Here is a 133,159-nt window from a genome sequence, read left to right on the forward strand (position 1 = left end):
TGTTGCATTTGGATGTAGGATTGAGCTCACCTAACATTTAGAAGACTTAAGGTTTGACTTCGGGTCTGACTGTTTTGCTTGTAGTGTTGCTGTAGAAGAACATTCAGGATCCTCCTTTGACATCTGTCCCTTGCTCTTTGGTTGCAATTAGCAACCCTCTGAATGCACACTAATGACCAGCATATCCTCACAGGATGTTGAAAATAGACATAACTAAACAATGTTTTGTCATTTGGGAGACAAAAGGAATATGCAAAGTCCTTTTTTTTTTCCCCTAGAGGCATAGATACTCTAAGTATAACAATGTCTGTATGACGTCTGAGGTGTTCTTTTTGCAGGGGGATAAAATAAGGGCTGACTACAGCCACCCATCCTTCTGCAGAAGCTTTTTTATGACTCAGATTTGTGAAGAGGAGACATTTTTCCCACACACTTCCCCCCAAACACCTGTCCTTCCTCTTCCTCTAGTAATGGGGTTTTGGAGTAAGATGGAGTGGTTCAAACTAGAGCCTGAAGTTGACAGAAGTACTGTATCTGTCCCCCTTCGCCTACTCCTCTGCCACTCTTGTCAAAGTCCCCTCCTCAACCCCTTCTGCTTCTACACTTTCTTTCCTGTCATCCAAGCCTCCCCCTCAGCCCTGGACTCACAGCTTTAAGCATCACTCACCAGCATCACATCACTTATTCTTCGTGAGTGCCTTTCTGACCTCCTGTGCCTGCACTACCCATCAGACTGCAGGGTCTCCAGGGCATAATGTGCTGCAGTGTTTCACATAGGACTCAGGCTGTGGCTGGTTCTCAGGCAGAGTTCAAAATAAAATAATATTAACAATAATAATGCAATTTCTTCAGTGCACACATGAGTACCAAATGACTTGCGTATTACTGTCACAGGTTAAAAAGGTACCTTTTTGCACAGCTCCACCAAACTAGTGTCTCGTATTGATGTACCTTGAATTGGTCTGTAAAGGGAAAGCAGAATTGCAAAGATCTCTGTCCTAAGTGTCACAGGAAAGACTCTTAGCTACGAATTACAAAGTGCTCTTCTTAGGATTGTATCCACACAGTCCTGCATACCCACAGTAATTGCTTTTCTTGACTTAAAAAAACCACAAAATAACAAGAAAGAAATGCATGTTTGTGAAATAATGGTACATATAAGGGAAAAAAGGAATCAAAAAGTAGACAACAGGAGAGCAGAAACTCCCTGGAGTGAAGTGCAGAAGAGGAGAGTGCTTCATGCACGTTCTTTTATTCTGTGTCTCCTTTCCACATCCCCACAGCACCCCTGACTCTGTAAGTCCTGAGCAGGGCTGACCTTGCTGAACACATGAGATCTGATGAGAGCACAGCACACAGCAGTATGGCTGCAGGCTAATGCTTTTATTTTTGTAACCATGTATTCCTAAGAGCATGGTAACGGGAGTTGGGGATCAAATCCATGCTTCTTGCATAACTGAACAGAGCATTCCCAATAGGCTGCCTGGCAAGAGATCAAACATCCCAAACCAGGCCTTCAAAAAAGAAAAGAAAAATGAAAAGGAGAAATATTAAGAATAGCCATGAGAGAAGCAACAAGTATTCTAGTATGTCCACTTAACTGTGTTCCTAACAGGCACAAACTACTTGTTTAATTTTAAAGTCATCACATAAAAGACTCGCAGAACCTGCAGCACTCTCAGACATCTAGCTTTTGGCCAAGTGATCCCAACTGCCATTGCATATTCAAACCAAAACCAAGCTATCCAAACCTTCTCCACTTTTTTCCAGACGTGAACACTACTGCTGAGCCATTCTTTTGTTGCCGTAATGAAGTTAGGAGTTGTCATGAACTGCCTAATACCCCTCTGCCACATGAAGAGGACATTAATCCAAGGGTGAAAGAGCCAGCTGCAACGACCAGTCATCATGAACATCATTCTTCTTTTGATTTGGATCACCTCCATAAAGTTTCTCTAGAACAATGTAACTGCGAAATGTTAGAACTTGTGAAAAAAAATAATATGAAGCTTAGTATTTTTGCCATTCTGAAAGGCTCAAATAAATGTCAGCATTCTGATGAAAATTCACTGCATTCCCTACCCAGCTTAGGACATGCCTTTTTTTTTTTCTTTTTTAATCTTGAGGACTTTTAACTCCTAAAGGAAGAAGGGCGGGGGGGAGAAAAAGAGATAGAATTTTCAGGAACATTTCTTCATTTTTTAAGAACAGTTCCTTTAAAAATTCATAATTTTCAAATCACGTATATTTAAACCAGGAACTTTTAGTAGTACTGTATCAGTTTCCTACATTAACCTCAGTGTTTTTAAATGTACATTTTAATGCTTCAAGACATAAGTCATTGCTGGATGCAAATTAGGGGATTTCTGAATATATCTGAAAAGTTAATATAAAGTGAAGCATGAAAAGAGATACAAGACCTTACATTAAAGATTAGCATTAAATATAAGTGGAGAGAGAGAAAGATGTTCTATGAAAATCCTACTGAAAATATTAGTGTATATTAAGAACCTCCTGACAAATGCTTGTCTAAATAGTGGCAGCAGGACACTCAATACCTTTTAGGACAGTCTGTTTCCAAACAGAATAATGAGAGGTGAAAGCAAAAATGAAAAAAAAACCCAACAAACCAGCTTTCATTAAATAATTCATTTTAATTATTGTCACCATCAATTAGGACTCAGTCTGGCACCATTTAATTGTACTTTTGACATTGCCTCCTAGAAGCATATTTCAGAAAATGAAGTAATACATGGTAAAGGAAAATTTGCACTGAAAAAATTCCTTTAATACAGGCTTGGTCTTACAGCATTAGCACTAAGCTGGAAAAAATTTTTCATCTTTCCAAATATAAAAACTAGATAAAAGAAATCAATATTCCCTGGGAATGCCACTCAGCCCTGTGAGAATTCCACCCAAACTTTTTGCTATCAATGGCAAGCTCCTATTTTGCGACATAAGTAGGTATTGAAATGGCTGGATTGTGTGACTGATTATTTGATTGAGTTGTTGAACCAAAAAAATTGGACTCTGCCTTTCTTTCCAAAGTCAACCCCAAACCAAACTGTTTTCAGTCTATTTGGTTAAAAAAAAAGCCCCAAAACAAACCTCCATAGTTTTAGGGTAAATTATTTGCTATTTTTTTGTTTGGGACCAGCTTTTGTTCTGCCATTTTTTTCCAGGCATATGAAAAAAAAAGCAAAGGACTAGACTCCGAATACTAGGCATCAGCCTCAGGGATGTTTTTGTAATTTCTACTCAGCTGGAAATTTCTTGGAAACTTGAAATTCTCACGTGAAATATTTTCTTTCTGAATGAGCAGTGAAATACATGTTAAACATTTCCAGTGGCATTATTACTCTTGCATTTGGATCTTTCATGTCCTTTCTATTCTGGTAAGTATTCACATGAAGTTATTTTATTTCAAAGCTTTCTGTATCAGGCTATTATAATTCTTCTGTGCTGCAGGCCAAATTTCCTGATGGTCCTTAAAATTATGCCGTATTAACTGTCTTGTAATAACTCTATATCAAGGTGCCATGTTACTGTCACAAGATTTTTCTCTAGAAGCATGAATTTATTTTGCGTCTGTATTATAACATCAGTTCTCTACTTAATTCTGTTTCTACAGATATAATCGTCCTTTTCATTTACTAAGCAGTAGGATATATATTTCCCACTTCAGCCTTTAATTTGTTCCTCCATTTTAGAGGGATGTGGACAAGCAAAAATAATATTGTGTGCAACACAACATCCATTTCAATAGTATCTTTGTCATTGTTTCATAATAAACCCATGCACTTATTTAATAAATATTTCTAATTGTACTTCTGTGTGCTAGCTAAACTGCAGAGCTCATGCTTTTTAAAAAAAAAAGAGCAAAGTTAAGCATCAACAAATAACTGCTCCAGGTTTGAATTTTTATTCCATTCTTGGGAGGAGACGAAGAGCCTAAAAAAACCCCTCACACCCTCAAAACTCACAAGTATGGGGAGTTACATACAAACTGGAGACCAGGAATGGGGAGTGAACCTTGTGCTCCAATATTGAAGTCTCTTTTCTGAGTAATGGGCTATGTTTGGGCACCTCTGTGGCATGTGAGCATCCTGACCAGGGGCTGCTGAGCAGAAGGACAGTAACTGGGTGATGGCGTAGGACTCTCCTCTGTCCTTGCCACCTTGTAACTTCATCTAGGACCTTAAATAAATACATCAAGGAGAAGGATTTTACCATTCCTGTAACATTGTCCTCATTGTTTTAAATGCCCCAAATGTTCTGTGAGTGCATCTCAAATTCATAAATACTTTTGTATTGACAGTATGTTTATTTTGGCAAATAATTTATGACAATTCACTACATCCATTTCAAGATGGCCTCTGGTAGTAGGTGAGCACATCCACTAATGTGAGCTGGGAACCAAGAATTTTCAGCAGGAAGGAAGTTAGGACCACAGCCAAGCTCCTAACCTCTCCTATCAGGCTGAACTTCAATCTACAACAAAAGATGTGTTCTCAAATCTATGAATATGCCCTTGAATTTCCAATTGAATGTAGAGAATCAGGGTTGAGCCCAGAAATCCCGTACATTTGTTCAAGGGGAGGCTTTCTATTTTTGTCCAAGTAATTTGCTGCAAGGCAGAGGTGCTGAGCTGGGTTACTGAAGACAAGCTGCATCCTGCTCCGAATGGTGAGACAGCCCAGGTGTCCTCTGCATGCAAAGCCTTGGAGTGCTCCTGCCTTTAAGGTGGCTGGTAGTGGATATGTCTGTATATGATGCAGGGGACTTAATAGACTTGACCTTTACAGCATGCAGGGAAGTAGGCTAAGCACAGAGATGGCCAGGACAGGTAAGTCAAACAGCATTGTGAGCAAGAAGAAGGCTTGCAACGAAAAGGTGAAAGGACTTGGGAACCTTCACAAAGCAACTGCTGCAGGTGGGAAAGAATATCTGAAACATAAAGGAAGAGGAGGAATTTTGAGGGGTACCTCAAAAGGAGTAAGAAGAGCATATCAGAAGGCAAATGAAAACATAAACCAGCTACAAGAATATTCCTTAAAATTCAGACTGGCCTGGCAGCAATGGCACTAATTGTAGTGGAGAGTAGGGGCAGCGCCTACATCTTATTGTGCTGACTAGTATCTACAGTTGAGAGCTCCTTATCTTATTTTGGGCTTTATTGCCTATAGTCATGCAAACTCTGGCACAATACTCCACCTTCTCTCAATCACTGCAGAGTTCTTCATATTCTCCACTATACTGGAACCACTAGGAAAGCAACATAGGTGTCAGGCAGGGTGAAACCTTGGCTGCAGCTGAAGTCAATTGGGTTTGCTCTTTGACTTGAAATAATGGAGTGAACCCTTGCCTTTAGCTCTACATAGTTCTACTCTTGCCTGCAAGAGAGGGTTTTAATTTTCCAGGAGCCCACTGAACGGTCTGCTGCATAGCTCTTTAGGCAGGAGAAGCTCCAGTCAGAGCTACCTACCAGTTCAGATGAAGCAGCAATGACATCACTGCAAGTGCCAGCAAGGATGAAGAGGGTTAATTAGCACAGTGCATAGTGAAAATGCCAGCAGTTGCCAGAACATCATGTCCTCTTGAACTCCCATCACAGTTATCCCTGGGTTTATCTGAATCAGTATTAGCATTGATGAGACAGTTTTCGCTCCTACTCCTCTTTGGAGACCCAGCCAGAAGAGGCAGACTGTCACATTATGACATTCTGCCTTTCCCTCTTTGAAAATATCCTTGTGGAGGCAGCAGGAGCTTGGCCTCGAGTATGCACCATTACCTTCATGGAAGGGAAGGAAATACAACAAATTAATGCCAAAACCAATATTGTTTGAGTCACATTTGGCATTTTATAGGCTGCTTTTTTTTTTTCAGATTTGTATAATACTGTTTATGTTCTGAAATTTATGCTGTGAAACATACAGAATGTATGTTATGGAAGAATTCCCACTGCAGCTACAGCCTCAGCCTCTCTGTTCCCAGAAGATTAGTACTCTACATTTATCAACTGCATGATGTGCTGGTGCCAGGTCTGCATTAAGAGACAACTGTTCTTATTTAGTGAACTTTGGTTCACTTTTTTAAACTGACTGGCTTCATTCTGCAACCGCCAGAGTCAAAGAATAAATACTATGTCATGTTTTTTCACGGCATCAGAACTCATGCCAAATCAACAAATTGTTATCTGCATCTGAAGGACCGGCAAAATGATGTAAATGGTAACTGCAGGCTGATGCTCGAGCTAGACAGATTTTTGTGCTTGGCTTGAACCCACTGATTTCAAAATGAGGCCTCATGCACCTGCTTGCCTGGAGCAGCTTATAGGATTGGGGTCAGAACTGCAGCTATCAGGGGAAGCCTCTCTCTCAACCCTGCCTCCATTTTTTCCTTATCATCCTTGTGCTCATATCATCTTTAGCAGCACTAATGCAGCCTGATCTCTCTAAACTATGTCATACTAGTAGAAGGGGAAGAAAACACTTGTCTGCTCTCTCCTTCTTTGTAATCTATTTTTCCTTTTAATTTATTAGGTATGATGACCTCTGTAGGAGTGCCAGATTTATTTTGGCAAATTTGGCTGCTAATGCATATCTACTAGGTCTGAAAGACATGATCTGAACTTAGGAAATTTGGGATGTCTCCCTACTAGTGGTTTATTTCTTCTTGTAATAAAAATTTGTAAATTGTTTATCTGATATGGATGACGTGTTTATTATTACAAATATGCTTATTGGCCATGATTCACATTGGTCTCTATTATTTTGGACTGTTTTCATTTATCTGTAGGCAGCTCATGCTGTTTTATATATTCTGTCACAGTTGGTTGTATTTTACCTTTTTGTGCTGATCTCTGTAAAAAACACAGCACATAAGAAATTAAAAAACAATGAGAATGTTTCCAAAATCATCACGCTGCCACATCCATCCAGCAGTAATTTAAATGTGTATGAAACAGAGTAAAAACCTGAACAGATGGGAAGGTTTTAAACAAATCATAACTTAAGACATCAGCAAATAATTCTGGCTGCTTTAGGATCCAAACTGAAACTAAGACAGAGTCAATGGAAGGACTAGCATCTTTTGACCGAGCCCCAGGTACCTACAGGCTCCTGTGTGGTGACTTCTTTGGAGAGAGGATTCTCTTCGCTCATGTGGCCTTGATTCCTCATTCGGGTATGTGATGCTCCTTGATACAAGATGCTAAAATGAATGCTAAAAATTCAGACAGGTCCAAGGTGAGAGCAGCCAAACTGGTAGAAGGGAAAACTTCTGAGTTTTTTGTATTTTTAATGCAAGAGTTTTGCCTCTGGCTCAGAAAGTCTGGTTGGAAGCATAATTTGGGGAAACATCACTTTGTGCTGCTCCCACTATAATTCAGTTCCTTAGGCATCTGATTTTTGTTACTTATAAGCTCTTTATGTGTTACATAGTGGACTTCAACATAACTTTCAAGTTTTGAGTCTTCCTTTTAACCATACTTGGCATGTCTTTGTAACAAATATTCAGCCCTTCTCTTCATTTTACTGAGAAGCATTTCAGAAACCTCCTGCCCTCACAACTTTTTTGCCGCCTTCTGCACATCCACTTTTTTTCCATAATTTCCAGTCTTGTCTGTAGACCAGACATCAGCCTTCTTCCTGCCTCAGTTCTGCCCACACCAACAACTAACAGCTTATGCATCCTCAGTCCCTTGTCGATTCTCAGTAGTCTCCCTATGTAACATGCTCCCCAATTCACATCAGTTTTCTCTCCCTGACATCCAGCCACTGCTACTGATTCTGGCTCCTAACCCCTCCCTCCAGGGACAAGACCCATTATCCTTTGCCACTTCTCTCTCCACCTGCCCAGGGTGTGCACTGCAGGGAGTGCTGCAGAGGGAAGGAGTAACTCAGCTGTCATCTCTTCATGAGAAGTAAAGAAGGAGCAGTGCTGCTGTGAGGTTTTGGGAATTTTGTCTTTTTCCCTCTTTTAAAAGTTAGTGTAGTGTTGCTTGAGAAGATACTACAGCTCACTGTCTGAAAAGGTCTGCTAGACTACTTCTACTTGGGAGCTGGGCAGATAAGGTGGCCAGGAAATCAGTGGTGAATTTCTCTCTGGCCAAGTAAAATGTAGTAAGGTTTCAGCTTCTTGCCTTGTCACTAGATGGGCTTCAACCATTGCCCAAATCCCATCAGTTGTGAAGAAATTCACAAGGCAGGATGGCTTAAATTTGGAGCTTAACCTTACGTTAGGGTAATGCATGCAACACAAACCTAGATCTGTGATCTGCTGCTGTTTGACCAGTATCCTGCATTTTACATCTGTGCCTCCCAAAACAGAGTGGTCCTTTGTGTCCTTTGCAAGAGATAATGTAGACCGAGGTCCCGTTGTATGGAGTTAGTTGCAGGAATGTGGATAGTGGTAGCTGTCTGAGGCAATTCTGCCGTGTCTGGAGCAAGTTCTGTTGGCTTTGAGGCACAGGATCCTTCTTGCCTCTTCATTTACTCCTTTGAAATTCTTTCAGACACCAGTATAGAAGAGATAAATTTTTGTCACAAGTTAGCAGCACAAGGGATCCTGTCTGTAGGCAGAGTTGAAGGCAAAGGTTAACCTGAGCAGAAGTGTGACCCCATAAATAACAAGCAAAAAGTGATAGGAACACGTCTTCAGCAAATATTTGGCCTGCCTCTAGTTGAATCACACTGTGTATCATCAAGTCTGAAGGATTACCTCAAAAGCCAAAACAAAAAAATGACTCAAGTCTTTCAAAAAACCCGCATCATATAAAAGCATACAGTCCATTCAGCTTGCTAAAAATAATATCGTCAGGTGATCTGATCAGTCACCTTCAGGGAGAGAAAAGCTTTAGGACTAAAGAGCTCTTTACCCTAGCGGAGAACAGCATAAACACTCATGGCTGAAAAGTAAAAATGATAAATTCAAATGAGAAAAATGTTCCAACTTGTCAAGGATGAGAGAGATTAACTATGGTTACAAAATATCAAAGAATGAGACAAATACTCCACCTTTTACTGTCTTCAGTGTGGTACCAGAGGCATATCTGGAGATACATTGTTCTTAAAGTCATGTTCCAGGTTCAGTAGCTGCATGAGATTAAATGGTGTGCGGCATGCCAGGCCAGATGCGTTATTGATTTGTCCTGGCCTTAATTTCCCTGAGAAGTCAGCATCTGCTTATCCCTGTTATACAACAGGAGCACAGACCAAACAAGCCACACTTTCAAGGTGAAACACAGGACGCCACAGAGGGTCTGTAATCAGAAAGTGCTCCCTCTGCTTCAGATGAGCATTGAGTAAAGGCAGGAGGAGTCCTCTGGCCTCTTCTGCCTCAGGCCAGCACTCAGAAGCCAGGTTTGCAGTCCTACCTATGTTCTTTAAACAGAAATAGGCAGGAAGGGGAGCTCTCTCTCAAGTACGGACTGTTGAATTGTTAATTCATGCTGATACCATAAAATCAGGAGCAAAGGAAAAATATCTTGTTCTATGAATCAAACATAAAGAGCTGAGATGTGGTAAAAACAAACACTTCAGTAGAGGTTTCTTTACCTCTTCAGTAGACCACAGCTAAGCTGACATATAAATATTTTAAACAGATGCTCATCTGAAATATGGTATATTGTAGCCTTAGCTGGAATGTATACTCTCTGAGCATGTTTTTTGTTTCCTTGACAGTATTTGATCTCTGCCACTGCAGAAAAAGCTGCTAGTTGGAATGTGAGTTTAGACTTAACATTATTTCATTTATTCTTCTTCCTTTTTTTTTTAACTCTCTTTTTATGCTGTGTATCTTATGTAAGGTCAGATCACATAAACTTGTCCCATCTGAAAATCTCCATGTAATTCAGTAGGACTCGTCAGATAAGATTTGGAGAATCAAGCTCATATTCCATTTTTTTCATTTTACTGCAGTATTTACAAAAGACTGAACAACTGTCAGTTCAAACAAAAACCTGACTGACTGAAGAAAATGTTTCAGTGTAGCTTTTGCTCTCTAGAATTAATCAAATGGTCAAAGCTTAATTTAATGAAAAAGACAGGAGATAATATATTATTTAGTAACATTAAAGGGAAAGTGCATTCTAAAGAGGGACCTTGATTCCATTTAATTTGCAGTAAATAATGCAGGGCTGCAATAGCACAGTTCAAATACTGTCAAGATTTTAAAATGTGTCAAAACTACACATCTCAGATAAGGCTACAATAGAGAATTCATACCTTTTTCCTGATGAGCAGCTGTTTTAAAATATTTATTTGCCAGCTTAGCTGTACTCCACTGAAGAGGAAAAAAACCCCAACAACACAACATTGAAAGAAACTGAAGTGTTTGTTTGTCTTTGCCACATCTCAGCTCTTTATGTTTGATTCATAGAACAAGATATTTTCCGTTTGCTCCTGATTTTGTGATATCAGTATGAATTAACAATGCAACAGTCCCTACTTGAGAGAGAGCTCACCTTCTTGCAGACTTCTGTTTAAAGAACATAAAAACAGGATTGCAAACCATGCCACCTGGCTTCTGAGTGCTGGCCTGAGGCAGAAGATGCCAAAGACTCCTCCTGCTGTTACTTAAAACTCTTCTGAAGCATAGGAAACACTTTCTTTTGACTACAATGCTTTCTAATTACAGACCCTCAGTGGTATCCTATGTGACTGTGGGCAACACACTTTACTTGGTCTTAGCGTCATTTTATCCATCTGTTTAACAGGTGTAAGCAGATAGTGGATTGGCTTAGACTCAAGATGGTGAAAAATCTCTCATTGATCTGAATAGTTTTGGATGAGGCCTCAAGAGAAAGAAGCCTGAGTAAAAGAAGCATTCAGGAGATGCAGATTTTTTTCCCCATCCATGAATTATGCATGAGTACATTGTGATTGTCTTGATTCTATCCTCTATTTTGAAATTATTCATCTAATTCCCGCAGAAATCTTTTGGTCTGTAGGCTGTTTGCAAGCAGTTCTGAGAATCTCTACTCAAGCAGCTGCTAACTTTCAGGTGGGGCCGAAAACACCCTGTCTTCACCCAGAAATCAGAAGAGAAGGTAGCAATACGAGGCTGTGATTCTTACATCTCTTCCCTCTTGTCTTTTATTCTAATTCTGTCTTTTTGATAGGATTTGCTTTATGCTTCCTTATACTTACTTCTTTATAACTGGGTGGGAATGGCTCCAGTGAGAACCACTGGCTGTGAGGATTTCACTCCAGATTCTGCTACGTTTTGAAAGAGAAGGGAAGAAGGGGAGAAAACATTAGGTTAATTAAGGTGGGATGGCCAACATGATATCTGCCTTTCCTTGAGTACTAAGAACTTGGTCCTGAACACCAATAATCTTTGTTGTATTCAGATGTGCTTGTACACAATTCTCCTCTTAAAAGAAAGACAACAGAAACACATCTAATACAAGTATAAAAAAACCCCTTATCATAAGCTCTCAAGCTTATGATGATAAGACCATAAAATCATAGCTGGAAACTTAAGCTGTATGCTCTGCATTTCAAACTGGTAGCACTTTGAACACTAAATTACCGGGAGAAAGTTGGCACCTTGTAAGGCTTGGGCATGGAAAGCGGAGGGGGATGGGGTCAAATGCAAGAAATGGAGAGAAGATTGCCTGGATTTGCTGTGAGGAGCTCCTGTCCAGGAGAAGGAGATGAAGCATAATTGAGAGGAGGGAAATGTCTTGAACAGAATTTCAAGCATGAGAAGCCTCTACCTGTCGAAAGGCTGGAGTGATTTGTTTGCATCTAGTTTCAGTGATCTGTTGCAAATTAAAGTGGGATTAGGACTTCTCAGAAAATGTTATAAAAACACTCTGCAGTGAAAATTTTTCTGCAGATGAAACACCTGAAGATGTTACTATCTTCCCTATCATGCATGCTTTTTAGTCCACCCTTATTTATGGATTCATTCTCCTCTGACTGAATTAAATAGCTAAATACATATAAAATTAAATCATGTAGTCTTAGACCTTTCCATTAAATCCTGGGGCTTGACTCATTTGCATTTTGTTTTCTTTTTTTTTTTTAATAATGCATGCTTATTTTAATTACTACTGCTGCACTTTATTTGTAATAGTCTGTGCAATGCCCAAGCACCTTGCTAAGTGGATAAGGGAAGCACTTTATCCCATAATAACATAATTAATCCATTATTATTCATTATTATTTTTTTCTGGAATGAATTGAAAAGAATGAGGACTTTGAAAAATACAATGCCAACAAATTATCTATGGCAAAAGTAATTCTAATGGCATTCATATTTTCCTTATCTTCACCATTGTTTTCCTCTCCTAAAGAGAGAAGTAGCAGCACTTCGTGACCTGAAGATCGGTCTAAATGCCAAAGATGTTTGAAATCAGAAGTCTGTCCCCCTGACTTCCTGCATGGCCTTGGACAAGACATTTAACCACTCTGAGTCCTTACTTTCCTGTTTCTCATGGCTGCAATCCCGCCATTTAGCTTCAATGGAACAGTAAAGCTTACTTCAGTAATGTACGTAGCTTTGTAAATGATGTATGCTAGGTATCGTGGCAGCATAATCAAAGGGAGACAATGATGGCTGGATAAAAGAGGAAGCATTTCCTAGTTATGCAGGATTCTTGCTTACCAAAGGAAAAAAGACACACATTTTCTTCTGATATCCTTGCAGATTCCTCCTGAATGAATACCCTGTCTTCATTGAATTTCCTTATTATGGAAGATTATGCAACTCTATTACATCTTGAAGTTTTGTAAGGTTATCCCTGCATAGTCTTTCATGTTAGGCACAAAAGCATTCTGCTGCATTTTCCTTTGGCACATACTCTCTGTAGAAACGTGGAAGGTCAGGGCTGGTCTTACCAGTTTTGTCCACCAGCCATCAAACCTGCATAGGAAATGGGTTTCTTTCTTATTCTCCTAGCCTGCTTGTTTTTAGCTTGCCAATCTGCAGCTGTAGGCCTCTGTTTAATTTATGACAAAGATTTATTAGCAGAAACTAGGCTAAAGAATCTGGTCAAGCAAATTAAAGGTGCAGGAAAATGTGAATGAATATACTGAGTCCACTGCCCGCAGTAGAAGTCACATCTTCTGGTAGATTCAAGCACCATGACACAGGATTTCCAAGCTGTTTTGCCTTATTCCCAACTGTCCAAACCAGGATGACTTTCCTTTTTTCATTTAGTATTCCCTTAAGAATACATGCCACAACCTGGCTGACTATACCTGGATAGGCCAGTACAATATCTGTCGTATTACTTCATTGCTTTTACCCAGCTGAGCTGCAAAGGAACAAGGCTTGCCTTAAAACAGCCTTCTGCAAGATAAACAGTCTCTGTCTGAAGTCTCTCCTGACAAGGACAAGGTAGCTCTGCATGTGTGTACATACGTATGAGTGTACCCATAACCATCCCGGTTGTTTCCCGAAAATGTACTAACACTAAAAGCACATTTTTTCCATTGGTGTCCCTGGACTGTGTTCCTGTGAAGCAAGACTGAAATGATACTGCTCAGTAGTGTCTCTGAAGGGGACAGCATACCCGCCCTATTTCACAAATGATCACTTCCACCCTTCCCCAAATATAACTTGAGTGTTTTCACCTCTCCTGTCTTTCTGTGTGTGCCTTTTTTCACATTCCTCCAAAACAATCTCTCCTCTTGCTAAATAACACCAGTTTCTGCTCAGTCAATCCCCCGTCACAAGACATTAATGAGACACTGGGCAATGAGATGGAGGAAGAGCTCCCCTAAAAATTCCCAATAAAGTCATAAGCGTGGGGATTTGAATGCTCTTACTTCTCAGAGTTCACTCTGGGGTCTTCCCCCAGCACAAAGGTGTCATACAGCAATGTTTCATGTTCCCCAAAGCCACCTCCAAGTGCCTGCAAGAGAACTGTGAATAGCAGTTCTTTTTTAGGAGGAGTATATGAACAGCTTCTAATCCTGGTGATCCTGTTTGCATCAGTTTACATTCCCAGGGCTATCTGTGAACAGAAAATGCTGGAAATACACCTTTCAGCTCATCTGAAACAGAGATTCTCCTTTACATTACTCGGTTCCTCCCTTCAGGAAATCCTTGCTACGGTGCAGGTTTTCCTGATCTGAAAAGACAGAAGTTGAGTGATGCTACACTCAAAATCACCTGCTTAAAAACTGTTGGGTTTTGTTCTATAGTCTTGCACCTTTTGTATGCTCAGTTAAACCTACTTACGTGCTTGCCTAAACCCAGGTCTCACTGCTTATTACACCTCCTAGATCTTCAGCAACCACGGTGGCTGGAAAGGATGCCGCTTTTTTACCCTTTACAGAAACCATCAGAATTGTTCATGGATCTACAAAGGAGTTCCTAACGTAAGTTTATTACCTTTAGCCATGTTACTTATTCATGAATATAATAGTAAGCACACAGATAGTTTCTCAGACTCAAGGCTGTAAGTTTGTGAATTCTTAGGGCTGTGAATGAGGAAGGGCAAGGTAATTTCTTAAGAAATGAACAAGACATGCATGGATTCCAACAGCAAAGGCCCTGCTTATCACTTCCCTGGCATTATATTCACAGCCCTCATACCGCCAAGCAGAACTCCACACTTAGTCCCAGTTTTCTTCCTAAGAACCTAAAGGGCACTCAAGACTCAAAGGAGGGATAAGTTTGCTGGGAAGCAGCAGATTCCTCCACCATCCATCTTTCTCAGCAACTCCTTCCCTGGGGTTCAGATTTAGCCCTGCTTTCTGCATGCTAGAGGTACGCAACGAATAGGATTTTTATCAATAGGGCAGTAGCAATTACGGAATCACACAGAATCACAGAATAGTTTTGGTTGTAAAGAGCCTTTAAGATCATAGAGCCCAACGACTGATCCAGCCCTCCTAAGTCCTGAACTAGACCACATCCCCAAGTATGACATCTACTCATCTTTTAAACACCTCCAGGGATGGTGACACAACCACCTCCCTGGGCAGCCTGTTCCAGTGTTTGACAACCCTTTCAGTAAAGAAATTCCTCCTAATATCCAACCTAAATCTCCTCTGGCCTGTCTTGAGGCCATTTCCCTTGTGCTGTCACTATCTGCCAGGGAGAAGAGACCAACCCCCACCTCACTACAATTTCCTGTTAAGTAGTTGTAGAGAGTGAAAAGGTCTCCCCTCAGTTTCAGGGTTTTTTTCAGACTAAACAACCCTAGTGCTGTCAGCCACTCCTCATAAGGCTTGTGCTCTAGACCCTTCACCAGCTTGGTTGCCTTTCTCTGGACACACTCCAGCACCCCGATGTTCTTGTAGTGAGGGGCCCAAAACTGGATACAGTGTTTGAGGTGCAGCTTCACCAGCACTGAGTTCAGGGGAAGGATCCCTTCCCTAGTCCTGCTAGTCAAACTTCCCAACGCAGGCAGGACGCCATTGGCCTTCTCAGGCACAATCCAGCCCAACTGTACTCCTGTCACTTTGGGAAAACAGGAGAAACCACTAAGCCACCATGGGGAAAAAAAAATAACAGAATAGCAACACCTAGAAGTGCCATTTGGGGAGAAGTGCAGAACGGGTGCTGTGAAGGACACAAGTGGGGGCAGCATGAGGGGTCTGTACTGCTGCTGGGATGGGTGGTTTTTCTGGAGGGAATGCTGGCATGACAGTGCCCTGCTGCCACACACACAGACACAGACAGACACACAGGCACAGACAGACATACACATACACATGCACATGCACATACACAGACAGACACAGACACAAAGACACGCGCGCACACACACACATAGACAGACACACAGACACACAGACACACATACACACATACACACATACACACAGAGACAAAGACACACAGACACACACAGAGACACGCAGACAGACGCAGACACGCACACAGAGACATATACACACAGACACAAAGACAGACACACAGACAGACACACAGGCAGACACAGACACACACAGAGAAACACACACACAGAGACACATAGACAGACACACAGACACAAACACAGACACACACAGACACACAGACAGACACAGAGACACACAGACAGACACAGACACACAAACATAGACACACAGACACATAGACAGACACACAGACACAAACACAGACACAGACACACAGATAGACACACAGACACATAGACAGACACACAAACACAAACACAGACACAGACACACACAGATAGACAGACACAGACACACACAGAGAAACATACACACACAGACACATAGACAGACACACAAAAATAGACACACAGAGACAGACACAGACACAGAGACACGCAGATAGACACACAGAGACAGACACAGACACACACACAGAAACATACACACAGACACACAGAGACAAAGACACACAGACACACAGACACGCAGACACACACACAGAGACATACACACAGACACAGACACACAGATAGACACACAGAGACAGACACAGACACAGAGACACGCAGACAGACACAGACACACACACAGAAACATACACACAGACACATAGACAGACACACAGATAGACACACAGACATAGACACAGACACACAGAGACAAAGACACACAGACACACACAGAGACACGCAGACAGGCACAGACACACACAGAGACATATACACACAGATACATAGACAGACACACAGACAGACACACAGACACACACACACACACACACTCTCACGCCCCCCTCGCCCTCCCCTCCCTCCCGCGCGTGCGCGCTGGCCGCGGTGGGCGGGGTCTCCGCCGCCGGGCCCCGCCCCTCTCCCCCGTTCCCGCCTCTCCGGCGCGCGAGGGCCGGCGCGCGACCCCGCTCCCCCCGCCCCCCCCCCCCCCCCGCTCCCGCCCCGCTCCCGTCCCCTTGCCGCGCGCGGGCGGGCGGCCCTCGGTGTCGCGGGTGCGCGCGCGCGGGCGCGGGGCGGCTCGGAGTCCGCCTCCCCGCAGCCCGCGCCGCTCTCGCCGGAGCGCCGGGGCGCCCCGGGGCCGGCGAACCGGCGGGGCATGGAGAGCCTGCTGGAGAACCCGGTGCGAGCCGTCCTCTACCTGAAGGAGCTCACCGCCATCGTGCAGAACCAGCAGAGCCTCATCCACACCCAGCGCCAGCGCATCGACGAGCTGGAGCGGCGGCTGGACGAGCTCAGCACCGAGAACCGCAACCTCCGCGGGCAGCAGCGGCCGCCCTCCGCCGAGCCCCCCGCCGCCGCCTCCCCCGCGCCGCCCGAGCAGCCCCCGCCGCCGCCGGGGCAGCCCGACTCGCTTCAGCACCACCAACAGCTCCCGGCGCAGCAGCCGCCGCCGCCGCCGGCGGGGCAGCCCGACCCGGTTCAGCACCACCAACAGCTCCCGCCGCAGCCGCCGCCGGGCAAGCAGGCGGGCGCGGGCCCCAGCGGCGGCGGGCGCGGCGGCGGCCACCAGCACCCCCCCGGGCAGCCCCACCAGCACCCCGCCGACAGGGACGGCAGGGACAAGGGCTGCTGCGCCGCCCTGCTCCAGCACAAGACCCCCCAGGCCATCGGCAAAGGCGTCCTGAGCAGGAGACCGGAGTAAGTGAGAAGGGGGTGGCGGCGGGGGGTGGGGGAGAACAAGCGTAACGGGTTCTTCCCGGGCCGAGATCCAAGCGGGAACTGGGTTATACCCCCTGCAGCCTTGCACGGAGAGAGGCGGTGTGTGGGTGGGTGGGGAATCCCTCCCTCGGTGCGTTCGCCGGGAGAGCAGGCAAAGTGCAAAAAGAAGCCAGGATGCTGCTTCCAAGAGGCATTTGCCTCCTGGCTCACCGCTTTGATTTTTACGTGCAAGCGTCCGTGGCCCGTTTGAACCCACGGTGCTCGCACGCAGCATCGTGCCCTCGTCGTCTGTCATAAATAAGTCTTTGATCAAAGAGGAGTGAGGCTTAGCCCAGGCAGGGAGAAGCTTTGCAAAGGACAGCAGCGTTTGTGGCAGCTTCTGTTTGCCTTAAGTCGCTGGTATCCGTCAAAAAACCCTGTCATCCCTGGAATGAGCTGGGGTTTTCCTGCCCTCGCTGATGTAAGGGGTGTAGGGTATGCATTATGTCGTACGTGACGTGTATGTGTTCATATAGATACAGATGCTGCACATAAGTTTGACATTTAGGATGCTTATCACACTTGTGTGTGGGTTGCCTGTCTTTTTTTTTCCTTTTTTTGCTGAGTGGCACCTGACACTGATCCAGCTCTTCAAAAGGACAAAGTATTTTGTGCTGGTCTTTCCTCTTCAGTGAAGAAAGCATCGCTACTAGTACCGAATACTGATAATGGTCTATGTGCGTGCATGTATAGTAAACAAGGATGAGCATTCCACCACTACAGACAGTGGTGGAAGAGGCTGCTATTGAAAAGTCACATTTTCTTAGATTATGTATCCAGTATACGCTGTCAATTCACTAAGTGGTAATTACAACAGCACTCAGTATTGTAATTTTGTTTGTTTAGGCACTTTGAAAGCAGGGGAATGATTTCTGGATGAAAGCCAGAGTAAGTGAAGTTAGGAAGAGAAGGAGCATAGTTTCTGACGTGACTTCTTTTATCTAAGAAACAAGCTAATATAAATAGTAAAGCTAGATCAGAATTTCTTTCCTAGAACAATCTCTATTGTTTTGATTATGGTAACGTAAAACCAAGTCAAGTATACAACGCACTGTATAGCCCAAAACGTCTTCCTTGTCTCTTTTGACACTTTAAATAAAAGAGACCCTTCTCTCTCATGCTCGTTTTGGGTATACAAACATAGCTACAACATGGAGCTCAGTTTTCAGCTGGTATAAGTACGAGTTACACGACTTCATAATAGCTAAGCATCTGCCACATGATACTATGAGAATCAGTGGAGAATTAACCGTTGAAAGAAATTAGAAATTAGAGGAATATGTGCGGTCAACAGATGATTGAATCCCAAAAGGCAGATCCATGCTTCTTAGATACCGCACTGTAAGGCTCAATTTCGCAATCACAACTTAAAGGAAGTGAGTGGGCTACTCAGGGTGTTAATACAGGTAGTAAACATTTTCAGGATCTGGCCCATCTATTCCATCATGGAATAGATGGAGTTTTGAAAAGAACTAATGCCAGATCCTGAACTCCTGCAGATTGGTGTAAATCCTGATTAGCGTAGTTTAGTTCACTGAAGTCAAACCAGTAAAAAACCTAAAGAAAAATGTAAAATCAACCTCAATGTTTTTTCAATACTGTACCCCTGCAGTGAAGGCTCTGTTAGAAACATCGTATTGGCAAGGGCTTTCCTTTCTCCTGAACAGAGTTTCTAACATACGTCATTACTCAGATTGAAGAATCAATTTCCATGCATAAGTCTAAATACTTCCTTCGTATCTGAGCATTTTATTGCTGTGGGGTTTGATTGGGGGAAGAATGGTGGATTTTTTTTCCTTATACCAAAATGTGCAAAGAGAAGTGCATTAAGAACACAGCTGATCAATGGTACAGCGTATGATGTATTATATTTCATAGAGAAGGATAGGTGGAGGGATGTAGCCTTTTTGTGGAAAGTCAGGGCTGCTGCTGGGGGTAACAGAGCAATCCCTGCAGCGCTCTTCACTCGGGAAGATTAAAATAGACTGCTTCTGTTTCCTTCTATAGCTTAGGCAAATCAAAATCTTTCTATAGAAAAGGAAGTATGAGATGCAAACCAGTCTACATTTCTCACTCCTGCAGGTTCTTTTTTTCCCCCTATTGATTGTGCATACCAGGTTTCTCATCTCTGACTGTCAGAAAGAAATCAAAGAGACTGCAAAATCTAACTTAAAGGCAACTTGGATGGAGGGGAGGCAGAATTTTCACCACTTATTGAAAGCATGCCAGTATCCCTTATGATCCAGCTGGCCAGCCTGAGAGTTGTATTTTTACCTCTGTGTGACAGCAGGAGACATATACTTTAAGACCTATGCAAAATAGGTATCTGCAGTTTCTTCCTTCCTCTCCACATCTGAACATGATTTTCGCTCTATTATAAACCCTGAAGTTGATGTTATCTGTTTGGTTTTTTTCTCTTAGCCAAAAGCACAGAAACTGACTGTCCGCTACAGAAAATGGCCACTCTAAACAGATCTAGAATGATATTTTAGCATGTCAGGATGCGGCATCTGAAAGCAAGGGTTAGAGCAGCGTCCAGGCAGTGCCCCATTATCACTGTCCAGTAATGGAATTTCCTCTGCCTCTCACAAAACAGGAGGTTCTGACATCAGCCTCTTTAAGTGTTCTTGTGTTGGCCCTTCTCACCTCAGACACAGCCCAGGGATTTTGCTTGTTTCAAGTCAGGATTGACTTTTGTTTGCAGCCCAGCTCACCTCAAGCCCAGGAAGTGAAGCCCAAGTAAAGACCTGAGCTTTTGGACATGTGTGACTATTCATGTCAACTGGGATAGTCTTCTGTAAGGGGTTTGGAAGAAAAAACAATTGAAGCATCTCTGTTATTTCTTTGTTATTTTAAAGAAAAGTTCAGTTTTATTTTTGTTGTTCACTTGGATTTGTTACCAAGCCCATCTGTAGAACAGGAAGAATTCCCAAGTTATGCAGTAGCCCACTAATTGTTACTGCCTGTTGTTGTGTAAGAAAGGTAGCACTGAGCTTACCTATGAAAGGAGAGGCAAGGAGAAAGATTTTTTGCAGAGATTCTCATCAAGAATTAGGCTGATTATTATTCCGCAGCATCTGTCTCTTTCTACCTTAGGAGTCTATTGCATAAGCACCTCACAGCTTTAAAAACAAAAAAATAAGGTCATTCGTCATGGAATGTTTTGCTTCAAAAATACAGGTTGCCAAATTAGCATAGCTTAGATCACCCTTACTAAGAAGCCTCTTGTCTTAAGGGACCATCCCAAAGTATCATCAAATCCTGTGAGTATAGATTTTCCTTCCTTTATCAGAATGCTACTTTCTTTGCCAGTCCCCACTACCCTTCACTGAGTATGAGGGAAATGCCACAGGGTTGAATTTAACAGATTAAGTCTTAATGGTCCAAAACTTGTTTTTTATTAGGGAAACTCTCAGTAGGACTTCTGCCTGTGGAAGGGCTTCAGATTCTGAGCCCATGCTTTAGCTAGGAGACTCACTTTGACAAGTGCAATTAGAATAATAGCTAATAATCTGTTATAGTTCCTTCCATCAAAATACATGGGTACCATTTACAAACATTCTGCACTGAAGTGGCATTGAAGTCGTCTTTTAACCATGTCACCAGCAGTGAATATAAAGTGCAGAAACGGGATTCATCTAGCATGATATAAAGAACCTAAGTACTGACTTTAAATGATTACCCTGTGTTTGCTCTACAAGAAATCTCCTCACACTAAACAAACTCTTAGAACTCTTGGAAGACATTTTCTAAAAATCACATTTTTCCCAGAGGTCTTAAAGCTCATTTAGATTTGCATTGGGCTGAAAGCTATTTTATTTTATTTTGTATTGGTTTAGTATAGTACTTTTTATCTTAGTAAAGAGACAAGTTTTAAAGGACAGTGTTAGAGTCAGTTGCTGTTTTGGTCTGAGGCTGTTTGCTATATTTTTGTTTAATTTCAAAAGCCCAATTATGTAACTTTAAAATGAAGATATTGCATATGCAGAGGTGCTATTTTCCATATTTTTTCTTTTTAACTATGCATTAATGCTCTATTTTATGTATTATCTCCAGGGTAAAGGCATTAGACAAAATCCCACTGATTTCAATGGGTACTAACAATAACTGTAAATATTATGGCTTACTATTAACATATTTTGCTATATTTGCGCATTGCACCAGCACAAAAAAAAAAAAATAGAAGAACCAGAACAACTCTGAATGGCTTGTGTACCCCAGATAACCATTCTTTTATTCCTTTCACTTTGGTTGCACAAGGAATGCTACATTTGTCCTCTGTTTTTGTTTTTTCAGATTTCCCCTAGCCCTTTTTAGGCATTAGCTCTCTTGAGCTTTCACACACCAGAAATAGTTGCATTGGAGCAACTGGGTTCTGCAAATCCCTGTTAGCGATGTACCATTTCAGCATCAAAAGTTATTTGGAACAGAGTGCTGTAAACTGGTTGCAAATGAGACAGCTCTGCATTGGCATATCTACAGAGATGCTGAAGCCCTGCTTAGATAATTTTGAAGTAAAGAGCATAATGAGAGGAAAAAAGAGAGTAGACTCTTTGTGACTACGTCCCACCTAAAGAAATATCCATACTGGTTCCATTCACACTGTAATCAGCTTAAGACATACTTTATGTCATGAACGCATCTCTACATCAGAGCCTGTAAATTCCCAGGTGGAAGAAAATGGAATTGATTATTCTCAAGAATATTTAGTTCTCAGCTTAGGAAGAGGTCAGGATGAAGTTCTAGGTACAAAATTACTGAGTAAGGATGGCTTGAGGAACTCCACTGACAGGGACAGCACCTCAATAGGATGCTGTATAAAGTCTCAGTCAGAGCAACACTGTGTCAAGGCTGAAACTCTCTTGTGGGAAATATCACTGGTGGGATGGAAGCATCAAGAAGTAATAACAAGGAAGGAATCTGTGTGAAATACCACCCAGTAGTGCTTTGGACAGATACTACCTGTCATATCTATGTCCCAAGACCACTCAGAGTGGTACCTAAAGGAACAAAGAGTCATATTCATCTTTTAACAAGAGAAGACATGGGCTGAAAGCAGCAGCGAAAAAAGGTGAATTTTTTGAAGCCTAAATAAGGAAGGATACAAATGAATTATTTTGTTTTCTGATATGATGGTGATATATTTATGTCACTCAGCTATACGTTTTGTTGCAGCCAGGCTGGTCTGCCCTGGTGGCAAGGGTACCTTTCTTCCACACGCTATGTATTAGCCCATTTGGTGTCACTTCCCAGGTAGATCCAAGGTAAGACTCTATGAGAGGACTTTAGGAACAATTGGCTCACTTGGCAACATTGTTCACGTTCAAAAGAATTCAGACATGGCTGTTTGGAAGAAGTATAAACAGAAGAACTTACCAAATGAATAGGTGTTCACAATGCCCTTGAGAATACATGCCAGGGCCTCTGCACCAGGTAACTTTTTGGATGGCTCCCATTCTTTGGAGAATGTACAATGTGGAAGGGCAACTGCTATTCTGAAATTGCAACAAGCAACTGATACTTCCATATCCTTCATAAAATAATGCGCACACAAGAATTTAGGCATAGTTCACGCAGTTTATGGATGTAGCAGGTGGCTACTTTTATGAGGCGTAGACTACACATATTCCCACCTACATCACACTTGAAATTATTTGCACTTTTAGTCAGAGTAAGCCAGAGAAACCTAGCCTTGGGATCCTCTTCTACTCCTTAGATGATGCCAGACCAAAGCCTGTCAGAAGCCTGGTCAGAAGTCTGGTCTTCTATTAATGATGTCTTCTACCTACTCATTCAAAAAAATTGTTCATGTGGTAGAATGAAGTACACTTCCGCAAACAAAAATACTTCTATACAAACAGTTGTATTAGACTGTAGAAATTTCCTAGTTTTTTTTTTTTATCCTCCTGCATTTGAATCCAAGTAGAAACAGTAAAAAAGACCTACTGTTTCTCCATCTTAATTTTTCTGTATGTAGAGTTTATTCATCTTCTGCTCTCCAGTTATTTTCCCTATAAATGCCTTGTTAGGTCATTTGTTTTCTCCGTTCTTTCCTAGCTCAGCAGTGGTTTATTTCTCTTTTTCCATTCTTGGTTATGAAAACTTTTGTTGTTTCTCCCTTAGGAAAGCATTATTCTCTTTAACAGATGGAAAATATTTCATTTATTATAAAATTACCCCTAGCCTATGATCATTATTTCATCCACATTCCATGGAACCGTGTAAAAGCAATTAAGGAAAAAAGAGAAAATGAAGACAGAGCCTGAAATGTAACCATTCTCGCTTTCTTTTTCATACTTAAAAAAAAAATATGTATATACATTTTTCCCTCAAAGAGACGTATCTTGAAACAAACTAGTAATATTCTTGTGCTCATTCATGTGCTGTTTTGGAGTTTATAATTTCATTTAGCTAAGCCCTAGGTGAGAAAATAAGCCTCGACTATTGCATTTGTTCTGCGCAATGGCTCTGTATAAGATCTTAGAGCATTGTACTAACAGTCTTAAGATCAAAGTTTAATTCCTCTTAAATGTATTTTTAACAGACTTGTGATACTGGATTGTCCTTTTCATTTCTGTACATATTTTAAGATATGTAGCAAAGCAGTTACAGATCTATTGTTACAGGTAAGAGCGGGCAGATAGATCAGGAAAGGTCGTTTTTATAAATTTCAGCATAGGAAACAGCATAAAGCTCCTGTCATTACTTGCAATATGCACTGCAAAACAATATGTGTATTTGCACATAGAAGAGCGAATATATTTGCATGAGTGTTCATCTACAGTAGGTGTCTAAGAGCAATGTTGAAACAACACGCAGTTTCTGTCCTTTTTATGTACAGAAAAGCAAGTTGTCTGCTGGAGGAAAACAGTGTATCTTTACTGACGTCAATACAACCATGACAATTTACATCACCTGAGGATCTGTACCACATTTTGTGGATCTGTCCTTACATACAAATACACATACATCCACTGGTGTAAATGACTGTTGACCACAGCAGTTGGGAGCAACTCATCACAGAAATAACAGTTATAAAAATGTTAAGCAACATTCTGGTTCTTCATATAATAGGTTTGTCATGTTTTCTTATGGTGTTTTAAAAGAAGGTGGTAGGAATTTTGTTGCTGCAGGGTTATAAAGATGCATTTGCTCTGTTTGATAATGGTTTTTCTTTTATCTACTCTGTGCATCCACCCTCAGTCTGCTTCTCACACAGGTATTATTTTCATTGCTTTTGCTAAGATTATGCTCATTGATCAGCTGAGGAGGATAGAAGGGGATCAATATTTTATGTGATTAGTCACGTCTAAGAGAGAACATTTTGGTAAAACTGAAGTGATTTTGAATAAGAAATTTAAAACGTTAAACATCCCTCCTGCCCTCTTCTGGCTGAAAACAAGGGGGTCTATGAGCTGCAGAGCTAATGAAGCTTGACTTCCAGAAGATTTGTGTCACCGTTATGTTTCATAATGCTTAACAAGATGTGGGCTCTGATCTAAGCTTCTCCCGATGCTGAGGCTTTTATAACATCTCTCTCCAACATGAAGGCTTCTGTGTGGAGCAACAGCTTCTGTTCACTCAGCAGCCCCTTCCCTCAGTGGAGAACCTACAAAGTTCCCTCTGTTAAACCGTGCCAGCTGTTTTCATGGAACTTATAAGAGGTTAATGTCTCTGAGCTCAACCACTGTTACTCACACTTGGTTGAAGCTCACAGGGGGATCTGCTGTTACAAAGGAGGAACCAACATAATAGACACACAGAGACATACATATACATAGATGGAAAAAGGAAAAGATTATATGGTCACAAACCCATGTTTTGCTTAGGAACATAGCTAATGAAGACCAAATCCTAAATATTTTTTTTTTATTTAGCCCACCAGTACATCAAAATGGCTGAACAATTCACTCCACATTTGTGACCATTTCTTGGAGCTGGTGTTCTGTGTGTAACAGCCTCTTAAAAGTCTTGAAACATTGAGCTTATAAAGAATTGGGAAATTGCTGTAAGAGTTTAGGAGGCATGTAGGTGGAGGTTTACCACTGGCAAATGGAGTCTATTGCTCCTGCTGGCTTTGCATATGAAGTTGGTGGATCATCTTAATTCACATGCCAACATTTGTGTCAGCACGGGCTGCCACTGCCTCTGTTGTTGTTAGAGAGGTTAATTTATATATGCTGAAACACACTAAAGCATCTACATCATTCTCAAGATTAGAAGAAAATTCACACTGAAATTATTATAGATCTTAAGGAGGCTTAGGATTCTCTTCAGGTTTTGCAGTACTTTAGATGTTTGTTCAAATTGTGACCTTTCTATTAAAATTCGGGACCTTGCTGTCGATCTGTTTGTCTCTGTGATGTCAATTTCTAGACAACCCTCCAAAGGCGTTCATGACTATCCTGCTTCGGTGGGAGAGTTGCTCTGGTAACACCTCTTTCACCCTCCATGCCTAGCATCTTGGTGTTATTGTGCCTGGCTCATCACTGCCTTCATGGAACATCCTTGGATCTGCTTCCCAGAGCATGTGGGTTTGGCCCTGAGATTCTTAATGGATTTTATATGTGGTAGTATTTTCCAAAAGAGAGGGTGCCTCTGCAGATTTGCAGAGGTTATTTACCACTCTTCATACTTCAGTTATGGAACCAAGCTCCACCTGTCTTTCCTTGCTTTTGCCCCTCTGTAAGGAATACTGTTTCTGCCTCTGTTGAGCTGTTCCAGGAAAAGTTTCAGCTCTGCAGTCATTTCAGAATTCTCACGAATGTCCTTGTCTTTCATTTGACGGTTTTTAATTTGCAAATCCATTCCCAGTAGGACTCCAGTAAATTGTTCGTGTCTGCCTAGGCACTCGCATGGCCCCCTTCACTGAGTAACAGAGTATCTGGATTTATCTTAAGGGCCTGTGCTGATATCTATGCATGCTGATATCTATGCTACTTCACCTGAAGTAGCAAAGAACCTGAGGAATCTCCTTGCTTTTCTCTAAGCATTCCCTGGTTCTCAAACCAAGGACCTCTCTTCAAGCAGTTTTCTTCTGTAATGTTTTGTGCCAATAAATCTGTATCCAGTGGACCTCCAAATGTAGAGAGACAGCACAACTCTGATCAGTTATTTTATCAGTGGCTGAACTCACTTAACTAAGTTGTTTCAGATTTGAAGAAACTTGCGATAACACTTGTCAATACCTTCTGATTTTACGAATCTTCTTGAATTGACTTCCATCCCACCACTGGAACTATTTAGTTAGTTTGAGTTAGCTATTAGCCTACTGGATTCTGTGCACACTTGCTGTGGCAATCATTTGGGATGGCACAGCCAACTGCTATAATGCTTCCCCCAAGAATTCTTTATTACTCATTTGGGAAAATACTGATCTCCATGTTAGCTTCAGCAGCATCCACTGCTGGTCCCTTGTTTCTGCCAAGAAAGGAGTGAGTTTCTCATCTTTGTCAAGCTGAATACATAAATACTGACTTCACTAGACATGCTCTGACTGGAACCATTGCACCATCCCGATCGCCTCATTTACAGTGGCTCTTACAGAGCCAAACACATAGGGAATACCATGTTGTATCTTCGGTGGAAGAGAAACATTGACAAAGAGTCTCAGTGTCAGACATTTAAAGGTATTTAGCCTTCCAAAGGTGGAAGAATGAATCTACTCATTTTTAAGGAAGGAATCAGGCTTCTGCCAAATTCCATTTGCTCTCAGCAATTTTACAGGTAGGCAGAAGAAAGGAAATACTGGTGACAGGGGAAGAGGAGAATGAGAGGACGAGAGGCATCTACAGTGTGTCTCTCCCCTTTGCTAAGGGCAACCTTCAGGCTGGTTTTAAGTCTATATTAACCTACTCTTCAAATCCCAAGCCTCAAAACATGGCTGAATTGTCGCTGCAGGACTGTGTCTTAGCAGTGTGCACATCTGCATGCTCTCCAGAGCCTCTGCAGCAGTCGAGATAGGGTAGAGCATACTTCTGGATTCTGTGGAGATTGTCTGTGCAGGGAGATAGGACCTGGTGAAAGAGTGGACAGCAGTGGGAAGGAGTTACAAGGTCAAGGACAAAGGCTTTAAAGGAAACTATAGCATGCAGGAGGGCCCCACAGAGGCTGCAAAGTTTCTGAATACCTTGTTCATTTACGTATGTGACTGTAATGATGCTTCAGTGTAGCTGGGGGCAGGGAAGGAGTGATAGGGGTTTATGTTCTATTTTTACGAAGACTCTTACTCCGGAGAAATTAATAATAAATAGCACATACTGAACATTATCCTTGGCAGATACTGACTGGTTGAAGCTACCTCCCCAGCAGGCAGCTCATGGGCTTAAGGAAGGAGCCCACTACGGTATGCCCATAGTGTGTGTGACTAGTTCTCATCACTGTGGAATGGGAGGTTTATTTGATCTCATAAAGCAATGCAGGTTAACCTGGTCGGGCAGTGTCTGGGTGATCTTCAGGAACTACCCAGAGAGGACAGTGGATTAGGTCTGCAGACAGCATCATTTTCAGAATGTCTCTGTCTGGCATTAGCACCCTTTTTTTCAGATTAAGTGTTGGGGACCTGAACCACCTGTGTCCCTTCACAGGATACACACACAGAGAGAGCAAAGATGTTATCTCTGTTCACATGCTGGTGTACATTTGTCATCATATTCCTCTCATTGTTTTGCTTAATTGATGATAGGCCCCATTCTTCATTGTCTTCTTCTTGTGAAGTTATTTTCTTTTGTGTGACATGGGTTTCAGGTGCTAGCAGATCCTCACTGAGTGCTCTACATCCCACTACCTCAAGCACAAAGATAATATGACTTCTTAAGCATGAGGAATCAGGGCCATTCTGCTGCTGCCTTTTTTTTACAAGGCTTCATTTCAGGCTGCTATGGCCAACTCTCATATCTCACACCAGAAAGAGCTGCATTTCAGAGACAAACTCATATACGCAGTAATGCCATGCTTTATAAAGTGCTTTGGGAAGCAAGGCAGTTTTTCATGGGTGGAATATTGTTAGTGTATGTCCCTACCAATATCTGAAAGTGCAGCAAGTAGCAAATATGCGAGCATTTCCTCTAGTAAACCTCTAACCATGGCTAGATCTTGCTGCAAGATGAATGATTGAAATACCATGCGAAAAGAGCTAATGATAATAGATATCTCTTCTGCATTACTCTTTATCAGCAAACCCTTTAGTGCTTACAGAGACTGTTAGTCCTCATTTCACAGAAGGCTACGAAAACATGGAAAATGTTTTGCTTGAGTTCACCCAGCTAGTCAAAGCTGAGAGTAAAACCTGTGTCCCAGGGCTCTGATCTGTCAAGTAGGCTGCAGTGCCTTGAAAGAAGGAGTCAAACAGGACAAGAAGTGTTAAATGTTATGAGGTCACTTCTGTGGCATAAATAACATTGCTCTAAATCCTGAAAACTGATTCACTCCCTGGACAGCTTGATATCAAGAAGAGTTTTGGCCAATTAAATGTCTGTATCTTGGCCAAAAATCCTTAACAGCCACTCAGGATTGGTGTCAGTTACACTAGAAAGAAAGATCAGTGGAGGCTGGAGATAAAATTGAGTACTGAATTTGAAGAGGAATTAAGACAAGTGGTTTTCGGTTGGCAGGACTATGATCATGTATTGCATGGAAGTCAGTAAGTTTTACCAAAGCAGCTAGACCAGCAAGAAAATGGGTCAGAGCCAAAAAAGTGCAAGAAACGACACGCATGTTGGAGAGTGTTTAGGTTTTTGCAGCAATGAACTACTTATAAGTGAGTGATGAAGGGAGAGGGTAGTGAGAGAAGGTAGGCTAACAGTCTATAGTCTCTGCTGTTTCAGTCTGATTTGATGGGAGAAAGCTCAGCGAGCACATGGAAGACTCCAAAAATATTCCTTGTGTGGGAGCAGAAGGAAAAGCCTCCCACAGAGGCAGGCACTGCATGTGAGCTAGTGAAGCCGAAAGTAATTATCACATCTGTGTGTGTGAATAAGTTGACGGACTTCTCCAAAAACCACTGCCTAGTAAGACGCAGTTTCTTCTTCCCACAGCTATATTTTCCCTCCCCTCATTCTCCTATTAAACAGTCATACCGGGGACTGCTGCATCCATAACTTGACACAATGACAGTGGTACATGCAATCACCAAGTCACGCAGACAGTCTCAAAGTCTTGCTCTGTCAGATTTTTTCTGCCTCACCCAAGGAGAACCCTTGCACGAGTGATATGTGTAGCTTAATGGATTCTGGGCTGAGCTTTTAAATTCCAGTAGTAAAAAGGGCATTTGCACTTTCCCATCCCTCTTTTTTTGCGGTATAGGGCTTGATGGTAACAATGCTTCGTTAGCTCAGTTTGATTATCTCTTACCTGGTCGCATCATTTTGATAGGGATCCTCCATCCTACCCGTTTTTTTTCATGCAGTATTGGGACAGGCCCCAGTGTTTTACAAACCCAAAGGGTACTTTTTGTCACTCTCTTGTGCATGTGTGAGAGGGGGTGATGCCCTGGGAATTCTTGTACAACTTGACTGCATTTCTCACAGTCAAGGGGTGGATTCGGTGTAGCCCTAAGCTGCGTTTGGTAATAACAAAGATGGCAAGGGAGATGAGGAGAAAGGGTGAGAATGCCTTCAGTATGTGGACGTGCCTTGGATGTTTCCAGAATTCCTTTCTCTTACCAGCAAGGAGTTATTGATGTTGATTACTTTTTCCTCTCAGCTTGTAGTGTAGGAGTATATAGATTTCCCCAATTTGAAAGAACTCAGCACCTCAGAGGATCAGAACCTCACTCTGTCTCCTGTATCTTCCAGCTCTATTTTTTATTTCTCCATTTTTTTATTTGCTGCTGTTTTGAATTCTCTGAAGTGAACACTAACCATAGGCACAATTAGTAACTGTTCCCTTGGGATCTAGTATGGCACTAGTTGGACATATGTCACAAAAATAGCTAAAATATGACCAATTTCGTAACATTTCTCTATTACTACTCCTTTTATTAAAGTCATAAAGAAAAGTTAGGGACTGAGTGGCTCCTGATAGCACAGTGGCATTTGCAAAGATAGCAAGAATGAAACTGGCTTTCAGGAAAAGACCTTGGACTCCCTCTCCAAACATCACTGGCTCCTTCCAGATTCATCCTTACTTAGCTCACCGTTTCCCTCTTTCTCACTGTCAGTTACACCCTCTCTTTCCCTCAAAACCTCCATTCTACAGCTCTACTGCAAGAGTGTTGTAGGTGACAGCTACACCACAATGGCAGTGTAGGAATACAGCACTGCTCAGAACAACGCTGTGATGAAGGTGTCTGTTGCTGGATTCCCAGATAGCTGTTGGGAGGACAAGAAACATGCCATGTCTGCAGGTACTGAACAGTGAAAGGTAGGGTAAAGTGGCATGTGAATTATAGAGCTGTATCCCCATAAGAATTTATCTTCCTTTTCCTCTACATATACATCTCTGTGCGGAGAAGTGAAGTCTGAAAGAACAAGGAATTCAACAGTATATAAAAATATATATGTACTCACAACTGGCAAGGTGAACAGTCAAAGCGAGATGCACTTAATGTCCCATATATCCAACTTCTACATCTGTTGACTTACTGGGGTCTCAGGAACCCACTGAATTAACAAAATCATCAATAAGGAAAGATGGAAGGGAAGATTTGCCCAGTGTCTTTTAAAGTGAACTTTTATTTAATTGATTTGTTTAGTTGTGTGGTGATGACCACAGAAAAAAATCAGCTCTTTTGACCTATGTTTTTGTGCTTCAAAAAGTAAGAAGTGACCACATTCTGAATCTAGGACTGAGAAGGCTCTAGAAATTGCTTAGAAGAAGCCTTGAGTAAGAAAAAGAAAAGTCATGCTACAAGAAGGAAAGAACTAAGTAGAGTATGCTAAGAAGAAACTGAGCTTGAGACCTTCTGACAGTGTGCTAAAAAACACAGGTGGGAGTGCTAAGGAGGCAAGCAAAATGCTGGCTGGCTACCTGTTACCCAGTTCCTGCTATACATTGAAACAAAGAGCCACCATTAAACCTAACTGTAGCCTTCGTCAGTACCAACCATCACACCATAGTCCATGGAGCTAAAAGATCTGTCAACTTTTCTTGCAGCTTCATTTCTGAGGTGTTGTAGCAAACAGTGTGGCAGGTGCTGTAAGATCATCAGCAGTCACAGCTTTGTTTTACCACGACCTTTAGAGATATACTTATTCATACAAACACCATAACAAGGGATGCTCCTATTTAAACAGAAACAGTACATTTTGTCTACTACCACTACCTTCTGCTAGGTGGGGAGAGCTCTGATGGCAACAAGTCTGTAGAATGGCTGTCATACAAGTAGGCCACCATAGGTCTACTTTAAGATAAGCTAGAGTGAGTTTAGTGACATTTGTCTACCATTTATGTGGGTATTTCTGCAGGTGACAAATCCAGTTGGCTCAGCAGAGCCACTGTGCTAGTCCAAAACCACATTTGTGAGGTAGAGTTGCTGGGCAGAATTGAGATGAATGTGAGAAGTCTGCATTTTGAGGAAGAGGCATGGAGAACTGGAGGAAGTGATGCCAAAGGACTCAGATGAAAACTCAGTATTGTGCAAAGCACCAGCAAATGCTGCACGTAGTGAGACAGGTGAAGGAGCAAGACTGGAATAGCATGGGAAAGAGTAAGGAAGGATTCGAATGCGTCTGCAGAGGTGCATGGACAATCCACGCTGGAACAACAAGCAATAGCATAGGCAGCTCTTTGCATCAGCAGCAAGGCTATATGGAGGAACAGATCTGGGCTAGCAGGGGTTGGGTTACTGGCAGCTATATGGGTGCTCAGAACTATGCTGGTGGATGTGCTGCAGATGAGGAGGAACTGCAGAGCTGCACAAAAGAAGCCTGCCTGTGCTTTGCCTGGTACCAAATGGTTGCTATTAATCTTTGACTTCCACAAGCATTGATATCCATACAAATTATGAAGAAAAAACTGTTCCTCAAGTGCAGCAGGAAAGGCTTTTTACCTTCGTATTTGTTATCTTAGACAAAAGAGAACTTGATATGAATCTGGAAAAGTGACATCTCAATTTTATCCTGCCCCTTATGATAGTGAGTGTAAGTGTGGGTTGATTACTTGCTACTGACCCCTCCCTTCCCCTCATCCTTTGTGAAGTTCTGTTTCTCAGGGAACTCCTTTTCACTGAATAGTTCAAACTGTTCTTTTTCCTTTCAGCCTTGTGATTTCCACCAGCACCAAGCCAGAAATCGCCTCATTTGCTATTAGGTATTCTAGTTAATAATAGCAAATTCATCCACTGAAGATGTTTCTAACCTGCTTTGCAAGACAGGAATGCTGTTTTAAGGGCACAACGCTGGCACACGAGTGGCAACTCTTGCAACTGTTTTGGGGCTGCATGTTGCACACAGTCTATGCACTCTTGAGAACTTACGATGCCCCATGTCACTCACCCCAAACCATAATAACAGTGGTGGAGAGAGAGAGAGTAACAATTCCATGAATAGCTGAAAATGTCTTGGGCAAAAAGACTTACTGAATTTCCATAGCATAGTACTTTTGGGTAAGCGTTCATTGGCTGTTTGGGAGAACCCAAACCAATTTTCTCAATTGGGCTTTTGATATTGTTGTTTTAATTATGAGTTACATAAGACTAGGTTTTCAAGAAAAGATAGATCAAGCCATCTCCCCCAAACAGCATCAAACCAGCCTCCAAAACAGATCTTTTACAGAATGAACTGTAGGTCTAAATAAGAAAATTACTCACATATTTTGTCTGCCCCCACTGTCTTCTAGATGTTTAACTTATAATTCTGGGTTTGTTTACCTTGGCACAAATGGAGAGCAACCATTGAAAGCAATGAAACCAATCCAGAGGCAGCTCAGAGTCTCGAACAGACGTAACTGAGGAAAGAACTGAGGCCCTTGGAGGTCTGATGGGCCCACAGGCAACAGATGCAGATTTAATTAAACTTTTAGTAGCTGGGTTGAACAGTTAGTAGGGAAGACTATTTCAGCCTTGGTAGAAATACAGGCTGCATTGCTAACTAAAAAATTTATCTCGAATAAGCAAACAAGAAGGGTATCACTGTAATCAACAGTTGCTGTTTTCTGTAAGAGAACAATTGGCCTTAGTAATGGGCATGGCATGGGTCCCAACACCACAGGAGTTTTCTGTTTGCTGCTGCATATTTCAAAATTCGTGACCATCCTGATTCTATCACGAGTGAGACAAAGATGCATCAAGATACATTTTTTCTTTTAAGTGGTCTTTTTAGCCCCAACAGATTTTGCAAACACTCAAAGCATGAAGCTTTAACTCCCCTGTTTCCTCCCTTTTGTTGAATTCAGTGAAAGATATTGGAGAATCACAAGCAGGAGTTTCACATGAGTCCAACACTGACAGTACTACTTCTATTCCACACTCCTTTCTTTAAGTACAAAAAAAAAATCAAAGAAAATAATAATCGTCTTCATCATCATCAAAACCCTCTCAAAATGGAATAAAATTTGCCCTACCTCTCTCTCTCATCCTCTGCTTCTTCCCTGACACGCACTGTCAAGACCAGAAGCCCCACATTTCTATCAATAAGGATCTGGCACAAAAGAAAAAGGAGATAAGATTGAATAAAAACTGTGAGAGGAGAGGAAGTATGAAACTAAAAATACAATGTCATATGAAGACAGTCTTCATAAATGCTTGAGAATCGAAAAGCAAAACACTTTATTTTGCCTCACGTTTTCTGGAAAGCATTTACAGGGGCACACGGGTGCAACAGTCAGTCTGTTGTAATACACGCATATTTTGTAGTATACTGACTCAATTGCTTTCATTTTGCCTCCTCCTTTAACAGATTGAGGGTCTTAAGATGGACTGCAAGCCTTTCCAAGGAGAGATAATAAAGAGAACACTGATAGAAAAACTTGTTAAGACAAATGAGTTTCAAGAGAGTGATTTATGTAAAGAATCTTGTAATTACTCTAACCCCAACACTGTCTGACAGCAGCTGTTTTTATGAAGGAAGTTAAACACAAGAGTGACTGCTTCATAGCCTTTTCCTTCAGAAGGCTGGGTTACAAAATGAAGCACACCAACAAAGAGCTGGAAGGAGAAGATGAGGTAGTAGCATTAAAGATGGCATTTAGTCATCAAAAGTTTCTGCTTTTGGGCCAGATGCCCTTACTGCTACTGCATGTTGAGCAGTCAGATGCCAGAATTGTTGTTTTGTGGAGGGCTGAGGGTGATGTGTCAACTTTCCCATTCTCAGGTGTGCTAGTATTGATTGATCCCAGAGGTTCACAATTACCTCAGAGCTTATTGTATTTCATTTCACTGACTGAGCCCATCAGTGGAAGAGCCTGCAGATTTGTCTTTAAGGACCAGCATCCAGATGCGTCTGAATTTCAATTCTTCATGGTAGTACATTTCTCTTCTTTCTTTCTTCCTGACTGTATCCTCTACCTCCTTCCATTATTAAGAATTCCTTATCTTATCTTACCTTAACTTTCATTGGAGCAATCCTTGGATTGATGTAAAATCCCTAGCTTAATTAGTTGCCAAAGCAGAATTAGGATGTCCAAACCCCATAACACTCCTCATCCATATCTTGTACTTATGTTACGCTCTGTTCCTTTCCATTTTCTGTCTTGTTTCTTGTAGGTTTTCCTTCCTATGAATCTCCCATTGGTCAAAACCATCACATAACTAGAAATACAGAGGATTTTTATTTTGTCTGAGGTCAAACAATAAGTGTAAATGCTGTCTCCTTGATCTTTTTGAGATGCTGATGCTGCCACAGTCTTTCTGAATCATTACGAGCAAGAAAAAGGCTGAGGAAAAGGAATGAAGTGCAGGCATCTCTTAATTTCATCCTGACACTTGGAGCATTCGGTACCAGCTATTGCAAAGTCACTGACTGTAGTTCCTTGCAGACAAAAGCAGTTCTGCAGCAGATATCTAGTAAATATCCACACCATGTTTATTCCATATGTGCCGCAGGCAGAAAAACACTTTCCAACAAACTTGCATCCTCTGTCAAAAGAGGAGAAAAACAATACTGAGAACTAGAAAATGTCCCAGAAAGAGAACAAAAGAAATCAAGAATACTTCTACAAGTTTTAATTACTGTACAAATAAGGTGTGGTTAGTCAAACTCAATGACCCTAGAAAACAAGCTATGCTATTCACCGGAGAGATGGGTGATTGGAAAATAATGATAGGCTGAGGAACGGCATAAAAGAATATGACAAATGCTTTGGGTTTAGAATCTCCTACATTTAGAGTCTCCTAGCAAAAAATGAAAAACACAGCACAGAAGTAAACACACATAATCAAACTCCTCCTTCCTCCCCAACCATAACACCTCAGGAGCCCATGATTAAGGAATGTAAGACTATTCCTAGGCATTCACAGAGTTTTGTTCAGAGCACTTAGCACAGGAAAAGACCAACCTGCTGTATTGGACTAAGATGGCCTGCATCTTTCATGCCTAGACAGAGACTACAAAAGTTTGGGTACTGTATGAAGAAGAAAAACCCCAACCCTATGGAGATTCAAAACACCGTCACCACTTTTCTGCATCTCATTAGCACCTCAGGCCCTTAGCTGTGTTTTAGCTTCTAAAAGTTGAAGAGTCAGTCTAGTTACAGACATACTTTCAGAGGTTCAGCTCTGGGTTATGGAGAAGAGGGTTATAGGGAAGGACCCAAATAATTGTCTTGCACATTTTAAGGATCATAAAGGAAAATGTAAGTTTATGACACTGAACTCTTAAGTAAAAAATGTTGAGGAATATTGTGCCAGCCTCTAATATCTTAGCCATTCCAGATAAACACTGTTAGATTTCCAGTCATATTTCATGAATCAGTGTAATATGGAATGTGTGAAAGTTCAGCTCATTGGTCTTTGTTATTTGGTTTTCCTAAGGAGCCTGGCACGCACTTCCCTTCTGTGTGTGGCCCTCAGCAATGCCCAGTCCCATAGGTCATCGACAGAGCACCTCTTTGACACAACTGTGCTATACCTTCTGTTCCAAGCAAGTTGTCAAGGTGCCCATGACCATTCCAATGTATCCCAGTTCTCCTGCTCTGTGATTCCAATTTTATGGTTTGCTAGAGGCTTTGGTGTGCACTTCACAGGGGTCTTACATAGGAGTGCAGTTAAATTTCTATTAGCTTCCGATAGTTGCGTGAAATTTAGAGGGGTTCTTGGCATTCATACCCTGCACTGAAGCAGAAATTCTCTCCCTCTATATGCAGCCTTAATGAGGCTTTTCAAAAGCATTGTTCCCCTTAGAAGAAAAAGTGTTTGTGAATTAAGGAGTTCAGAGGATGTGTAATTGGAAACAGTTCCGTCAATTAATGGCTGTGGACTGGAATTCCCTTCTTGCCCTAAGGGACACTGTACTTTGTTTCCAAGCCAGAAGAATATTAATTTCCATTGACAGAATGCTGCTTGCTTTTGAGCACTGAGACTGACCGTTACCTGCCACTGAGACACAGCTGCCTCTGGGACAGAAGGCAGCCGTCCCCTCTGATCAGATTTGCCATTTCTTCCACGAAATCTGTTGTGTGGGTGTTAGGCTGGCCTAACAGACCAGGCCATAAGCTGGTGTGTACGACCATAGCTCCACTGATTTCTGTTAACCAAATGAAGTTTGACAGGAGACTCCAACTTTAGACATGCTAGTATGGAAAACCAATAATAACAAAGCCATTTAGTCTTACTAGAAGTTCAACTGTCTTCAGTATTACATCTTACTGGGGACACTGAACCTTACAGAACCATGGTGGTGCAGTAATGACTCAGAGGACCACCGCTTCATTTTTTATTGGAAGTCTTCAATCCAACTGCACCCCTAGACTGTCTCACTAACTTATGATAGCTGACGTGAATGTGAGGAAACATAGCTGTAGGCCACTGAGTGTTGCTGAACAGACTTCTTCAACTCCTTGAAGGATGTCTAGCAACTGCAGTGAAAAACTTACCACAGTCTGTCTGCCTTGGAGTCCCCTTTAATCTGTCTTTGCTATGAATTTTGTCATCCTAAACACAAAGATCTCACTCCAGTTCTTAAGGGAGAGAAACATACCTTTTTAGGAGGCAAGAATACAACACAAGCAATGGCCAATCCTGAAGTATTTCTAACTGCCAGTCTTGTACTAAATAGAATCATAGAATCATAGAATCATAGAATAACCAGGTTGGAAGAGACCCACCGGATCATCGAGTCCAACCATTCCCATCAAACACCAACCCATGCCCCTTAGCACCTCGTCCACCTGTGCCTTAAACACCTCCAGGGAAGGCGAATCAACCACCTCCCTGGGCAGCCTGTTCCGGTGCCCAATGACCCCTTCTGTGAAAAACTCTCACAAAAATAGGCCTCAACTTGGGGCTCTTCTCAGTATTTTCACATTTTTTTCTTGTATAAAAGCTCCTCATGCTGCAGTTTATAATGGTGAGAGGAAACTAAGCTATCGAACACAAATGAAAGGGTTGTTTCCCTTTTTGTAATCAAATCAACTGCAACAATTTAGTTAGAAGTGCAGGAAGACTAGTGCAAAGTGATAATCACATAGAAGCTTACACAGGTTGTAAAAGCAGTAGAATGACATACTCCTGCGGGAACTCACACAATCTAGCCTGCACTCTTGCTCTAGGACAGCAGAATGAGCTTAAGGAAACCAGTCACCTTTCAAGGAATGTTGGTTTCTGAGGGAGTGCTGCAGTCATATGTAGGATCTTCAGCTTAGCTGCAATCTGTAGTCAAGCAGGAAAGCTCTTAGTTCCTGTCCAAAATGGCTTAGTCATCTGAGCATTTATTTTCAAAACGGATTCAGTTCAAAGGCAAAGAAACTGTCTTCTCAGGAGCTCACGGTAGAGCAACAAATCTCAGATTTGAAATCTGAATGGCAGTGTTCTCATCTGCTCTGAACAACTTAAAAAGGCTGAGTCTTCCAAAGGCACCAAGAGATTTCAAGTGCTTAGTTTCCATTAACAGGAAAAGGATCCTCCTGGGCAGACTTGAATCCCTAAATGATCTTCCAGTATCTTTTGCAAGAGAAAAGGTTTGTTTAGATATCCCTGGCTCAAAGCTCTTCATTACACAGCTGTGCATATTACTGACTGCCAAATCAGCCATTGGCTAGGCATCAACGGCACTCCCTCTGTTTCCTTCTCCTTCCTGCCCCCTTTATAAAGCACTTAAGGGATTAATGGAAGTATTTTAAAAGTTGCTCATTGTTCCTATTACAAACAGCTGCTCTACTTTAATTTTACAAAAGAAATTTTTAGCGCCACAGAGGGCAATGTACCTTCACTATCTTCTTTGTCCAGCTGTGCCCCTCACACAGTTTGGGGTCTCAAGACAATTAAGTTTAGCATCAGGACATTAATTTGTATTTCTTTCACATCTTCTCCAGTAATTAGGTTTCTAATATTTTCCCCTTGCCAGTATGAATGCAATCACCTCATAGGTATCTATGGTCACCACTACTGCATGAGAAAGAGCACATGATATATCCCAGATCAATGAATAGCTTCACAATATCTGTCTCACAGCTGCAGTATGAAAGCAGACATCAAAATGACAGTAGATGGGATGGGTTGGGGAGAAGAGGCGGCATGTCTTAGAATCATAGAATGGTTTGGAAGGGATGTTAAAGCTCATCCAGTTCCAACCCACGTGCCATGGACAGAGACACCTTCCACTCAACCAGATTGTTCAAAGCCTAATCCAGCCTGACCCTGAACACCTCCAGGGATGGGGCATAGGCAGCTTCTCTGGGCAACATGTTCTAGTGCTTCACCACTCTCACATCAAAATATATCTTCTTAATATATAATCCACATTTCCATTACCCCTTGTCCTGTCACTGCACTACATTCACAGGTAGTTTTTAACTGTACTAACAGTGTTTTATGAGGAGGTAAACTTCACTTCTCAAGTGAAGTTCAGCCATCCCAAACCAAGATAGGTGAGGGAGAAGACACTGCTCTCAGTCCATGATGATGAAATCGTGCTACCAGAATAACAGCATCTAGTGGCTATTCTCCAAGAGGAAAGGTTCTCCGTGTTAGGAAGTAGCACAAATTAGTTAGAATTCAGAAGCCCTTTCCATGGAACACAAGCATAAGGAGTTCTTGTAATCTGACTCTGGCACCATTTGAGAATATTTATGAACACTAAAACTGGCTAAGAAACCACTCACTCATTTTCAATGTATAATAAGGTCTTATGAGAAACTGTATCTTTCAATAAAATGTGATGCTTAAGAATCAGCAAACTGTTTTTTGTTCCTAGATTTTTCATTGGAAGGTTGTTAAAAAAAAAGTTAACCAGCGCTTAAGAATTTTTAAATGTTCCTTCTGAGCCAAAAAAGTGCATTTCTTGTCAGGAGAATATTAGGATTCTAGCAATTTTTCACCAGTTGCTGTTTAATGAATTGCCATTCAGACAAAAACTTGAATGCTTTGACTTTTTTTGCTTCAACCAGAAGTGATACGGGTCATGGCAACTTTGGAGCAAGCTGTCAGAAAACAACTCAACAAGTTTGCCTTTAATAGTACCCATTAACAGAGCTAGAAATTTTTATACTCAAGAATAGCAACAATGCCTTTTGAAAGGGGATTAGCTGAAATTTCAAGTGTGCCAGTACTACTCAACTCTGAAAGCTCTTCCACTGACGCCAAGCAGCTAGATTAGTCTGCAGGAGGGGGGAGCCTGTACAGCAGTGATGTGGTGTTCAGGATTGATGATATAAGCTGCAATGTGATAAAAACTTCTAGCTATTCCATGTGAGGAAGCACAGTTATAGCAAGATGGCATTTCTACTGACAGGCTCAGCAGAAGAACTCACACCTGTGGGAATCTGGAAAGGCTAACAAACTTGTGGGATCTAAAACTGAAAGCAAGGCACAATGCTGGAACAACATGGAAGGAGGGAAAAGATTGCCTTATGTTTTCTATGCATTGAATGGCCTGTTCCTTTCACGCTCTTTCCTTGTGCTGGAAATTCCACGTGAAGGAATATGTGATGGGATCAGTCACAGAAGGGGATAAAACTCCTTACATGGGGACTACATCTTGTTTGTCTGTGTTCTTTGATAAGCAGAGAATGTCTCAGATGCTTGTATGAAACTTCGGTTTTGTTTCTTCCTGTTGGCTGGCTGAGGCTTGCTCTCCATTTTATTTTTTTCCTTTACTTGCAGTAGCTATTAGTAAAAATCAGTTATTAAAAGAGATTTATTATCACCTGTTAGGGCATGTAGCAACTTTTCAGTTTGGTTATTTTATTACATCAACCCAAATTAAGTATCTTGCTTATTCTGCACTTCCCACCTTCTGATTTACCTTCAGCCTGGATGGAAGCAGGCAAGGTTTGAGGACTCAAGTAGATCGTTAATGTGTGCCTTGGGGAAAGTTTACATTTTCAACAATCCCATGAAATAGATGCAAGTTCTAGACATATCCTTTATCTCTAGTTTTCTTTGTGCAAATGTGCATCTGCTTTTTGCAGTGTAGTAGGAGAGATGGAGAATGTTTGGTTTAAGTAAGCCTGGAAATTGAAAGAAATTATCCCAACGACACCTACGCATTCTGACTGAGATCCTCTTTTAGCTCAGGCAGAAGAGGGTTCTTTCTCCAATAAGAAGACATCAGGGGTTCCATTTCTCTACTCTCAACATACAAGCAGATGTTTAGCCAAATGCTGCTGTGCCCATTTGTATGCTACTGCAAGCCTTTTATGAGCTTTAGTGGTAATTTCAACAGATAGGTGATGCTTATTTGGTGTGCTGACAAATAAGTGGAGGTTCTCACTGTGTAATTGAGGCTATATGTTCTCTTCTAGAGAGACAGGGACTGGTTAAAATACCTGTAAAGCTAGCCTGTTAGTAACAACTGAGCAGTACGGGTCAGCTTTATTCCTGTTCCTGTGGTTTATTTGTGATGCGAACTATTTAATTTCAGTTCATTTTGTGTCGCCTTTGCTACTTGTAATAAATGGATTGGTTTGCTCCCCCTGGAAGGGCCAGGTTTATATTGCTAAGGTTCAAGGCCTTTTTCTGCTTATGTATGTGACCTCATTTGCTATTCCAAAGACAGGTTACATGGCATCTGCAGATCTATCAGAGCAAGGATAATGCTTAGCTCAGGTAGGCATAGCATAGTGCTTCTGAGACAGACATGCTCTTTTGGGTCCATAGTTTAGGTTATGTAGAAGAGCAACAGGATTCAGATAACATTCTTTTCAAAGAGAGGTTCCCACTTCTGTTCCCTGAACCTGGGGAGCACCTGGCCAGATGAGCTACTGAGCAGAAGTGATTTGCACTCTGTTCTCTAGGAAGTTTCTTCCTCATTTAAAGAGAGGAAGGGCTAGATTTGACAACCACAAGCTTCAGCAGTTAAGCTTAGGTTGTTTCTGTCTCTTCATCAGTACACACATTCGTTCTTTGGCTCTCAACCTGTTGAATCCTTTGTGCTGGTTTCTTCCTCTCCGGTGAAATTAATTCTTTCAGTATGGTGTTAAATACCTACTTAATCCTTCATAACAATTTGAGCTGCTGAATAGAGAGGAAACTTGGGCTATTGCTTAGAAACTAGGACTGATGTTTTAGAAAGGTAGGAGCTTGATGCTAAAGGCAAGCTTGCCATGTGACAGCGGGCAAATGGTATTGCCTGAGTTTACTTTAGCACCCCCCTGTGTGACCTTATGACTGTTATTCATTTCTGTTGCAGGGGGTAGCATGAGGTGTCTGCCAGTGGAGCTTCTAAAGAGCTTTGAGAATGCTACCTTTGAAAGATGAACCATTTTGCTGCAGTGAGGGCTGGATAACTGGACTTATTTGACAGCATTTTGTGGAGCAAAGACAAGTGGGACTGCATTATTTTCATAAAGGGGAGACAGTTTCTGAGACCGCTTTTGAAGTTGAATTATATATATCATTTTAATGCAAGAATATATTTTAATGTAGGCATAACACAAGGCACCGTAACTTCAAAAATTAGAGACTGAATCAAACAGCGGTACTGGAACATTCCAAGTGCTGGTCTAGAGCCAGCACTGAGTTTTGGGTCTTGACAGCCTCTGATGGGAGAGTCACATACTATGCTTGACAACTCCATTTGCTCTTCAAGTCAGGTTAGATGAAGCAGTTTGAGGTAAAGATACTGCTTGGTGAGAGAGCTCTCAGGATGGCACTTTTAAATTGCTTACCCACATTACTTTTTTTCCAGCACCTCAAAGCAACATAGTGATTAAGACATGTGGGTGACAACACAAATTCCTATCCCAACAGGTGGAAGATGGGCCCTGAAAAAAGGGAAGAGTTTACTGGGAAATCTCAAAGGAAACAAAAGCCATGAGAGTGTTCTTCAAGTCACTGAGAGAGACTAAGAAAATCTTTGATATTTAAATATGTTTTGACAATTAAATATATAGATAGAAATGGCATTCCAAATGCATTTGTACAATTTGCCAGTGAGAAGATTAAGAAAAAAATTTGGAGGCTGAAATTCAGATTGACTTTAGCATTTTTGCAGGTACGTTTTTTGGATTCAGAGCTCATTTGGGAATGGAGAGAGGCATAGGTTCAAGTCCCTGCAGATTCAGAGCAAAGGTTTTCCTCTCCAGTCACTCTGAATTAGGTAGAAGAGGAACACAGCTCACTCAGTCTTCCACATACCATACCAACAACTGAAAAAGCCCATTATGCAGGTCGTACACGACAATCAGAGGTCTCCTTTTGGCCTTCTGGCACACTCATGAGAGGATGATGTAGGACAAGATAGGAGATAACTAAACATAGAGATCATTCCTGCTGTTCTTCTCCCTTCAAATGGAATTTAGTCCTGTTGAGAAGTTCAGAACTGACATTACTGAGGTCTGAGATTTCCTGTTTACCTCAGAAAACAAGCACAGCACAGGCCGTGCTAGCTCAGGCTTCCACAGAGTGCCTCAACAAATCATCATCACCCCTCACCCAAAGAGACATGCCATGGAAGTGCAGGGGTAGTATCTTTGCAGCCACCACCACTCTGCTCTTTCAAAGTTTCTTCAGCCCAAGAATCAAAGGTCTTTCCCGACATTCCTAAATGCTGTGCCTAGCACCTGCAAGAGGTTCCTTGATCTCAGAGAGGAGCTGGGGCAGCTAAGAACTGCTGCTTTTTTTGTCCTAAAAGTGAAGCACGCGCCTCCTTCTACTGCAAGCTGTGTCTGCTTTCAGCATCAGCTTAGCAGGACACAGTAAGTCATGTAGAACTTTGCAATACTGGCACACAGACTCTGTACTGAGATGTGGGACAGTTCACACCTCTCTTGCTGTTGCTTCAGGTTTTTCTGTGGCTCGTGCTGTATCATGTGTTGTGGACTATATGTGAGCTACATTTTTTTCAGAACTGCATGCCTGCACACATAATCTTTATATATACCCATGTCTGAGAACTGTTCAGCATAGAATAATTAGAGATTCTTAAGATCAGGCTCTTGATTCTGCTACCCAGAGAAAAATATTCCTATTTGAAAGTGTTTAGTTACAAATGTAAAAAAAAATGAGGACAGAGAGGAAAACACAGGCATTGCTAGAGGAGGCTGCTGTCTGAGAAGCGATGTTGTTTACTGATTCTCCCTCTTGAAATGGCAATAAATGACATTTCTCATGCAACAGACCCAAGAATAAGGTATTTTCTTAAGTAGGAAGAGCCTTCATTTGAATGCAGATAGTTAGCATTTGAGTCAGGACAACCCTTAAGAGCTGAATTGGCTAGGATTTGCTGCATGGGACTTGAAATCAGATCATACACAAACTCAGTGGAAATACTGTTTTAGTGGGAGTTGGAGGCGATCCCAGATGAATAACAATCAGATTCCATTTCAGCCCTTACTCTCGGCCAGATGCTTCTTTTGTATGTGCTTTGAAATATTAAAAAGTTTGGAAACAGTATTCATGTGGTGCTTTATCACAGTTCTGGGGCATTCTCTGACTCTTTCACAGTACTAGAAGTGCTAAAAGTTTAATAAGACCAGGGTTTCAGGTTTAGGAGCGTGATGTTGAAGAACTGCTTATAGCCAGCCAGGGTACATTCCATTTCAATAAAACCCATTCTGCCTTGAGAAAACTTCAAGGACAAAGGATGATTAGAAGCAGAATTGATGCCTACACAAACAAGTAGGTGGTCAAAGACCCTGCAAGCTTTATTTACCCTTTTGTGGCTAGCATACTGATAGCAGTTATGTTTCCTCTGAAAAGAGTAAGAATTACATAGACACCTCTCCAAACTCCTCCCTTATGTTCTGTACCTCAGACTCTATACAGAGGTCTCCCTTTGCATCACTGAAACCTTTCACTCTTCCTTCTTCCAATCTTTTTTATTATGGGGAATGTCCTGCTACACCTAGGTTTTGCTTATGTTTTATTTATGGCGTATCTTCTAATATGCTTAACCTTTGCCAGAATCTCTGATTCTGTCTCAGAACTGTTGATAAGCAGATTGCATGGAAACATTATCATGTCACCTATGAAGTTCTCCAGTAAAGCTGGACAAACTGATTCCAGAGTAAGAAATACCAAAAAGTTCACCTAATATATTTTTCATTGGTTTTCACTTTATTCACACAGCTACAGGGAGAATAAAAACAAATTATAAAATGACTCAATTAGTGTCATTTGCCTAGCTACTGCATAAGAATAGAATCATGCTCCGCCTGATATCAAGGGCTGACTTTCTCATTAAACTTGTTGGTTAGATAGGAGCTACAAGTCTCCAAACCAGATCCATCTGTGCATACGCTATGTAAGTGCCATTTATGCCAATACATTTACAGTAGGGCTGTATTTTGTCTGACGTGTCCTTTTGGATGATTCTTCTCCACAATATCCAGTCTCCCACTGGTACTTCAATTTCACTGTTTACACAAATGTACCCTGGGCTTTTTTTTTTTTTTTTCAAAATAGCCCTTTATCTTGAAAACACACAAACCAGCTAGGCATTTTCAGCTATGCAAGCAGTGAAAGCTGACTACTCCAAACAACATCTTAACAATGGTACCTGAAACATAAAATTGAATCATGACATACAGTGGCTGAAGCACCAAAACCCCTATTTTTTTCTCTTTTGATGCCTTCCATACAAGCCAATGCTGTTTTACAAAGAGGCTTGTGCTGTCCAATGAAAGTAATCACTATGAAATCTCAATGAATGCAAGTAAAGCGTGGTCCATTCCAAGTGCAGCCTAAACAGGAGACTGCAATTCACGATACAATCTGTTTTTCAGGATGGGAAATTCTATCTCTGTCCAACTAAGAATGAGTTACTTTGGAAGTGAATGCGGGAATAGAATCTAAGTCCTTCTATCATAGGACCGAAGAGAAACACAGTCTTCTTCTTCTTAAGTTATTTGAAGACCATCATTTTTGCAAGAAAAGAAAAATTGTTGCTATTCTAAGACCTTGTAGATTCCAAAATCACATCCCTCTGGAACATCCCAACACACTCTTCCAGCGAGCCTTGTATGTGCTTGGTGAAAACTGGCAATATGATCTCCACTGTCTTAGTACTGCATAGTGCAGAGACAAGCGGTACACAAGGAGAAAATTGTTATGGCAGTGGGTGATACAGGAATTAAAGTGCCTAGTCACTGAAGACATAGAAACAGGGTCTGAAATGTCTTACGTATTCCGGTTATTCCGTTAATTTACTTTGGAAAAAAGAGATGGTGGTCTTCAACATGCCTAAAAGGGTGGCAGAATTCAATTGTTCTGCACAAAGGTACAACCCCCAAGAAAATGCTCTCAAATTCACAGTGGTATCAATTACCCTGAACTTGGGAAGTTATAAGACATGCTTCAAATTATAGTATAAAGCAGAAACAGAATAAATAAAACACATCCAAGTATGGCATTACCTTTATAGGCAGAAAGTCTTGAAGGAGCAAAGCAGTTGATACCACAGTTAACCAGAGGATAATTTTACAAGGGCAAGAGAAAAGGCTTTAAAATCTACCCTTTCATTAAAGAGACACACCTAAAGCTTTTTATGTATTTGCTGTCCCCAGCCCCCACACTTTGATGTACTTCTTTAAAGGAGAGAGACTGACACTAGCAGAGGGAATTCCACATCGGCACAATTAAAAAATGCCACCAATGAGAGAAACTTCTGACTGGCAAGAATAATCTTAAGCTTTTTTTTTTCCCTGTATTCATCTTTAAACAAAATACCTGTAACTCAAGACTGTAATATACTGCTTCTTGCCACCACATACAGGCACACAATAGTAGTTTAATGACATCTCTTAGGCCATTTTGTAAATATCACATAATGAATCCTTTCTTGCAAACGCACTCTTCTTCCTCATAGAAACTGCCCATCAGAGCACCCTGACACATAATCTGTATTGACCACTGCTACTGTCCTCTAGCCAAAGTGTCTCTTGCTTATGATGATTCTGATCCCAGCAAGGACCACTGTGCTGAGCTCCATCCCAGTTGTATTGTGGGCATAACTGCTACCACACAAACAAGAGAGATTAATCTGATAGCAACAAGCTTAATTAGAAAATATGGTGGGTAGAAGGAGAAACAAATAGATCAATGAAGCATGAGTTTATATGGCTTGAATAAGCACTGACTAGATTGTTGGTGAAAGCAATCAACATTCAGCTGAGAAACAACTGTTCGGAAATGTATAGTGAGAAGGGGAATAAAATGCAACAGGAGTTAGGTTTAGACTGAGCTAGGAGACCTGCTGTTTGGTGGAGAGGTCAGCTGAGAAACATGGAGCTATCAATACAACTTTTATCATCTAATCTGGGTATGACGTTGGCCCGTGTACTGAAGTAAACATGGCTTGGGAGGAGGCAGGGATAAAGAAAGTCCTGAGGAGTTGCCTTTCTAGTTAAAATAGAAGGCAAGCGTATAAAAGGTAGATTTGCCTCTCAGTGTTATTTACTTGTTGGTTTTGCAAGCGAGACAGAACAACTATTATCTCAAAAATAAGAAGGATGCACCTTTCTCACCTCATTTATTTGTTTTGGTCAGTTTGCTGCAAGGATGAATGTTATTCAGTATTGCTTGCCCTCCACTATGAATCACTTCTAATTTATTTTTTTTAACCAGGTAGCTGCTGACTGTCTAGCAAGGATTTCACTTTGCAGATGGCACCCAGATCACTGTCCAAAATGACCTTGGAAGTCTCAGCCTGTAGAGTGGTCTGCAGCTGCAACTAAAATTCTGCCTTTCCCGAGGGCACACAGGCAGAGGCCCAGGGCAGCATCCCTGCTTTCTCATGCATTTCAAGAATATTTCTGTTGTGTGAGTATGCTGGTCTCTGCTAACCAGGGAATTGGATGCTAATCCTTTAGTGGAGGAAGTAGCATCTGCAGGAAAACAGAAATTCTGGCAATCCAGGATCAAGACACAAGCCATGAAGAATCATAATTCCCTGTAGGGTAGGACTGAGGTGAAGCAGCAGAGCCATGTGTAAATAGCATAGAACTAGATGACCCTGGAGAGAGCACCCCTTCTAGCACAGGAGGGAGGGTTTTTTGTCTCCACAGCACATTGAGTGACCTCTATTTCATTGTCATGAAATATATCCAGTGACTAGTGATTCTCTGTCACAATTTGTTTGCTCTGGAGTCAAACTGAGAACAACTTTTATGCATAGCTATTCCCTGGATGCAGAGGCTTGCGTTCCAGCTACAAGCAGGGCTGACCCTCCTAGCCTAGGAACATGATAATTGCTCTCACCTATTCATACCTGTGCTCAGAGAACAGTAAGGAAGATGCTTGTACTTCCTAATCCAGAGTTCTACCTTTGTGCTTCTCACTGTTTCTCACTTGTTTGATTGAAATCTTACTTTTACTACTTTGTTTTTCCCATGAGAGGCTTCATTGTATCTTCCCAACACCTTTCCCACAGCTCTGGGATCTCTTCACGCACTAAACAATTTTTTTATACAGAACGGCAGCTGCTGAAAATGGAATTTCCTCACCACACAGCTTCCAAGGCTAAACCAGAGTCTAGGCAGAATCCATTCATCACAAGAATCAAGATTTCAACAGCTCCTAGTGCTAAAGTAAGCTGATGCAGATACTGTCACTGCTGTTGGCTGTTCCCAGGATGGGAAGTATTGTCACATTCCAGCATCTAGGGTCTGGAACCATTACTGTTGTAGCTTCACAGCTCAAGAGTGAAAGCACAAATAGCATTGCCAACTTATGCTGAGCCACATGGTGTCAGCTTATGCTACAGCCCAGTTGACAATGGGGTACCAGAACAAACTTGTTAAACCTCAGTTGTTAGAGGAGACTGCCCAGCTGTAAGTACCACGCGGTTCAGAAGGTTTGCATCAACCATCTCGTTTCAGGAGCAGAAGCATAAATCAGTCCCACTGTTCCTCACTCTGATTTCTAGTAATTGTTTTGCAACTTTACTGAAATCTCTGCAGATATCAGGCCCCTGTAGAACAGAAAGATCTCTAATGTTCCCAGAACCACAGCTTATATATTTGTTTTTCTAAATAAAGGAAAGGAACCAAAGGACTCCAGCATATAGTGGGAAGCTCAAATTTTATTAAGTAAAGAACAGTAATGGATTTGTAATTCAGGTGCTTTAGCAAGTTAAAACTCCCTATAAGGAACAAGCTAGTTGCAATAAGGTACTACAGAGAAATCCAGCAGTACAGACAGACATAAGCAGCTCATTTCATTCAAGATAAGCTGTACATTTGCTTTCAGATGCAGGCTATATAGGATCCTATAATCATCACTGATGGAAGCACTGCTCTTTTTTCCAGGTATATGAGTATAACTTGACATTTGTATCTCAGTTCTGAGATAGGGCATGAACCAACAATTTGTTTGTGCAAGGCATCAGGTTAAGAAATGATGCCTTCTCCATATTTGTGGTGATTTTTTCCCAGCACTGCTTCACCAGACAGGGAGTGTAAAGTAATCCAACTCCTGGGACTAAGACTAACCTAAACTGTCATCAACTTGATACATTGACTTGACAGTACATTGTATTTCCTACTGGTTTTAAATTCCAGGAATTATTGAGCAGTCAAGATGCAACAACTTTCACAGCTTTTCCAGATTTTAGGATAAGTCATTAATTCCACCTGCTCTTCTGCCAGCTTGGCAAGGTCAAGAGTTCATGAAGCCTCAAAAAACTGTGAAATCTCCTCTTAACCCCAAACCAAGTATCCATGATGATCAAGGGCTGACCATCTTCTCCCTGCTCTTCCTGCTTGCATTACTGCCAAATGATATTTTCCTTCTCAGGTAAGTACAAATTCTGCTGCTTTTGGTGTCAACCAGCTGCTGCATCCACAAGCAGTCTTGAACACTGCTTGCTTTCCATAGGTCAAGGCCCTGGTGGAAGCACGTGTGTGTGTTTGGAAGGGAAATGGGGAAATCAGACTTCCCCTGAAACCACAGTGACTATTCCTATCTGACACCTGAGGTATTAGAGTTAGCGCTGCAACTGGTCCTGTCCTTTTCTTCTGCTCTTCCCTCACCTACAGCAGAATCAGCTAAGCTCTGAAGCATCAAAGAAGAGCAAAATTTAGTCTTGTGTATGCCAACAAGCAGCCTATGTCAGGATCTGCATTCCTAGTTCTCTTTGTTGTCCTTCCCATCTAGGAAACCACTCCAGTTTCAATTGTAGGTGTCATTCATGCTGCAATGCCAGATACCTGCAGGTCTGGTAGTGATTGTGTTTCCATAGGCAATGCCCCAAACCATGGGCCTGAAGCAGCCTTCTTCAAGCCAAGCCAAGCCACGCCATGATCTATCTCACTGTGTTCAAGTGCATTCCTCTTGTTATAATGTTTTATGTCAAACCTCAACATACAGTAGAGTCTGAGTAGTTCAGTATTAGGCAGCAGGACTTACATCACGGAACAATCTTGACAATCTTTGGTGACTATGCAGAACAAAACCTCTGCTTAAATTTAGTTCATCAGTCCAATGTGGTAGTAACAAGATTTTAAGCCTGTCTTTAGTAGCTGGTGCAATTCACTGTCATGTTATTCTGGTATCCAGCACTGAATATTGAGCTGCCTGCAAGGGCACAGAACTGGAGTGATAGCAACAGCAGCATATCTAGTCGTGCATTTCTATGCAGGGGCAAGTCTACAGAAGACAGTGTCGCTGAGGTGCACAAAGAGCTCAGTGGTGAGCCATTTCTGTGTATGCAGCTAATTTGCATGTTTATGGGATTCTGAATTATTGAAGAGCACTCCTTCAAATAGCTTTGTGTCATTCTCCAATGCTGAGGGACGGTTTGATTTTAGCCTCTGGAAAATTCCAGAGCTTTCTGCCTGTACTAAGGAGTTAAATATGAGCCACATGAATGAGAAGCCAATAAGAAGTCTAAGCCTGATTAAAAACAGATCTAAGTCTCAGTCAAAACAAAAATCCTTTTACTGAGTCCAATTCTGACAATTATTCAAAAAGCAAAAATAATTTATTCTTACTGAGGAAGAGGCATAAATACCATTTATATGTCACAGTTCCAATAATTGTGAAAAGGGTTGCCACTTCCACTAACACAAGCCTTAGCTTTTTATAGTGTTCATTCATATTAGCCCAAAATAGGAGTGAAGAAAAAAGGCATTTACTCTCCTAGCGGAGCATTCAAGCAGAATGCTAGTTCTGGATCTCTTTAGAAGGACCACGTAGTCATTGGTATTAGGCTGACAAACTATAATTATTATATGAAGAACTGGAGGAGATTTGGAGAATGCTCATCAGTGTAATTAAAAGCGAGCTTTTGCCAGCTATTTCTACTTTATGTGGTTATAAATCAATTATCTGAACAAAGAAAAAAGGGCCTTTGTATAGTACAAAACAGAAGAGGTGTTAAAAGATGTGTCAAAGCTACAGAAAGTCACTATCAGCATGCATATGCAGACATGTAATTATTCAATTACACATATAGCCTTTAAAATAAATCATGATAGTGAAGATAGTTGGAAGTGAGGGATGTTGTCTTGGAAAAGGTTGCATATTGTCTTGGATAAGTAGTTTTGTGTGAACATACCATTTTTCCATTAAGAACTTAATCAATACAACTTCTGTTTATAGTAATTATTTAATTGAAATTATTTCAGGAACTTACACAAACTCCCCCTCACACATGCTTCAGATTTTCATAGCAGCTTCCTAGCTGTGATATCTGAAGTATAGTTTTGGCTACAACTTATTAAACCTCTGCTCACTCCCTGTGAGTGTTGCATGTGTCACTAGAGGATCCCTTCCACATGATTAGCTGTGCACATACATTTAGAATATTGGATTGCTCTTTTATACAGTAGCTGTTTTTCCTGAGTACCACTATTCACCCGTTAGCTAGTCAGAACTAATAATGTTGTGACTTGTCTATCACAATAAATCATCAGCTGTTTCCAGCATTGATGGAGGATCTAGACAGGACTGGTGGTGCATACTGGGCTATTGCATAATCCAATATACAGCATTTCCTTCCATGATGGTTGCTTTGCCTTCTTCCTCTTCGTACTTTCGAAGCGCCAATTCAATTAGCAAACAACCATGCTCTATGTGGCTGATGTTTCTCTGAAAGAGAGAAATTCAGTTTAAATTGAATGAATGAACTCCCCATTGACATGTGATTCAAAGACATTTCAGGAGATGTGCCCCCCCCCAACTCCTCTAGCAGTTGATGACGAAATTTCTTCCACCCAAGAAGCTTCTTCCTGGGAATTGCTTAGAAAGTACAATCATTTTCCTCATCCTTGTTCCTACTGTGCCTCAGGAAATAAATTAATAGCAAGAAGAGAAGCTTCTGAATGAATTGCTTCCACTGGGCAAATATGAAAGCATGGGAAGCATAAACCCAAAGAGTATTTCCTCAACTAGTCATTTTGTAAGAAACTACCAACATAGCTATGTCAGAGATACAAGTCCCTGTGTACAGAAAGCTTGCAGTAATGCTAGCTTCTCCAAGGCAAGTCACGTGTCCTAAATCTATGTGTTTTGTTCTGTTCAAGATGAGGCACTGCATGTGTATGCAATGCGTTATGTTTACTGCTTTAAGGGTCAGACTTCCTTTGTACAGTAGATACTTGATCTTGAGTTTCCTCCTGTGGACAATTTCTGTCACCTAGACTGACTAGGTGTAATGAGGTTAGTCCACAGATAACTGAGAGCAAGCGTATCATCCCTAGTTTACCTTAAGTGAACACCTTAAGCTGTTTCATGCCACTGTAGCCAAAGCACCAAGAGACGCAAAACTGCACAAAGCATAATATACCACCTAGGATGAGAAGTGCTGGAAAGGAATCCAAAACCTGGCCCCAGACTTTGCTTCTGTCTGTCACTAGGAGATTACCTGGCCACAATACTTCTGACCCAGAAGCCAGAAGTAAGGACTCTCCTCCCTCCAGTTGACTCCTGAGGCATGCATGAACAGCAGCTGCTCCTTCCATCCCTTTTTTCTGCCCCTGCCCATTTCTAGCATGTAGGGGAAATCTGTCAGCTAGCCCAAACGCTCCTTCTAGTCTTAACAAATGTATTAGATTTCCTTCAAGTGTTTCTAGGTAACAAAATGGACTTGTCAACAGCAATTTTCACTGACTACAGGGAATCCACAGGTGACATCTTTCCAATCTTCCTCACTCTTGCTAGTAATGTCAGGAGCCTAGATCCTTGGGAAATGAAATTTCTGTCAAGTAGCCCGTCACCAACAAGAAAGAAGAGTGTTTCTGGGTCTCTGGCAGAGGAGCACACCCCATTGAGCCAGAACACAAGCCACAGCTCATTTTTACCATCTCCCAGACACATTGCTGACTGACCCTAAGTCTGTGAATGCTAGCTCACAGTATCCCTTCATGCTCAGACCCTCTTTAGTACACAACCACACACATTACCTAATGGTCACATTCTTTGCACTGAAGTTGGTGCAAAACACCCCAAACCCTTTTTGAAATCGATGCACTCATCTGCCAGTCATGCCCACACTTTTCATCAAGAATTTCTTCAAGCTTAAGAGTGAGGATGTACAGAAGAAATGCCTGTCACATATGTGGACTAAAGTAAGCTGAGAAACTAATGGGTCGGGAAGATATGGCAATGATATCTCTATCCCTAAAAGCAGATAGTGATAAATGAATGGCATATTTGACATATCTATTATAGTCACCCAACTAGTTAACCAAAAAAAGATCAGATCACAGCAGCATTGGCTCAGTTCTTCTTCCTCCAACACAGGCAATTCCATTTCCTCAGCACAGTTCTTTGTACTCATCCTTCCAAGCTGTGCTGTTCTGAAGAACCCACAATAGCTCCAAGACACACATTTGCGTCAGCATGTCACATTGAATATTCACTTTCCAAACAGTGGTGTATACAGATGGTATTTTATACTACTGAGGTGAATTTGTTTTAAGATACTTTATAGGGTCTCCAAAATCCACATTCAGATGAGAAACAGGAAATACTCTTTCAATGGGAATCCCATCTTCATCCCATCCCCTGCCACTAGAAAAACAAATTTATAGCAATGCTGCACAAAGGATGTATGTCTTAAAATGAATTAGTACCACAAAACAGTATGATGATGAAGCAGAAGCCAAGTAGGTAAGGATAAGCTCTGATCTTTTGATCATCAAATTGCTAGAGAAATACCATGGAAAAAGACATTCTCTCCAACACTCATGAGATGTTCAAGGCAGGCCAAGTTCTGGACTACAAAACATATCTGATTTTTCTTTTTTTTGCCAGGCAAGCAGAGAGAATAAATGCTCTTGGTAAGATCTTCCCTCTTCCTGCCTGTCATGGTTTTGAGCCCTTGCTAGCAACGAAGAGCCACATAGCTGCTTGCTCATCCCTCTTCCTCGTGAGTCCCACTGGGGAAGAAAATCAAAAGAAACAAAGGCAAAACTCATGGGGCAAGATAAACACAGAGAGAGATCATTCACCAATTACCATCACAAGCAAAACTGATTCAGCTTGGGGAAAAAAATCAATCTAATTTATTACCAATCAAATCAGAACAAGGTACTGAGAAACAAAACCAAATCCCAAAAAGAACACTTTCCCCCCACCCCTCCCTTCTTCTCAAGCTTGACTTTTAGTCCTAATATTCTCTCCCTATTCCCCCCACAGCAACACAGGAGGATGGGGAATGGGGGTTGTGGTCGGTTCATCACACGTTGTCTCTGCCGCTCCTTCCTCCTCAGGCAGAGTACTCCTCACCCTCTTCCCCTGCTCCAGCATGGAGTCCCTCCCACGATAGACAATCCTCCAGGAACTTCTCCAACATGAGGCCTTTCCATGGGATGCAGTCCTCCACGATCAGCTCCAGTGCAGGTTTCCATGGGGTCACAGCCTCCCTTGGGCACCTCCACCTGCTCCAGCATGGTGTCCTCCACAGGCTGCAGGTGGACATCCACTAGGACTCCTCATGGGCTGCAGAGGGACAGACTGCTCGACTGTAGTCTCCTCCATGGGCTGCAGGGGAATATCTGCTCAGCTGTCTGGAGCACCTTCTCCCTCTCCTTCTTCACTGGCCTTAGTGTTCTCTGCAGTGCTATTTTTCTCACATCTGATGTTTGCATAGTCGTTTCTCTCACATCTGGTGTCTGCAGGGATATTTCTCCCACATTTCCCTTCTTTCTCTCCACCATGCCACGCTGGCCTGGCCCAACTGCTCCAATGGACCCTGGGAGCCAAGACACCCTCCACTCTTTCCACTATTGCCCTCTCACCACTTTTACCCCTTCTTAAACATGTTATAACAGAGCCATTATCACTGTTGCTAACTGGCTTGGCCTCGCAGCCAGCTGACCCTGGCTTCTAATGTTTTCTCACAATGAGCCACCTCTGTAGCCCTTACTCTGCTACCAGAACCTTGCCATGTAAACCCAACACAACCCTGCCCAACAGAGTGAAGAAGGAGAGAGAGATTTGAGAATGCTAAAGAAAGAGGTGTGGAATAATAGGCATTCAAGTGGACTGAAAGAAGAGCTACCATGCATCCCGGCAAGGCTAGACATATATGTGCATGTTATACTTTCATCAATCACGCTGACACTGTCAGGGAGTTTTTTCAGCTGTTTGTTTTTGTAGGCAGTACTTACGTGCTGGCATCTAGACATCATCTGGACACATGCTCATTTTTTTTCATACAATTAATTAAATATCTAAGCCTGTGATTTGTTACAAGAACAGCTGGACAGTTCCTTGTCTGAAATAAGAAAATCCTAGATCTGGAAGATGCAAATGGCACTCTGCACATAGATCATAGAATCACCAGGTTGGAAGGGACCCATCAGATCATTGAGTCCAACCATTCCTATCAAATACTAAACCATGCCCCTCAGCACCTCATCCACCCGTCCTTTAAACACCTCCAGGGAAGGTGACTCAACCACCTCCCTCGGCAGCCTCTGCCAGTGCCCAATAACCCTTCCCATGAAAATTTTTTTCCTAATGTTCAGCCTAAACCTCCCCTGGTGGAGCTTGAGGCCATTCCTTCTCATCCTGTCCCCTGTCACTTGGGAGAAAAGGCCAGCTCCCTCCTTTCCACAACCTCCTTTCAGGTAGTTGTAGAGAGCAATGAGGTCTCCCCTCAGCCTCCTCTTCTCCAGGCTAAACAACCCCAGCTCTCTCAGCCGTTCCTCATAAGGCCTATTCTCCAGCCTCCTCACCAGCTTCGTCACTCTTCTCTGGACTCGCTTCTTGTGATGAGATACATTATGAACATCTACTTCTATAGGCAACAGACCAGAGAGTCAATGACAAGTATGTGGAACAGATAGAATGTGGTCCTGCATAGATTATAGTGGTACATGCAAGCCTTTTACAAACTTGACACTGACCTTCCAGATAGCTAAAAGACTGAAGACTTCCATTTGAGAGGATGTTTCTGATGAGGGAGTTGAGGCAGCGATGACGTGGAGAGCAAAGTAAATCTATAACCATAAAACCAAGAGATGTGGAGTGGAGTATAGGAAGAGGTGAGGACTAAGAAGTTAGGGAAGGGGAATCAAAACCAAAGTAGCCTAAAGGTGTCAGTAAGAGCTTGCTGGGTCAACACACAAAAGTTCCAGATAATCTTCCTATCATCTTTTGCTCAATTCTTCCCTCTGCTTCATTTGTTGTCATTTCATCCTCAGCCATCCATCATGAAAATCTGACTCCAGACTGCTTCATTCTCATTCTCCTCTTTGTGGATTAATACTGGGGCATATTTTGACTGAATACAGAAGTTTTTGACAATTTAGAGAAGATTCCCATGCCAGCACATTCCTAAGATGCATCCTGAGGATGCTCAGGTTGGGATTGTTCTAGTTATTATGAATGTAAAATGAAGTGGCAGTTTAAGTCTTGTTGCACTCCTGCACCTTAGTATCTTGGCTACTAAGCCCTTTGCCCTTTAACACAGGATTTCTCAGACAGTTAGATTTGTGAATCTGGCTTGTGTAGCTGTTTTTGAGAGATGTCTAACACAGGATGTTCAAGAGGGAAGAGCAAGAAAACTCACAGTAGAGAGCCATGGGACACCCATAAAGGCCTTCTAATCCTGAAATATTTGCGTCCTATACATTTGCTTTGGGAAGGATCTTCATTAAATATTCTCATAGGACAGTCTTTAAAATGTCCAGTTCCTCTCTGAATCTTGTAGAATTCTTGCCATCAACAGTATCCCATAATAATGAGGAGGCCATCAGACTTACAAGGAGTTAAAGAACTTAAATTCCTGAGATTACCTTGAATTTATTTTTAATCATGTATTGTTTCCCCAAAACATAAAATCCGCCTGTGCTCAATTCCCTCCAAAACACCAGTCTAATGACCTTCAGTGAATTATTAAGACAGCTCGAAAATTTTGGTGACGGTATTTTGGACTGAAGAGTGAAGAACCAGAGGAGAAACAGCTAGTTGGTAGAAGGTACTCTTTCGGAAATACTACCTCTTTCAGATCTCACTTCAACACTCAATTCCAGGATGGCAGGAAACACAAATAGATCTAGCACAGCAGGGAGATAATAGAAGGGGTAAGGCCTGCAGCTACCCTTAGTTAGGTTGTGTCACAACTCCATTGGTAGGCAGAGGTAACATTGACCTATATATTTTGGGAGAGTCAGAAGACTGTGCAACCAGCCTTCCATAAACTTAGAACTGCTAAATAGTTCCTGTTTGTGGTTTTCCAGTCCTCATCTTAGGAAAGATAACAACCAGTCAGACTTCATCTGAGATGAATTCAGTTCTCCTTCAACTCTTTCTGCCTTTAATCTTCCCCTTCTAGACCATGATTTTCTGACTCCATCTGTTCTTTTGGCAGCTACCAGAAAAAAATGCAAGATAAAAAGACAAGAAGCAAAATGCTCCAGGAAAGCTGAGATATCCAGCACTACAAACAGTGACTTTTGGTCAAAGCCATTGTTTTTTCTTCGAAAGGTTGAGTTTTGGTTGTGGCTGTGTGAGTTGGACTAGTTATTTACTGATAGCACGTTGCTTGAAGGATCACCATGTGCCTTTCAGCACTGTCAGGTTTCTAAGAACGGATGTGCACTTGGCCAGGAGCAAGGCTACTGACTATATAGGCCAATTGGACCCAAGTACCATGCTACAGAGGTTAAGCAAGTACTGGCATTTGGAGAACCCAATGATCTTCATTGTTCTCAGGGGCCATGCCATCTATCCTGCATAACTGATCAGGGCAGCAGTCACAGCGGGATGCAGCATGTTAGAGAGAGGCTCTGTGTACCCTCAGTGAAAGCAATTTTCTCTCTGTCTTGTTTTGACATTTCTTGTAGTCTAAAATAGTTCATACAGAAAAAAAACAGAGCTGCTCTTTATCTATCAGAACAGGCTGCACTGGATGTTTGTTTAATTAGAGCTGACTGCTGGAGAGCAGGGAGAACCACCGTTTTCCATATGCTGTCTGGTTGGGGGTTTCTTTTTGTGGGTGGAAGGAGAAGAAGAAAAAGGGGTTAGGCTTTTTTTACCATACTACAGTTCTCAGCAGATAGGCATCTCTATTTCAGGACAGCTATCATCAGTGCTAAACTCATGGGCACTGATGCTTAGGATGGGCAACAACACTGAATTGATATAAAGCCCCAGGACTTGTCCTAAGGGGAGATACAGCATAAAGGCAATTGTAGGAAAGTTTGCACTCCTTTGGCCCTGTAATATGCAACCTAGATAGCAACAGAAATGTTCATTTTTTTTAAGCTCAACTCTGGTACCCTCTAAAACACCAGTTTTTAAGAGAAAACAAGCTTGGGCTCTTTGGGATCCAGAGCTGTAAAGAACAAGGTACCATGAGTCAGGGGTTCCAAGAAGCCAGAAAGGTAGAGCTAACTCCTGAGCTGACTAGACAGCTTGTGCTAGCCAGGAGGTTTGGCACAGGCCTCTCTAAAGTTCATCACAAAGCAAGAATTGCTGTGGCCGGACAGTTTGTTCACAGATACCCCCACTGTGGCTGCAGGCAGCTGGCTGGAAGATACCTCTTGTCAGGAGCAATGTTAAAGACAACTGAATAAAATTCAGTCAGTTGTTTTCTCTCAGAGGAGAGAGGACTAATGCTCCAATTGACAGCACGGGTTACTACTGGGCCAAGCACAGCTTTCTCTGCATTTAAGATAGGTCTAGACTGTCAAATTCTTGCCTCCGGAGCATGCGTCCCAGCTAGACAGAGCAAGGCACCGACAAGCTCAGGCTGTTCCCAGTCCTCCTTTTGCATCTATGCTTGCCTTTGTCCTCTGCTGCTCCTCTATGCACAACACACATACTGCTGGTGACATTTACCTCAATAGACCCTTCAGCACGCCTCCCCCTCTCTTTTAGAGTCTTTCTGTTTTGTACTTCTCAACTCCTCTTCACTCACCCAGAACACATTTTCTTCTTGCTGGCTTTTCTCTTCCAAGCTTATATCAGGGTGCAGCCCAAGATATAATAATTAATTTGGCTTTAATGCAAAAAAAAAAGAAAAAGAACTGTTCAACAGGAAAAGTCATGTTTCTTCCCAATCACCTGCCTGATCTGCCCGCAACAGTGTTTGTTTAGCTGCAGTCTCTGCACTTAGCTACAGTCTCTGCAATGGTTTGCAAATCTGAGGAAGGCAAAGTAGAGCATATGGAGGAAGAGACAGAAAGGCAAAAATCAAGCACTGGACCTACTCTTTTAATTGGCAATCCATTGCTACCTACCTGAAGTATTTAAAAAGAAAAAAAAATTCAGATCAGAGCCCCAAAGTAATGAGTCTGAATCAAATGCCACTGAACTCAAGAATTCTTGTCTTCGTCCATTTTTCAAAGGCAAGGCAAGCCTAATGCTTTCTGTTGTTTGACTTCTCAGAGACTGCACATTCAAGTTTTATGTAGCCATTCTGACTTATAATGTAAGATTTTTTTTAAAAAATAAAATAAAAAGAAAGCACAGAAAGGAAAAAAACCCATCATCAAAAATCTTGCACTGACTTCAGAAAGATATCTAAGTACCTTAAGACTCACTTTAAAGCTGCAAAAGTTGACAGCACCACAGGGGAATGAAATCCAGGTAGCCACCAGCCATTATAACACTGCCAGGCCCTCTTGAATCACAACATCAAAACTAACATATTACCTGACTTCGCACAGTTAAGAAGACAGCTGCTTTCCTACAGCACTTACTTTAGTCTTAGAAGTGATAGTAAGGCCCTAGGACACTTGTCTCTTGCACTCAGATGGGAGCTGCTTTGTTCAGATAATTAATCAAGCCTCTTCAGGGTGGGAACAGGTCCACTTCTTCCACAGCAAGTTAACCCTCTCCCAGCTCCAGTCTGGCCTGTGCCTGCTATTCTGCAAAGATGAGGGCATGGATTTGTAAAATATCAGATATATACAGGATCAAGAGATGAAAAGAAAGAAGAAAATTAATGGGGGGAGGAGTCTCCAAGGCAGAGGCCAATCCCTGTGGCGTATGCCTAGGTAGCAGGAAAAAGAAAGAGAAGCAAGCTGTAAAAGAAGGAATTAAATAGACCCAGAGCTCCAACTGTGCTTGGACATTTGGGGAACTCAGATTTAATAGGAGTAATAAGAGATCCTTCCCTGCCCCTAGTAAGGGGAAGAGCTTTGAGCACAGTCTTGGAATACTCTTCTGCACCTGATATATTTACTTCTATCAGGCAGTGTCTGCTCCTCACCACCTCCCCGGTGGCTTCTTCATGGGAGTCGTGGCCCCTGGAGGGAGACTTAAGGATCCCAGATGGCCTGGAGGCAGATTTCTGTCTGTGGGCATGATCAGCATCTGGTAGTGGTATGTAAGGTGAGCAAATACTTCAGAGATCTTGGGATCTTAGAGTTTCGAGGGGACTCTGGTTTGGGCAGAAGATGCCCAAGGTTAGTGTTAAACACACATGAGAAATCATGAGAACCAGAGGCAACAGCTGACTCTGCAGCTGCAGCGCTCAGAGCATCCTGATTCTCTGAAGAGTATCTGTGAGATGTTTTTTCTTAAAATGCTCACAGGAGGCTGAACCTAAAGCCTCTCAACTTCACACCACTCTTACTTTCTGTTTCCCCTTTACTTTCCTGTGTGTTTCTAGCCTGATAATTCACTAGCAAGGCATTTAATCTATAGATAGGCTTCTGGTTTTGTCTGTCTTTGTTCCTTTTCTGTTTTCCCTCCATGTTGTTTGCTTTCTTTTATGTAATTAGGAATTGGAGTGGGGCATCTCCCATTTGAATAAAAGCAGAGAATGGTGTAGGGCATTTAGTAAAGTATTGTGATGAGACATGGCTGGAATTTGGGCTGTCCATTTTTTGGAAGGTTCCACTTGGAAGCTGCTGGAGGGTCTGGAGCACATATCCTATGTAAAGCAGCTGAGGGAAATGGGCTTGTTTAAGCTGGAGAAAAGAAGGCTGGGGGGAAACCTTATAGGAAACTACCTGAAAGGAGGTTGTAGCACGGTGGGTGTCCATCTCTTCTTCCAAGTAAGAAGTGACAGAATGAGAGGAAGTGGCCTCAAGTTGTGCCAGGGGAGGTTTGGATTGGATATTAGGAAAAAAATTCTTCACTAAAAGGATTGTCAAGCACTGGAACAGGCTGCCCAGGGAAGTGGTGGAGTCACCATCCCTGTAGGTATTTAAAAAAAACATGTAGATGTGATGCTTAGGGGCATGGTTTAGTGACGGAGTTGGCAGTGTTAGGTTTACAGTTGGACTCAATGATCTTAAGGGTCTTTTCCAACATAAATTATTAAATGATTTTATTATTTCAAAATATGGTGTTACTTTTACCTGGAAGTAAGCTTCCCAACCCCCCCAGCAGTTCCTTTAGACATGAAATTCAGTAGGAAATGCCAATACCATAATACTTCTAAAACCAAGCATGCTCCTCAGAATGAATGCCGGCTGCTGCTGAATGAGCTGAGAGCGTTGTGCATTCCCACCCTGCCACTGATGATGCCTTTGACTCCAGGGCTGCTCTGTAGAGCCAATTGCCTTGGCACAGGTGCTCCATACCTCTCGGGCTAGCCAGCTCCCAGCATTGCTGCCTTGGCAATTAGGCAGAACAAAGAGCTGGGTAGCTCTGGTGACTCCTGGTCACTGACCTGGTGAGTCCTCTCCAAGGGGCTACTTGTATGGCATAACTGGAGTAGAGAAGTGGGATATGGAGGCATGGACCTCCAGCAGGTTGCCAGGAAGGAGATCCAGGTAAAGCTCTGTAATTTGAACAATCTCTGTCAAACCTAAGATGTTTTCACTGGATAGTTTAAATTTGATGGATCGGTGTTTTCATGGAAAACCAAACTTTTATCAGAAAATTCCTGACAGATTCTATATGGAAGCAGGGTGACAAAGTGCAGGAGCTGGAGTATTTGTGTGAGCTGGTTTGAAAATAGACTCAGATGTGATCCCACCACTTCCTCAGTAAAAAGGCAACACATAATTCATGGACTCATCTGTCAGGTACTTACCACCGGAGAAGTTTAGATGAGCAAAAAAGTAGTAAGAACTTGCAGTAACCAGGCTGGCAGGAGAAAAGGGACGTGAGCTGTGTACTTACAGAAATGGAAGACCAGGAGATATATTTTGGAATGTCACATAAATGTCCTCTTTTCCAGCAGGCTGCATGTAACAGGCAGGGACTGAGGGCATGAGCAGAGGTCAGTGAGGTAAAGCTAACGCTTTCATCTTCCCCTTGCTCTGTTGCTTCTGCCAATCCTGTTGTTTCTAGGGAAATATTTCTTTTGAGAATGCATTGGAAGCCAAGAAAGCGGAATAACGAAGCAGTTTATTATATTAAGTTAGCTGGGAGGCCAGAAGGAACAGCATCTGGGAACAGCGTCATCATTGTAATTTAGCTATGTTTGTGACCATGTCTGTCAGATTTTGAGAAAGACCACGGCAATAAGCTTCACATTACAGAATGATGGGAACTGTGGTAGGGCTTTTGGGAGAATCTAAGACCACATTACAAGCCAGGAGCCTTAGATTTACTTCTTATGTCTGGGTTAGAAGCTGGAAAAGTATTTCAAAAAGGAAATGACCCCATTTAAACCCTGAGTCTCTGCAGAAGCACTGAGGACAGAGATCCAAGTGTTGTTCCACTGACTTGAAGATAGGGTGGTTTTATGCCATCTGAGGATTCAGCCTGTTTTATGTCCCCCGCTTTTCTTCTCTTTTCATTTTCTTTCCATTCCCCCAGTGCTTCCCCATCTTGATACTATGTCTCTTTTTAGTGACTCTTTTCATTGATGAAGGTCAATGTGTTCAAAACTGGCTGTTGATTTGTGCTGCCTCTGACATCTCAACAGCCTCCCTGAACATACCTTAAAAGGATTTCGTTTTCAGAGGTGCTGAGATCTTACTGGGTTCCAATGCTGCACTAAGTGCCCAACACCCCCGAAAACCAAGCTCCTTATGAATGTTTCCAGGCAAGGGACCCAAGAACAAGTCAATCTAGATTAGCGAGCAGTTTTGGAAGTCTGATCTACAGTTTCTTCCTTTGGATTAATTCTTTTCCTTGCGTACATAATAAATGTATTTCTAGCTTTTTGTTTTCCTGTATTGCTCTGGTTTGTTACTTCTTGTGGTTTTGCTTTTCTTTGCTGTGACCCGTTCCTCTTGTCATGATCTCAGCTGCCATACTTGTGCTCGTCCTTTCAGTTTTCCACCTACTATTTCATGAGATGTATGGGATCATGAGACAGATACTGATAGAAGGAAAATTTTATTTGGGTGCTTTTACCCCATTCACTACAGCCTGACATCAACAGCAGGTCAGGTAATAGGGGAATAGAATTGCCAGTCCCCTTCTTTCCTGCTCTTTACCACCTTAGTATGTGCAAAATCTTCATGTAATAATCAGATTTCTTTTTCAGCATCGCTGGGAGTCACTCTCACCTTTGAAGAGACCTGAGAAAGGCATTCTTTCACTCAGTTTTCTGCTGAGTGAGCTGAACACTGACCTTCTATGGTTTGTTTTTTCTTACAGGAATGAAACTGTTTTACACCAGTTCTGTTGCCCAGCAGCTGACGCAGAGCAGAAGCCTTCATCTGCAGACTCTTCACCAAGGTGGGAAATTGCTGTTAGCAAGACCTTTTTTGTTCCATCTCCTACTTCTGTTATCATCCATCACTAATCTTCCTGCCCCAAACAAAATTCATGTATTATACATATCCATCCTTCTCCATCCTCCCTCATGTCCAATGTCACCAGAACTGCTGTCCCTCTCTTTTGCCTCCAGAGATTACTGTTCATACTTTTGTGTAATTGCTCACAAATTCCCTCTGGCCTTCACCATGCACCTCTAAAAACATACTTTCAGCCTCTGTTGAAACATCTGCTTCCATCCACCCACATTCACACTTGTACCTTTTCCTGCCCTTCTGCATCACTTTGACATTGACATACACATGGTTTATTCTTTTTCAAATTAGTTAGCCCACATTATAAGATGCCTGGACATATACTGCTATAGAGCCATAACCTTTAAGCTATAGCAAAAGTCATCAAACAAGCTCAGGGTTTTATTTCATACCCTGAGCAAGGTGGGGGGAATAGTTTTATATGTGTCAAAATGGTCTGAGCTTGCCGATGAAGGACAGTTATGGACAAGTACTATTAACTATAACCAACTGTATCCAGTACAGCCAAATGTGGGTATACCAGCAATTGCTATAGCTCTCCCTCATCAGTGAATGACATCACTGACATCAGTTAAGGGATCCGAGGATCTTCAAAAATACTTGAGAGGCACATACTGCATATAGCTTCCACGCTTGGCCTTGTCCATCTGTTCTTGCCATCTCCTTCTCCTCTTAGAACTTCTTACACCTCCATCTCACAGACCTACTCTTTTTCTCATGCCTCATCACTGTTCTGTCAACAGCAAACAAGTTTCTCTTTAAGGTTTCCCTCATCACACTGCTAGACTTTTACATCTGACCTTTAGCATCTGTATAAGAAGCCTGAGTTACTAGGCAGGATTCCGGACAGAACTGGGCAGCTGAATTGCAGTAGTGAGGCTACAGCATTTTTTAAATGATGTTTCTCTTATTTGTTCTGCTCACTGGAGCAGACTGTGGTTTCTGATTTCCTTCCAAAGAAAGGTGTGAGTGCTGGAGAAAAGGGGTGGGAGTGTGTGTCCATGTATATTCAAAAGTAGGGTTCAGCCACAGCTGGAGACAAGTTAAAGAAGCAGGATCCCTTCTGCCCATTTCTGCATGAAGATGGAATGGTTAACCACCATGATGTCTGTGCTGAGGGCTTTCAAGCACTGGTACAGTTTGCATGACAGCTCTCTGGGACATCTGCAGCTGCACCTCCATGGCAGATGGGTGGATGCTGCCAAGAAAGAGGAAGAGACAGCAGAGGTTTCTGTGGTAGGGACAGCCACCTCTGCCTTGCATTTCTGGAGGGAGTTTTGGTTATGTTTCATCTGAATCAAGGTTCCAGGCTTTCCTTTTGTCCCAGTGACTCCCAAAGGCCCTACTCATCCCTTGAGCCTGAGTTTTCCTGCCCTCTGTGTGCTGGGAACCACCAAATTTCTTACCTGGGGTTTGGCAGGAAAACTGAAGAGGAAGCAATCATTTGTTTCAGTAATTTAACAACTTTGGTGGTTGAAACCACCACGGCTATTTGAAGGTGAGAAGCAGGCATACAGAATTGTTGCCTTTTTGAAACAGAACAGCTTTTATATATGGTTTGTCTACATGACCGTCTAAGGTGAGAAGAGCCTCCCTATTTCCCACACTGTGCCAGGAGAAAGGCAGAGCACATACAGGACTATTAAACCCACCGGACAACTTTATGCTGGCCAGAAAACACCTCCTAGCCTCTGCTAGGTCTTGCAGATAGCCATAGGCTACCTTCATCTCTGAAGTTACATATACAATGCAGCAAGGAGGGCAGAGAAATGGCAGAGAAGGAAAAATACAGGGTCACTGTGAAGCTGATGTCCATAGGTTATAGCTATGCTGCTTTGGAATGGCTCAATATGCTGCTAGGAGAAGCTCATCAGATCATTTACAGAGCCTGTCATCCTGTTCTAATCATGAACAGGCTCCCCACTGAACCAAGGCAGAACAAAAGTCAATCAAGACTGAAATATGTGGGTCAGACAGCCTGAATAGGCAATCAGTTCCTGGGTGAGCCAGGCATATCCCTAAATAAGCTCATCAGGGCTCCTGATGGGAGAGCCTGGCAAACAGAGGCTCCCTGTGCAGCTCTCCTGAGCCCTGCTGAATGGACAGCAGTCACAAGTGGTGCTGTGGCGAATTTGATAAACCAGCTTGGGTTATTCTTTCTTTTCCCCCTCCATGATCAGGCGTTTCCCTAAATAAGATAAATCCTGTCAGAGCTGATGCCACTAATAACCATCAGCCGTCTAGTTTTAATTAGAGTTTGCTTCATTAATGCCCCAACTCCTCTCTGTGCAGCAGATTAAATAATGTACTTGCAGCTCATTTACACAAACCCCCAAACTGCAGGGCTGAGCTGCAATCCTTTAATTAAACAGCCCGGCTGATCCCTACTGCTGCCTTGGCTCATCAGTCTAAGCCGATTAAAGAGAATAGGGACTAATAAAGAGCATAAACAGGGAAGTGACTCTCATCTCTTCAAGGGACTTGAAGACCTCAGTGGTGATCAGCTGCTCTTTCCTCCTCAGCCAGCAACCTTACCTCAGCCTGTGTACGTTCCTTCTGGGATGTGCAAGAATGGTCCTACTTTCAGCAGGAACCCAACCTTTTCTTGTGGGACAGAAGTCCTTTGAGTGGCTGAGGGAACATGGGCAGCAGGAGGGTAACCCAGCAGAGAAAGTGAGGGTAAATGGGCCATTAAAGGCAGTAAAGAAGAGTGGCTACTTGACTGCAGGAGAGATCAGCTAGCATTGAGCAGAAGAAGTAAACACAAGGTATAACAGTAGGAGGTTGGCTGTCAGGAGCAGTCTGGGACAAAAGTTTGTCTCTGTTTGTGGTTTGTGATGGTCATTGGTGTTCTGGTGTGGTCTTCCCTAATGATTGTCCTCTGCAAGATTTCTGACTCTTTCTATGCCTGGGCTTCACTTGGGTGGGAATGATTAGACACTTGTCTGTGTCTAATCACTCGACAGAAGCCAGCTCAATGAGGTAGTTGTGATCATTCCCACTCGTATTACTCTGCTTTGCTTCACTGACTGTTGCAAGCAGCGCTAGCTCCCTTCTCTCATCCAGCATGTGAAGTCCTTGTGCATAGGGTAGAGTTCCATGAGTTTGGCAATACAAATTTCCCACCTGGCTGCTTAGCTGGATTTCACCAACAATCAACAAGACTGGCACTGTAGGCCATGAATGTTAGGAGACAGATTTGATCCCAGAATCTGCCCCCAAGAAGCTGAGAGCCAAAGTATAGTATGAGATGACAGCAGCAGCAAGCAGATTCCTGTTGCTGAACACACAGGGATTCCCCATTTCAAAGTACAGTGTAAATCCTGGACATGGACCACCATTGGACTTGTACACCTTGGGCATCATGACTATAACCCATCTTGCAGGCTGGGCTTCCACTAGGGATGCCAAAAATCGGGTTGAGGGGAATGAGGAGATTCCATGGATGGCTGTAGGAGCTAATCCTGCTCCTTTACTGAGGTGTTGATTAGACTCTGATTTAGCCAAACCCTATAATTTCATAAAGCAACTGCTCTTTTTCTTGCTGGCTTCTGCCTGTTAACGGTAAGGTTTCATTCTAGGGATTTGAATAGCCTAGTAATTGCATTTCCCACTTCTCCTAGTCTCACACAGTACAGACTGGCATCCCAGAACAATGACTTTAAAATGCGTCCAGCAGCAGCCCAGCTCTAACAGGATTACATACCATTTTCCTTTATGTGAGGTAATAGGGCTGAGATGAGAAAGATTTGTTTCTATTAGAGTAATGAGAAGAAATGATGGACTCACAATTGAAGGGAACAGTATATTCATTCAGTTGCCTTTCATAGGCTTTTTGGAGCCTGGATTTCCTGTGGTGCTAATAGGAAATCAGCAGAAAATCACCTCTGCTCCAGTGCAGGGATAAGTTCTATGGAAAACTGTAAGTACCTGAAGCAGGTCCACTTAGGCAATGGACGTGGGGATAGCACTGGAGGGCTAAAGGACCATGTCACAAAGATGACTGGATGGGATTTGGGTACATTTATATGAAGGGCAGGATCATATGCCAGGTAGTTCTTTGGGAATGGGAGATGTAACACCTGTGTTTGTGGGAGAAGGTCCTTACTATCTGGCAGAAATGCAGATGAGACCTTATCTGCTCTTAAGGCAAAGGAGAAGAGAAGTGGCTGGAGATCTAAACACAGTCTTCTGTGAGAGCTTGGACGTGCACTGAGCAAAACGGCTAAGATCTGAAACATCTATGGAAACATCTATGGAAAAGTTGGACAAGCACTCCTTATATTTGCCCATAATATTTCTTCACTTTCCAATAGGATCTAAGCAGTACTGCTGCTTAGGTCAGGGTTGAAACATGATTAATGCACTGGCAAGTGTTAACTTCATGATTGCAGACCAATTAAATTGTAACTCAATATAATTCAGACTTCAAACAGCTGTGTACTCATTTCTAAAGTGCCTGCTGGATTAGTCATTGTCATAGATTGGTTAATGCCTGGCATTGCAGCTCCAATTATTGGCAAGGAGACATGTAAGCCATTGGCTACCTCTCCAAGCCAGCCCTCTTTGCAGTTCTGGTGAAATTCCCTCTTACCCACTTCTAACTTCCCAAAGTACTCAAATGGAAATATGTATCCTTGCTGGAAATGTCCTTCATGCTTGTTGCTCCATTTTTGCAAGTGGGAAGTTGAAAAGTGGATGGATGGATTTTGGACAGTTCTTTGAAATAGAACCTTCAAACATCTTTCTTCCCAGCTCTCTGAGATGCAGAAGCGTATGTTACACCCTAAGCAGCACATGATTAGAAGACAAAATCTGATTTCATTTACTTCTGGAGGCCTGCTGTCCCTGACTCTTCACGTCTCTTTACCCAAACTCTCCATTTCCATAGAACATGTATTTATTCTTTGCCCCATGAAGTCATGCTGGAAGGCACTGACACAAAGAGCCACTAATATTATCCAGTCACAGCATCATATCCCTCTATGGTCCTCCACTGCTGTAGCCCAGGAGCATCTCTCCTGCCAGTACAGCTCTTACATTTCCCTTGGGTTACTCTAGGTCCTCTTAACAGTTAGACCCTCCTGAGAGGATGTAAAACAAGACTGTTTGGATCATGAATACAATGCCCCCTAAGGCTGAGGCCCGTGAAGCTGATAAGAACTGAAGGGCTCTCCAAGTCAATTCTCCTTCTGGATACCACTGAAGCATTTTGATAAAAAACAGGTGGGGAATGATGATTTTCCACCCATGTCCATCACTCTTTGAGCATTACAGAAAAGCAACTGAGCTGCCCAACATTTTTTTTCTGAACTTTTTTAGAAAGGTTGACCTCGCCTGACAGGAAGAATGCAAATTCATTTCATGAAGTGGGTAGGTAGCCTTTCTGTCTTAGGATTGCTGGCAGGATGTTTGATATTTAATCTGGAGGTCAGTGCTTCCTCTCAGCTTAGATGTACTCAGTGGCTCTGTCCCAGGTATGAAACATGGTAATTATTCTAGTCAGTATCAAATCAGATCTATAACCTACCACACAAAGCAACAGAATAACCTGTTGCAGTGGCACCCACAAAACACAAAGTCACTGAAAATAATTAGAATTACTTAGTACTCCTACAAACAAAAATAAACCAAAGGTTTGGATGTCAGTTGGGAATATTACTGTACCTTAAGAATTCCTAAGTTTTGCAAACATCCTTAGAAGGATGTCCCAAAATGTGCACAATCAGTCCCTCCCAAAAGGAAATCTGTCTCTCAAGGGTACCCAGTAGATAGATTCGCTCACCCAAAGGGGCAAGGGATCACTCAAAGATATATCCAGTAGAAACAGTCATTCACCAAAAGAAGGTTGAGGGCACTCAATCTGAGGGAAGTTACCTTGGGTGGCATCCCAATCCCAAGTGGAGAGTCCTTGCCACAGGCCTACAGCTCTGAGGATAAACCATCTCAAATCATCTCTCCAGCAGAATCCTATTTTATACCATAGCTGGGTCTCATCTTTGGTCATTCTAAGGACCCACACCTTCTGGGACTGTGTCCCTGACTACAGTTCTTTAATCATCCCTGCCACTGGAGCGGGGAGTGGGGAAACACAGGGGTTTCAATCATTCCATTGCTGACCTTAGTGTTCTCTGCAGTGAAAGAATATCCTCCCCTCCTACTCCTCCTTGAAATATGAAAAAAAAGTAATCAAGTTTCAACAGCTGGAAAGTCTTTGGCAAGATCAGTATTTCTCAGCTCTTTCAGCAGGCCACCATCTTCAAGAGGTCTTTGTCAGGGTAGTCACACCTGCCACACAGCTCTGAATAACTGGCCCCCAGCTGGCAGTGTCAAATGCAAGCTCCTACATTAGACTATGGAGGCTGAATTCCCTGATTTTAATGGAGAACACTCCAAGTCAGGCTTATAGCACCTGAATGTGCCCGTGCAAAGCAAGCCTCTGCACCCACGATCTGTGCCTCTGAGTACAAACGACTTTACATGTAAAGTTCTTCAGTCTGACTTCCTCAATATTATTGTTTTAAAAGCACATAGGAGAAGTTTGAGCAGCATTTCTGCTTTGTTAGCACATCCTGCTTGTGCTTCTTTTCTCATCTCTTTTCCTTATTGAGGTCAAAGGCATGAAGAGAGGATTTTTTCTGCTTCTTAACAACTCATCTACTTCTCATTCCTTCCTCCCTGTAGACTTCATAATCCTGTTTAAGATATTACGTTTGGACATTGTGGGGATGCTGCAAACAGGCAGGGATGGGTCAGCAGAGTTCACATAAACATTATTCCCTAGGCTTGTCAGAGTTTTGTTTTCGGTCTGACGCAGAGATCTAAGTGAGGAGTAATGTCTAGACCCAGATTTGAACTCTTCATAAATTTGATAGTAAGCAAATTCCTTACTTTTTATGGATGTTGTGTACAGTCAGGATTAGCAGCTTTAATTGCTTTGCAAGTGCCTAGGTCCAGAACTGCAAAGGTATTTAGTGCATGTAGATTTAGGGGAAGTATGGAAACACCATTATAAGCAAGAAAAAAAATAAAAAACATACTTAGCATCATAGTTACCAACAACCTTGGGAATCTCTTGCAGGGAGGTATAGTTGGCAATTCATCTGGTACTATGGCCTGGGAGGAATGGCTTTTTCTGGAAGCATCCAAAGAAACAGGAGGTGAGTCACAGATGTAGCTTCTCAGTACTGTAAAGGAGATCCACCAGAACATTTTGGCACTATCTCCCACACAGGCGTTTCTCTGCTCCTTCTCTCCAACAGCTGGTGCAGTTTCTTTTGGGCAAGTTAGGGAATTAAAGTGAGAAATAGTTGGCCTTTCAACAGGAAAAAAAATCTCTGTCAGAAACCGAAGTGTCCCTGCCACATTGGTTGCTCTGTTTGCCTCTGTCAACACCTTTCTGCAGGAAGAAGGAGGATGGCAAGAGAGAGAGGCCAAAGAAAACCTGTTTGAAGTATCTTCTCTTGAAACTGCAAAGATACCCATCAGCCACATGTTTTCTGAGAGCCTGAAGCTGCATCCACCCATTGCTCAGCCACATGTTCTTCCAGCCCTTCCTTATCCCATTACTTCTTTTGCTTACATGGGTCCTGCACTAGAGGAATTTGGACTTGGTTGCAGGTACTCTTCTTCCACATGTGACAGCACTTGCAATTTCTTGGGGCACAGCATTGGTAACGTCTGTGAAAGAGAATCAGTCATATCCAACCTTATAGTTGTGGGAGCCACTTTCAACAGCTATTGAGATCAGCTAGTTACTTTAATTTGAAGCTTGCAGATGAACCTCTTATTCTCTCTCTGGTATTGCAGAGAATTTCCTGCTTATAACATGGCAACTTCTTGGTACCAGTGGAACAGAACATAAACCCTTGCTGTACCCTGTGTTTCCTGTGTGCCACAGAGATGCATAAGAAGAGGCTATGACAGCTTTGGAAATAGTCCTGTATCCAGCACTAGAAAACAAGCACAGACGGTTGATAAAGTAATAGCAGATGGACTGTGATGGAGCTCACACCATTCATTCTAATGCTCTACTGATATGATTTGGCTGATCTGCATCATTTAAGATACATCCACCCCCAAAACTGGGCCATTCCATATCTTTTGTACACTAAGGTGTATCCTGTGAACTTGATAGTGGTTTCTGTGGAGCCTGTCTGCACTCTTTTTCATGGGTTACGAGGCAGAGAGAGATAAGGAAAAAAAGCCAATGAGAAAGAAAGGAAGAGAAACCCATCCCAACAAAGATAATGGTGCTGCTTTAAGGGAAATAGATAGCAAACGTGCTATATTGAAGAGACAAGGAGTAGGAAATGCAGGAAGTTAAAAAATAGTGTAAATGAAAGAAGAAACTGGAGGAAACACGAACATATGAACAGAAGATAAATGAGCAGATTCCTTGGCTGGAATATCGCTGTTCATGCCAGCATTTTTTGGCAGTGACAGCAATGAGGTTGTGGCCTTTTATTACACATCATCTTGCAGTGTGATGTCAATCCAAAGGCTTTTTGTCTTTTCTGTGCTCCGCAACACAAACTCCTATGCAAGTTCCTGTTCTGACCATCCCCATGGAGCAGGCTCTGTGTTCAAATAAAATAAGTTCTCCTTTTAGAAAAACATGTCCGTGCTCCAGTGTTGCTTTTTCTGCATGTGGCCCTGGCAGGTTTTCATGTGCTTCAGGAAGAACTAAAGAATCTGAGATGTTGAAGAGGAACATGCTGTACAGCTGCTCAGACCATTCTACTTGAGCTCTGCAAACATCTGGATAGCTGAGGGAGAGGGTGTAAAAAAGTTGGGAGATTTTTGAAACTGTCACCTGGCCTGTCTAAAAGCTGCAGAAGAGCTGGAGACCACACCATCTTCTGTGAGGAAACATCATCCTGAAGAAAAACATCAATACATAAACAGGACCTGAGTTCAGTGAAACTTTTATTTTAAGACAGAGGAACATGACTCTGGCCACACCGTTTAGAAGTGTGGTCTAGTAACTTTTAGCTATCTCTGGTATCTCTTGGTTCTTTCCATACATGGATTGTACCATCATTCCACTGGGAACTGTATTTGCCCAGTGATTAGAGCTATGTGTCTCCTTTGTCATGTCCCACAATGGTATGTTGCTGCTTTCCTGTAAACAGATTATGATGCTGTTATTACTGCCTGTGTATCTGGGTTGATTGCAGTCTCTCTCGTTTCATCTTTTGGAGAAAGAGGGAAGAAGCAGATAGGGTACCCTATATACACATTACTGGTACGCTTTTGCACTTGTCTGCTGGGGTGACTGGTGGAATATAACAGATGCTTGTAGTTTCCCAGAATACACTAATATGAAAGTGGTAGGTCAAGATGCACAAAAATGGATGGTACAGAATTGCATCATGAAAAGTATTGCTGTGCTGCTACAGTACAAATGGATCTGATAAGCACATTACAGATTGTCTTAAAATATAGTATATTGGGCTAAATCCTCCACTGACTTTGGTGCAGTCCACTGGCGCAATGCCATTTAGCACCAGCCATAGTTCTGCTCAACAACACAGCAGAATTGTTTGTGTCAAGCATGTTAAAACTTGGAAAAGTAGAGCTTTGTGCCTGCTGCACAAGGTTGCAGGAGCGTTCACTGGATTGGGGAAAGGAGTAAGGAATACTCACCATGCTGTTTCTATCTTGTTCTTCAGCCATAGGCCAAGCCAAAACCCTAGATCTGAACACACTAGCAAAGTTAAAATCTGGATCATATCCGTTTTCCTAGAGCTGATGAATGGTGTTAGGACTATCTGTTTGGATAGGTGATTTGAGTCAGTGTTACTCTTTATGTTGAGGAGGATCAGGCTTCCTTCTCCTTGGTTTGATGCAAGCAGTGGCCTTCTACTGAGCTGCAGTGATTGCAAGAGATGAAATGGCTAAGACACTTGAGAATAGAAACAAAATTTATCTGGGTTTCACAAAGATTTTCCTGTGAAGTTGCTCACTCACTGCCTTCAGTAATCAATTACCCTGATCCCTTAGGAAAGAACACAGAGGTGCAGTTCAACCCAGGGTCTGTCACAATACGTGGAAAAAGAAGACCACAGAAGCATTTGCCTAGGTCTATAAATGCCAAGAGTTGTGTCCCTCACCCAATTCACAGGCAATTGGAATAGTAGAACAATGGGCTGAGGGGATATGCAAGTTTTTCTTGCCTTGTAGAGGCTCTGCTGCCTCCCAGCTCTGAATTCATCTCATTTTAGCAGTGAAATTCTATCTTCTGCATGATTGCACCGGCAGGCTTTTGTCAGCGAATTTGGTGATGTTCAGACCTGCCTCAGGGATGAGGAGCCAAGAGATCTGAGTCGAAATGGCAGAAAGACTGCTGCTGAGAAGCCAAGTTTCTCTTTCCTGGGGTGCTGAGCAGGCAGTTACACTAATGCAGGATGCCATCTGTTTTTTCCTTCTCTAAAAGGTCGTGTTTACCAAACATTGCAGAGGCAGGAGAGGTCTGGGGTTAACATAAAAGTAATTAAACCCTGTAGAGTGGAGCTCCCTATCCCTTCACTGTCCACTTGGTGCTTTTCACACCTCAGTGATAAGCACAGGTGCCCTCTTTGACATAGCCACAAGTGACCCCCTCTGCGGTGACGGGCTGTGGGACCTCCTTCTAGTATAACCTGCAGAGATAGTGCAGCAACCAGCCTGGGTCGGCCCAGACTGACACCTAAACAACGATCTTTGAAGCATAAGGGTATGCAGTGCATCAGAAAAGTTTAGCTCTTTTACTACTGTTCTGTAGAAAAACGCACACCATCACAACAATATTGGAATTACACAGCATGTGGGGATCATACCAAGCCCAAAACAGAGGTCCTGACTTTGGCATATTGGACCCTGTGGGACACGAGGCATTGCTAGTTTTATTATGTTTCCTATCTGCTTAACAGACGTCTCACTGAAACCACTTTAAGCAATGTTGAAAAGATGTTTCCTGGTTGAGTCTGTACTAAAGGATGTTAAATTTAATTGATTTTCAATATATTTACCTTACTGTACTGTCAAATCTATTTTATAGGTGTGTGTGCCACCCTTTTTATGAAACAAGTAATATATTCTGGGATGGGTAATGAGCTTGGCTAATTATCATTAATTCCTCTTGGGTAAAACTAGTGTGAGACGATGGCTTGATGCCACTGCTTTGCAAGGTGTTACGTGAATGCAGACAAAATAAGAATCTTGTTCCTATATTTGTCTGTGTTAGGGGAGACTGACTGAGAAAGCTGCAGATCAGCTGGCAGGGGATGATTTGCCAAGATCAAGTTCCAAGTTCCCTGCCTCTCTGGCAGGAGAGACTTTTGCCTTCCATCATTTTCAGCATGCTTCCAGCAAGCATTGTCTCCAAGTCACCCTAAAACCTGAACTTAGGAGCAAATCAGAAGCAAGTCTTGCACTCAGACCCCTAGCATGTCAAAAATCTCTGAACCTTGATAAGATCCTGTAATATATTACCAAGCCTGTCTCAGCCATTTTTTTCACTGAATTCTGATCGACCCATTCACCATATGTTATGAATGTCCTCAGGGAACACTGAAAGGAGATAAACTGAAAAGGCACTTTGGACCCTGCAAACTCAGCAACAGATTTTTTTTTTTTTTCTGAGCAGGGAGAGGAGAGAGGACAGTGAAATTCTGAAATGTCTTAAGACAAAGGGAGCACAGGTTCTTGCAGACTTGGGGTCTGGACTCTATTTTCTCGGCATTAGTGACCCCTTTTTCTAATTCTCTGTATGACACTTTCCAAAGGTTTTTTATTCTGCTGTCTCAGAAACTCTGACATCTCATGTGGCTCTAAGGCCATGATAATACAGGATAATTGCACTTCAGAGCAGCATATATACAATAACTATCTGATCCTAGTAAGGTGCTCAGAGAAATGGATTCATAAATTTTTGTGGTCCTTCACAACTAGTCCATGTACTCTTTGCCTCAGTTATAGGTAACAATCCTGCACACTGACTGTGAATAACATGAAGAAGACGTTCAGTAAGTTATACAGGGGAAACAGTGATGTGGTCTTCTCCTGGAGTGACACAGGGACAAAGAGGAAGTGAGATCAGCCTCTGTAGGAGTTTTGTAACACCTCAACCCTATAGCTTCCAATCAGCTAGATCCTTTTGCATAATGACTATACCTGCCAACAGGGCATCTGAGCATCCTCTTCTTGAGTGACTGGTTTCTTACATTACATTTCCAAGTCCAGAAGAGCCATTGCTGTTTTTATTGCTCTGTTATTGCTCTTATTTATCTGCAGTAATTTTTCTTCCTGCAGGAGAGAAGGAGCATAGAGATGTTTTGTGTCTTGACCACATAGGAGCTGTGTAGCTATGAAGCAATCAGTGAGAAAGCTCAGTTTTAATTTCTTACAGGACTAACATTACCATCCTTAAGAAGACTAGCTCTCCTGGCTCTGGAGCCCTGTTTAGTCACTCAGCTATCCTGTAATGACCTTTCTGGAAGCTCTGAAAATTACCCTCAGACCTTGAACTGGTTCTGGTATTTGGTAGTGAGGCAATGGAATATAATGTCTGGAGCATCCAGCTTCTGAGTCCCTGCCTACAGATCTAGCTTGAAATTGTCTTGAAATATTTGGGGGGAAGGGTTCCTTCTCAAATCGTCAAGTATGGGAATATTTAAGCCTGGCAGTCAATATCCAGCAGATAACCATAGTTCAGCTGCACAGCTGGCAGTTAGAAGCAAAGACCCTTGCAAAGCTTGAAAATTGTGTTTCTAGCAGCAACGAGGTGGTGAGATGAATGCAAGGAATTGTACCATCTTGATGCTGTAGGAACTGAAAAGCAATCAACTCTCTTGCAGGACAGAGCATGATACAACAACTCTATACAAACACAGGGCAGATATTACAAGGAATGGGTGGACAGGCTTCTCTGTTTTAATAATTTAGTATCACTGATCTGGACTTTAGATTTCAAAGATATTAGAAGGGAGAAAAAAAGGAAGTTGTAGTAAAACTCTACACGATACCATTTTTCCTCTGTCATCTCCTCACATCCTTCCCTCAGTGTATTCCTCATACAAAATCTCCCTGAGAAATCTGCACATAGAAGATAAATAGCAGAAGTCTCAACTGTGCTAGACTAAAATATTTATGGGTACCCAGCTGAATTGTCTCAGTGAGAGCTTTTTCACCATCCTTCTTTCTTGAAACAAACACTAGGATTCATCCCAGAACCCTGATATCCCGGTTTTGAAATCCTTGGCTGGGTATAGTATTTCATGTATGCCCTGAGTCAGATTGTCTGTAGTTGCCATCTTTGTTAACAAATATGGTTTCTGTCTGCAGCAGGCATGTAGAAGTGAGTAGTGCAAAAGTATCAGGAGATATCTGAAACATGAGAAGTGTTTTATACAGAAGATTAAATCTCTCTGTGGTAAGAACTAAGCTAGCTGCTATGGGTCTTAAAAGTCGTGGAGGAAAATCTAGGAAGAACAGAATAGGTAAATTTGTGGTCTTCATTTTCTAACTGATTGCAAGTGATTTACATCAATATTACAACTTTCAATCAAACAGAATTCAAAGCACAAACCTTCCCTACCTGATTGCATGACTAGCAGAAAATTGCTTTGTTTATCATGCAAGAGTAGCTGTAAAAACTGTGAAAGATGGTGATATGTGATGCTTTAGGACAGCAAGTAAAGAACACTGATTACAGTTGAAACTACAGGGGTGATGCAGGGATACAGAACTAAATTAACCTATTTGGAGCTTGGCCAGGACATTGGGATTTACACCTTAGACTCTGCATGGGACTTTTAATTATTACAAGTGCTTAGAAAAAATTTCTCATCCAAGAAACAGAACAGGCAATAGTTCCATTCCCTTCCTTCATCCCACAGCCAGAGAAGTTGATTGCTTACTGGCCAAGAAAAAGCAAGTGGATCCCCCATAATTTAGAATCATGGAATCATAGAATCATAGAATGGTTTGGGTTGGAAGGGACCTTTAAAATCATCCAGTTCCAACCCCCCTGCCATGGGCAGGGACACCTCCCACCAGACCAGACTGTCCAAGGCCCCATCCAACCTGGCCTTTGACACTTCAAGGGAGGGAGCATCTGCAACTTCCCTGGGCAACCTGTGCCAGTGTCTCACCCCCCTCATCATGAAGAATTTCTTCCTAATGTCTAATCTAAATCTAACCCTTTCCAAATTAAAGCCATTCCCCATCGTTCTACCACTCCATGCCCTTGTAGAAAGTCCCTGCCCAGCTTTCTTGTAGGTCCCCTTCAGGTACTGGAAGGTTGCTATAAGGTCTTTCTGGAGCATTCTGTTGTCCAGGCTGAACAACCTTAACTCTCTCAGCCTGCCCTCATACCGTGGGAGCCCCCCTCTCATTTCCACAAGACTTCAACTGTGCTGCAGCATCCCCAGCATTCCCCAGGGCAATGGGTGGAGGGCCCATACTAGCACCTTGTCCTTCTAACCATAGTATGTCCTCCTGCAGCTTGTCATAGGAAAGCCTCATATTATTATTTAGTTAATATTTTTTTCCCCAGTCATCTTCCATGATGTAGTGTCTTTCCTTGCCCTACTTAATTTTCTTACTGTTGATTTTTTTTGTTACTATGATTACAATAACTCCCGAGCCTTCATTTATTAACAAAAACTGTGCTCTACCAGTGCAAACCAACTGTGTCACTCAGTACGGAGTGAAAAAATCAGTATCGTTAAGGCTTTAGCCTACATTTCACTGCAGCATCAGATTTGATCTTTAAAAGTGTGTTTTGTCTCTTACGTGGGCGCTTCATGCATTGCTGCTCCTGGACAACAGAGAATAGACCTCCCTACACCACTTCCTCAGAAACAGGTTCAAAATGGGAGCAAACCTGGGAGGAATAAGGGTGTTAAGTGAAATCACAGGGCTGCAATGCTAACATTGAGACTGTTAGGCCAACTCTGTCTTTACCCCTTTTTTCCCATTGCTTATAGTCACTGAAGTTTACCAGCTGAAGCTAAAATTTTCCAGGTTTAATCTCTTACCCAAACGTGAACTAGTTTGGGATTTTTTTCGAAATTTTTTTTCCCGTGAAGTGTAAGTGGTTCAGCCTTTCCTTTCCTTTTTTTTTTTCTTTCTTTTCACAAAGAGCATGTAGAAACTATTCCCACTTCAGCAAGAGCGTTTGCTATTTCTTTCTGAACAGTTTAACAGTTAAACCAGCAGGGGGTTAAAAACTTTATATTTAGCATAAAAACATCTAGCTGAAAAATGCCTTTGAGTGCTTCAGTGGAACCTGATTTTGATTTGACCGAGTTTTGACCCTCAGAAAATTCCATGCATAAGCACAATACATTCTATATGGGTGTACTCACTGAGCTCAGAGCACGCATGGAGGAGGAAGGCAAGGTTATACATGTACGTGTGATTAGCGCATGTCCTTATGGTAGCACAGTATCTTTAGGGGCTTCAGTTACGTATTGTGAGTGGGAAAACTGAGCTCGGTGATGATTCTCACACATCTATGTGCACTTAGTGCTTGCAGTCTCAGGGCCCTCCTGTGTCTTGAGGAATATCCTAAATGCCTAATGTGGTTAAAGGGGGCTTCTGAGCATTTTGGGTTGGTCCAGGGTAAGAATTAGGTCCAGTGAAGAGTACGTAGGGTCAGACACAGCCCAGTCATCAATGGGTTGGTCCATGGCATTGAGGCAGGTCCAAGGTCAAGCTGGGAAGTCAGTCTGCAAGTCAGAGTCCAGATCAAGTGGGTCCATGGACATGGAAAAGGGAAGACTGTAGCAGAGCTGGAAACCAGAACTCTTACAAAGCTGATGTGGCAGGGACTGACTGCTGAGGGCTGGGCTTAAAAGGAGGAACAGTGCAGGGGATATCTGGGAGGGGCAGGTGGGGCTAGTCAAGCCATTAATGTATATTAGTGCACTAAGAGCCCTGACAAAGCTTTTCAGGGGTCTGAGGAATCTGTGTGTCTGAAAGTATTCAAGAGTTGACTGGAGAAAACCCAGATCAACCTTATCTGTCTTTGAAAACAGCCCTGCTTTGAGCAGTGGGTTGGAATAGAGACCTCTAGCCTTCCTCCCCCCCGCCTAGGTTATTCTGTGACTCTACAAAGCCCGCTGGTTTTTCTTCTATATTAGCAGTGCATGCAGGATATCCTGTCACTATGAATGTTACTCACTCAGACTCTAAACTGCGTGCGATGGAAAACCAAATAGGTGGCACACACTGGAGGTGATGTACAGCCTTACAGAGCAATGGGCCTGAGCGCTGCAAAATCTTGTCCACGTACTTCACATTCTGTCACGAGCAGTCAGTGGAGGCCCTCATAAAAACAGAGTTCAGCATATGTGCGAGTGTTTAGAGGACCATCGCATCGGGGAATGTTTGCTGGCATTTAGAGCCTGTTCATGCTGCAAGGGAAGTCAACCAGCTCTCTAGTCTACTGCCTCTGGCTCTGATCTGCCCTAAAGAAACTGCATAGCACACTGTGCACTGTGGCCTTGACTCAGCAGAGCAATTTGGGATACGTGGCTTGCTGAATCAGAGCTTATGCGTCTAGCTGAAATGGCTTTGTAGGGCACAGTCCAGTTCCCACTGAAATACTTGTGAGACTTTTGGCGCACACTTCAATGAAAACATGATCAAATCTATGTTCACATGGTTATCCCTTGAGCTGAGGATAAAAATTACTGCTCTGCTGGTTAAAATGAGAATAGATAGAGCAAAGGCTCCCAATAAAAATGTTACAGTTAGAGCTGTAAAGGAAAAGTCTTGTATTAATATTTCATGCAATGTGGATGGACATAGAAAAGAAGGAGTTAAAAATGGGTACATGCTTCACTTGTACATCTTTAGGTATAGAAAAAAGAGTGTTGTGTTATATAGTATCAGGAATAGAACAAGGAAAGGTTTTATAAGGTTTACAACCTAAAATGACAGGTTTATGCCCTATTTTAATGGTGGCATTTCCTGATTGATGAGTCATTTTAATACGCTTTGACAAAGTTTGTTATACAGCATTTATGTAAGAGACTGATTTCTTCTGTGATTTTATTTTTTTAAGTCTAAATGGTGACAAATGCACGTGCATGAAAGAAGAAACTTAATACTTTTAAATGCCTTATCTTTCTTATTTCTGAAGTTGTGATACTGTCTTTCATTCATTGGACTTGGAGCCCTTTTAGAAACTGTGGGAATATTTCTAAATTTAATTGTTAAACCTATTGTTATTGGAGAGAGTAAACTTCCTTTTAAAGTACTAGTAAATATGCAAAAGTGCTTCAAGGCTTAGGAAGCAAAGTCTATTTACAGTTAGAAGACTTGGGCTTTTAAGTGCTTACAGCACTTTTGAAAATGAGACTTAAATGCTTCTAAGTAATTTGGGCACTACAGAAAATCATATCTAATTTCCCTGATTTTACTCTGACATCAACACCAATCATAAAATGATTTGTTATCTAGATGACAGCAGAACTGGTCGTATGTGGAGCAAATCCAAGAGAAAGAAACATGATTCAGAAGTGAATTAAATAATTTAATGGTGTTTAAATATGAGAGGCAGTATACATCCTTGGTTTCAATGGAATTAAACGCATTGGTTCTGTAGTAATTATTTCCAAACTAGATGTTGCTCTCAGCTAAATGCTCATCCCCTGGAAAACGGTGGAGTTGTATCTGATGCACATAGTGCAGCAGAATCCAGAATCCATGTGGACTCACTGACACATTCTTGGAAATCATAGATTATTCTTCTGTAGCCATTGGCAGGAGACTAATGTAACAACAAACAAACACTCTCATGGTTCAAAAATTCCCCCAGAATACCAAAATCTTATTTGAAATTAGATGATTTTTGGAAGTATTCAGCAAGAGAGGTTAACGGCAGACTTCCTCAGCACTTGAATGGATCAGATGTATGCTAATGCCATCCTGTCTGGAGCAACATGTTTTAGAGTGCTCTGTTGTCAGGCCCTGGTTTCACACAATTACTTCTGTGGCTGACAGGAGAGAAGGGTGTTTTTCTTTCTCCATAAGATCTCAGTGGCGCAGCAGTATGTCCTGTAGGTCAGAAAGAAACAGCTTCTTTCATGGAAGTTCTGCATTCTGCTGGGACTGTATTACAGACATGCTTTAGAGAGTCAGGATCTCAGGGCTGGCTGTCTCTGTGTCACCTTTATACGCTCAGCTCTCTAAGAGTTCCTCTGGAAACTCTGCAACATCCAGCTGCCCCTGCACCATTTCCCACACACACCCTTAGAAACTCCAGGGGAAAGCTGGATTCTTGGGAACCACGCTTTGTGTCAGATGGGAGTCTGGGATGCACAGGGAGGTTCTGAGCAATAGGCAACAAGGGCACAGGGGATACTGCCAGCTGCTAGCTGCTCGAGGGAGCAGGAGAGGTGTCTGTGGGCCATGACACCCTCTTTGGCCCCTCACCTCCAACTACAGCACCTTGAGTGGAGGCAGCAGTGCATGCAGCACAAGTGCCTGCTCTCAAGGAGGGAGGGATCAGAGCTTCGGCTTCATCGATCCAAGGTCCTGATCCACCACTGAGAGACTCCTCACAGCCCAGGCTCCCTAGACATTTAAAATGCAGCTCAGTGAATGAGTATAGTGAACAACAATAAACATAATCATAAATCAAATAAAAAAAAACAAATAAAAAAAGCGAAACGTTGCGTTTTGTTCACAGTGACGATCCCAGCGATTCCACAAGCAAGAAAGCCGGGGGTGAAACGGAGGATCCGAAGGAGGCCGGCAGACAGAGTGGCCAGGAAGGCAGGTCCGACACCCTGACGCTAAAAGCCCAGCATGCGGAGCTCCAAGAAGAGCAGGCAGCGGGGTGTTCCCCTCTGGTGCAGAAGGCGAGCCTCCACCACACGGGCTCCCCAGTGAGAGTGCAGCGCAGCAAAGGGACGGCCTCGTGTTCCCATGCGGCTGCCTCCGATTATGAGCTCTCCCTTGACCTAAAGAATAAACAGGTACAGAGGCTTCCTCCTCAGGCTGTGGGAGAAGGGGACGGGGTGGGTGGGACTGTATTCGCACAGTGGTGGGACATCTCTCAGCAAACACTTCAGCCTTTTGTTCACCTTGAGCTTCTGCCCTGCCTGAACAGTCCTGGCCCTTTGTCTACATGGGGCTGATGGAGGAATTATCTTCCTCGCCTCTGACTGCTGCACCCTTTCACTCAAACCTGCTGGGCTCAGTTCCTCATCCCCTGGGTTCTGTGGTCCAGAGTGGACCCAGATGCTCAATTGTGACTATAGACTTGGAGATGGGTTGTGAGCAGCCAAGACCTGCAGCATCCAGGGATACTGCCTTGCTCACAAGCGTAACATGCCTGTAGGCTCCCAGCAACTGACTGCCCAAAAAGGCCTGCGTTGTGGAAGAGGTCTCCAAGAGCCATCTCTCCCCCTTGGATCACACTGGGCAGGCCCCCAGTGCACTTCTGCATTAGCATCTTCAAAGCATGAGCTCTCAGGGAAAGCAGGGTTTATTCAGTGAGTGTCCTGCACAGCATCTACTACAATGTTTACATACTGTTACCATCACTGCCTTCCATCCAGTGATGGATACTGAAGAGACAGGCAGGTTTACTAGATTGGAAGAAAATTATTCAGTTCTTGAAGTTACAAGCCTTGCTTCTTGTGCCTGAGACTACAGCCTAGTTCCAGAGCACAAGTGTCCCCATCTCTAGTTGCATCTCCTGTTAGGCTCCCAGCAGGGGACAGTGGGACAGGGGCTAACAGCACCTGGGCTCCTCACTCAAAGACAGTGAGGTGGAACGTGCCCCCCACTCCACCATCCACCCCCATCTCTGCAGCTTACAGCCCAGGAAAGCTGTTGTGCAAACCAAAATCTAAAGAATCATTTCTGACTTTTCACTGGATTGGCAGCTCAACCAGAGACTGTTTGATATGCAGATCCTGCAGTATGTGAGATGAGAAGGACAAGCGAGCGGTAGTGACAGCGTCCAGATTATATTCAGTGGGAGAATTCAGTGGGAGCTGTGCTATTACAGATGAAGGGTCTCAGCTAATGAAGTTCCCACAGAAGAAGCTGCTACTTCTGGGACATCTTTCTGCCACTTCCCTCAAGGCATTGCTGCTGTCCCTAAATATATATGTCAGATCAATGGCCCAATAAATTCCTAAGCAGAAAACAGGCTTTGGCTCTTTAGCTCTGTCTTTCTCAAAGTACTGCATACTCAACTCAGACAGAACTCTTGCTTCACACCAGGAAAACAAACAAGAGAGACTAATTAACTGGCTGTACAAACTAATGTGACCTATCCTCAGGGTGGGACAGATCTTGGCTGCTATATATGGGTTTAGCCTCCTCAATGTCCTCGAGCTGCTCTGATTTGTCCTGGGGAGTGTCTGTCCTGTGTTATTATAGCTTTAAGGTCATGCTGTCCTGTCACTGTTCTTGCAGCAGAGGCCAGACCTGCCCTGGATGCATGTGAGACAGAGAGACATGTTAGCTGCTCGTTCATTAAATTCTGGTGCCATTTGATACTGACCTTGCAGGGGCATAGCCTATCTCATAGGTGAAACCACTTTTCTTACAGCAAAGGGGCCTTACAGTATGTATGGTCCTCCAGCATGATGGATGGCCTCAGTGCATTGCCTCCAGGTCTGGAAGGGAAGATTTTTGGGGAGTGGAGAGAATTAATTCTTCCAACCTTGCACTCTAATATGTGTTTTCATAGGTATTCCTATCATCTTACTTGTCAGGTAGCTCTCTTGAGTGGGAGTAAGGTTGATAGGACTCTCATAGGACTGTTCCAGTAGTTCTCAAGTCATAGCACAAATTGTAATGCATTAATAGAATTTACAGTAAGAGCAAGAGGTGGAAGGAGAGACTTCTAGTCTCACAATGCAGGTGATGTCACATCTAGCTTTCAGGAGAGGACTGAGTGCTTGTAGGGATGGAGGGTAGCGTACAGCCTTCCCTGCAGGGCTTGGTGGTGCAGGTCACCTACCAGTCACTGTCCCTTGACATATTAGAGAGTGGGTGAGAGGGGTCACGCCTCTCTTCACTCTCTAACTTGTGAAAGAGTATATGCTGGCAGCCCACAGAGCAGAAGTATACTTTTCTGGGAGCTTGGAAAGGAAACTCAGGTGCTGAAGTTCCCCTTTGTTTAGGCTCTATTGTAACATGGGAAAAATAGAGGGGCTCACGTGAGAGGGGAGCATGGTTTCAGTTGTACATACTCTTCTGCTGTGCTGAACGGTGGCAGATGTCCCATGTATGAAGGAAAATGTTCCATTAACATGTCCCTTATAGCAATGTCCTTCCATTGTGAAAGGTTGTTGGGAAGGAGAGGCATTAGGAATGGGTGACAGAGAACTTGCATGCTCTGTATTGTCTTTATTTTTTACAGTGCATGCATTGGCTTGAGTGACTCAGATTCTGTCAGTGAACCTAATTCTTTTCTTGCTAACATGGTGGCATGTCACCATGCTCAGTGGCAGCCTGGGTGGAAAAACAGTGCTAGGTGAGAATAAGATCAAGTTCATTCTCTCCTGGCAGGTTTGTGAATTTATCCCTATGGGCAACAAAGCCATGAAGTGTGCACCTCAAATGTTTTGTTCATACCCAGGTCTGGCACTTCGGCTTAGCTTAGGCTGAACTTGTTAAAGCTCCCTTCGTGAGCAATCCCTCATGGCAATGGCTATTTCCCAGCAATTTCTAATTTGGCCACTGGGCCTGAATTTCTCAAACTGAGTGTTCATATTGAGGCTCAGAAATGTATTAAGCTAATTATTCTTTGAAATCCCCCTGACTCCCCTAGTGCATCCTCCTTTGGCACCCGGCTGTTGGATCATTCCCCAAAGAAAAGTAGCTTTAAGTAGGCAATTACTTGTGATTCATAGGGTTTATTAAGAGTGAAAGAAGGCCAATCATGTCTGGCCTTTTTTGCCTCTCAAATGGGAAGAGAAAGTTCCTCCAGCAAGCCAGACACACATCTCCATTACCTGTGGCTGCTGTGGTGCTAATGGATGCCCTTTCCTCCTCTTGAGAGGAAGAAAACAGGCCAACAGCTGTGTGAAATCCTTAATTCCTCTGGAGTGTCAGTTAGCTTGACCTGATAGCAAATGTGAATGCCTCAGACATCAGTAAACAGTAAATGGCTGGGCTACATCTAGGAGAGAGAAACACAGATCTGCTCCCACAAAGCAAGGGTGGGGAGGGCACTTCTCTATGGGCATGCTACTTCTGGCTTTGCCAGTCTTCTCAGGCGTCCTTTGGACTAGTCCCCAGTCCTTGTTATCCCAGCTGCAAGACACTCGAGGACTCTCTTTGATTTGGACAGGGCCAGATGGCCACAGACCACATTCAGAACCCACCCTTGCACACCTGATATGAACTGGAGAACAGACTAGGTTGGGAGTCTTCTCACTTTACATCCTGTTATGCTCCTTAGTGCCTTAGCCCTTTGGGAGGACTGAGATAATGGACTGCAAAAAGCTGGTGATGCTTTTTCAAGGTACTGACAGCTTGCTCTGTTTCTTTAGACTTTTAGAAGAATCTCTCCTCTCAGTAGTTATCAAAGTCTGCCTTTTCAGGAACTGTCGTTTCATGAGATAAACTGGCCTTTTACTTCAGATCAGCAATGACATCTTGTCTTGGCCTCTAATAAGATCAGAGCATATGAATTTCGTGTTTTCAGAATGGCTGTCACCTCCTTGCAAATATCAGATAATTATAAGGCTCTTCCTTCTGCCTTGTTTTGCATTTTACTATTATTCTGTCCCTCAGATAGCCATGTCTGTTCCTCCCTTTTGTTCCTCTTTCCCTCCCAACACAATTAGTTCTACATTTTGATTAACCAGACCATTATGTTAAGTGCTCACGGTCAGTTGTCAGTGATAACTGTCTGGATTGGGCCTGTGCAGGTTATTGGTTTAATTTGCATTTATCTGTATGAGCCTTCATACAGATAGGGCCAAGGAATAACTCAGTCTCTCTCCAGGGAGTCAAACTTTGATGAGATGTGGCAACAGTGCTGGTTTTATGGTGGAATTTAAGATGGCATTTTAGAAAGAAGCACAAAGAACCCCCCCAAACCCCTTCTGCTTGCAACCCAGAATATCTTTTTGTCCCCGTATTCCACTTTTCTGCCACATCACATTCTGGGGATATGTAGAGACCTTTTTTATCAAAAAAGCCTACTGACAGGTCTCATGGTGAATGAACCTGAATCCACGGTCATTGTGTGGGTGATTTTTAGCACTAGTTCTGCAGTCCCTTTCTAGGAGGCCAGCAGGGCAAACATTAGGCCAGTGTTTTTTGAATTAGAGGCTAGCGGAACTTTGAGCCAGCTGCCTCTACAGCCTCAGTGGCCAACCCATGGCTAAGCAAATTGCTAGTATTTCTCAGTGCTGGGCTTTGATGCTTGCTTTGGACAGATATGAATTTAAGAGCAAGGCAAACAGAAAACGGAACCCTACCTTATGTTTGAGCACAAAGCAAAGAGTCTCTGCTTCATTTACAGTCGTATAAGTACGAAAGGATGTGTCCCTCCTCTTTTCCCTTCCAGAAATGGCAGTCTCCCATCCAGCGCAGAAGGATCCCTAAACTTGTTGCTGCCTGAGGTGATGGGGTGCCAGCGAGCAAGGGCTTCTGTACTTACTCCAGCTGCCGGGATACTAGTGCAGGGGCTGAAGGGCTGGGGTCATGTTGTTCTTCCCTCTGTCATCTTGCAAGGTCACATCATCTTCCTCTACTTCCAGAGTTAGTATTGGAAAGATGCCAGAGGTGATTTACACTTCTCATAGCTGTTATTCCAGGCCTTTGCTTGTACCTAGATCACACTAATAGTTTTATCTGCAACTTTCCTAGTGTTACCAAAAAAAGAAAAGAAGGAAGCAGATGACATGACTGTGAACTGAGACCCATGCCTCAGTCTCACTTTGACTACAAAAGCAGTTCGCACTTAAGCTCAGATCTTCTATTAGTTCAGTCCTTCATACTGTGAGTACTGGGCCAGCAAGGTACGCTGAGGGGCAAGTGGTGTCTGTCTGGGGATAAAGAGGCAGTCAGTAAAACTCTTTCTTTGCATTTCATCATATTCACCACATGAACGATGTAGCAAATCCTTTGTTAACTCAGACTGATTTTAGCAGCACTCTCAATCCTGCACTTTGCCTTTTTTGGCTTTTCCACATGTTCACACACACATATAAACACTACAGTCTGCACCTGCGCTCTGCCCCATGGAGTGCCATCAATGTAGAGTTTAGCTTACAGTGCAGCCAAAACTTCAGTGAAGGTAATTTGAGTTCATCCTTGTTTTTTCTTCAATCCCATAATTTGCCATCATCTTCACATTGTCCCTGTTGTGCTCCATCAGTCACTCACTGGAATCAAGTCATCTCCTGTAACATGTTAGTGAAGGCTCAGCTGCAAAGGAGGAGTGAGGAAATTACCAGGAAGTATAATTACTAGAATATGGAAGAGAAATTACCACAGATTATTTGCTGAAGCCTGTTAAGATGCTAGTTAACTTTGTGTATATGTATTTACATGTGTATTTATTGTTACCGTCAGATAAGGAGTGAATCTTCCTTCTACTTGTTTAGCATTTAAAATCAGAATTTTTTCCTTTCAAAACTGAGAGTCTTTATTTTATTGGTAGTTTTCATTGCACTGCTTGCTGTCACCTGAAAAAGTCAGATATCAGAGAGGAAGACGCTCTAGGATTCAGAGTGCTTTTTAAGACACTCAATAAGCCCAGACTCCACAAACTTCTGTGGAAGCTGATGTTTCTCACCTCTGATCAAGACAGCATTTTCTGCATTTAAAAATTAACATTTCTTTCCATTTTCTGAATTATATCTGTTTTCTCTGAGAGTATTTCCTAGGGCAGCTAAGGAGGGTAGGAGCAAGAGATAATGCTTGACACTACCAGAGCACTGCTAAGCAGGAAGACACAATGCCAGAACACTGTATTTGCAGAGATTACCCTAAAGACCATCAAAAGTGGGTCCACAAGGGAAGGGCACTTGCAGGCTCCAGCTTGTATGTATGGCACTCTAGTAAGAGGCATGATTTTGCTACAGTTTCTCACAATATTGGTGCTTTAGTCAGCCATTCCCAAAGAAGGGGGACCTTCTGTTGAAATCAGGGGTATGCCAGTGCAGGAAAAAAATAATTCAGTATTAGACGTTCCTCTGACAGTTATTACAGATTAATAAGTGTAGGAAGTGGCAGAACAGAAAGCCATCAGAAGTCAATCAACAAAAAATAACCTCTCTCTATCATATGTCTTACAGATCGAAATGCTAGAGCATAAATACGGAGGTCATTTGGTATCTCGCAGGGCAGCCTGCACCATCCAGACTGCTTTCCGGCAGTACCAGCTCAGCAAGAACTTTGAGAAGATCCGCAACTCACTGCTGGAGAGCCGCATGCCCCGTCGCATTTCTCTGAGGAAAGTCCGGGTCCAGAACTCAGAGAGCTTCTCTGCTGAGAAAGCCCTGGTGGAGGGGTACAACTTTGTGGGCATCCCATTGGTGAGGTCCCCATCTTTGCCAGCCACCATCAGTGGAGCACTGACTGAGCTGGAGGACTCCTTCACAGAACAAGTTCAGTCCCTGGCCAAGTCCATTGATGATGCCCTCAGCACCTGGAGCCTTAAGACCATGTGCTCACTACAAGATGGGAGCTCATACGAGATAAGGGAGACTTTCAGTGCCAGCTCAATGCAGCCAAACCAAGAATTAGAAGCTGAGCTGCAGGACAAAGAGAAGGAGGAAGGGCTCCTGCCAGATACCTTACCCAAGAGCAGCAGCACTCTCATGATGGCTTTTCGAGATGTCACAGTCCAGATTGACAACAAGAACATCTCTGTCTCATCATCTACCTCGGTGTCCATGGCAAACTGCCTCAGCAACAATGCCCAGGCTGGGCTTGCTCAAGCCACCAAGGCTGAAGAAAGCCCAGGAGAAGGGGAGGGAGAAGCCAGTGAACCACCGGCTGCCCCAGAGAGCTTACCTGAGTCCAGAGCTGTCCAGAATAGCCACACTTTCACCGAGGTGAATGTCAGTACTAATGGCACAGAAGACAGCAGTGCTGAGCCAGAGCAGATGGCAGTGCAGAAGCTCCAGTTTGATGCTAGCAATGAGACGGGGCAAAGCAAAGGCTCTGAGTCTGAGAATGCAGACAACTCAGAGCAGCTGAGCAGCAGCAGCACCTCCACTTCAGCCAAGTCAGCTTCTGAGGTGTCCTCAAAAGAAGCACTTCAGGCCATGATCCTTAGCCTCCCAAGGTACCACTGCGAGAACCCAGCTAGCTGCAAGTCCCCCACACTTTCCACAGACACCATGAGGAAACGCCTTTACCGCATTGGGCTGAACCTCTTTAATATGTAAGTGACTCTTCCTCTTTCATGTTTCCCAGCCTATTTCATGCCTCACTGGAATATGTGATGGCAGACTCCAGGTCTTGACCCATCTCTGGGGAATTTCTTTAGTATTCAAGGATATGACCATCTGGGTATGCAACGCAGACCACAAGTTGGTTGCTCAGAAGCTTTTTCCCTGAAGTCTCTCTAGTGCTGCCCTGATCTTCTGCCCAACAGAGGATCAAGCCCAGCGCCCCATGAGTAGTACCCTTGTTCTCCTAAATTCTGAACCTTCAGTCCTAGTTGCTGTCCATTTGGCATCCACCAGCTGAACCTAGGATCTAGGCTCCTGCTCCACTCTGTTGCAAAGGAACAAGTGTAGCTATAGATGTAAACCCAGCCCTGGTTGCTTAACATGAGGCATTTGCAAATAAAGACAGACAGAGGAGGAAGAGATAAACTCTCTTCCAAAGAGACAGAGGTAGAGCTGAGCTTACCTAGCCCAGTATGAATTCTCTGGCTGTCATTTTCATTCTGGTATTTGGATAGATTTTCACCTGACAGACCAGGTTTAGTCATCTCAATGCTTCAGACATCCTAGTCTGATATCCTATGAAAGGGCCAAAGGTGTGAAAGCAAAAGTAGAGCAGCTCAGAGATTACCGTCAGAAAAGGTTGACTTGAGGGGTCGCAAATAATCAATTTTGGATTGGCAGTAAGCAGCTGAACTCCTATAAGGAGCTTTAGATCTGCTCGTTGCCTTTCCATGAGACTTTTCTCATCTAAGCAAGCCATGAGAAATATTGCCTTTTGCTCCATCATCACACTTTCATCTTATGCTATCTTGGTTTCCATTTGAGTGGCCTAATGAAAACGCTGGGGACAGCAACTAAGCACCACACAGCTGCATGCTCACTTGCCCTTGGTGGGATGCAGGAGAGAATCAGAAGAGTAAACATGAGAAAACTCTTGGGTTGAGGTAAAGGACAATTCAATAAGCAAACCAAAAGCCATGCGCGCAAGCAAAGCAAAAGCCATGTGTGCAAGCAAAGCCAAGTAACTAATTCATTCCCTGCTTCCCATTGGCAGGCAGGTGTTCAGCCACCCCTAGGAAAGCAGGGTTCCATCATGCATGATTACTTGGGAAGACAAACACCATTGCTCCAATCATCCCCCTTTCATTCTTTTTCCCCCACCTGAGCATGATACCGTATGGTATGGAACATCCCTTTTATCAGTTGTGGTCAGCTGTCCCAGCTGTGTCCCCTCCCAAATTTTTGTGCACCCTCAGCATACTTGCCGGTGGGGTGATGTGAGAAGCAGAAAAGGCCTTGACTCTATGTAAGTGTTGTTCATCAGTAACTAAAATTTCCCTGCGTTATCAATGCTGTTTCCAGCACAAATCCAAAACATAGCCCCATACTAGCTACTATGAAGAAAAATAACTCTATCCCAGTCAAAACCAGCAGAGTCTTTATCAAAGTCAGGCTCCGGGTACACAAAGATTTGCATGATGAACACGAGCAGGCTGGAATGAGAGATTGTAGGCACCACACACAGGTGGGGGCTGGTTACGATAGAGTTCCACACACATGTTCTGGCGTTTGTGTTGGGACAGGTGTAGCTCTGGAGGGGAATGTGGAGCTCATGTCTCTGCTATTAAGTGTTTCAATATTCTCAGCCATGCTTGGCAGGAGGCCCTCCACCCAATGTGTTTTCCTTTGGTTCCTGCACTGTTGACATGAGCACTGATGTGATGACAAAGCAGGAGCAAAAAATGCTTTTCCCCAGCCTCTTTTCCTCTCCCAATCTGCCTTGCACACATTCATGTGACAGATTAGCAGTGCCAGGTCTGTTTTGGGGAAGCAGTTCTGCTGTCCTCCTTCCTTCAGTGACCTGAGTTCACTGCATCTTGCGGGTCCCTGTGGGATAGAATACTTACTGTAGAGCTCTGAAACACAACTTCCTAGCCAGGCCTCCCCTGCTCCCTTGGAACTAGTTGCTGAAATAATGTGTGCTAACCCATAAGGCTCAGTTTTCTTGACAAAATGTTGGAGGACAGGGAGGGAAGAAAGTGACCTGTTGGCTCTGGGGAGTGAACCTCCATCCAAAAGGGCAGGGAAGACCATTCAGATTTCTGCAGTTATTTCCTGTTGGTTTCCCTGCCAATTTCTAGCAAGCAGCCAGTTTCTAGCAAGCAGCCAGTTTACCATTGCAGGGTTTGCGATGTGGGCAGCAACCATAAGGCATGGAGCTGAGGCTGTGCATGCATGTATGCACATCCTTTTTGTTGACTGCTTACCTGGACCAAGAGCTGAAAGTAGCAACTATCACGGTCTATCTGGCCTTACGCTGCATTTTCAGCAAGCAGCACTCTGGCTCAGAGCAGACCTTTGGGAGCACATCAATGCTGTGCTGCTGTGGCACTTTCCCCATTGCCACTTCACAGTGAGGGGGTGGAATCCCTGGAACAGAGAGAGCTTCATTATGCAGCACTGCTGTAATAACTCAGTGTGTGGGCAGCTGGCTGCGTGGGCAGAGGGAAAGCCAGCAGGACATGAGGAATCCCGCAGCATTTGCTGGCTGTGCCTAACGCCCCTGCAACACTAAAGAAAATAGCAGAGACCAGGCTCAGGAGAGATGAAAGTGGAGCTGTCTGCTGCACATCTGGGTAAAAGCCGCACGCGGCAGTACAAGGGATACATCTGCAGATGCTGAGTGCCAGAGATGCTGTATTGCTATTAGGATTTTATGGGGAACAAATTGAATCCAGAGCAAAACTGACAAAAGCCTGCTGTTAGCACAAGAATAAGGTGTGCGTGTATATTTGAGTTCCAGTCAAGCCAGTGCAGGATGGCTGTCACAGCAGGACTGGTTTGTCCTACATCCTCTTGCATTGCATGTGCCATCTCTACTGAAATCTGCACAACCATGCGAGTGTGTGAGCTGCATTTTTCTGATCACATTCAGCTCCCAGCTCCTCTGGAGTGAATACAAATTTAGTCCAGTGGCTTTGGAGTCACACCAGTGTAGCTGAGATCTTTCTAATGCTGTGAACACCACACTGTCCCTTGTCAAATACCAAAGTGTGCAGGTGGAGGTGCATTTTATGATTCTCTGTTGTTTAGCTTGACTTAAGCCCTGACCATCTCACCTTTGCCCTTAGAAGAGAACCTTGCCTGTGCTCTTCAAAGGTGAACCAGGAGATCTGTGGGATAATACAGAAGATTCACTGCTGGATTTCGTTGAAGAAGGCTTGTGATTGTCAATATCATATCTTGCAACTCTTCTGTTTGTAAATTTAATGTGCTGCCTTGTTCTCCCAGCCACGCTCCCTGGGGATGTCACACTGCCCGGGATATTTTATTTGTGACATTACAGAGTAAACAGAACTATTTCAAATCTGTCTACTTTTTGTATACCCATGAGGCCCCTGCAAGGAGCAGGGCATTCTCCTGAATGCTGATCCTCCTGAAGTTAGACATATGTTGCTCACCCACATTGCTCACCACCTGACAGTGCCACAGTCTATGCCTGTGCCTATCATGCATTCATGTGCTCTGAGATCTCATGCTATCCTTTCCTCACCCCAGGGAACTGCTGAGCAAACTCACTTTCTGAGTGCTGAAAAAGTTCCCTGAATTTAGGTTAATAATGGAAGCATGACATCCTTTCATGAAGAAGCTACACTCTTACCTCTCCCCACTCACCAGCTCAGAGAACCAAAGGAATGTGGAAACTTTCCTGGCACTGCACTAATTCTGCTCATGAGGAGTGCATTGTGACAGACACTCTTCAGCGGGGCAGAGAGAAATACAGGAATACCTCCTGCACGATACACACGTAGACACTCACTGTTAGACTCACCCACTCTGTACAGTGGGACAGACACCACATAGGCTCACAGCTGCTCCTAGAATACATAAAAACAGGTGTGCTGATAGAAGACATGAGAAAAAAACCAAAATGTGCAGACATATACAATGTGATTAACACATATGGTGCAAGAGAAATATGCATGTATAGGACATAGACACACACAAGCATGTGGGCTTGTTGAGATATGCACTACCTCCCAGTAGTTGTGTATGCAGGCACAGACACTGGCACACTAACGAGGAGAAAATCATTCCCGCGACCAGGCAGTCAGGCCCACTCAGCACCAGCCCTGTTCTCAGAGAGGCACTCACAGCCACAGAGAGAGAAAACCCCTCTGTCTGGGAGCCGCAAGCAGCTCTCCCCCAGCTCTGACAAGGCATTCTCCAGGTGCATGCTCTTATCCACCTACACATGAAGATTCCTGCCTGAGGGGGTAAATCAGTATAGAGAAGGGAAGAACAACACAGCTAAAGGCGGGGGAAGTGAAGGAAGAGAAAAGCAAATCTGAATATGAGATTTCTGTTCAGGTGGCCGGCATGGGGCTCAGGTGAGGAAGGTAGAAAGTGGGTAGAAAGTGGCACTCCACACTAAGCACTGAAAATGTATGGAAAAGGGAATTATTTTTTTTTTACAGAGAAAGTGCCCACCTTTGGTTATCCCCCTTTGTGTTTTGAGCCTCATTTGCCCATAGACCATGGCAGCAATGTCTCCCAAGTCTCTTCACAGTCACATTCTTCCTTCTGCTTTTGTCTGCCCAGCAGGAGGTGCAACCCCAGCTCCCCTAAAGCAAAGGGTCACACAACCATCTCTCACCCCTGGTCCTTGGGGGCAGCTTTCTGTGAGCTGCGTTTCGAAGAGCTGAACATACTGATATTTCCTGTGCTGTCTGTGTGGGACATACTGTCTAATCATGCTCTCACAGGGACCCTAAACAAACCAGGCTGGGGCGAGAGGATACAAAAGCCTTTGACTCTGGAGCAGAGGGATGGTAGAAGAATCACTGATGAGGCTGATATTGTGCAGCAGAATCCTTTGGTAGCAACAGGATGGCACTCATGACAGCAGGTGCTACAAGTGACAGAGTAGGTCCCATGACATCTGTTTGTCCTCAGCAGCAACTGAGGGGGACTCTCACAGATCACTTTTCCCTGTCCCCATCAGTCCTGTCCCTGCCACACGCATGAACTCATAGGAGCCCACGCACATACTGAGGGCTGCCTTTCTGTGAGCCATGAGGTGAGCCAGAGGCAGTAATGCCTCAAAAAAGTCACGCAAACTCACAATGTATCTGTGCTTCTCTTTCAGAAACCCAGACAAAGGCATCCAGTTCCTGATCTCCCGAGGCTTCATCCCAGACACCCCCATTGGGGTGGCACACTTCTTGCTCCAGCGGAAAGGCCTCAGCCGCCAGATGATTGGGGAGTTCCTGGGCAACAGCAAGAAGCAGTTCAACAGGGATGTCCTGGAGTAAGTATGGAAAAACTCTTTCCTTCTTCCCTGCCCTGTAGAGAAATTGCCAGCCCACTCTGCCCCTGGCTGCACCAGCAAGCCCCCACCCTCCGTGCTCTTCCATCCCCACTCTGCAGGTTCTTCACCATTTCCACTCCCTATCTGCCGCCTCTCAATGCATTTCCCAACAATGTATTTCCCTCCCCCTCCCTAGTATGAGTGGCCCTTTCATTTCAGTCTCTCCTCAGAGCGCTGTGATCATCCAGCAGGAGCTCAGCACCATCGGGTGATAGGACTGGAGATGCTGGGAGGGTTTGTGGCTGGGAAATTCTGTAACTGGGGTCTCACTCCACTGAGATAAAGAACCTCTTATGCTTTCTGGGAGGTGCTAAGAGAGGTAGAAGTGGGAAAACATCTGCTCCTTGCTGTGAGACCGTTAGGGAGCAGCGAATGCTGGCTCCATACCTGGTTCTTTTTCTGTCTAGTTTTGAGATGGGTGGCCTTTTCAGTTTGTCCAGCTGCACTACAGGGAGCAGGGTCAGAAATGTCAGGAAGAAAAGCATCTTACCTGTTGTTCCGAGTATTGTCCTAGGTGGCAGGCTTTCTTGCAAAGATAGTCCTAGGGAACTGAAATGACCATTCATTTACTGCTTGGTGCTGATCTACTTCAGATGAGGGAAAAGGAGAAAGCAGAGCAGGGGACATCAGGAACAGGAGATGATACCACCTCTCCCACCCCAAGAACTACTACAGTGAAAGCTGGGAGAGTTGGCACCATAGTGTGAATGTGAGGGCTGCCGCACAGGGTGATGTGATATGTATCATCCGGGGGCAACAAGCTCATTCAGAGACCCATTTCAAGGGATGACCAGCACTCAAGTGGGTCTTTGTTTTTTTTAGGCAGAAGCACAGTTTTCAGTGAGAGTTGCTTTTGCATTAGGCAGGAAGTCCTTTGCTCTGGATTCTTTATTATATTTACCCATTCTCCAAAATGTTCTCTATCTTCCTTGAATTTTGCAGTCATTTCTTTCGAACCAAGCCAAACAGAAAAACTAAATACAATACACACACCATTTCATCTCCAGGGAAGGACTGGAGGATAGAATGTCAAGAGGCAAATCTGTGCCCAGATTTCAAAATCCATTCCTGCGGCAATTGCTGCTGCTTATTGTTGCAGATACCTAACCCTTGGTCCAGCTCTTTTCTTAATGTATTGTATAGGCACTGATTTGGCCAGCAACAAGAGAATACATGTTTTCCCCAGTCTGTTCACACTAAGAGCTACAATTAAAGGTAATTGCCTCTTTTTTTCTCCAGCAAGCAATGTGTGGGCTGCCTCTCCTGACAGATACTCTGATGAAGTCCAAACCTAGCCTCTGCTCAGACAGGGAAGTATTGCAATAGCAATAGGCTGGCATTTCCTTGTAGTCCTAAATTTGACATTATCGCGGCAAGCGAACATGTTGTTTTGCCTCATATGTGACTACAAACTCTGTATCAGCAGCTCCTGGGAACATCCCCTACTGCAAAGCTGGGTGCCTGCCTCCCACCCTCAGTGCTTGGGAGCTGCTATGTTGTGGTTGCCTGTTTTGTCTCTGCATGTTGCAGGAGGGCCATTAAAGCAGGTGGCCCTACTCGGTCATGGTCCTTACTCTCAGCTTCCACTGCACCTCTCAACATAGCACTCCACATGTTTGATGATGAGTGACCCTGCCATCCTACTTACTGATGTAGAAAGCAGGGTTCTAAGATGGGAACTGAGCTGGTGAGGCTGAGTGTACATGGGCATTTCTTGGACATGGACTATATGTACATGGGCATGCATCAAGCAACTGAGGTAGAATGCAGAGTTCAAACCTGGGTCTGATCTCTCCAGGCAATTGATGATATTCTTGTTCTTGCACTAGCAATCTGTGCTGCTATTCCCTCTTCACAATAAATTGCTGATTCATCTTCCTTAAAGGCAAAGATAAAAGTAGACCTAAAATACACACAAAATGTTCTTAAACAAGATGGAAAAACTACACACATTTAGCTGGCTGTAGCTGTTCTATCTGCAGGTACTTTGACTCTCTTCATATGTCAGTTCTGAGCTTGGGGATAGCAACGTTTGGTAGTTTTTTGCAAGCAAATTTCCATTATCTGCTTGTGAGAGCTGGCTGGGCAATGGCTACATACACGGTGGTGTGATATGCATGGAAATGTGGTATTTCCAAGAGAAATTCTGGCCGAGGATTATTGTCCTGGATATATTTCCTGTCCTTGCTGCAGGAAGAAGAGGGCTGGCAGTATAGTATACTGTGTTGGCATTTCCAGTAGCTCAAGGTCTAACCACAACTTCTGAGCAGTTTGTCTGGGAGCAAAAGACAGCTCAAACCCCTTTTGACATTTTAGGACTGTTTAAGACCTAGTCTGATTCTTACTCCTCATTCAACTTCAGTCAAACTAGCTGAAGAAAACTGGCACAAGTTGGGAGAATGGACTCTGCAAGGGCTGTCTCGCAGTCCCCATATCTACCCACACTTAGCAAGCTAATGGTAGGGTATATGGTACTCCCTGGAGAGCAAAGAGCATACAGAATAACTCCTACGGTAGCTTCTGCACAATTTGCCCCATGGCACAGTCATTCTTGTGGCCCAAGGGGGAAGAAGAAGAACTGACACGGCTAGTCTTGGCAGGCTCAAATGCCCTGGCAAGGTGGCATTGAGCATGCAGTAGCTGTAGGACAGACTCTGACAACCTGCAATGAGCAAGCCTGTGTGCAGAGGGAGATGTCTCTGCCCTTTCACATCTCAGACCTGGCCCTGGAGCCTTTCTGGCCCATCATCTCCCTCCCGAAAGCAATTTCAATTATTGATGCCACTTACTGTGTTAGTTTAGCTTTCGCTTGATGTGAAAACTTGTGTTAGAATTGTGTACTGTAAGCATTGTTTCTATTGCAACCAGGCTGAATTAACCCAACTGCATGAATAAATAATAGGACAGCTTTTAAAACATCTGCAGAAGTGTCAGCCTCCCTTGTGTATTTGGAGGGAGGGCAGAGCTGCCCAGGTTAGAAACTCCAAACTCAGCTGTAAGTTCAGCCATTAAGTCTATACTCTGCAAACTTCTCTTGGCTTCCATAGGTATTGAAGCTGCCCTGGCTAACAAATAAGCCAACTACTGCCTATTCCTGGAGTCAGGCAAAAGCTTAGGAGTCCACAGTGACATTTGGCACTGTAAAGATGATCCTTCTTTCCTGACAGCCTAGTAAATGCAAAACTCCAGAGAAGTGCTGTGCTGGTTTAAAATCCTCTTATGTACCTGGGCAGGAGGGTGGGTAAGGGCAATAATAATATGAGGCTTGAGTCCTTTGGTATTTTGCATCCCCGCACCTGCATAATCAGTGCCTAAATGCCCTGAAATTATATTCTCCCTTCCATCTTCCTGCTCTATCTTTCAGCCTTAAACTGATGTTCTTGGAACACAGAAAAGTTGTTTGGATAACTCACAAGTAATTATACACACTAGCCAGAAGAAAAGGGAGAAAGAAGGTGATTTTCATCAGTATCTGACTATAAATGGCACATATCCTTTGAAAACACTAAACTGCTCAAGCCTGTCTGTTTAGGGAGATACAGAATGTAATTTTCTCTTGTAGAAAAGGCTTCAATATTTAAAAGTAGGATTTATCTCACCTCTTCTTAGCCACTACCACTATAGCCTGCTATCACTTTATGAATTCCTTTAGTCAATGGAGAGACACAGGTCCCTCAAGAATGTTGTTTTTCTCAATGTGCTAGTTTAGGCTGGAGTCTAGCTTTCAGTCTAGCATTTTATGTTGCAAGGGATAAATCCAATCTCTAACCAAATCTGAGCATCCCACAACACCAACCACTCACTGTGATCCAGCCTCCCACAGTAAGATTCAGCCTCTTCTCCTGGGAAACTACTTCCACAGCATCTCCTACAGCCAGCTCAGAGGAGTCACTGAGGACCTACCCCAGGGCTTCAGTGTCTACTGGTCCAGAGAATACAGCTGTAGAGAGTAGCCTGTGCCATGAAAGCACTAATCTGGTACTTGGGCATTTTTTATCAAATCTACCTGGCAAATACTGCAGAAAAAGCCAAGCCCCAGGCATTAACGCATATTTTTAATATGAGTCACATCACCATTATTTCATCCTTTCATCATTCCTTTCTTTTGTATTACATGCTGAGATGTATTGTTTATTTCTTTTTGTGCACTCTTCATTCTGTTATTATTTGTTGCTTTTGTTCTCCTTCATTTATACTTCCCTTCACTTTAGCTCATTCTTCCCCTCCACCTGTTTCTAACTCATGAACAAGATAATGTGAGTGATGCCATGATGGAGTTGGCTGTGCTGCTGGTACTGGAGGATTTGTGTTCAGGTCATGGGACTTGGAAATAGAGAAGTGGCTGTCCTGGTGCATTTGCTGTAAGAGTAGAAAGAGGCAGGGATTCAAGCAGTGGATATACTGTGCTGAGTCGGGGGCTCGCTGGTGTTAGACTGTAAGTTACTGTTAGACACACTCTCCCTCTGTGTGAGCAGCTTTCCTATCAAGTGTGTATTGTCTTCTCTTTCTTTCATGGGAAGTCAGGGAGAGAAGAGATGCTCTTAGGAGTGTAAGTGCAGAGATGAGAGCCCAGCAAAGAGATGGTATCTGAAAGAAGTGTTTGATTCCTCTTGGACTGGCAGAGTGAACTTGACAGCTTAGCCCAAACTAGCCTCCCTTCCCCTTCATACGGAGGACATTTCAGAGGATCAACAGGGGACTTGTATAACAGGAGGGTTTGAGGAGCACTGTGCTGCAGCTTGTGTTGTGGAGCAATAGATAATGATGTGATCAGAACAGGATAGAGTGAAGGATGAGTTAGGCAGTTCTGGCTTTCTGCTGCAAGAAGAGCTGAGGCACAGATCAAACTTGTGAACAAGGGCAGCTTTCCAAGGCCAGACTTGCCAAGGCCAAATGTGCAGCTTGAACCTGCGTAGAAGCACAGGGAAACAGTGGATTCCCTTGTCCCTTACAGGGGAAGAAGAAGGCTGGGCAGAACCCTCCCCTGCATGGCCAACGTGTCTGGAGTGCGAACAGCTCTCCACCCTGGGAGACAGCTCTGGTGCAAGGTGTGGTACACTAGGCAATTTGTTGCTTAGGAAGAAGTGAATGTCCAAGTAAGTAGCCATGTGAGCTACCAACAGCCCTGGGAGGGCAAACAAGTGTGACTCAGCCCCAGAAAAAAAATGGCAATACATGTAGTGTATCGCCAGAAAGGGAAGACAGGTGTGGGCTGCAACCTCCATGGGCAGAGATTACTGTTACACAAGGAGGCCATGCAGGTCAGGACTGGGACACATACTGTGCCCACTGGTTCAAGGGATCAACAAATCCTGCTCATTCTTCTTTCTGTGAACCTCTGTTAACCTGTGCAGACCACCCTCTTCACAGGGAGCTGAGCTCTTCCTGTGCCACCCACCCTACCCTGGTTCATCTTCAGAAAGCTCATAGGGTTAGAGAAGCTGAGGAGAGGGACGTTTTTTATTAATATCTTTGTGCTTTGTGCTTTTAAACTTTCCACCTGGCTGCCTCCTGCCTTGCTCCCTCCCTGACCATGGGCTGCAGGTTCATTACAGACACTTTTATTTGCAGCCCAGCTCCTACTGCATTGTCACCTGAGCGGAAAAGCTGGAAAATAGGTCATTACGCTTGGGCAAGCAGATCCCAGCCCCACACGATACAGCTGCTTCCTGCCTTCACTGAACCCTTTAGCCACAAGGCTTTTTTGCCATGCTTAGCCCTGTACTAAATCCTTGCGGCTCTGATGCAACTATGTCCACGCCCTTTGGGGGGGATCTATGCCCTGCAGCCCAGGAGGCAACATGACCACCACGGAGGTAATTGATGAACAAAATTATTAAACTGGGAGCCCACCCTGTGGTCCTGTCACTTAGCAACTGGCTTGGAATTCTCTGCAGCTGCGAGATGCCTGTCTGCCAAGTGCCTCAGGGCAGACCAAGCTTACAGGTGGCACAAGAGCCCTCAAACTCCACCACCTTGTTTATGAGGCGGGGGTTGTCGGCACTTTTCCTGCTCACTTCAGCAACATGATCCAAACATTCAAAGTCATACCCCTGCAGGTATTGGGCTAAAAACATCTTTAGTTGTATCGTGAGCTCAATTCACGTGGCTTGTTGCAAGTCCATGGAGGAGGAAGGAGTTGAAACAGGAGGAGGTTTTATCCGATGATTACTCTGCCCCTGCTTCAGTATCCTTCAGGCCTCCTGTTGGTCCTGAAATAGGCATCTCACAAGTGTTCTGCTGTTTGTGGAAAAATGACCTCAGTACTGGCTTTGGCACATGCATATAAGCTGCTGGTTTATTTGTTGGATGCAGAGAGCCATCCACTCTCAGCTCAGCCTTTGTCTTTTACATTGGAAACTCAGTTCTGGGGAGAGACACCCCTCTCGTGCACATAATTACACTGCCTCTTACACTGCAGCTCTAGAGGCTGAGGATATCAATGTGCTTTTTGCAGTATACTTGCCAAGTTATCTTAAGTCAGCTTCCAAGGTCTCTACCTCTGAAAGAAAAGACCTACTTACTCTGGTTTCACAAATAAAAGTTGCACTGTATTTCAGGGGAGCTCTGACAGAGGTACCACAGTGCATTCAGAAAGTTAATGGGAATTCTGATGTCAGGCAAGGCAGCAAAACTTGTAGCTACCTAGAAGAGGAGCAGGAACATGGCAGCCCCATGGCACAGAGCTCTTTGGCTCTTTGGATGGACTTTGCTGTGTCAAATTTGCTCACAAAAAAATATCAGACAGCTATGATCCACCATCCTATCTGTCTGTCTAGCAGCAGAACATAGCAGCATACCTGATGGCTCCTCTAGGAGCTATTCCTCAGGCTTTGGGTACGGGCTGTGTCAGATAAATCAAATACAAGTTCAGACTGGCTTTGCTTGAGTCAAACTTTCTTCCTAACCAGTCCATTCTGCCTGATCAACATTTCTCAGGAAGCAGCAGGAGGGCACACTTATTTGGTCTGAGAGACAAGTAGAAGGAACTCCCAGAGTTCATCTTAGAATTTTTGAAGTAAACCTACATCTGTTTGCCCATGAAAGAGACTTAAAAGAAAAGCTCTGCATAACTCAGGTAGCAATGCCTGTTTGAGTTTGAAAAGAGCTCAAAACAGCTGTTTTGTCATATTTAATAAAGGCTTGATGCTTTCTGCATCAAGGACATTGGCTTTATTATTTGAGATTTCTACACAAAGAAGAGGATGTGTTAGAGCAGCCTCTGTGGAGGGGTAAGGATTGATCAATGAGGGATGGAGTGAAAGATACATAATTAAATGCTGGTAGATTGGATTTTCTAGGGTGACCTCGACAAGTCTCACTAATGTGTGCAAGGACTCTGCTTTCACACATCTGGAAGCAGACAATAAGAGTACGATCACTGGGGTCAGTGCCGAGAAATATCCTGCATTGGAAAGAATTAAAAAAAAACAGAAGTCCAACTGCAGAGGTGTTTGCAGTTGTGAACACAACAACCAACCAGATAAAAACTTCTCTTACAGTCAGAGATAAATTCCTGGAAGCAGAATGCCTTGATGTCAACCCAAGGGACATATGAGTATAAGTATGAGAAAAATAACAAAGGAAAAGGGCAGTGGATGAAATTTTTGCTGTTACCAGAAACTACTTTTGAGCATTTCTTCAATCCAACTCTTGGAGAGGAATGAAAAGATTTTATGTAAAATTTTCTATGAGAGCAGCTCCATTGGTTCTCTGCCCTTACTCCTCATCAGTTGTTCCTACATTTTGATTACATGGAGTTTGTGCAGGGACAGAGCTCAGGTTTCATAGCTGAGGGTGTAACAATTCCAGCCTTAGAAGATACTGAACACTCTGTGTTCAGCCAGAGCTCTTGGTAAGTTATTCTGTGGGTGTCACTGCAGTTAAGCAATGATATCTCAGCTTTTGAATCAATGGAGGAATGGAGAGACAACTCTGAGCATTCGAACCCTGTCACTCAGCCGTTTGAGACTTCATGCAATCGATGTTTATTCTAGCAAGGCTGCATATGGCATTGAACACAAAACACTTCCCAACAGCTTACAGCAAAGTGCAGCACTGTAGAGAAGATCATCATCAGCACCTCCAGTTTATAAAGAAAAAAAAAAAGAAAAAAGAAGAAACTGATGACAGCATGTCCCTTTATTAGCAGCAGTTTGTTTAGGAAAATTTCCAGCTAATCTTAGGAAATGGAAGGATCCAGATGAGACTTAATCCCCTCCCCCTCTGGTTTCCCTGTACCATTCCTCATACAGTACCAGACAACCTGTCTTGTGGAAAATTTCCTCCTAACCTTAAATTTGGGGTCAGTTCATCCTTTACAACATGAGAAGGCAAACCAAATGCAATACAGAGAATAATATACAGGGAGAAGGGGAGGAGACAGAATTAGCATCCAAGGAATACAGAAGCAGAAAATATGAAGTGTTTGAATTGTTAATACACTTGTAATGTCAAGGTGGTGCTATATAACTGAAGATTAGCAAATTAGTAACTTTGTATTTAAGAAAGGCTTAAAGAAAATGAGATTTTGGCACCTGTGAATTTCTTGGTCTGTCAGAATGTCAGCTCTGAGGATTTATTTGTGGGAAAGAATAACGGCAGACAGGAAGGTAAATGGAACATACGAAAGCCAGTGGAGAGTAGATTAATTCAATGTCTTTCTTTGTTAAAATAACTGGTTTTCTAGACAAGGAACATGCAGAAGGTAATTCTAGACTTCAGCAGAGCATTTGACATGAGAAATTGTTAGTTGACAGTGGAAGAGAGAGAAATTAGCAGAGGAATCATAAAGGGAGGAGAGAACTGGCTGATGCAGACATTAGTGCCTACATACTCTGCTGAAATGGGAAGTTGGGCCTAAGGGAGGTTATGAGCAGAGTTTTCTGAGTCTAATCTTTTGTTTAATGCTTGCAGTAATGACCTGGACACCAAAGGTAGGAATATGATAACCAAATGTATTGAAACCACATGGGAAAGGTCTTGTCATTTCAGATGACCAAAATGCCATGCAGTAAGAATAAGTAGAGCTAGCTTATATGATGAATACAGACAGCAAGAACTGTAGTCGTAGATTTTGGAGACTAACAGTAGGACTTTTATAAGCTGAGAATACTTTAGTGGGAAACAAGAGAGATGGCACACCCTTCTTTTGGGTATCTAAAATGTTGGCTCTGAATTACCAGTGTGCAATGCATCACCATGAAAGGAAAAGTGATACCAGATGTACGAGGTGAAGGATTTGTAGCAGATAACAGGGAACCATGTCACCGAAGTATGGTAGAAATGTAAAAGATTGAGTGGAATGGGTAGACATGTATAAAATAAATAAGAGTTTGGATAGAATGGATTGTTGTTGGCTGCTGGTGTTTGGCTACATGGGCAGAGTTTTACCTAGCCTTGATGTTACAAGCCAGCTGATGTCGAAATGTTATTTCTGTCCAATGGCTTCTATTTCCTATTTTCTCTGAGCTGGCTCTGGTCTTTAAAGACATAATGAAAGTTTTTGCTGCAGTGGTTGAGTGGGAGTGAAGAGTGGTGAAGAAGATACAGGTCGCAAATGGAAATGTATGCGGGGCAGAATGGAAAGTGAGGAGAGGACAAGTGCAGGAACAGCCCAGTGAATAGAGATAAGAGAAAGATGGATAAGCAAGTAGCGAATAAGTGAGTGTACTGAGAGAGAGGAAGGAATGGACAATGTGTAAATGATTAGCAGATGATAAGAAGTACAGAAATAGATGGATCTATATCTATATTGATATTGGTATAAGTGTCTAAATATCTGTGTCAATATAGACGTCTAGATACTTGTATCTGTACAGATACAGATAAATATCACTGCATATATATACACTTTCTATGTATATGTATATGTATATGTATATGTATATGTATATGTATATGTATATGTATATGTATATGTATATGTATATGTATATGTAAATATTTATGCGTATATGGTATGATACAATGTATGTATCTCATGGTGTATACACACACACACATACATGTGGTTAGGCACAAGAACTGCTGACCTGCTGCAGAACATACGAGTCACTCGTCTGAAATTGCTGCCTGTTTAAGGGGAGCTGTAGTGATATCCTGGGGCCACTCCCATGATATTTCCCTTGGGGACTGAGCCTTGGCACTGCAGTGAAGGAGCTTGTCTGGTGTCCTCTGCTGGAGGAGGTGCTGATGAAGGCTGTGTCCCCCTCCCACAGCTGCGTGGTGGACGAGATGGACTTCTCAGGCATGGAGCTGGACGAAGCCCTGCGGAAATTTCAGGCCCATATCCGCGTGCAGGGGGAGGCACAGAAGGTTGAGCGGCTAATTGAGGCTTTCAGGTAAGAGAATGAGCCCCGTAGCCCCACTGCTGCAACCAGGTGATATCAGAGAGCACACTCAAGGCAGAAATGATGCAGCAGCCATGGAGTGAATGGCCAAGGACCTCCCTTCCAAAGAAGGTGATCATGGACGTGCTTCTGAATCAGAGTCCTCTGTGCCACTCCTGTGACAGAGCCCTGTCCATGTGAGACATTCAGTAGCATCAAGGGCACAAGATGCCAGAGTGAGGACAGTCCTGATGTTTCTGTCAGCAAGAGAGTCACTGTTCATTGGTGACTGACGGGAAAAGCAGCACTTGGGCTCACAGCAGTGTTCGGCTGCTGCTTTGGTGCATCCAGAGGAGTGCTTTGCCCTTAGCAAGGAAGGCTGGAGTAGGCATTCCTGTATTACTCTTACATAGTGACACCAGCCTGAGTAGTCCTCTACAGTCTCTTTTGCTCTTCTGGCTCCTGAAGACAAGAAAGCTGAAGTTTCAGTGGCCTACTTTAGCCACTAGTGGGTAAATTTGCCTTCAGAGAGCAGTCAGTTCCTTATCATTTGTCTGAGAGGTTGAATGAAAAGAGGTATTTGATCCACTCGTAATGAAGCCATTGCTACCTTGGAGCAGAGGTCTCTCATTTTCCATGTCAAATGTCTGCATCCCTCCTACTGCAGCCAGAGGTACTGCATGTGTAACCCAGATGTGGTCCAGCAGTTTCACAACCCGGATACAATCTTCATCTTGGCCTTTGCAATCATACTTCTCAATACGGACATGTACAGCCCCAACATCAAGCCTGACAGGAAGATGATGCTGGAGGACTTCATTCGCAATCTGAGAGGTGAGGGTCCTATTTTGTTTTGTTTTTTTTTTTAATTTTTTTTCCCTGTTGCTGCTCTAAATTCTGCCTGGGTGAAGGCAGCAAAAACCTGGCTGAGCTGCCTTTCTTCAGGGCTGATCCCTGTGAGCCAGACATGGAAGACCCTTTGAGTTGTATTCTAGAGTGCTGAGGAAGGGGAGTATCTGAGCTTTTTCTTCTGCAGAAAGCTGTCCAGTTTTCTCAGAAACCAGCCATTTTCCTTGAGATTTGGTTTCATCTTTTAATAGATCTCATTGCTTGGAAGCAGTCCATTGTATTACATTTTCCTATTGTTCAGCTCCATCCATCTTAGACGCTGCTGGATAGTGCTAAAAAAACCCTTCCCCTCCTTGCTGCTTTGAATATATGAACAAATTTTCCTTCTATTCAGGCGAGATCTTCCCCTTCTTAATTGCTTGCAATTACTGGTAGTAATTGTTGGCCTGACAGAGTTCACGCATACATTACCTCTTCACAATTTCTGACACATCAGTTCCCCAAATCAATTTTCTTCTGTTTTTCAAGGTCAGTCCTTCCCATCATGGTAATAGGTTGCTAAAAGCACTTTTTCAGATGTGGTCACAACTTACTTATACATAGAGCCACCAGCTCCTTCTTTTTTTTCAGATCTGCTAATGCAGCTTAGTATTGTTTGGACTTTTTGACATCACATCTAGATAAATTCTTGTCTGATTTCCCACCAATGTTTAGTCCTAGGTCATCCTAGGTCAGCCATCTTCCAAGTGTTTCTTACAGCACATCTGCAATTCAGATGAAGCTCCCTCAACTTTTTGCTGTGTTAATCCCTGTCTAGATTTTGAAATTCTGGGGGTTCTTTTGCTTTGTTTCTTTGTTCTGACTGCTGTTCAGAAAGTGTCATCTCGGCCTCCAACACTTTTCCCAATTTGACATCCACTTCTGACCAGTATAAAGTGACACTGAGGCCTTCTTGCAAGTTATTTCCTGAAATACTGAATGGGGCTGATACCTAAAATGCCTTTGGTATCACAGCTGATAGCACTAACTCAAAAGGGGTTTTTATGTTAACTTACACTTAGAGTTGCTTGAAAATCTGCCAGTTCACAATGTATTCAGCCAATACAAGGATCACACACCTCCCATGTGTAGTACACCACAACTCACTAGAGCAAATGAATGCCACCCCATTACAAACAAGGGTTTCATTCCAGACTTACCTGCAGGCCAGTGCCCAGGTCAGTAGCTTCACCTGTATTTGAAAAGAGGCATGTATGGAAGCTACATTTGCAAGCATGTAGATGGGGGAGGCAGGACATGACAATGCCTCTCCATTCCTCAGCAGTTCCTCTCCTGCATCACTCAGGGTAATGCATCCCAGACCGAGACCTGGAGGGAAAGCAGAGAAAATCAATATGAAATAACTCAAGGAATTCAGTTCAGTGGAAAGTCTGGCTGTTTAATTTGTGGTGTTTGACACAAGAAAGGGTGAAAGAAAACTTTTCTGCCAGGCTCTGCAAGGGTCAGACAGAAAAATTTGGAGATTTATCTAAGGAGATGTGAAAGTTGGAAGGGACAGGTCTAGAACAGAGATACCACAGAGTAACAAGAATGTGATACTCCTAGGAGACATCACAGAAGGAAAATGTCCACCAAGCAAATAGGAGAGACAAGTCTTACATAGGTAGGAGGAGCAGCTGGATCCCATCATGGATCTCCTTCACATCTAGCACTTCTGATGACATGAAATCAGCACGTGGGTTGCTGCTGAGTGGCCCAAGATACATGAAGGTGAAATTGTGGCTATAAAACCTTAGGGAACATATGGAAAGGAGCCACCATGCAGAACAAAGGAATAATGAAATCTTCTGCATTGGCCTTAGAGATGTCAATGACTCCTGCTAGTGCACCAGATGTGTTAGAGCAAAAAAGAAGACAGCCTACAGACAAGTGTTGCTCTTTCCCTTCGGTCTTCCCAGTGCTGCACAGTGCAGAGACAGTAGCTGCCTGTTAGGGACCACTGCTTCTTCCTTTTCCTTTTCTCCCTGCCTATCCTGCCCAACATTTTCTGTGTTTGGCAGGGGTGGACGATGGTGCTGACATCCCACGGGAGCTGGTGGTGGGGATTTATGAGAGGATCCAGCAGAAAGAGCTAAAATCCAATGAGGACCATGTGACTTATGTCACTAAAGTGGAGAAATCCATAGTTGGAATGAAAACGGTGAGCACGCATAACCCCTCTGGCACCCACTTGTTCCTCTCATCCCCACCTCCCTGACTTTTCTGCCTTTTCCTCTCTGCCCCTACTCCTCTTCTGTAATGCTTTCTTTGGTTGTCTTGATGATTTCACACCTTTTTCTCCAAACATCTTTTTCCTTGCCATCTCATTCTTTCCTGATTTGGGGGATCTTGGTGGTGAGAATTTACGGTATCTATCTGGTGCAGTAATTGTTTGCCAAGGACAGGTCCTGCCTGCCAATGCAGGTCCTGCCTGCCAGTGCTCCAGTGATAGCCCTGCAGTGTTTCAAACTTTCAGGCCTTGTGAGGGTGTAGGAAGCTGAAGGCAAAGTGGGAGAAAACCATTTCACCCATCTGTTTCTAATGAGTTCCCTAAAGACTAGCACTGGGATTAAGAGACCCCCAAATGCAGAGACAGCTTCTTTATCAGTAACTGATCTGTAATGCACAAACATACAAACTGTTTACTCAAAATGAGCAATATAATTTCTCAAAGCCCAGGAAACCTGCAGATCCCCAGTGACTGGAAGCTAGAGATATACGAAAATTAGGTGTGTGAGCAAGAGGGTTCCCTGTAGTTGTCCCACTCCTCTGATCTATACAGATCACAAAGTCATAGATCTTTCTGCTATTTCACTGGCAGAAAAAGTGAGGGGTGATGATGAGGAGTGGTGGGGAAGATGATTTGAGTAGCATAATTTACTTGTGCTACAGTCGCCGCACAGAGTTGTGTGGTCTGAGGGTGGGGTAGACCCACAGCAGCACCTCCCTCAGCCCCTGCATCCTCTTGTGGATCTTCTGCAGGTTCTGTCCGTTCCTCATCGCCGGCTAGTTTGCTGCAGCCGCTTGTATGAAGTGACTGATGTGAACAAAGTGCAGAAGCAAGCAGCTCACCAGAGGGAAGTTTTTCTCTTCAATGACCTACTGGTGGTGAGTGTGCCCTGGCAATTAGGCACTGCAGTGATAAAACTTGTCCTGATTTCTATAAAGAAATCTAAAATCAGTCCACAACATGCCTTTTCCCCCTGATGGTCCATCTACTGGTCCATCAACAGTGAGACACAGCTTTGGATCCTTCAGTGTTAAAAACCTACCAAATCTAAAACTCCTCTAACCCTTGAAAAGACAAACTGTCACATCTCACAGCCATCCAAGCAATGTCATTGCTTTCTCTCATGCCTTTGCCAGCAGGGAGGTTCATTGTATGAAAGGGAGGTTCATATCTTTGTCTGTTTGTACTATAGTAGACAGAGCCCTGCCATGCACTTTGAATCTGAAGGCAGTTTAAAATGACTGCCTTATAGCATTGCAAAACCTGTAGAAGGGTAGATATTACTTACTGGAGCCTCAAATATGTATTGTACTTTTTAAAGTATCCCACTCCAGGAACCATGCAACTAAGTTTAGACAGGGACAAAGGAGGGCAGAGGAATGCTGAGACTGGAAGGACACCGAACAAGATGGAAGTTCTGCTGAATTTAATGAAGCTGTGGATGTTGCAAATGTAAGGCTAAAAGCAAATGCCTCTGTAGGGGCAGAGGACAAGAGAGCTTTCACTATCTATTCCTCTGCACCCATTTGTACAGTTGTGAACCTGTACACAGTTCTTCTCTTTGCTGTCCCTCTACTCCATGCAATAAATCAGATCCATAAGAACTAGTGCTGAGGGAACAAGATCAGTGCAGCATTCACATATGGTCTTGTTCCCAGCTCCAAGGTATTTCTGACAGGCTTCCCTTCAGGTTTTGATGTTGCCCTTTGTGAAAAGAGTTACCCTTGCAAAGTCAGAAATGTGGGCATCAAAAAGCCAGCACCCCTGGGAGACAGAGAGCGGAGAGAGCCTCAGGGCTATGTGTACAGAATTTTGGAAGTGTTGTTACAAGTGCAGCTTGCCAGGCAGCTTTCCGGGCAAAGAGCCTGTCAGTCACCAAGCGTTACTCCCATGTACAATTAACCAAGCTTGCAAAAAGCCTTTTTTGCTTTGAGCAGTTTGCATTGTTCTTGCCTCACTATTCCCCAGCACCCTGCCCAGTGATGCATCTCTCCCTCCAACAGATCCTCAAGCTCTGCCCCAAGAAGAAAAGCTCCTCAACGTACACATTTTGCAAGTCGGTCGGACTGTTAGGGATGCAGTTCCATCTCTTTGAGAATGAATGTAAGTCCACTGCTCCTGGGTTGCTTGGAGGGGTTTGGCAGGGAAAAGGAGAAGGAGGAAGAGGTTATGCTATCCAGTGTGTTTATGTCAGAAGAAAGGTTCCATCAGGGTTAAAAGTGGAGGGGAAAAAACTGAGGCTTGGTGCTGAGGAGATCTCTGTGTCAGTACAATGGGATGTCAAGAGGCTCCCGGTACCTATTGCCAGATCTGAGCACCTGCAGAAGGGCAGAACTTAAGCTCATTGAAGGATCTGTTTTGTCATGGTGGCAGAGAAAGCACTAGTGGGGAGGGATGAGGAAAATGATCCCTAGATACACTGGAGCCTCAGGAGCCAACTATAGGTGGAGAATCTCGTTGACACAACTGCTACTGCCAGTTTTAGCCCCTCTCCCCTCGTGCCCAAAGTCACAACTCGCATCTCTACGTTTGACATTGATAAAGGGTCAGGTGCTCCTGCTGCTTTTCCAGACTGTGCCATGCTGTGCTGAAAGCTTCCCAAGACAGAAGCAGAGCCCTTGGAACAGCACCCACCAAAGCATGGTGAGCGGCCAGCCCGAGTCAGCCTGACCTTGATGGTCTGGGAACAGAGCCATGATGTGTCATGACTGAGGCTGGTTGTGTCGTGGAGGAGCTCCAGAAACAGGCAGGCTTCCTGCTGTCGCAGGCAGAGGGACTGCACAGCAGTTCCAGGCAAGCATGGCTGATGCCCACTGGGGTTTTTGTGAGCACTTGTAGAACATGCAGCAAGGAAGGACTGTAGCAGCACTGTGGCTATACCAAGTTTTTTAAATCCTCTCTCTACCCTATTGGTAGCCTGAGTCACCCTCCCAACACCTTACCCTCTGCAGCGTGCAGAGGCATTCACATCCCTGTATGTACAAAAGAGTAATTTATAACCAGGAGGCACCATCAGAGCTGTGATCAGCTTCCAGCAGTATAGTGACTGTCCTGGGACTGCACAAGTATCTTCTGGCAAAGGCATCCTCGTGCATATCCCCTGTAGAGTCAGAAAAGCAGATGTCCTAAAGAACTCGTGATCTGAACAGATGAGACAGACACAGGGTGGGAAAAGGTCCCTGGGACAAAAATGTGGGCTGCTGAGAGCTGGCAGCAAACAGCAGCATGGTTCTTTGACTTGTTTGGTAAAGACTGATAAAGGAAGTGGGTGGTGAAGAGACAGAGATACAGGAGCAATGGAAGAGAAGAGAAAGCAGGACAGGAGAAGAGGGAAATTTAATTTGGAGAAAGGTGAGAAGGAAGGAGGAAATGGATCGAAGCCATCACCATTGAGCAAAAGGCAGAGAAAGTCCAGTCACAAATGAGGCAAGTTCTCTGCACACTCTCATTCTCATGCTTCTTTTGGTTGACACCCTGCACCCAACCAGATTTTGAAAATGCAAGGCCTTTTGTTGTGACATTTTTCACTCTCTAGACCCAGGGACTTTGATTCCTCTGTGTTTTGCCTGTTGGGGTGTACTAAGCAGGCACTTACAAACCCACATTTTTCTCTTTGCCGTTCTCTCTGCACAGCACAACAAGCTTCCCACCCACACGGTGCTAACACCCCTGCCATGTTCTCTGCTGCTGGAAGTAGAGACTAGGGAGAAGTCTTGCTACTGTGGATGTTAATGGCTGTTCTGGATTTGACTTCAGAAGCCAACTGCTCCTGCTGCGTCTCCCTCAGGAGAAAAAGTGTTGTTGACCTCTTATTATCGTTGTTTACTCCTCCACAGATTCAGAAGGGCTTTACCTCTATGCTCAGCTTCTCAGAGTCAATGTTGTGCTAAGTGTACCTAAGAGCTAGATTCTTCTGGTTTTGGAGCACTGTGTTGCTGGTGGCACATGCCTTGCTGCTGCATCTTGGCCATTCCGTTCCCTTGGAGGGTGGAAATGCTGCAGGTTCTCACAGTTTGCAGTGTGACAAACTCTAGGTGCAGCATTCCTTTGGACTCATGTTGGAAGGTCTCTGTCCAAAGCAGCCAACTAATCCAGTGAGAACACCTCACACCTCTTTATTTTGTTGACACATCTTCTTTACAGATTACCCCCATGGCATCACATTGGTGACACCAGTTTCAGGCTCGGAAAAGAAACAGGTACTACACTTCTGTGCTCTGGGTGCTGAGGAAATGCAGAAGTTTGTGGAAGACCTGAAAGAGTCAATAGCAGAAGTGACAGAGCTGGAGCAGATACGAATTGAATGTAAGGACCTCTGATACTGTTCACACTCCAGTGCCATCACACTGCATGTTTGTACAAGGGAGAAAGGCTAAAAGAAATGGGTTCTTCAGGAAGAGAGTGAAAGAGGATGAGTAGCACAAGTCTGCACAGGGTTGTTTTTGTGTTCAATGAAAAAGAGGTTGGGCTCTGTGACCACCCACCAGCAAGAGAAATGGAAGAACTTAACTACTTGTGATGCTTATGAAGAAGGGTGTATGATACTACAATACAGTGGTCTGGAAGAGTGAAGACCAAAAAGGCTCTTCTCCATCCCATTCTCCTTTGGTTATACAAATATGATCTGTGAATAGCTGGGAAGTACAGGACAAGTCTGGTAGCCTTAGCAGAGTTGTTCTTCTCTCCAGGAATGTCTAGGGGACAAGCAGTCTGGACTGTGTCCCTCTGTGGGCTGTTTTACAGATATTAGATGTCCATGAAGCCTTTGATAGCTTTTCCACATATAAAATGACGAGTCAAAGTAGCTCAGCATCAGTAGTCCCCTCCTATGCAGCAATAACCTATTCTGTATAAATGCAGGTCTTAAATAAAAGGCCATGTGGAGATACACAAGTTCTGCCATATGTGAAGTCCTCTCCAGTTCCTGTTTTTTCTTGGCTGTTCCTTTCTCCCTCCCTACTTGACACTCTTTTGCCATTTTCTTGCATTAATTGTCCTCGCAGACCTCCAATATTGTTCCTTCGGTATTCCAGTGTCCCTGCCTCCATCCCTCTCCTCATTCACTCCCCTGTGTCTTGCAGGGGAGCTGGAAAAACAGCAAGGGGCAAAGAGTCTCTCATTAAGGACCAACGGAGCCCAGATGGAATTGCAGTCTAAGCAAGGCTCTCCAACAGGTAAGAGGACACCCAGCTTCTCTTGGTTGAGCAAATGAGCCTTTGCAAATGTGTTTTCATTGATTCCTGAGAGAATAACTGCAAAAAGGAATCATCAGTTTTATATACATTAGCCTTGGGCAAATAGTGGAAATATGAGAACATATACATTCTTCAAATACCCTAAAAAAAACCCATTAAAGTCTCATTACCCAGTCTGGAGCTTTAACATCTAGCAAAGAGGTATTACTTATGGAGCATAGGTGTCTTCTGGAGAACCTGGGCCACTTTTTCTTCCTTGAACTGATGCAACACAATAACTGCACTATCAACTTCCTCCAGCCTCTTCATTGGCCCTTTGGACCAGCCTGTTGGTGTCAAAGGCTTTGCATCCATTTATACCCTTGGCTTGTGTGCCAGCAAAAAACAAGTGGAGAGGTGAGAAAGGCTACCAAGTCACTACAATGCCACTAAGGATAGGACCCCAGAGGCACCTTCCCCTACCCCACTGAGTAGCTATCAGGTTGCAAGAAATTCTGGATTTATTCCTGCAGTCAGGAATCTTGTTTGGCCCTGTACCTCTCCCCTTAGCTTTCCAGTCCACAGTATGAGGGCCAGCTCTTGACTAGAGGTTTAGACGTCATGAATGAGACCTTCTGTTTTATTTCAAAGGCAAGAAGGATTTGGGGGAGAAGGTCTCGGACAGCACAGTGGAGGTAAGTAGAGTGCAGAGCAGCTGAGGTAAGTAATTCTCTCTCACTTCAGCTCTTCTCACATTCTCTGTTGTTTCTTTTCTCAGGTTTTAATCAATGCCTCCCCAGCCAGACTGACAATTTTACCAATTTCCAGAGATACAATTAAAAGTTACTGCTAGGACGGGTAATACAACTTTCAAATCCAAACTAAACTTCAAAGCATTTTCAATCCGTTTTTATAACTGTAACATCCTTCATGGACCAAGCTCCCAAACGCTATAAACTAACCCACGCACTGCTTACGGGGAGACTAAGAACCCCTCTAAAGACCTTCCTGACATGCTAACTCCATGCAGCATCACATGCAAATTCCCTGCAGCCCAGCTTTCCTGCACAATCTCTGCAGCTCTGTCTCTCTATCCCCCCTTGAAGGGGGTTAAGCATGGCCTTTGTATACCAGAGACTTTCCCTAGAGCTTCACCTTCCCAAGTAGGGAGCTTGGCTGTCCTGTGTACATCTGTCTTTGCAGGAATGTCTAGCATCCAGTGGGTTGCCTGTTTCTTCACAGACACCCATACTCCCACTGCCTGTGAGGAAACAGGAAATGTGATCTTCACACTGAAAATCTTATCTACTACTTCCTACTCTCTCCTTGTCTAGAATATCTCCATTATCCTGAATTTGCCCCTTTCTAGGGTAGTTCTTTCCCCTCTTGTCAGAGTATATTTACTTGAAGAGTTCAGCTTCTCTGTGGAGAGTGGGTACTGCTTCTTTTCCCTGAAGAGCAACGTATTTCCCTGCAGACACCCCTTTCCTAGGGAAGGTGCCTCTCCCAGACGATTTCCTATCCCTGTTGGAATGAGTGTTTCCATGTGGAGAAGGGGTTCCATGTATTCTAATGTCATTTACACTTCATGGCCCGGCAACCAGTTTTTCCTAGGGGTTGCTGCAGTGCTTGAATAAATATGGACACAATATTATGTCCTGCTGCACAGTGAGTCTGAGCAACCTCCATGCTTGATGAGGGGCAGGCAGCTCATCCTCATTCCAGTGTGGTGGGAAGCTTGGCCACTCCACAGCTTCTTCCTAGCTGCTGGTGCTGCTGCCCAACATGCCAGACTGTCAGGTCTGTCACCCCCATTGTCCCATCTGCACCTCTGCTTCCCTGGAAGTGCCATGCCAATCTGCAAGCATTGATTTCCTACCCAGGGTTTGTAACTTGACTGGCATTTTGTTTTGACCTGGCAACTTTGCTCTGGTTTGGGGTCTCCATCAGCCCATGTCCTTGTCAGAAAGAACTATAAATTCATCCAGCACTTGGAAAACACCATTTTGCTGCTATACTTTCCTCTTTAGGGACCTCCAATCCAGGCCACCTCCTCCTTTTCAAACTGGACTCAGTGAGCTTCCTTAATTGACTCCATTATCAGCATCTCTCTGTGGGGACCCTGATGACCTCCTGCTTCCCTTCCCCCTTTTAGCTGCCCAAGTAATACTCTGCCAGCAGAGGAGCATTTCCATTTCTTTGAGATTATCTAATCTGCTGCCATTTCATCATGAATTTCTTTTATCATTGTATGAGCTAGATGGGCATTTTTTTCTTTCTTTTTTCTTTTTTTTGAAAATCATTTCCTTTCACTGACAAACCATCAAATGGATCAGAGGGAGCTGCCTTTTGCTGGAGTATGTCAGATTTCTGCTTTTTCCTTTGTAAACAGATTAGACAGTCACGTGGTGCACCTTCCTACTCAGAAAGGCAGGGAGCTGGGAAAGGCTTGAGTCTCTCTGTCTCTCTCTATCTCAGATTCAGCTACAATCATTTTGCTGAAACATATGCCCTCGATTACCTGGAACCTTGCTGTCTGGTTCCCCTCTCCTTTTTGCTGGTGGGGACAAGGGCACGACCTCTGAGGTCTGTTAATTGCCATGAGAATTCACAGACGCCTCCATTTGTAGAGCAGACTTGCGTTCCCTGTGCCATTTGGATAATCAAAGTTGCATCGCATTTGGGAACACCGGCCCTGCCGCCGTTGATGTGATGGGAAGGACAGGGGCACTTAGGCCTAGATGGGGATGATGGGGCGATTGCAAGGAGCTCTGCAGCCAGGGGTTGTGTCTGTTCTAGAAGTTTTTTGGGGACAGGGGGTTTAATGCACGTGAGGCCGGCTGGTGGCGGGGGTTCAGGGCAGCCAGTAGCAGCAGATGGGAAAAGTCTTGTAACATTTAATGCTTCTTTGGCTGTTTCTAAACTAGGTGTCAATTCACAACAGGCTTCAAACGTACCAGCACAACTCCGCCCTGGGGCCCGAGAGTGGAATGCAGCCCAGCATGCATCTTAACATGCCACGGGAGCGGCTGGAGACAGCACTGGTGCCCTCGCACCCCGCCTCGGCGGGGACACTTGTACAGTGCCAGCAGATTGTCAAAGTCATTGTCTTGGACAAGCCGTGCCTCGCTCGAATGGAGCCGGCCCTCAACCAGACTCTGACACGCTATGTCACCTCCGATTCCTGCACCTCCACCCCCTGGCGTGGTGTGGGCAGTGGGCTCCCCGGGACCCCCATGAAGTTGGTCCATCAGCCTCCCCTCCCACCTCCACCACCTCCCTACAACCACCCCCACCAATATTGCCCCCCCAGCTCCCTGCTTCAGAGGCGCAGGTACTCAAGTGGCTCACGCAGTCTTGTGTAGCCACACCACCAGCACCAAAACAGCACAGACTTCCCTGCTTCCCTTCCCCACCACCCCCCGGGGACCCTTTCTGCCTACAGAGATCTAGTTTGTGATTTATTTTTTAGAAAAAGAAGAAGAAAAGAAAAAAAAAAAGAAAAAAAGAGCTGACTGACCTAACTGTTACCCTGTCTCCCTTCAAGACGATGCTAATTGTGAGGAGCCATCTATAGAAACTGCCAACCTACATGCTCACGCATCCTCACACCCTGCCAGCCCAGCTGGCCTCCCGTGCTGGTACTGTCCCCATGTAGCACTTTGCTGCCCTGTTCCTGAGAGGCTTGATGACCTGCTGCTTTGTAGGCACCCGTGTCTTCCGTTTGCTACTCCTCAACCTCCTTCCCTGTCTTGCATTTACCTGGCCATAAGTTTGTACCCACTCCAAAACTTCGCCAGCCTCAGAGACACATGGACTCTGCCGTGCCAAGGACCGACCTTGGGGCACTCCCTGGGGTGGAGTTACCCCCTGCCACCGCTGCTACCACCTGCTGAGCTGGAGCTGAGAACTTGTACCACTTGCCACGCTTTCTCCTTGTTGCTCCTGAAATATTATCTCCTTGCAGCAGCCGGTTCCAAGGAAGGGAGTGCATGACTGAAAGAGAGCTCCAGAGGAGGAGAGACTGTCCTGAGCTGCAGTTCAACGCAACAATGGCCTCACTCTGAACACCAAAACTCTTTCTGTTGTTATATTGGAGCATTGTACCAGAGACCTCTGCTGAGACCTAGCAGACCTCATCACATGTAAATACACCTGTATGGTAGCATATGTATGGCGCATGCTTACTAAAGGAAACATCAAGTATCTCTGAGGGAGAAGAAGGGAGGGATTAAGCCCAGGGATATTCCTGGAATGGATGAGTACTTTTCCAAAGAGATGGCACCAAGAGGTGCCCTCCCACCTCAACACACATACGCCCCCACACCTACACAAAGATTGTCTTCTCTAGCATAAACCAGACCCACCTCTGTAGTCCTCCTTCTACCTTGTTTTGTGTTTCCTGCTCACCTGCTTTTTCACATTTTGAAAGCAAAGCCTTGTGGGGTGGATGATCCCTTCATTTGGGCTCTTCCTCTTGTGCAAGAAGGAATGGGCTTTTTGGAGACCACTCATGTGAGATCCTATTTGTATCTTCTGCGTGGCTATATAGTTGCCTCCATCAGCCCTTCCTATAGGGCAGCTGCCCAGATACCAGACTCCAAGGTCTCTTCTCCTCTCTCCCTCCCTATCCCAGCTTCAAAGTGAGGGGAGGGAGAAGATCCTGAGATAGAGATGACAGCTCAGCTCCTCTGCTTTATTGGGAACATTGATGTGAAGGAAGACAGTACTAAAAATGGGCTATGGATGTATTTTTAGAAAAAAAAAAAATCTCTTTGAGCAGTAGGGAGGGGAAGGTATTAATTAGCTTAAAGGCTTTGGTCTCGCTCAATCCCTCTATCTCCCTTCAAGGCTTAAGATCAACTTTAGGATTTTAAAATAGGACAGAATGCCTTTTAGGGCCTCTATTCTTATTTTTTTTAAAAGGGGCAGAAAGAAATGCGCTTCCTTTCTGTTCAAGGCTGAGACGTGAGCACTGGGTGCTGATAACGCAACTGTTGGGTGAGGAGTGGCAGGAGTTGTTGTGGAGACGTGCAAAATGTTGGAGGAAAAGGGGTGGTGAAGACAGGTGCAGGAGATTCTTTCTTAACTGGTTGGGTAAAAGCCACACAACAATTTCCTTAGGGATTATGCAAGTATGCTCATTTCAGGGGCTATCGCCAGTGACAAAACTACAGTGCACCGGAGACTGTCTCCCCTCAGTGCTCTAGGGATGTCAGCTGGCTCTGCTGAAAAGTTCAGTTGAAAGAGTTCACATATTCGACCTAGGCATAAGTCCAGCTGGAGTTAGGGAAGTGGGCAGGGACTGGAGTGAAGCCCTCATGGGCAGGAGTCTGCTCACTTCCAGGTCCCCTTATTCTGGAGTCTGACCCATGTTCCCAGATGTGCCAACAGGTCTGTCTAATTTGTTTGCTTAGCTGTCTACAGCAGAGTACTAGGCTGCCCCTTTTATATGCAAGAGGAGATGTACTGACCAGGTGTCAATAGGCACAGCCTCAGGGAGGACTGTGGAAGAAGAAGACAGAAAAGATTGTAAGAAAACCCTGAACTGAAGCCCAATCTCTTGCCAGATCAGAGAAGTTTTCTTCTAGTCAGCCACTCAAGGCAGTGAGGATGCTCCACATCTCAAAGCAGAGCCCAGGGAGAGGTCCTTACTGACAGCCAGAGATCAGCCCCACACCCTCCAGCCAGTTGTAAGGTGCAGATGGCCTGATACGCTGCTGCTCCCCTCCAGGGTGACACCCCACCACCCCACGGCAGCCAGAATCTCATATGACCTGCCCATAGCTTCCTGGGAAAACGTACACGTGGCATCTGCCATTGTCCAGTCAACGTAGTGTGTGGCTGCCACTTCATTTTTACTCATTGCCTGCAGTGAAAGGGGTGGTATCCAGGAGGCACTGGCACTGCCTTCCCTTCTCAGCGGTTACTTGGCTGTCTGAGAGGAATGCTAGTACTTGTGCAGTGTGCACAGGGTGCAGTGAGCTGCTAAAGGTCTCCCTGCGTGTTAAAATAAATAAATTCGATTTTAACTGACGTTTAACATGAAGTGACAAAACCAAAAACCTCAAGGTACTTGATGAAATAATTTTTTTAGATGAAATATTTATAACAACATCTATGAAGTTCCTACAGGAGAGGTTTGCTGCTTTAATAATTGATTGGGAGAGCTACAAGAATGCAAAGAAGAAATAAGGTAGCTTTCATGAGACTCCCTTCTTCGTGCTGGATGAAGGATGGAAGCAAGTTAGCTGAAGTGACAGGTTACCCAGGGCACGGCAGTCTCTCAGGGCAAGTTGGCACCATTTCCCTGACCTCGCAAAGGCTGGCCTTGAGCTTCGGACAGAGAAACAAATGTAGATAACCCTTGCTGGATACAACAGCTTCTGTCAGATTTAGCAGGAGAGACATCAGACCGCTCTATTCCAGGTTGTCGTGGAACAGGTTGCTCTAAATTCTACTGTGTAGCTGAGCCCTTCGGACTTCACTTCAAAACATGGATTTGTTTTTTTCCTTTGAAGGTTGGTCTTGAAGGATGACAAGCACCTTAAAGCATGTTTACATCTCATCTGATCTATTGCATTTTCTAATCCCTCATCCCTCCCACATGCAAACAGCACACACAGACTCAGTGTAGATGTAATACCGTGAAAGGGGAGTCTTGCAAACACATTGATATTTGACAGGGTGCAGCCCAGAAAGACCATGTCAGCAACAACCTAATGAAGGACAAAACAGCTTGCTTGGGGGGACTAGCCCAAAGAAAAATAGCCAGCTCTTGACAGCAGTGATTCTCATTGTGAACCTAGCACAATCTTTCAGGTGGTGGGATCAGGTAGGTAGCTGCTGCGGAGATTAGCTTGACCCAAGTGAACCACTGGCTTTTTGTTGCTGAGTTTGTATCCTTCTATATTGAAAAGGGAGCCAGGGTGGAGGTGGTGGAGGAGAAGAGAAACCCAGTAAAGAGCATCCTGCAGTGAGTGTTGGGTACTCAGAGGCCAAACAAGAAGGTGGCTCTGCTGGAAGGTGGAAGAGAGTGAGGTTTTACTGAGGTCTACAGAGCTGCATTGCTCAGTCAGGCTCTGTCCCAATTCTCTGTTGCTCATACTGGGTCAGGTCCAGTGAAATTAAGCTCTTTGTACTGGTAGCAGAGTGATGGGAAATGTGACAAAAGAATCAAGCTTAGTGCTAACAATTTGGGTTTAAAGCAATGTTTGTCTGCTGCTGTAAGACTTTTGATGCTTTAGCCTGGGCTACAGTGGCAGCAACACTCTGCTTTCTGCAACATCTTCAAAGCATCCCACTGTTCACATTTTCTCTCCTCCCTGTAGATGAATGGTTTTGGTATGGTCTACAACCAAAATGTCATCAATACTAAGACTTCTTCACAAAAAGTTACCACTGTATTTGGGGGTTTCTGAGCTGTACGAATTTGAGTTTTGTTACATCATTTTTAGAAGGCTCAAGCTGCAACAGTCTGAGCCCTAAATCAAAGAAGCTGCTGCATGGCAGAGTCTCTGTTTTGAAATGTGAGTTGCTGAGCAAGCTCCACCATCTCCCACACCACCAGCTGCCTCACTATGCTAGTGTAGGCTCCAGGGACTGCCAGCAGTGTTTCGTGAGCTAGAGCTGCCCTTGTCCTCCCCACTCTTTCATAGTCATGCCTGGGACAGCAGCTTTGAAGTCACCCAGCTCTTCAACACTAGTCACAACCTCATCTGAATGTGTCTTTTCAGAAAACTAACAACAGAAGTGTTACCTGTGTATAGGCTTTTGAAAGCACCTGTCTGTCTGTACCTGTTTCCTGTTGTAAATATCACTAAGAAAAGCTTCCTTTGGGAAAAGTGGTGTGGTCACACCTAGGAAAGATTCCAAATGGCTAATATTTTGTAACAAAGTAACAAAAAAAATAGATCAGAGGTATTTTATCTGTTCAATTAATAGAGTTTTAGAAATTATATTGAAATAAGTCACTTGTGCAGTAATGTTTTCTTTGCCTCAGCCCTCTCTTCTGTGTCCCTGGACTCCATCAGTGTGTGCAGGCACATGAACAATCAGCAAGGATGTGCCCCCAAGGAGCGCTGAGCATCGTGGCTTCCTGCTGGCATCAGGGGCAGCCTGCTGCGGCTACTGCTGGTTTTTCATCAAATGCAGCAGAAGCTAGCTTAATGCTCGGGCTCTCTGAAGTTCAGATCCAGAGGAAACCAGGAAGCCATAATCTTGTCCAAGAGACAGCAACTCAATGTGAAATTCATCCCTGCAGAGAGGCAGAGAGGAAAACACAGGGGAAGGCAAAGCCCTTCCACGCTGCAGCTCCTTCCTTTCCATCTAGCTGGCACACAGCAGAGCCAGCCCCAAGCTCTCTGCTCACGCCTATGTAGCTCTGCACCCCAGGGGAAGGAGGCCTGCACATCCCTGTAGAGCACATGCAGCGGCAAGGGGAGCAAATTCACAAGCCACATGTGCCAACGCACATGTTGGATGCCAGCTGGCTGCAGAGAAACTCGTGCACCCAAAGATGTCAGCACACACTGTGTGTTAATGCACACAGTATCTGCCAACATGCAGGACTCTATGACCTATATCACATAGGAACCTCTATGATCCACGCAGCTGAATGTGCTGTACAAATACATGAGGCATGTGCATCCATGCAGTGCCCGAACAGGAGAGTTGTGCTGGCTTCAGTTACCATTGCAGCACAGCTCACAAGCAACGGAGGCTTAGGCTCAGTTAATATTTGGATGGAAGACATAAGGAAAATGTCATTTCCCATGCAAATCAGATATACATACATATTTATACAAAGCATAATCCGAAGGTTAATGAAACTGACCTTTGTGAAGCTCTGCACAGGGATGAGAGAAGTGATCAGAGGCATACACATACACACAGAGCACGCTCTCCTCTGCAATGCGTGGGGGAAGGCAGCCTACATCTTTTTTAGTAGAGTCAACCAGACGCTGGGGTAAGATTGCATTTGCTAAAATCCCCTGTCTGTAGGTTGCAAATTCTTTGCTGGCTTCAAAGAATCACTTAGATCCCCAGGGCCACGACAAAACACTTGGGAGGACAAGAAATTTCCCAGGGATTCAGAGGCTTCTGTTTATGGTTTGTGTGCCACGGATATATTATAAATCAGCCCACCCTAAACAGTCATTTTCTAAGATGTTTCAAAACAAGAAATTATTGGAGAAGTTTCTGCCTGATGTTAGATCACACACCTGGCTGTAAAGATGAAAGCAATAAAACCAGATTGTCTATATGTGAAAAACTTCTAACTTGCTCCGATGTGCAGATACTATTATTAATTGGAAGATGGCAGGTCCCTTTTGGACGAGTGCTATGTAGATACACATAGTTGGTGTTGGTACAAAGAGATGATAATCCAATAAGACTATGTCACAACTGTCATATTGCATCTCTACACTGTTACATCTATGCAGTATGCATAATGTTCAATAACATATATATAGTGTGTTCAGAGTTTATCGAAATATGCCACTCTTCTCCACAGAGAATTTTGAGATGCATTTTTTTCTCTGAAACTTTTAAGATGGACTTTAAATTAAGGACATCCCTCAAGTGCTCTGCTGTAACTGGGTTCCACCTACCCCCTGTCAAGCAAGATGAAGACTTGCCACTGAACTCAACACTATGCAGTCTGCTGTCTACTGCTTCATAGGCATTGTCCCTGCGGTCAGGTACCCCTCCCAAGGCTGACGCAAAGAGCGGAGCCCTCAGGGAGCAGTGTGGTGGCAGAAAGATTACTACAAATCTAAAGCTGCCATGTCACAGTCCCCTATCAGAGACAGGGATGGTGCCTGAAATGTCACTGTTGTGTGCAAGGCACGACAGGTGCATTTCCACTGCATCTAGGGGACTCTGGGAAGATTGTGCTGTCACTTAAGGGGTGCCCGGCTGATCACAGAGTCGAGCTCAACCATTCCACACAGATTCAGGTTCCTGGCATTGCCAGCTGTGGAGGGAGAGGTGCCCCTCTGTAAATCAGTGTCCAGATCCTGAGTCTAGCAACCTGGAGTCATGCACATACTCTTGCCTGACCTAAGAAAAGAGGCTGAGAACAAGCAGCTGTCTCAAGGGTGAGGGTGACTGGTGAGTAGGGCTGTGGGATTTAACCAGTTTAGGAGCTCTGTCACACTTGGCTGATCTCGGAATATTTTTTCTGCAGCTAATAATGAGTGCAAATGAGGTTAAAAGCTGGTGAGGAGCTGTGTTTTTCTGCCTTAATCCAGACAATTCATGAGCTGGGATTGTTCTCAAGCATGTAGAGTAGGATCTTACTTTATGCAACACCCATGCTCCAGCCTTGGGGTCTGACAGTGTGGCACAGTCATCAGTGACTTCTTGAAAACAAGAGTCTGTCTTCCTAAGCCTTCCTCCTCCTGAAGGGTAGAGTCTCCGAAACAATATCAAGTTCATTTAAAAACAAAATAACAAACACCGCCCCCCCCCCAACAAACAATACAGGGAGTTGGAGAGGGAAGGATCATCCTCCACAGGACTGTAGGGCCAAGGCTGTAACAGCAAAAACACTTAAAGTGAAGTGTGCCCATCCTGATATTCCATGTACAGCTTTCTATTCCCTCCCATTATGGAAGGCTTGACTTTTCAGAACATTTCAGCTCTTCATCTGAAATGCGCAGAAGCCTTATACTACTGATAGCCTGACCGCTCATAGACTCACACAGTGCCAGAGACAGGAGGAATTGACCCTCTCATCCACTCACCCTGCTTCATGGTCAGGATTTCCCTGACCTGGCAGCCCCTCTTTGCTACTTTCATTAATTTCCCATTGCTAGATCAGACAGAGCAGGGCAGCCTCCTCCCACACCCTGCTGCAAACTGGCGTCCGTGTCCTTCCATTGCCACCCTGTGCTGCTTGCACAGCTGCTGGGGAAGAGCTGGGTCAGTACAGGGTGATGTGTGCTGAAAGGCAACAGCTTTGCCGAGCTCTGCAGCAGCAGCAGGTTCCCTCTCAGCACGATGCGCAACTCAATGGTACAGGGATTGCTCACACCCCATCCCAGCCCCAATCTCACTGCTAGTACGCCCCTGCCACAGCTGCCTCTTCACTCTTCTGCCTCTTGCTGCTGCCTTTGACAGGGGAAACGCTTCCCCCTTCCTCCTCTCATTGCTTTTTGGAAATGAGATATTCAATATATTTCGTAACAAACTTGGAGCAAAGTCTTTGGGCAGCACAGGAGAAGGAGGACAACATGTTCCCGGCAGGAAAACACAAATCCATATATTATGAGCAAACATCTCTGTGCTGATTCTGGCTAAGCCTGAAACAGCTAAGCCTGGTGCAGGCAGGCCATGCCAACACGAGGGGATAATGCAGGAGACTGCCAGCCCGGCTCTGATGGCAGCTAGCAGGACATCAGCCCTCCTGGGATGCTGTGAGCAGGGCTTTTTCCCTGCCAGGACAAGCAGCCATGGCAGGAATGAGTGACCTGGGACAGCTGATGTTATAACTGTGGTAACTATCCAAGTAAAAGGCAAGAAAAGACACCAAACTCCTCTTCAGCTTCCCAGGCAGGAGGAAATAAAGGTAGGAGAAAAGTAATCGAGTGGTGCTGCAGCCCTGCTGTGCAGGGAACCTAGACCTATGCTAACCCTCTTGCTGGGGAAGGCATCATCAAAAGGCTCGGTGCTAATGGTACCAGTTCCCTGGGACACTTGGCTTTGAAAACTCTTTAGGAAAATTGAGTACAGAGAAAACCTGCTAAAACCAGGGAAAACAGTCACTGGAGTGAGCGTAACCATACCAGGGCCTGGTGGCTGGTGCTGATGTCTCCTCCTCCCCTTACCTGGTCTTCACTCCCGTGCAAAGAGGTGCTTTCCCCTTGCTCCTGGAGCAGGTCCAGGGGGTTTAGGCCCTTGTACACCTCCTTCAGAGCTCAGAAGTCAGAAACAGTAGGGGGAAATCCCAGCCTGAGCTTTCTGAAACAGCTTTTGGCCCTGCTTACTGGCTGGCTGATCACCGCTACCTTAGCTCTCCTTTATCTTCCCAGTCACAGCCTGCGACCCTCTGCCTACAGAAGGAATTACCTCCTTTGCACCGAGCAGGTCACAGAAAAGCCTTGCAGCTGATGACAGCATGAGCCCAGAGCACAGATTGGTCCCTGTGAGTTGGATTTCAGCTGGAGTGACTGGGCAGCATGCTGCTTTCAGTACTTAGATTGTCTTTCTGCACACTTAGGATCTGCTTAGCAGAATCCACTGCTCGACATAGCCCTTACCTGCCTGTGGGAACTGGTTCCCCATCACATCTTTTTGTAGGTAGGGATAGTGTTGTTCAGTAGCGATGATATAAAGCTGGGCATAATTATCTTCCCTTTCTAAGAGGAAAGAAATAATCCATCCCTTGGGATCCGACCTTGGCCTTCAGCCTCAGCTCACATCTTCTGGCATCCTCAGTGAAAAGGACAACCCATCCAGCAGCTCAGGACAAGCATCCAGGAAAGAAATGTGCAAAGGAAAAGCAGGAGCCCTTATTAAATAGCTTGTTCAAAGATAAAACCTTGGCCATCTGTCGACTTGCCCTAGAAGAGACACTGCTGTAATAATTAGCAGCAGGAAAGGCAGCAGAGATGACAGTGAAAAAACAGCAGTTTGCTAACATTGTGCATGGGTCTGCCATGAACACAGTGTGAGGAAGGAGCAGTGGGGAAAAGGGCAAAGGAATAAAGACCACGTTGTCTCACCAGAGCAGGGAGGGGCAGAAGCTTCCCAGGGGCCAAAGAGTGCTTTGGGTTGGTGCAATCTGGCCCTTGGTATCCCAGGAGAAGATGCTGCCATGGGGACCTGAAGCAGCTGATCTGTCTCAGATCCCAGGGCTGTGGCCTCTGGAGGAGTCCCCAAACCTGGGGGGCATCTCGGGGGCTATGGTGCCACCAGGGATTGGTGCAGCCCCCCAGGAGATTGGGTTCATGTGGCATTGCACTGGGTAGTGTCTGGAATGCTACCAGGGGAACCATGCTGCACCTCTCACCGTGTCTGTGCCACTCACCCAGCTTGCTCCCTTTTAAACAGTGATGGCTAATACACAGTCTCACTTTCCATCATCAAAGAAAGAGGCCGTTCTTTCATTACAAAGCTCAAAGCATCCAGGAATCCTTTAAAATCCATTGGCACAGCCTGACAGCAGCACCTGCCCAGTGCTCAGACATGCTCCACAATGGTGCCTGTCCCAGGTGCCCAGCCATCATGGGGCACTCCTGTATGATGGGCTACAGAGCTCCTTGCCATCCCCCATCCTGCTCCCTCCCGAAGTGTCACCCCACACAGCTGCTGCTTGAGCCTGGAGAGTGACGCTGAGCCCTTGCTGCTGCTTTCCAAGCGCCTGCACTGTGGCTAGGGCTGTGACAGCTGCTCAGTCACACAGCTTCCCTAGGAGCATCACACTGAAGTTCCCCTCACAGACCTGAAAAGCCGCTTTAAAATAAGAATCTTGGATTATAATTCCTAATCCCTTCATTTGCAGTAAGTGCAGAGAGGGGACAGTTCTCTTTCTCTCCATCCTGCAGGACCAAACACGCTTCAAAAACACATCAAAGTGTTAGTGCCACGGGCTGGGCTGGCAGTGACCTGGCGTTACCACTCGGCCAGGATGTGGCATCATCAGGAAGATGGGGAGAGGCAGAGGGGGGTGTTGCAGCTTTCCCAGCAAAAGCATCCATCCCTCTCCATCTCTTGTCCTCATCTCCACCGAGGAGTTATTTTTAAAGGCATGTCAGCTCTGGCTTGTGACAGAGGGATGCACGGAGAGGGAGTGGTGGGTGCACGGGGTCAGCTCTGCAGCCAAGGGCGAGCTGCAGCTGAAAGGCAGGGGGGCAGCGCTGCTTGTGCGCCGAGACATGAAGCCTGAGGGCCTCCATGTGCTGCCCCTTGTGCCCCAAGGCAAGCCCAGGGCATGACGTACTGCCAAGTCTGTGTGTACAGCTTTGGAGCCATTGAGCTGTGCCTTGTACCTGGACAAATATGGGACAGATTTTGTCTGAAGCCAGGTCAGCAGCATCAGCACAAAATTTGTGGGAGCTTTTCTTTATGGAATCATTGCAGGGCTGTTTGTATTTTCCCAAACACCATGATGCAAGCCAATCTGTCCAAGAGGCTTCTCTCAGCTGCGCAGCCTTCAAAGGGAGAAATCCCTCCATCTGGGTAGCCATGCCCTGCTCTGCTGGTGGCCCTGCTCTCTGGGCAGCAGTGGCCCCCAGGGAAGATTACTTGCCCCGCACTGTGGCCGTGGGCACCTCTGACAACAGTTCCCCCTCTGCTATCACTACAGCAGTGACTTGGGCAAGTCCCTTCTGCCGGGTTGAGTTTCCTCATCTGGAAGCAAAAACATCCAAGATACCCCACCCCTGGGCCCCTGGAGGAAGCTCCTGTGGTGCAGGAATACATCCAGGATGAGCCCCTGCACATCTCTTCCACACAGGGCTGCGGTCGTGGGGTGGGGGCTGCTGATCCGCAGGGGCTGCAGTGGGAGCATGTGCCAGGTTGCAACGAGCTGTAGGGCTGTGGTTGGTCCTGGGGGCCTTGACGAACGCTGGTGCCTCTTTCCTGGCAGAGCAGTGGCATCATCCCAGGCTGTCAGGAGGCATTTCCATCAACGTCACGGCCATCAGGTATCAGCCCGGGAAGCACTAACTTCTCCTGAGCGTCTCCAGATATGGACACTTCCTGGCTGACAGCGCTGCGGTGATGATGGACGTGTGTTTGGCAGGAGCCCTACACCATCCTCGGCAGTGCTGCCTCAGCCAGGGACAGAGGGATGCCACCTCTGCCCTGGGGTGACTGCCTGGGCTCCCCACTGAGCACAGTCCTGGGGCTCAAAACCCTTTATCCAGTGGTTAACAGCTGCACACAGATCCCACACTCCTTGGGATGTACCAGGGCAAGTACTAAAGCTGGGGGAAGCGCTGCATGGCGCCACAGGCTTGACACGAGGGCACAGGAGGGGACACATGGGGACTTACACTGGAGAGAGCACTCGATGTGCTGGAGGAAGGGACACCATCCCCAGAACTTGCTCCTGATGGGGTGGACAACCCTGAGGGTGATGGTAATGGTAACGTCACTGCCCCCAGGTAGCTCTGAGCAGATCCAATGCCTGCCTGGACCTCTGACCACCAGCGCCAACTTAACATACTACTAAAGGAAAGCTGTTAAAACACATTCGGTGTACAGCACTGCGGCTTTTGCTTTCACAGCACCATTGTTCCCCTCCATAGAGGATAGGGAGGGTTGTCAGTAGGGGAAAGGGAAACAGCTGACACCACCGTCAGAGGTCAATGGAACAGCACTAGCTTGCTACTGCAGTCAGAAGTGGTGGGAAGCTCCATGAAAGGAAGGAGGCACGAAGCCTGTACAGGGGTGATGGGGTGAGCACAGATGGATCAGTGCCCCAAGCTCTGTGCAGAGCCTGTCCCACTGCCAGCACGCCTGTCCAGCAGTTTGGGGCTCATGGGCCTTTGGCACCAAGCAAGGTGAGCACAGGTAAGTGAGCTTCTCCCCAAAGAGGAAAGGTGATACAGGTGTGCAAGAGGATGCAAAGCAAAGAAAAGAGGAAGAAGTGACAGGTACTCAACCCGAGGGCTGCTGCAGTGGCCAAGATGATGCAGGGGGAGATAGCAGCCAGCTCCCAAGGGAGTCCTCTTCCCTTTCCAAGGGCTTTGAAAGGATGCAATGATCAGAATGGCCTTGGCATTCATTTTAAGAGCTAGCTTCCAAGTGTCATCAGTAAGTTTCAGAGTTTCTAGGCTTTTTTTTCCTACCCCTGAGCTGCTCAGGTGGACTCTGACCAATGGTGGAGTGGTACAGAAATACATCAGTAGAGGAAAACACTACTGTGCACGCTGTGTGGTGTCCATGTCAGTATTGGCATCCAATGCTGAGCACCGTGTTTCACGTGTTCGGCTCCTGAGAAAAGCAGGCAGTGTGCTTGGGGTAAGCTCCATCGCCATGGGGGTGCTGGTAGACCTCAGTACAAGTAAAACCACAGTGGACGTGCTCCTTAATGGTGCAGACCCCACCCCTATTTGGCCATCACCACCAAAAGCAAGCAGGGTCCCCCAGTCCAGTGAGAATCCCCTTGGGACATGAGGGTGATAAGGACCAGCTGCTCATCCAGAATGATGCCAGCTATAAGCGTACCCCCCAACGCACAGCACAACTGCGTCAAACACGTCATTTAATAGAATTGTGGAGACATTACAAGCTATGCAGTGTTCGGCAAGCCAAAGCCTTGCAGTGCCACACGGCATCAGTATCATGTTGTGGACACTGCACACGTGTTTGTACAACCAGCTGCCAGCTGTTGGAGCACATCTGGGAGAACAGCAGCAGGAAGAGCTCCCCTTCGCCACGGGAGAGGATCACATCCACACCTCCAGGGGAAGCAGCACTTGAGCAAAACAAAGCACTCCTGACTTTCCCATTGCTACCCTCAACCCTGCTGCTAAAGCAGAGGGTGGGGTCAATGGCATTTATTTTATTTTTCACAGCCCTCAGGAAAAAGAGGATTTCAAAGGGATTTGAGCACAGCTCCCTAAATAGCTCCTTAGAATTAAGAGGTTTCATGAGGGATTATTTCAAGCAGCTGCCCATGGCAGGAGGGAGAGGCTGGCAGGTGCTGGGGCGTTGAAGAGGCAGAGAAAAAGGCAGGAGCACTGTAGGTGAGCACAGGGGAGCAGGAACCCCTTCCGAGCCTCAGCCTGGGGAAGAGGAGAGCATGTATCCTCTCTAGTGGGTGAGTCAAAAGGAGTGGGGAGTGGAGGCAAGGTCACCAAAAGCAATGCACCATGGAGAAAACACAAAAGAAGCTCTTAAGAAGGAGTCACTGGCACATGCCTTTCACCTGACATCTGAAGCCTGAAATCACAAAGTCAACGCCAGACCTGCCCACAATGGCATTTCTGAGGCATGGCATGAGCTCATGGGGCTCTTCCAGTCCCTGTCTTCCCACTAAACAGGGAACCTGCATGCAATGGAGTTGGGAAGGCTCTTCTAGCAGTAAGGGTGGGATGAGTTTGAAATGCTGGGGAAGGGGATCAGATAGAGCTTGTGTAAGGGCAAACTCCTCCCTGCAAGGCTATCAATGCCAGACTTTGCAGATCAGAACATTCATGGTGGAAATAAATAGTGCAAAACAAGGGAAGGCCCCAGAATCTTTCAGAACAGGCACAGCTCTGCAGAGGCTGCTGGAATTTGGGTTGAAATGCCTCTTCTAGTAATATGAAGAGATAGCATTTCTTGGCATGGTGCTTTCTGGTGCAAAGAAGAAAAGATAGCTGGAACTTCCATTATAATTTTGATACTGGGATGGATATTGGTTCTTAGGGGCCAGATCCTGCAAAAAGCTGAGCTCCTCCACAGGGTCCTGAGCTCTAGCTTTCAGCAGGTAGAAAGGCTAAGCGTGTGCACAGTGAGCAGCTGAGCCCCAGGCGTGCAGGAGTAAGTAATAAGGCTGGAAAAAGAGCACATGAGAGAAGCAGGGAAGTGAGGCTGGTAACAATATAGACAGATAGAAAAGAATAGAAAGGAGAAGAGAAGGGAGGGAAAGCTGTAATTTGATGGTAGCAGAAGGGAAAAAACAGGAAGAAGCAAGTTGAGGCAGCTAATTTCCACTGGATGTATGAGAGCAGGGAAGCAGTGAGGTAAGTGAACAAAAAGAAGAAGGGCAGGGGGGAAAACAGAGGAGAAGGTCAAGGAGAGAAAGCTAAGCAAATGGCACATCTCATCAAATATTTTTATTATAACCCGACTCCATGCCTAATTGCCCCTGCTGCTACTGGAGTGCTCCTGGAATGATGTTCTGCACCTACCACCTACAAGACCACAAGTCAGAGAAATACTGGGACTAAAATCTCAGCAAAAGTGAGAACTGAAGATTCAGGGATTTCCTCATCCACCACGAAAGGGACTTTGTTTTTTTGACCCTTCTTTCTCCACTCTCCTGGAACAACCTGGATGGTGCAACCCCTTGAGCAACCCTCCTAGAAAACAATATTTTTGGCCAAGTGTTTAAATCATGAGCACTGGCACTGACTTGTTCTGCCTTAGATGTGATCTGCCTCAATTAAGCTGGAAAAATCAGTATCTTCCATGGTTTTATGGCCTTGCTCAACAATTGAATCTTTTGCCCATCACCAACCCACACAACTCTCAGTCTGCATTTAAGGGGAAGGAAGCTATGTGACCTTGGTGTACAGACAAAAGCAGGTTTCTAGTAAAGTTATTACTACAAAGATCAGAGGTTAACATCTGTTTTCAACACAGATGTTCCTCTCAAAGGACATACGTGTATACAAAGAGTGGTTCCCTTTATCCCCGTTTATAAAAGCAGGTGACAGTAGAATAGAAAATCCCAGCTATATTAGCACTGGCAGTCACAGGACAGGGGAAGATGACATGTCTGTAGCTGGCTGAGATAAATTGAGATGAACTATGATTGCAGCTTTCAGTGTTTGGCTTTCGGCTTTACATGATCAAGTGTTTCCTTATGTCTATTTAATAGCTGCAATTTTTTTGACAGAAATACCTTAATGATGAGATGCAGTACAGGGTGTGACCTAAGCTCGTGGTGTTGGGAGACTGCAAAACATGCACTCAAGGC

At 44.1% G+C, this 133,159-nt stretch overlaps 1 protein-coding gene across 5 annotated transcripts; it reads left to right on the plus strand.

The window, feature by feature from the left end:
• The first annotated feature begins 16,799 nt into the window (after positions 1–16,799).
• Positions 16,800–120,065, plus strand: IQSEC3 (IQ motif and Sec7 domain ArfGEF 3). Of its 5 annotated transcripts, none has more exons than XM_069860523.1 (15): positions 16,801–17,494; positions 63,990–64,070; positions 82,830–83,118; positions 89,419–90,512; positions 95,672–95,833; positions 106,114–106,236; positions 106,892–107,058; positions 109,134–109,273; positions 110,095–110,220; positions 111,346–111,445; positions 113,486–113,647; positions 114,424–114,516; positions 115,168–115,211; positions 115,295–115,374; positions 117,461–117,597. In XM_069860523.1, exons 1-14 carry the CDS (start codon positions 16,953–16,955, stop codon positions 115,367–115,369), a joined length of 3,198 nt encoding a protein of 1,065 aa, XP_069716624.1. In that variant the 5' UTR covers positions 16,801–16,952; the 3' UTR covers positions 115,370–115,374; positions 117,461–117,597. The 5 variants fall into 5 exon arrangements, with proteins under 5 accessions (XP_069716602.1, XP_069716624.1, XP_069716613.1 ...); XM_069860512.1 differs by having other exon boundaries at positions 117,444–117,578; XM_069860501.1 differs by lacking the exon at positions 115,295–115,374 and having other exon boundaries at positions 16,800–17,494; positions 117,444–120,065.
• Positions 120,066–133,159: the final 13,094 nt, after the last annotated feature.

Source organism: Phaenicophaeus curvirostris, chromosome 1, assembly GCF_032191515.1.
Source record: "Phaenicophaeus curvirostris isolate KB17595 chromosome 1, BPBGC_Pcur_1.0, whole genome shotgun sequence".
Taxonomy (NCBI): domain Eukaryota; kingdom Metazoa; phylum Chordata; class Aves; order Cuculiformes; family Cuculidae; genus Phaenicophaeus; species Phaenicophaeus curvirostris.

Bases quoted from the DNA above. Each gene is read 5' to 3' on its own strand.
- IQSEC3 (XM_069860501.1), top strand. From the start codon at position 16,953: ATGGAGAGCCTGCTGGAGAACCCGGTGCGAGCCGTCCTCTACCTGAAG. The intron at 17,495-63,989 runs GTAAGTGAGAAG...TTTTTCTTACAG, and splicing joins GTCCTGAGCAGGAGACCGGA to GAATGAAACTGTTTTACACC. The intron at 115,212-117,443 runs GTAAGTAGAGTG...TTTCTAAACTAG, and splicing joins TCTCGGACAGCACAGTGGAG to GTGTCAATTCACAACAGGCT.